General features: G+C 38.0%; 10 protein-coding genes across 10 annotated transcripts; 9 read left to right on the top strand and 1 right to left on the bottom strand.

Annotated features, from left to right (window-relative positions):
• The first annotated feature begins 2,071 nt into the window (after positions 1-2,071).
• On the top strand, positions 2,072-3,748 carry ndufa7 (NADH:ubiquinone oxidoreductase subunit A7). The gene is made up of 4 exons (XM_062424441.1): positions 2,072-2,173; positions 2,966-3,015; positions 3,272-3,409; positions 3,529-3,748. Exons 1-4 carry the CDS (start codon positions 2,123-2,125, stop codon positions 3,614-3,616), a joined length of 327 nt encoding a protein of 108 aa, XP_062280425.1. The 5' UTR covers positions 2,072-2,122; the 3' UTR covers positions 3,617-3,748.
• Positions 3,749-6,078: 2,330 nt separating this feature from the next.
• On the top strand, positions 6,079-27,105 carry LOC133984919 (very low-density lipoprotein receptor-like). Its single transcript, XM_062424432.1, has 13 exons — positions 6,079-6,145; positions 7,130-7,264; positions 10,902-11,282; positions 14,474-14,593; positions 14,958-15,083; positions 17,730-17,901; positions 21,096-21,308; positions 22,449-22,567; positions 22,943-23,082; positions 23,776-23,917; positions 24,072-24,269; positions 25,078-25,235; positions 26,486-27,105. The coding sequence occupies exons 1-13, from the start codon at positions 6,085-6,087 to the stop codon at positions 26,519-26,521; spliced, it is 2,001 nt and encodes a 666-aa protein (XP_062280416.1). The 5' UTR covers positions 6,079-6,084; the 3' UTR covers positions 26,522-27,105.
• Positions 27,106-45,995: 18,890 nt separating this feature from the next.
• Positions 45,996-47,138, top strand: LOC133985223 (N-acetyllactosaminide beta-1,3-N-acetylglucosaminyltransferase 3-like). Its single transcript, XM_062424820.1, has one exon. It carries the CDS (start codon positions 45,996-45,998, stop codon positions 47,136-47,138), a length of 1,143 nt encoding a protein of 380 aa, XP_062280804.1.
• A 6,847-nt stretch (positions 47,139-53,985) lies between these two features.
• LOC133984942 (N-acetyllactosaminide beta-1,3-N-acetylglucosaminyltransferase 3-like) lies at positions 53,986-55,305 on the top strand. The gene has a single exon (XM_062424461.1). It carries the CDS (start codon positions 54,145-54,147, stop codon positions 55,303-55,305), a length of 1,161 nt encoding a protein of 386 aa, XP_062280445.1. The 5' UTR covers positions 53,986-54,144.
• An 858-nt stretch (positions 55,306-56,163) lies between these two features.
• jak3 (Janus kinase 3 (a protein tyrosine kinase, leukocyte)) lies at positions 56,164-71,472 on the bottom strand. Its single transcript, XM_062423747.1, has 24 exons — positions 71,397-71,472; positions 68,656-68,859; positions 68,383-68,500; positions 68,157-68,274; positions 67,108-67,253; positions 66,598-66,901; positions 65,972-66,094; positions 65,704-65,861; positions 65,508-65,619; positions 64,294-64,474; positions 63,478-63,602; positions 63,095-63,226; positions 62,904-62,991; positions 62,470-62,594; positions 62,133-62,271; positions 61,758-61,909; positions 60,690-60,840; positions 60,084-60,208; positions 59,596-59,785; positions 59,000-59,121; positions 58,176-58,348; positions 57,963-58,080; positions 57,698-57,811; positions 56,164-57,415 (listed from the first exon to the last, which is right to left on the bottom strand). Exons 2-24 carry the CDS (start codon positions 68,849-68,851, stop codon positions 57,296-57,298), a joined length of 3,330 nt encoding a protein of 1,109 aa, XP_062279731.1. The 5' UTR covers positions 68,852-68,859; positions 71,397-71,472; the 3' UTR covers positions 56,164-57,295.
• A 10,768-nt stretch (positions 71,473-82,240) lies between these two features.
• Positions 82,241-95,700, top strand: slc5a5 (solute carrier family 5 member 5). The gene is made up of 15 exons (XM_062424819.1): positions 82,241-82,549; positions 83,923-83,988; positions 84,154-84,205; positions 84,535-84,602; positions 85,207-85,361; positions 85,995-86,135; positions 88,056-88,185; positions 89,022-89,110; positions 90,055-90,167; positions 90,401-90,471; positions 90,785-90,871; positions 91,817-92,019; positions 92,346-92,443; positions 92,724-92,809; positions 95,581-95,700. The coding sequence occupies exons 1-15, from the start codon at positions 82,256-82,258 to the stop codon at positions 95,698-95,700; spliced, it is 1,773 nt and encodes a 590-aa protein (XP_062280803.1). The 5' UTR covers positions 82,241-82,255.
• A 5,080-nt stretch (positions 95,701-100,780) lies between these two features.
• Positions 100,781-108,802, top strand: cluap1 (clusterin associated protein 1). The gene is made up of 13 exons (XM_062424326.1): positions 100,781-100,799; positions 101,257-101,313; positions 101,425-101,536; positions 102,923-103,007; positions 103,110-103,289; positions 103,632-103,727; positions 104,020-104,103; positions 104,201-104,334; positions 104,595-104,736; positions 106,159-106,231; positions 106,323-106,433; positions 106,942-106,991; positions 108,432-108,802. The coding sequence occupies exons 2-13, from the start codon at positions 101,292-101,294 to the stop codon at positions 108,609-108,611; spliced, it is 1,269 nt and encodes a 422-aa protein (XP_062280310.1). The 5' UTR covers positions 100,781-100,799; positions 101,257-101,291; the 3' UTR covers positions 108,612-108,802.
• A 1,672-nt stretch (positions 108,803-110,474) lies between these two features.
• Positions 110,475-113,965, top strand: ccdc124 (coiled-coil domain containing 124). The gene is made up of 5 exons (XM_062424350.1): positions 110,475-110,551; positions 111,221-111,398; positions 112,714-112,921; positions 113,035-113,140; positions 113,324-113,965. The coding sequence occupies exons 2-5, from the start codon at positions 111,240-111,242 to the stop codon at positions 113,526-113,528; spliced, it is 678 nt and encodes a 225-aa protein (XP_062280334.1). The 5' UTR covers positions 110,475-110,551; positions 111,221-111,239; the 3' UTR covers positions 113,529-113,965.
• A 3,257-nt stretch (positions 113,966-117,222) lies between these two features.
• On the top strand, positions 117,223-123,150 carry kcnn1b (potassium intermediate/small conductance calcium-activated channel, subfamily N, member 1b). Its single transcript, XM_062424069.1, has 9 exons — positions 117,223-118,347; positions 118,776-119,210; positions 119,337-119,432; positions 119,862-120,280; positions 120,481-120,628; positions 121,092-121,202; positions 121,376-121,503; positions 121,774-121,843; positions 122,764-123,150. The coding sequence occupies exons 1-9, from the start codon at positions 117,223-117,225 to the stop codon at positions 123,046-123,048; spliced, it is 2,817 nt and encodes a 938-aa protein (XP_062280053.1). The 3' UTR covers positions 123,049-123,150.
• A 2,650-nt stretch (positions 123,151-125,800) lies between these two features.
• uhrf1 (ubiquitin-like with PHD and ring finger domains 1) lies at positions 125,801-142,637 on the top strand. The gene is made up of 17 exons (XM_062424068.1): positions 125,801-125,906; positions 127,673-127,835; positions 128,243-128,509; positions 129,353-129,507; positions 130,374-130,589; positions 131,066-131,181; positions 131,415-131,601; positions 131,808-131,931; positions 132,267-132,374; positions 132,718-132,822; positions 133,112-133,218; positions 133,327-133,489; positions 134,240-134,377; positions 135,032-135,131; positions 139,315-139,463; positions 140,474-140,572; positions 140,749-142,637. Exons 2-17 carry the CDS (start codon positions 127,683-127,685, stop codon positions 140,893-140,895), a joined length of 2,334 nt encoding a protein of 777 aa, XP_062280052.1. The 5' UTR covers positions 125,801-125,906; positions 127,673-127,682; the 3' UTR covers positions 140,896-142,637.
• Positions 142,638-144,179: the final 1,542 nt, after the last annotated feature.

Here is a 144,179-nt window from a genome sequence, read left to right as displayed (position 1 = left end):
ATCCCCATATCTTTTTTTATTTTTTATTTCACTGCTTGTAGTCTTTGAAAGTTTGAATTAATTTACCAGATTTTTTGCATCTTCCTCTGAGCCTCAAAAGACGTTTTCCACATATGCAGTAATGTCCCCAGAGACCTGTGAACAGATTTTGTTGTGTAAAATCGGTTCCCCTTTAAGTCCCAAAAAAAGAAACTGAACTGAAACAGAATCCTGTTGTCGTGTCAGTGAAGAGCACCAACAAAGTGCGTCACTGAAGTTATTTTTTCAGTCTGACAGAATTGTTTACAATGAACAAACATGCTATGTACTGTACAAACATTTTATATCCTTTGGCTGTATATGATGAATGGAGCCTCTTTGATACCATGAAAGGAAACTATACTCATAGAAGTTACATATCTGTTTTTGGTTTGTTCTTTTTCAAACTGATCTTAAAAGAGTAATTTAGCACCAAGCTGGAAAGAAGGCAGTTTACAGTACTTCCATGCACTTAAGTAACAGGGTTATCGTCAGCATGATGTTGTCACCTGGATGTCTGGACCAGGTGCACACTTAATCTGGTTTGAAATGAGGATGAACGTCTGCATGACAAAGACCTTGAACATGCGGATGGTAATGCTGAAGCAAGTTAGAAAAAAATCTCCTTACTTCATTGATGTGATTCAACCTTTGTTCAATTTCAGACACATTTGAACCCTAACATATATTGTAAAAAAGGTATAAATCTCATTAATATACCTCAAATATACCAGTCTTGTTTCTAAAATATGGAAAAAGTTTTGGGAGAAATCTTTTAAACAGATTACAGACTAGCTGCATGTCAGCATCCTGCAGTGCATATATTCCTGATTTGTCTTTAACAACCTGGTTTCTTATGTGAATGTAAATCTCATCTGATTGAAAGTTAATGTCTGTTGCACCTATAGTGCAGTGATGTCACACAAGTAAGGTGAGCGCTTCTCAGCTGGTGTTAAGAAACTCTTTAGGGGCTAACTGGCAGTTGAAACTGTTGTACATGTGCACGTGTTCTCCAGTGGACTCTTCTGTTCAGTGCATGCTGCATGAGACAAGCACACATCTGTAATACTTGATTGCATGGTATACCGGCGTTGTCGCCCTGTACTGTGTTTTCTTGTGCAACAAATAAAATTTGTATTTCTCTTTGACTCATCTTGGTGTTTGAGTTTCATGTAGTTTATGATTGTTTAACAAAGCATACAGTGTTATTACACATTTCTGACATGGAAAAATTGGTTATATGCAGGTTTAAATAGTTTTGAACAAGTGTTCGATTCAGATATGCAGCCTATTTTTGCTTTCATGTAACACCAACTAAATTTGCCTTAAAAGTAAATGCCATGTCAAAATTCCTGGTGATTGATTTAGTTTTATTTACAATTTTTTTATTTTTATACAACTGTATAGCTGGTATAGTTTTTGGCATAAAGAAGGATAAAATACATCCATCTGTAATGCAGAAGATCTCCTTGTAGTACGCCAGGTGTCAGTGGGGCTAAGTATCGGTACTCAATACCTTAAAGGTATCGACCATAATAAATCAATACCAAGTAGTATCAAAACGTCTCCTGTCAAACGATGCCTGCAATCGATCCTTTTTGCACCCAGAGATGCATTTGTGTATAAATCAAATCATTTAGATGTGAAGGAGTAGTGGCATTTTATGCAATCTAATGCTTCTATTCACATGATGGGAATCGAATTAAGTACTCAATTGCTATCAGTGTCACTTTAAATTGACTTGGGTTAGTACTGGTGTCGTAATTTTTTAAACGATACCCAGCCCCGCTAGGTATCAGTGGAGAGCAGCAGTTCCTCTTCCAGCCAACCAGGTATCACTAAAGAGTTGCAGTTCTCCTAGTCCACCAGGTGTCACTAAAGAGCTGCAGTTCTCCTACTAGTCCACCAGGTGTCACTAAATGGCTGCAGTTCTCCTTCCAGTCCACCAGGTGTCGTAAAGAGCTGCTGTTCTCCTTCCATTCCACCAGGTGTCACTAAAGAGCTGCCGTTATCCTTCCAGTCCACCAGGTGTCGGTGAAGAGCTCAGAAACTCATTACATCGCATTACAGAAGAAGCTGCTCCGTGTCCTTCACAACAGCAAAAATGGCCACGGCCACTAAAATCATTCAGAGGATCCGCAATTTACTATCAGGGGTAAGAAATTACAATAAAGGGCGAATTTAAAACTGTAAAGAGCACGTACTGACTGTATTACACAAACTTGATCTGCGGGTGATGTTTCGTAATGTCTAATTTAGCTTCTTCGTCCACTTGTGCAACGACGCTGAAGATAGCTTCCAATTCGGGGTTAAAGGAAAAATAATGGACAATATAATTCATATTTAAAGGCTGGTTCGCTGTTAGACACAGTAGCGAAAAGCATTAACCCTGTTTGAACCCACTGTAAGATCTGTGAAACCTTTAATGTGCTTATGGGACTGAAAAAAATGACAATTTCACTGATATTTCTCTATACACACCACATTAGACCAGGTCCAGTTTAAAAACCACTATGGTTAGACTATATACGGAAAAAATTAGGAGTGTAAGAACAGTGGTTTTTGATCTGGATCTGGTCTAATGTGGTGTGTATGAGAAAAAATAAGTTAAATTGCCCTTTCTGTCACTCTTGTGGCTATTAGAATAAAGGTTTTATCAGTCAGTGTGTTTTGTTGAGTCTTTGGAGTCATCCTTTTTCAACTAGTCTGGATTTGTGTATAAATATAGTGGATTTTGATCTGGAGCAAGAAGCAAAACGGAGTGGAGAGTAATTTCAGCTTTTCCCTTAACCCTGATCCAAAGACAAATTCAATTTTGTACCAGTCAAATTAGTTTTTTACCATCTGACTAACATTTAGTCAGATGGTAGCATGTGAAAAGGCAAGAGGAGATGATGTTGACGACAGTGCGAGTTTTAAATTAATTTAAATGGTGTTTCTTTTTCAGCACGATCTGCAAGCCAAACTGCAGCTGCGATATGGGGAGATAGCAAAGAGGTAAGACTTGAACTCGGATTCTCCATTATACTGTGACACACTGAAGTATTCACAGTGATGGAAGAAGTGGATATACCATAATGCAAAACATCACATTGCTAAAATGATGTTTTTGACGAATGATTGCCCCACTTTGTGTGTTTCAGTAAAGAAAATGTCAGTGCACATTTATGGATAATAGCAGTCCTGGAACTGGAATAAATCAATAAAATGCCTAAGTAAAGACTGACTCTGTTTGCTTATGCTTCTTCTACAGGACACAACTTCCACCCAAACTGCCAGTAGGCCCGAGCCACAAGTACGCCAGCAACTACTACTACACCAGAGATGGACGCAGAGAGTCTGTACCCGCCACAGTCGTCATGTCTTCACAGAAGGCGCTCACTGCTGGCAGGTAAATGACTCAGTCCATGCACATAAACAATTTGATTACAGTCGGATAAAGACGTTGTTGTTATTTGTTTTACTTGTAGTGAGTCTTTCGTATCTCTTGATGTTTTTTATCTTTTCTAGCGAAGCTCAAGTCCCTGCGAAGCCTCCTGTGACCCCGGGTGCTGTGTATCAGCCTCCAGCTCTTTCCACAGACCAACCGTACCTCTGAGCTGTACGACTTAACCTTTGAGCATCAACAACCTCATTTCTTCCTTCAGAACTGCTGCAGAGGCCGAACTGCAGTGTGTGTTGGTTGTATCCTGTACAATAGAAAGTGTGAATAAAATTTGTTCCATGTTTACATTTTCTGTCCAGCTTGTTATTCTCGTCATATGATATAGACGTTTTCTGCGTCGCCTGTGTGAGTAGAGTTGACAGTGTGTTAGTGATGTACATAATGGAACAGAAAAAAAAAGTCTTAGTAAATATTTCTGCATCTGGATCCTGAAAATAAACCACAAAGACGAGACCTTCAGAGAAGCTGAAGGTCAAGGAACCAGCTTCTCCCCGAGTGTGTTCATGTGGTCTCATTTCAAATGTCAAACTAAAGTTGCTCTCAAACAGCTGGAAAAGTTAATACGGAACATGATACAAAATGATTATGATTTAATTTAATTTCCTGGTAGTTAATTATCTTTGGAAACTTCAGGGTTTCGAGTTGATGAAAATCATGTAATCCTTCTTGTAATTCAAACCTGTTGTGCTTGCTGTTGTTAAGCCTGGATCATCTCCCATCACATAGTAAAATCAATAATTACTTGACCTTTGAAAATGAAAAACACAATTTTTAAGTGTTTAGGTGTCTTGGTGTTATTGTATGCATATGCACAAATACTTGTGAAACTTGAACTTGTGAAAGGTTAAAATGCTTAGTGACAGGACACATATTTGTACATCTGAACAGTATGTTCCAGACAGAGAAACAAACAACATCTTCATGCTGAAGCATATAGCCTTGTCTGTTTGGATCTAATCATGCATACATTAGCTACAACAACTCAGCAGTTGGTGAGAAAGAGGTAAAAGGGTATTTACCCCACTCTTCACAGCTCACTCCTCTGCATCAGCTTGTATTAGTATTGTAAGTCAAGTGCAAGAGGTGAATCACCATGACAAAATATATCTTCTTGATTTGACTTATTTAGATGGCTGAAGCTTCATATTAGCTTAAATACTCTTTTAAATACATTTTTGCACAGATTTTGGCCCATATCACCTACATTGTAAGTACATTACGAATGATTATGGCAAGAGAAACATGTTTCAATGTTCATTTGAGCACTTGACTGTTGTTTTAAGACAGACTTGAAAAATTGTGAACATGTCCTTTAAGGCAGCATTTTCATATTTGAAGGTCCCGCTGATAAAGCAGGTGTGGCTCACTTGGGAACCTTTTATCTCCAGCAGAGTTTGTAAAGATTCTGTGTGTTTATTTGTTGAATAAAAATAGATGGAAAGGGCCCAATGCAGAACAAAATTAATTTAGGAGCCTGCATTAACATGAAGTTAAATAAGTGCCATAATTGTAAAATAATTGATTTCAAGTGAGAGAATCATGCCTGTTTTTAGAGACAAGTCGATATGGACGATTTCGACTATTACAGCATCAGCTTTTCATTCAAAATCTTTTAGATTTTTTAATTGAAACTTAATTTATCATAACATGTTTATTGTCACAACAGTCCAAATTTTAACCATTGTTAATTAAAATGTTGTCTTGTAACAGTAAGATAGACGGTCAAGGACAATGACAATAAAATAATGACACACGAGATAAAGGCAACTCTGTTTTTAAAATTGTCATAATAAGCGATGGTAGATTTACTTGTTTTGCTTTAAATAGATTTTTAGAGATTTCAAACTTGAAGTCATGAAAGAACAGGAAGAATAATTTCTTTGAAAAAGGACATTTGTGAATCAGAAACTTACCCATTAAAATCATTACATTAACAATAAAATACATTTTAGAATCTTTATATTCAAAAGATATCATAACATCTTTAACAGAAAGTTCAAATGATAGAAATGAACAAAAAACAGACCAAAATCAACAAAGTTGAGTGATGATTCATCTTCATAGCCATCTTCGTAGCCTACAGTTATCATCTATCAGCAAAACGTCAAAGAAAAACACCAGTCTGATTAATGTTATTCATGATTTTTAAATGTAATCGCAGCCATGTTGGATACAAATATATTATGACCTAGTTTTATTCCAAATAATATTACAAAGTATCTTTCTTCTTGGAGTGATCTTTCTTTGATTGCATAATTAATCTAGATTATTATTATTATTATTTATTTAATGTATTTATTTGTTTGTTTGATTGTTTATTTATTTGTTTATTTAGAGTCTGACCTTAAATACATGTTTTAAGTTATTAATATCTTTAGTTTGGTTTAATGCATAAAATATGTATTAGCTTTAAAAAAAAAAAAAAATAGCAGCAAGTCCTCGATATGAGACAGTTTGTTAAGAAAATTAATTTGTCTTTAGATAAACTCTACTCTCTTTTTTCTCTTATCTCTCTTTTCTCTTCCCTTTCTTTTATAACCTTTATTCTGACACGCGCGGCTCTTGCGTCATATTTGTGCGTCGCGCTGCAGCAGCAGTAGCAGCAGTGGAGGACATCGAGCATGGGACACCTGAGAGTTTTATCTATACTGATCGTCTCGATCATCTGTCATCAATTTTTAGGTGAGAGACCCGTGAATTATTCATGCAAACATGTCGGATTAATGATCTGTGTGATTTTCACTTCCTGGAAACTGAAGGAAGGACTGAAACTTTGCAGCTAGTTTGAATGACGTCTGTTTACAAACTGCACCCAACTTCATCAGATGGTTTCCTTGGTTTCTAAAAAGCTACGATATATTATGTAATGTATAGTAAATATTGCATCATTTATATTAAAGCCTGCATGGCTGTTTCACTTTCAACTCATTTCATGTCTAGACTGTAAATGTGTCAATGGAAAGCTTAAAAAGTCCCTACATAATGAGCCATGTATTTTTGGAAAGAGGTTTCTATATATGGAAAAAATAATAATTAATGAGTCCACATTAGAACATTGTGTCTGGAAGAACACAATAAAAACAAAACTGGCACAAAATGCAACCACTGTGCATGTTATTTATTAAATCACTCATTACAGTTTGACACTAAAAGGACAGAAGCAGTTTAATTTAATGGGAGTTAATTCAGTTTTTATACAGTTTTGGTGGTTTTATGGTTTAAATGTGAAATATGAGAAGGTTGCTTTGTTTATACAGTAATTCCTTTCTCAGTTTAGTCTCACCTCATAACATACTGTGTAGTTCAGAAATAAAATTATGTTCAGCAGCAAAATGCTCAGTTGTTCTTGTTTATATATATATTTGCCTTTGGTTTGATTTATTGTGAATATCGTGGTATATTTATAAAAACACAGCATATCAGTGTTTGTGAGGGTTAAAACAATAAACTTATTTCCACTGTTGTCTCTCCATATTTATTAAGATAATAACACGCCTGTCTGACATCAAGAAATATTAGACAATAGGAAATAAAAAGCTGTGAAAGTGAAAGACTCTTTCTCTGCTTGACTTATTATGCAATACTATACTATTATGATGTGTACTGATGCCTTTGACAAGTTATCTTATCGACTGACAGTAAACTTTGTGTTTGCACGTGTTTGAGGCGCTGCAGGTCACTCTCTGCCTGCCTGCCGGGAGCAGCTGGAGTTCAGGTGCAGCGATGGTTCGTGCATCCCGAGACTGAAGGTGTGTGATGGACAAACCGACTGTGAGGATGGATCAGATGAACACTACTGTGGTGAGAGTAATGTTGACGCAAAGATATCCCAAAATCACACACACACACACACACACACACACACACACACACACACACACACACACACACACACACACACACACACACACACACACACACACACTAACACACACACGGGTTGAGGTTTCACAAACTCTCACAGTGAAAACAAAGCAGAACCTTCTGTGGAGTTTAGGGAAAGAAATAATCAGATGAAGATAAGTTGAACTGAATAATTAACCGAAGGTGTTTCTGAGTAAATTTGATAATAATGATGGTAAATGTAAGACTGAAATCATCAAGATGTGACATACAGGTGAGACTGAGGCCATGTGCAATAAATAAGAAGGCTGTAAAGGTGACTATTAAGTCCTCTAACAACAAAAATATGATGCATTGCATGAATACTGGAATTTCAAGATCCTAAAATATTACTAAAATTCAAATAATTAACACAATCACGATCAGCTCATTGAATGTGGACTGTCCAGATCAAAGGTGACTCACTGGGATTTTCCCAGTTTCTGCTCAGTGGCCTCACCAACACAAATCAGCATGTCTCTATATTGTGTACTGCAGTTCACCGCTTTCCCCCACATTTGTGTTATTTAACATACAGTGTTGTGTAATAATTTCAGCTGATTATAACATATTTGTAAAGTAGAAGCAGTTCTATTTTGCCTTTGGATTTTTTCTCCTTTTAAAAGAAGAAAAAAACAGAATTATAAATTTTGCCTTAAGCTTCCTCAAAAACCTTAATTTTAAACAAATAATAAAACTTGATGTAAAAGCTTGTCTTTGATTTAACGTTCAATATTCTGGACAACCCTACTTATTTTTATACACAACTCTTTTTTTTTTTTTTTTTTGGAAATCTATACGCTACAAAGACATTTTCTACAACTGTGTGGAGAAAATGCCTCTGCGGATTTTGTCTCGTAATGCAGCTGAAGTCATTAGAGACTCTGATATTGGATTCCAGAGGGATTTGTTGAACCATAAGCTGCATAAAGTTTGCAAATTAAAACCTTGCAGGAGAAAGTTTTCTAAAAGGATTTACAGTGATTTGTATGAGTTTAACATAAATGTGATTGATGCCAGAATGTATGATGGTTGGTAGTGTTGGTTTTAAGGATGCAGGCATGAGACTTTGACCTCAAAATAGCTGGTTTGAATGCATTCCAGGAAAATGGATAAAGTGTACAGAATACACCTTCTCTACTCAGATGTGCAGGACTCAGCAGCAGCAGACTGTTTGTACACAGTTTATTGCGAAATAACTAAAGAAAGCCTTTTTAAATTTAGTACAGTGTTTCTTTTTTCATTCTGTTGCAATATCAAGTTATATTATTGAACTGATAATGATCTACTGTTGCACAACAACAGTGTATACTATTTATTTGTGTGCTGATGCCTTTGTGAAGATCATAGTGTCAAACTAGTGGATATCACAGAAAATATTAGGATTTAACATTTCACAAATATAGAATTTATTTGTGTAACCTTCCTACAAAGATTACTATTTCAAATTTTTGCATTTATTAATTGTTCCTTCTTAAGTCTACCTGGACCTTTAAACACGTATTTGGACGATTGTCCTGTCAATTCAACAATCAAATTAAGACTGCAACCAACAGTTATTGTCATTATTAATTGATCTACTGATTAGTTTCTCAATTAATTGTGTTATCTATAAAATGTCAGACCCCCTCAGTCACCTCTTCAGATGTCTCATTTTCCAACAATCCAAAACCTGGAATGTTCAGTGTTTTCTATCATATATATGACAAAGAAAAGCTTTAAATACTCACATTTGATAAACTGGAAGTTACTATTTTTTTGCATTTTTGCTTAAAAAATGACAAACGATTAGATTGTCTAAATAGTTGCTGATTAATTTTTTCTCAATCAATTAACTGCTTAATCAACTCATCAAATTCACTCTGATATAAAATAATAGTAATAGTACTTAATTTCAGTTCCTCAGTCGAGTTTCTCTGAAACCACATTAAGAGAAGCACTGAAAACAGAAATGCTTTGCTGAAATCAGACTTGTCTTTGGGTTTATTCTAAGATGAATGAAGCCCAGATATTTCTGGTATTTTTTGTGTTCTGAAAGAAATAGATTTGTCACCGGCTGTCTGAACACACTCACTTGTAGAGATCATTAGGGCCCGAGCGGCGACTGCAAGTCGCCTGGCGAAAGCCCTATTGAAATTGTAATGTCTATTATTATTATTATTATTATTATTATTATTATTATTATTATTATTATTATTCCGACATTTCGTGCCCCAATTTCGCCCCTTTCCCAAATGCGAAAATGCTTATACTTTTGCACCGACGTCCGGCCTCATCCGAAATTCGATATTTTTGGGTGGTCGCACATGGTCGACGCAGAATGGCGGAATAGCGCCCCCTACAAAGTCCAAAAATGCCCATAGGGAATTTTGCTAACTTTGTCCTATGCTCACAAAATTCGGTACACATATGTATTATACCCACATATGCAAAAAAGCCTCTTGACCTCATGACCTCAACCCAACAGGAAGTCGGCCATTTTGGTTTAGATTTTTCCCTCCTAAAATTAACTCCTCCCACAGCGTTCGCCCGATCAAGTTCAAATTAAGTACACAACATCTCCAGACCTAGCTGAGCTTAAGTTGTGCTCTGCGCATCCGTAGGTCAAAGGGCGTGTCTGCCAGGGCTCAACTAACTTTGGCGTGCTCGCCATGTACATACGAGTGGCTCTCACGCCCACATACTTCATCCAATCAGCTTCAAACTTGCTGGACATGATGATGGCTCCGCCCTGAACGTCCCGATATATTAACTTCCCACGTAACTCATAGCGCCCCCCGGTGGTAACAGGAAGTTAACTAAGATTCATTAAAATTACATACTTTGCCCCATCAACTTCATTCAGAACCAGTTGGTGAAGCTACATTATGAAGACTGTGAAGCTACGAGTAATGGCGTCCGTGTGGCGACGCGGCGACCATCAATTCCTCGCCATGAAAATACGTTTGGCTTTTTGATGGCTTTATTGAACTCGTATCATCATGAAAATTGGTACACAGGTCCAGGGTGCCGACCTCAACGTCTCCATTCGCTCATAGGCGATCTCACTCGTGTCGCCCCCTAGTGGAAACAGGAAGTGCCATATTTTACATCATCATTGTGCGATATCCACAAAACTTCACATGTGTAATCACTGTCCCACCCTGAACGCAACCGCTTGTGTTTTGTTACACTCTACTGCCCCCTGGTGGATGAACCATCAACCTCTCATAACTCCTTCATGCTTTGTCCAATTCACTCCAAACTTCACATGACTGATGAGTGGCCGCCCTGAACACACCAGACCACACCAGACCATATGTGTAACTACCTGTGACTGCCCCCTACCGGATGAACGAAACATTGCGTTTTTGGCCTCCTTCCAGGTTTTTTCTCACTTTCTGCTTCACGCCACAGCCCCGCCATGCCTCAGGCCCCGCGGTGGCATGGGTGAGCGAGGGCCCGCCATCGCCGCTTGCGGCTTTAATTCAGATTGTATTTGTTGAGAAGCTGTTAAAGACTCTAATTAATTGCTATAGATTTGATTATTGCTTATTGAAACTGTGACTCCTCGCAGGTGAGCTGTTGTGTAAGAAGGAGGAATTTTCCTGCAGCAGCAGCAGACGCTGCATACCAACACGTTTCCTTTGTAATGGCGTGGACGACTGCAGTGATAGCAGTGATGAGGCTTCCTGTCTGAACTGCACCGCTGGCTTCTTCTCCTGTGGGCCGTCTTACGCCTGCCTGCCTGGACATAAACTGTGTGACGGGCAGACGGACTGCAAGGATGGGCGGGATGAGACCAAGAATATGTGTGGTTCTGCCCGGCCACACCCGCAGACCTCCTCCGAGTGTCCGGGGTCTCAGTTTCAGTGTGGAGACGGGAAGTGCATCATCCACAGCTGGAGGTGTGACAACTCAGCAGACTGCTCTGACGGCAGCGACGAGGACAACTGTGGTGAGTGACGGACAGGGCTGTACGTCGTTGAAATTGAAATATTGAAATTGCTGACACAAAAGAAAATGTAGTCTTCATACTTTTGTGTAGTTCTGGTGTGTTTTAGAGTTGCAATCATTAGTCGATTGACAGATATGTAATCATTTTAGTCACTTTTTAAGCAAATATGCAGACTTCTGAAATATAATGATTTAAAGTTTCTAGTCAACTGAATGTCTTTGGGTTTGAGACATTTAAAGACATGCAGAGATGTAACCAATGATTTTGGGAAACTATATTAATAATAACAGGAATTTTCACAGTGTTCTGCCAAACATATTCATTAATCAAGAAAACAACCTGCAGATTAATTGTTTAAGAAAATCAGCCCTACTGTGCTTTCAGTTGGAGGAAGGCCTTTATCTGTTTCAACATAACAGTGTCTCTGTGCAAAGCAAGGCTGATAAACAAATTGTTTGCCATGTTTTGTCAGCTATAGCATCAACTGTGAGCCCAGCCTTATCACCCAGCATCGGTGTCTGACTTCAATGAAAATACTGAAACAAGCTACGACATTGTGTCGTCTGACCCTGTGTAAAAGCAAAAGTGTTTATATCTGTTCATAACAGTGACATTTGAAAGTGGGAGTGGAGCCAGGTAACCCGCACCAGGGTAGGCGCAATAATCAAGTTGGGATGCGCTTAACACTTTTTACACAAAATGTGACAGAAGTCATTGTGTGAAGAATTAAAGCACATTCAAATCAAAGTCAAAATGTTACTTTCTCACTTCCTCACTTTTCTTTGGAAACTCACAGAAATTGGTTCAGCAAAGCCTCTCCATTTCCGGTGAAATAAAGATGAGGCAGTCGAGGGTTTCAGATGCTGTTTGACCATCTGACAAGCTGACAGCTTAATGACACCTTGTTGCTCTTGTGGCTGAATAAGAACAAATCCCTGCAGCCAAAATCTTATGGGATGCCCCCAGTCCTTTGTTGCTGTTGTATCGTAATCAGCCAGCAGAAGGCGACACAGTACCGCTCTGAGAAGCGTCCTCAGGCTCCTCAACTGGTTTACGTTATTAGATAATCTACCTCTTTCTGGCCAGCAGGAAACAAAGTCAGTCATTAGGTTCTTATAGTTCAACCCTGACAGTGTAGTGAAATATCAGAGGGTAGAAGGAGGGTTGAGTTTTAAGAGTCAGGTGTTACGGCCGGTCAAGTGATAGTTCATTGAAAGCTTGCTAGACTTGTTTGATCTTGAAGATAGTTTGTTCATCAGCAGCCACATTGAGAATAGATGTGTGTACTTATAGTAACGACAGAAGCTTCCAAGTATAACATCTAACATTAATAACAGCTTACATGTTGGAATAAGTTAAAATCAGCTGAAAGAAAGTAGCTTTATTTTACAATGTATAATGTCCTTTTATAAACTGTACTCTGTACTCTGATCTCTGATATCAAAACAAAGCCCGGCAGTGTTTAAAGAGTGTTTTACTCATTATTAATTAATCAACCAAGACATGCCATCAATCAAGTTATACTTTTACTAATGGTCCAGACTGTATAAATATTTATAATTACTTTTTTATGCACACAGTATTTCATTTCTTGCCAATAAACATTTAATACTGTTTTTTTCTGTTGCAGCCAGCTTTATAGCAGAGGATATCTATAATATGACGAAGGGAGTGTATGAAAAATTAATTAAAGACTCTAAATATTGTGAAGAAATTACATACTAAAGTACATGACAGTTTCAGGAGGAATAATCTGCTGGTTAAATTAAATTCTCACGGTGGCAAGGTTTTCCTCCAAAAATCATTTAATATTCAACATATTTACTCAGGGTTTAATAATTGAGCAATGTTATTAGCATGAATATCACATGAATCAAATGCTGCAACTGTCAGTCACCCAGATCTCACGCTTATGGGAGATTTCAAACTTAACTTTCCATCAGGATTTTTTTTTTTTAAATGAGAGGAGTTACATCTCTCCAGTAGAGCCGCAGAAGGTTGAAGGACAAAGCGCTGGTCTCACACCCTCATGTTAAATTAAAGTTTTTAAGGAAGGGCAGCTGCTTCTGTCTGGATACAAACATTGTTTCACATTCAGCCAGTGTGAGTGAAAATCAGTGACATGACTTCTTTCCTTCCTGAGGTCCATTTAGTAGAACTTGTGGAGCTTTCTGTCTTATCATGTTTTGTAAAGACTTCAAAAGGACTTTTCCATATTGGTTCTTGAACTGCTCTGAAAAAAATAGGAATTTCAACATCTATATTGACAACTATCGGCCAGTAAGTGTATGTGTGCCTGTTATTAAGAAAGAGCAGAACATTTTGAACATCTCAGGAATTAAAAACCTCTTCATGAAATGATCTAAGACATAAATGGGTCAATGACGTATAAGGATTTATTTAAAAATAATAAATATGGGAATATCTATTGCAGTAATTCAAACATTAAGAAAGATTGAGTACACATAAATACATATTAAAATAGTTAATTAGGTGTTTTATGTGTTTTTCCATCTCGATGAATTAGAACTGACCTTAAAAAAGTCATGTGGTGCGACCGTGATCTATCTTAAAATAAATGAATTTAAGTGTTTCGAAACAAATTATTTGCATGTCCTTTAAGTTTTTGTAAATAATAATCTCATATTTATGTTCTATTATGTCACAGTTGCCTTCTTAAATGTATGTAAGACTTATTTTTCCTGTAAATTGCTTAAAAATGATTGAAAAAATTTAAAAATACAAGTTAAGCATACTGTATGAGTGATTAATATTAAAAGTGATATTTTACTCTGAATTTAATACAGTTATTGGTTTTATTGGTCGCACCACATGATGTTTTGTCACTTTAAATAACAGAAAAATTACTAATAACTTGTGGTTTTTGAAAAGTTAAAGTGATTTCATATAAAGGAAAGGTACTACATATATATGGTATTTTTTTAAATCAATTTAAACCTTTTTCTAACTGAAAAAAATGCAGTTAGACTGAACATGTCATAGGCACGTCATTGACCCAAATACCTTTTTACTGATATCATATTATTTCATGTTACAGTGACGTTATCTTTCATCGGTTCACCATGTCACCCGTCATGAAACAATAGACTGTATGGGAACAAAGCCAGTAAATATCAGCGTGCTTCCTTGTCTGTTACTTGTTGCTAATGGTGTCGTGTTTCCTCTTGCAGTTCAGAACGAGTGTCAGGTCGATAACGGAGGCTGTTCCCATCAGTGTAAGGACATGCACATGGGTTTCTACTGCGACTGCCCCGAGAACATGAAGCTGATCGGGGACAGTCAGTGTGAGGGTGAGCAGAGGCTTGATGGGCTGCTAAATGAGACCTGACCTGACCTGTAGCACAATAATGATCTAAATGGGGGGTTTAAAGGTTATTTTTAAAAGCTAATTCATTCAAGTTAAGTTTACACATAACTTTGTGAAACTAACGGTTGCTTGATACTACACAACAGTCCTGCCTTTAGCTCAAGGGAACAGTATTATTTGTGCTAAGGAATGCATGAATTTACGACTAAACCAATTTTTAATATTAAGTAATGGGAACTGGACTTCTTGTATAGTATTGTATAGAATAATACAGTACAGTATTGTATAGTATATTTGACATTTATTTTTACTGTGCCCCTAAATCTCCATTTCATTCTGTCGTATAGAGGTCAACACGTGCCTGGAGCATGATGTGTGCGACCAGCTGTGTGTTCACATGAACAGCAGCCTCACCTGTGACTGCCGTGAGGGTTACCAGATTACTCCAACAACCGGAGAGTGCAAGGCCAAAGGTGAGCAGGAAATGATCTGTGTATTAATCATTAATGAAAATAATCGTTAGTTGCAACCCTAATAAAGTCCTTGAGACAACACTGAATCGGTGTTCATTCACGTCATGACACGTCATCTAGTTTGAGACGTTGTGAGATGTACAGTTGAAACCAGAAGTTTACATACACTGTATAAAAAGACATATAACCTTTTTTTTCCTCACTGTCTGACTTTATATCAGACGAAACTTTTCTTGTATTAGGTCAGTTAGGATTACAAAAAATATTTATATTTGCTAAATGCCAGAATAATGAGAGGGATAATTTTTTAGACAATTTTTTATTACTTTCTTCAAAGTCAGAAGTTTACATACACTAAGATTACTATGCCTTTAAACAATTTGGGAAAACCCAGATGATGATGTGATGGGTTTGGAAGCTTCTGATAGGTTAATTGACAACATTTGAGTTAATTAGAGGCACACCTGTGGATGTATTTTAAGGCACACCTCAAACACACTGCTTCCTGTGCGTGTGACATCCTGGGGAAATCAAAAGAAATCAGCCAAGATCAGGAAGAGAATTGTGGACTTCCACAAGTATGGTTCATCCTTGGGTACAATTTCCAGATGCCTGAAGGTGCCACATTCATCTGTTCAAACAATTATACGCAAGTATAAACACCATGGGAATGTCCAGCCATCATACCACTCAGGAAGGAGACGGGTTCTGTGTCCCAGAGACGAACATGCTGCGAAATGTGCATATCAACCCCAGAACAAAAGCAAAAGACCTTGTGAAGATGATGGCTGAAGCTGGTAAGAGAGTGTCATTATCCACAGTGAAACGAGTCCTGTACCGACATGGGCTGAAAGGCCACTCAGCGAGGAAGAAGCCATTGCTCCAAAAGCGACATAAAAAAGCCAGATTACAGTTTGCAAATGCACACAGGGACAAAGACCTTAATTTTTGGAGACATGTCCTGTGGTCTGATGAAACTAAAATTGAACTGTTTGGCCATAATGACCATCGTTACATTTGGAGGAAAAAGGGGGAAACTTGCAAGCCTGAGAACACCATCCCAACTGTGAAGTACGGGGGTGGCAGCATCATGTTGTGGGGGTGTTTTGCTGCAGGAGGGACTTGTGCACTTCACAAAATAGATGGCATCATGAGGAAAGAACATAATGTGGAAATATTGAAGCAACATCTCAAGACATCAGCCAGGAAGTTAAAGCTTGGGTGCAAATGGGTCTTCCAAATGGACAATGACCCTAAGCATACCGCCAAATTAGTTACAAAGTGGGTTAAGGACAACAGAGTCAATGTTTTCGAGTAGCCTTTACAAAGCCCTGATCTCAATCCTATAGAAAATTTGTGGGCAGAGCTGAAAAGGCGTGTGCGAGCAAGGCGGCCTACAAACCTGACTCAGTTACACCAGTTCTGTCAGGAGGAATGGGCCAAAATTCCAGCAAAATATTGTGAGAAGCTTGTGGAAGGATACCCAAAATGTTTGACCCAAGTCATACAGTTTAAAGGCAATGCTACCAAATACTAATGAAATGTATGTAAACTTCTGACTTTGAAGAAAGTAATTAAAAAATGGTCTAAAAAATTATCTTTCTTATTATTCTGGCATTTAGCAAATATAAATAATTTTGGTAATCATAACTGACTAAAAACAGGAAAAGTTTTGTCTGATATAAAGTCAAACAGTGATGAAAAAAAAGGTTATGTGTCTTTTTATACAGTGTATGTAAACTTCTGGTTTCAACTGTATCTTGATCTTGTTGTGACTGGTTTCAAACATCTCTGACTTTATTTTATATTATAATAGAAGAATAAAAGGGCACCTTGATGAGGAGCTGGATGTGGAAGATGAATATGGAAGGGAAAAAAGTGACTTCTTTTATGTTTGTGAATGGAATCATTTTTGTCGTGTAGTGTGAGCAGTGCAGCAAATCTGAAACATTTAAAGCCTCCTTTAAACAAGACTAAATTACATGCTGATATCTTAACCGGCAGTCTTCATTGCATGTGCCTATGACGTCCCTCATTACACAACAGACAGAGCATACTACGCACTACTAGACTTTTCATTCGGTCATTGAGTCATTCAATGGTATACCTGTTTACACCGGACATCTGTGTGTTATCACTGGCATGTGAGAAGTTTGTTCAAGTTTGGGCACATAATACCACTGTTTGTTAAGTACACTCGGACAGTAATTGTGGTTCATATGTCTCCACCTTAACACACATTGACTCATTCATATTGCATAGGTAGTAAGGCTGTACAAACATATTAGCTAACACTGGAGAAAAAGCCACCACCATATTCTTCAGAGTCAGATTTTTATTTCTTTTATTTCTTATTGTCTGATACATTGCTGATATGATACCTGGGATTCAAACCTGAGAAATGTTGCACTCTCTTGCTGTTAACATCAAAGTTTTACTTGGAGTAAATGGGCCTTCTTTTTATATTCATGCTTATTCACTAATGACTGTTTTTACATGGACTTTCATTTGACAATTCCAAACATTTTAGCTGTTTCACTTTTAAATCAACACGCCTCATTTCTACTTGATTTTAGATAATGTCAGTTTACCCTCATTGCCGTCCTTGACATATATCTTACTTCAACTTCCTGTGTTTCTTTCCAGGGGAAGGCGCCCAGCTAGTTTTCACTACTTGTAAAGAAATACAATGGACAAGCATCACAGGCACAGAGTTTGGGCAACTGGCTCCACATTTCCCAGGACTGGGGCCCGTGGCAGTCCTGGCCTCTAACCGCACACTGTACAGGGCCCGCCAAGGACGAGGATCCATATATAGGTAACAGAGTGGAGTTGTAGACGCTGCCTCTACCACACACCAGCTGTAGGAAAATATAAAAACAAACAAGCAAGTTAGTCCAAACATCCTTTTCCTTACCCTCATCCCCTGTGGTCTCCCTGCCAGATTAGATTTAGGATCCAGGATCTTATAGGTCAGAGGTCACTTATAGGCGGGCCGCGGTCCTTATCTGGACCCAGACGCTGTCCTATCTGGGCGCAGACCTGTAACTAATGAAATATTGAGGATTGTTAAATTTTGTCTGAGCATTTCTATTTTGACGGGCTAAGCTTGTCCAGCTATTACGGTAAAAGTGGAGCGGTCCTCAGAAACTCACAAACCACTGTGCATAGCCGATCTTCTCACATGATACTAATCAGCCAATCAAATCTATGCATTCAGACATGCAAAGAGAGGTGGCACAGGTGGTCGAGTGGTTAGAGCACATGCCACGTACGCAGTGAATCCCGGCCGGCGGACCTGTACTGCATGTCACACCCCCCTCTCTCCCATTATTTCCTGTCTGTCAACTATCAAATAAAGGTGTCTGTGCCTGAAAAAAATCTTAAAAAAAAAAAAAAACATGCAGAGAGACTCGACTGTCGGTGAAAAACACACGGAGAAAAGAGTCAATATGTGTTGTTTTGTTATAAAGTTATTAGATATGAAATTAAGTTTATGGTTTAAGTTTAAGTTAAGTTTTTATTTTTCTAAAACTAAACTAACGGCTGTGGTCAGTTTGTATACATGCTAGTTAGAATATATGCAAATAGTGATCTGTTATCTAAGCAGGAAAGAAAAGCGTCAAGACATTTAAAGAAACTTCTCAAACCTAATTTCATTTCATTTCACTCATTTCTTCCTTGTTAATCTGAATGTTCAATATTTTTCAAACCCTGCAGCCACAAGATATGGCTAAACTTTTTATATCTTTGCCAATACATGGCTGCTTTTGCTCCAGTCCCCACACATGACCCTGTTGAACTCATTAGCAGGCTCATGAATGTACCTTTATTTAACCCCCATGATAAGGGAAATTAAATGTATGACAAGGTCAGTTAAGATCAAATGTTTTATTCATCCCTTTTATTGTTTACCTGCCTACACTATTAACGCAATAGCTTTCTGATAAAGTGTCAATTTCATCCTTTTATCTGTTTGGAGAGCTCCTGTGTGACAAAGAAACAGATACTTAAGGTTCTTTATTCTTTATTGTACCTTTTGTTTATAAAGCTGACTGTTAACATTTCAGATATAAGACTCTGAGAAAAGGGTGGGTGCTGGTGTTTGATTCTGATACTGTTGTTTCTGTGTGTGGCTGTGTGTACGTGAAACATACTGAAGAAGACAGCTGAAAATTTTAACCCCCCCCTGTGCCAACTCTTCTTTCTCCCCAAACCAAACAATTCATCATTTGATAGAAAAAAAGTGGTTTTACTTTAAAGCCTCTGATCCTATGCCCTCACTATATCAGATGAAAAACATGTTTGAACCTAGTTAATAGAAATAGTTTCATTAACCCAATAATGATGGGGCCATGGTGTCATTGTCAGTTTTTGGATGGACTGGGTAAAGTTTATCTTTGGATTCATATACAGCGGAGGTAATAATTATTTTATCCCCTGCCCTTACAAAGACATGAACAGTCCATAGTTTTTATGGTAGGTTTATTTTAACAGAGAGAAACAGAATATCAACAAAAAATCCAGAAAAAAAACATCATATAAAGGTTATAAATTAATTTTGTATTTGATTGAGTGAAATAAGTATTTGATCTTCAAGCAAAACGTGACTTAGTACTTGGTGGACAAACCCTTGTTGGCAAGCACAGAGGTCAGACATTTCTTGAAGTTGGTCACCAGGTTTGCACACATCTCACGAGGGATTTTGGTCCACTCCTCTTTACAGAAATCTCCAAATCCTGAAGGTTTCTAGGCTGTCGCTTGGCAGTTTCAGCTCCCTCCACAGATTTTCTATGGGATTAAGGTCTGGAGACTGGCTAGGCCACTCCAGGATCTTAATGTGCTTCTTCTTGAGCCACTCCTTTGTTGCCTTGGCCGTACGTTTTGGGTCATTGTCATGCTGGAAGACCCATCCACGACCGATCTTCAGTGTTCTAGCTGAGGCCAGGAGGTTCTCATCCAAGATTGTACAGTACATGGCCCCGTTCATCGGCCCTTCGATGCAGTGAAGTCTTCCTGTACCCTTAGCAAAGAAACAGCCCCAAAGCAGAATGTTTCCACCTCCATGTTTGACAGTGAGGATGGTGTTCTTGGGGTCATATTCAGCATTTCTCTGCCTCCAAACATGGCGAGTCGAGTTGATGCCAAAGAGCTCAATTTTGGCCTCATCTGACCACATCACATTCTCCCAAGCCTTCTCTGAATCATTCAGGTGTTCATTGGCAAACTTCAAACGGGCCTGTACATGTGCCTTCTTGAACAGGGGGACCTTGTGGGCACTGCAGGATCTCAATCCATTACGGCAAAGTGTGTTACCACTGGTTTTCTTGGTGACTGTGGTCCCAGCTCCTTTGAGATCATTAACAAGCTCCTCCCATGTAATTCTGGGCTGATCCCTCACCTTTCTCAGAATCATCCTTACCCCACGAGGTGAGATCTTTCATGGAGCTCCAGAGAGAGGGCAATTGACTGTTATCTTGTATTTCTTCCATTTTCGAATTATCACGCCAACAGTGGTCTCTTTCTCATCAAGCTTCTTGCTGATGGTCTTGGAGCCCATTCCAGCCTTGTGCAGGTCTACAATCTTGTCCCTGACGTCCTTTGACAGCTCTTTGGTCTTGTCCATGGTGGTGGAGAGGTTTGAATGGAAGAGATTGATTCTGTGACAGGTGTCTTTTATACACATAACGAGTTGAGATTAGGAGTACTTTACTAAAGAGACAGGACTAATTTGTGGGCCTCATGGGCACATAATCGGTCGGTGTGTGTCAGAATTCTTGCTGGTTGGTAAGGGATCAAATACTTATTTCACTCAATCAAATATAAATTAATTTATTTAAGGTTTTTTTCTGGATTTTTTGTTGATATTCTGTGTCTCTCTGTTAAAATAAACCTACCATTAAAAATGATGGACTGTTCATGTCTTTGTAAGGGGTAAACTTACAAAATCAGCAGGGGATCAAATAATTATTTCCCCCACTGTATGTTCCTTTAACACCTGCATATTTTTAGGATGTCCATGGATGGAAAGCAGGATGCTGAGTTGGTGCTGAAAGTTCAAGGTTCAGTGTCAGGTCTGGCTGTGGACTGGATCCACCATCTCCTCTACTGGACCAGCATGGAGGGTGGTTCTGTTAACGTCGGCCTGTTGGACGGCTCAGCACAGCGTCAGCTCTTAACAGGACTGGACAAGCCTTCTGCAGTGGCAGTGGATCCTTTACAAGGGTAGGAAGTCATAATCTTAAAATTACAGATAGTGTTTGTTTTAAAGACTTTACTCCAAGCATAGCGTCTGTCATATATACGTAAGAGGTGTTTAAACAAAATACTTTTATTGTTTATCCAAGGAGGCAGAACATAACATACGGGTGACAGGTTAAAAGACGACACCGCTACTGGTCTGAATGTTTATTAAATGTTTATTAAATAAATTAATAAAAAGTTGTTCTGAGTGATCACCTTTATTCTATGATGAAACATTTCTATTCTGATGGGAGTAGTCTCTTCCATGATGACAATGACCCCATCCACAGGGAACGAGGGGTCCCTGAATGGTTTGATGAGTGTGACAATTATGTGAATCATATGCTATGACTTTCACAGTCACCAGATCTCAACCAAACTGAACACCTATGTGAGATTTTTGACTGAGGTGTTAGACAGCACTCTCTACCACCATCATCAAAACACCAAATGAGGGAATATCTTTTGGAAGAATGATGTTCATCCCTCTAGTAGAGTTCAGAGACATTGAAGCTGTTCTGGCAGCATGTGGAGGGTACACACCTCCACCTTACTAAACACTGTCTGTTGGATTTTGCCTTTAATTTGTCACCTGTCTGTACGTTGGTAATAGGTGGCAGCTGCACAGTAAAGCTAGTATTTTCTTCCTTAAGGGATCACAATGTTGAATGCAGCTATAATTGATATTTTTTCATAATAGCAATGTATCAAATAACAATACGTAATATCAGAGGCGTCGCTTGTTGTCATGAACCTACAGATGATCTGCAGCTTTCCTCGGCTTTACAGAGCCAATACCTGCTCAGCAGCTAAAGAGACAGAGGCTGCCCCTAAATGGCCAACAAATCAGCTTGTGCAAAGGTTAAGGTTGTAAGTTTTTAAGTCACATATTCAGGAACTAAGTTTAGAGGTTTTAACTAGGGGAAAAAAGTATAGCCGCAATGTTAAGGTTGTACGTTTTTAAGTCACATATTCAGGAACTAAGTTTAGAGGTTTTAACTAGGGGGGAAAAGTATAGCCGCAATTACCTACTGTCTATTTCTTAAATCACTGAGCTTACGCTGTTCTTAAAATGAAACAAGAATCTTGAATTTCTTCAAACTCAGCTGCTTTTTGTTTCAGGCTGCTCTTCTGGGCAGAGTGTGGCAGTTCCCCAAAAATTGAGAGGGTGAGCTTGGATGGCCGGAATAGGACGGCTCTGGTTACTTCCTCAATACGTCACCCTGTCGCCCTCACACTAGGTAGGCTCTGGGATAATGCTGCAGAAAGTCTATGATCTCTGTGGAAAAGAGAGGAACAGAAACATGCAAGAAACAAGAAAAACGGCTTTAAAAACAGAATTTTTCACAAATGCATATGTCAAAACTATGTGGATTATTGAGATAAGTTTTGAAGGAAGTGATTAGAACAGTTTCTCCTTTATACAGGAACAATATGTATTTTTATGTGTTACGTTTCAGCAGAAGTTTAGGGCTGATAGCTGTCTTAAGTCGTAATTTTTTTAATATGTCTAAAGGGAAATTAATTCTGCAATTCATTGTGGCTAGTCTTCAGCCTGGCTAACGCCAGACCGCATCCAGGCTAGCTAGTCATTTGATCTTTTTCCTCTTTTCTAGATATGCCTCGTCAGCTGCTGTACTGGGTTGACCAGGGGATGAGAAGCATCTCCAGAATAAATTTAGAAGGCCGTCACCGTAAAGTAGTGGTTGAATCTAACGGTTATCTGGACCGGCCCTTCGGATTGGCTGTTTTTGAGGTAAAGCAATCACAATTCAAACTTGTTATGAAATATAGATGCCTTTTACCCAGTGCATTTTGGGATAGGTTTTAGCCACCTACAAGCTCAAAAGATAAACAAACAGTACTTACATGATCGTGTCCGTAACTTTGTAGATACAGAAATAAAAAACAGATTTTAGTTACTTAAAATTCTGTGGAAATGTAGTCATTGACGACATAATTTCACTGTTTTCCTCTGAATCCTCTGTTCATATATAGTTTTCCCTTTTCTTTTAAATTTATACATTATTTCTGTCTGTAAAGTTGTGGGCAGAGAGAGTTTTATCTTCTAACATAAAGATGGAGTTTTTGACTTATGGAGCCGGTTTTGATGACGTGTAATGCAAGTGTACCAAAAACCAGATGCCAAACAGTAATATCTCAAACAGGCAGAGCAATGATTGGAAGAAATCAGAAGTTGCAGGCTTGTCCTGCACGTCAAAATCAACGAGCGTGATAAAAAATGAAAGTGGAATTTATCTCACAGATTGATCATATCTATTAAGTAAACGGCAGGGTTTTACTTGGTCCACTGGTTTCAAACTACATCACTGGTTGGTAGTTGCTGATGGTAAAAACAAAACAAAGCAATGCACCATCAAAAGGCAGGGCCAAAGAACTGATAACAGCAGTCATTGCAGTCCTGCTAAGCCTGTCAGTTCTGCTTCAGGGATACGTATACTGGAGTGACGAAGTGACGCGCTCCATCTGTCGAGCCAGCAAGCACAACGGCATCCACCTCCAAGTACTGCAGACGAATGTCACCTCCCCGGGCAGTGTGGTTTTTGTGCATCCTGTACTGCAACCAACTGGTATGACCAATCAGATGTGATTTCTATAAAAATAAAAGGTTAAGATGCTCCTAATATACATTTTTCACATTAAAGGTGCAGTAAATAAACATTTTATGGACACCTTGCAGTCAGTGGTTCCTCTCAACTAACAGTGCATTCTGCTGGGCCGCAGGGCAAGCTGTATGCGGACATACTGGGTTGGTTTGCCAGCAAAAGTGTGTCGTCAACCTGACTTCTGAGACTCCAGGCTTCATCTGCACCCGCCTACAAACAGAAAAAAACAGATCTGTGGAAATCCCTGCCATTTCTCGAACTGTTCCTGCCTCAGGTTTAACTGATCCTGCATTTGCTGGAATTCTCTCTCTTATCAGTAAGCACCACTTTATGTCTGACATCGAAACAAATCTTCCATGTGTATTGGGATATATTACTGTAGATACAGTGGCACTGTAGAGTTTGTTTCTAACATTACTCATAATCAAACATTGATGTAATTCGTCCGTCAGATTCTCCTACATTACATTTCCCAGCTGCTTCCTGACATAAATTGGATTTAACTTTAATATGTCTCCTATTGGAATAGAGGATAAACGTGACATCACTGCACGATGATGTCGATATGGTCACTCCCTGCTGAGTCATAAACATGTAACAGTCAGCATCTGTAACTGTGGTAAAGAGCTGTTGTTCAGCTGATCCTACACACACACACACACACACAGAACTGAAGGTTTTGTAAATCAAACATGGAAAATATTTATACAAGCCTGTTCACAGACAACCAGGTAGTTTTTATGATTGAAAAATACAACCTGTCTGTCAAGTCTGTCTGTCTTCAGGCTTTATTTAGTGTCTCTGGTTTTGAGCTATATGTATATAAATATTTACCTACCTAATTTATCCTGAAAAGCATATTTGACTATCTAAAGCAGTTCTCTATAAATAAAATATGTTATTTTACTATTTTAAAGATGTGTTTTCTAAAATGTCTGACATTTGTGATTCGGACTTCCCAGTAACAGTGTTACAGCTTTAGTCATTTATAGCAGCTGCTTGTTTGTCTACTTAAATGAGGTCAGGATGAGGGGAGTATCATGCAGACAGCTGACATCAGCCCCTCCTGTCAGTTCTGCAGAAGCTCCAGAAAGTGATGAAATTCTTGCGTGTGTGTTTCCCAGTGTTCCTCAGTGTGCTGCTGGTGGGAATGACTCTGTGGTGGTGGAGAGAGGAGTTCAGGCCTTCCAGGAGTCTGACTGCGCAGAGCTTCTCCCTCAAAGAGTCCCAGGACCCGCTCATCCAGGCTGCACCCACAGCTCCAAACACATGTCTCATTAAGGCAAGAGATGTTTGTGCACACACATGCACAAATGCAAACACAGGAACCTTAATTTGACTTCAGAGAGGAGATACCATTCACTTAGTTGCACACTTTATTCACAGTATAGAATTGTTTTACTGAAGTAATGATCTGGAAAAGTAAGACAGCAAGAAAAAGTTCATTTGGTATTCTGACTGTTGTTATAAAACAGACAGAAAAATTGTGAGCCGCTCCTTGGGGATTTATTGTCATGAAAGCAATCAAATTTAGAGCTTTTGAACTCAATTTATGTTCAGCATAACATTATGTTAATTGTAGGTAATCTTCTAACAGTGGTGGTATCCCATATTAAGAAAACTAGTGCAGTCATCACAGTGTTCAATGCACTTTTTCATGGTTCTCTTTTCTCAGTAGCATGCATGCTCTGATGCATGTTGCAGATTAAAACCACATCCTTTGCACAACTTCTTTTTTTGTTCTGACCGCCGCCACCTCTCTTCCTCTGTCACAACATTGTCTGCCACTTTCTAGACCATGGTAGCTTTTAAAAATAGGAGGAGAAGAGGTGCAGCTGGTTAGAGTCGTACTGATGCATCAGCTTATGACAGATGAGTCCTTTAATGTTTATTGTAGTTATAGTTTCTTATAGACTACATTGTTATATAAAAAAAACGTGATTACTGAATTATTTTACCAGGTAAATATTAGACGATATATCATAAGCAGATGTTTTAAAGGACCAGTGCGTAGTACTTCATGGCATCTAATTGTGAGGTTGCAGATTGTAGCTAACTGATAACCCCTTCCCTTCTAAGGATGTGGTAGAATCTATGGTTGCTGTCAAAGGCCCTCTTTAGAGCCAGTGTTTGGTTTGTCCATTCTGGGCTACTGTAGGAACGTGGCGGGCAAAGTGGATGAAGGCCTCCTCCCTATGTAAACTTGAAGGGCTCATTGTAAGCTAACAAAAGCACAAACATTCTTATTTTCAGGTGACTACACAGTAATTAAAACATACTCATAAATATTACATTCCATTTCTGCCATGTCCGTTCCATTGGATGCCACTAAATTCTACACACTGCACCTTTAATTTAGAAATATAAAAATCATGCCGGACTTCAAAGTCAAATTTCAGTCGTACTCTGCTTTAATTTTTTTTTTAAAGAGCTGTGGTAGCTTTACAGGCAAACATAGCTCGACTGTCTCCCATCAGGTTAAAGGTTTGTTGTATGCAGAATGTCAACTAAGCTGTGTGTCTCTGTCTCTAGGAAACTCTTCTTAAGCTAGACTTTGACGGTGAATGAAGAAGCTGTGACATAGATGGTCAGCTGACTGTGCTTTACCCAGTGCTGTCTCAACCCCCGCTGCGACCTCACGGCTGACATGACAGCAAAACAACAAAACAAGTTCATGACCGCGTCGTGTCCCAACTGCCTCGTGTGGTTAAGGTCACTTAAAGAAAGGACTTGGATGAGGGAAAAGGCTTTCACACAGTAATTTCTACTGTTTGTTTAATTTAGAAGGATTACTTTCAGCCCAGGTGGCTCCAGGTTACTTGTGGTTGTTGATAATGATTGTTCCTGTTCACTCTGAAAAGTTGCAGCTGAACAAACATTAATCTAATTTCTTGTGCTTTGAATATCAGTACAGATACATTTTTGCCTTATTTCATTTTTCATACCCTCTTATCAAGCATTTAGTTCAACACGTTATCAGCTATGTTAGAGTTGTAGGTCTCCAAGACGAAAAAATTAGTTGATTGACAGAAAAAAATAATCAACTATTTTCATAATTTGTTATTAGTTTAAGTCAAAATGCCAAACATTTGCTGGTTGCAGCTCTTCAAATGTGAAGATTCTGCTTTTCTTTTACTTGATTTTGCACTTTTGATCAGACAAAAAAAGCAACAGGAAGACTCCTGGAAGTTGGCAGACTTTTTTCCCCTTTTTTTTTTTTTTTTTGCGATTTTAGAAACAGGTCTACATTTTTTTGAGAAAAATCTACGTTCCACTGGTACGTTCATGGCCTTCAGAATTTTAACACATTATTTGATTTATAAGCCTAAGACTGAGGTCAGTCAGAGAGATGCAATATTGCCATGGGAGTGTATTCTCCCCTTTGCTCAAGCAGCAATCTGGAGTTTAATTATCCAGTGACGGAAAAATGGAAAGTATCTGAGCTCTGAATTAAAGCCTCAAAAGCTTTATTCTGCTGAAATAAGGCACCGTTTCACATCTAAAATCAGATTTTGCCTGAAAAACTGGCAAGTTGCCTTTTTCATTCATATATGGTTTTGGGAGCTTTAATCCAAAGCTTGGACAATGTCCATTTTTTACTTCCTTGTTCCTGTTATCTTGCACACAACCTAAATGTAGAACAGACTTGCACACAACTAACTTTCTGCAATAGGTAGTGTATTATCAAAAAGCTGGCTGTGATGATTAATGCACAACTTCACAGTGTATTTTTGCTGTCAAAGAGTTAATTTGAAATGGCCTTTTAATGTTTAATTGATAGATGAAAGCAGGGGCCTTCATAGTAGACACATGATGAATTGTGGCATTATGACTTCTGATAAATCTCCTCCATCAAAGAAGGAGACGTCCTTATTGTAAACTCCAACCTGTCACTCAGTAATTTATGCAAAAATCATTTTTTATTATGTTTTTTGAGTCTCTGAAGTTGAAAGGGTTGATCTGGTGCTGCACATAGTTCATATTAGTATTAATATATTATTAATGCTGGATAATAAGTGGAGAAATAAGAGGTGTGTGTGTGTGTGTGTGTGTGTGTGTGTGTGTGTGTGTGTGTGTGTGTGTGTGTGTGTGTGTGTGTGTGTGTGTGTGTGTGTGTGTGTGTGTGTGTGTGTGTGTGTGTGTGTGTGTGTGTGTGTGTGTGTGGATGCTTTCTGGGAACTGGTGCTACAATGGGAAAAATGTGTTTTCTTTTGTTAAATGGCTCCGGCTGACTTGATTTTGCTCTTGTGCACGGAGCCTGCTTATTGTAGTAGTTACTTTTTTTGTTATTTTTGTCTCAAGGAAATGTATAAATCTGCTGTAGCATAAAGAATTAATCGGCACTGATTGAGAGATGCTTCTATAAGTGTGCTGAAACTGCTGAGTTGTGTGGTTGGTATTTATTTTAAGAAAGGGTTTTATTTATTTTCTGGCAGTTCTTGCAGCACTGTATTTGCACCATGAAAAAAACTGTTAAAGGCTGTAAATTAATCAAATAAAGTATTTTATGTTTTTTTCTTAGATATTTCTGTCCAGATTTCCTTTTTCCGTCCTCTCTTCCCTGCCTCTGAGTTGATTAAATCTCGTCACTTTATGATATCAAAGTCTGTAGTTCATTAACCACTGTGAAAACATGATACGCTGACTGTAATGTGAATGTCTGAAAGTAAACATACGTCATGAGCCTCCAGCACATGAAAACGGAGTGAGACTAGACTAGAGAACTATTCCAGTACTCTTTAATGTACAATAAATAACTTTTCACTCTCCAACTGCATAAAGTATATTATTAATCCACCTAATACTGAGTTACTGTGTCTAGTTTTAATTCTAGCCCATCTTCTGTTTTTAAAAAAAGTGACATTAACTCCTCAGTATACAGAGGAGAATATAAGCCTGCAGAAATAACACGTTAACTCAAAAATATGAAAAGGTAGCACATCTCAAATATCCTAGTCAATCATTTTCTGTCTACTCTGGTCATAGCAAATCATTAAATTACAAATGCATTTGAGTCATAAAAATACAATTGTAAAGCAAAGATAAAACAAAGATAATGCAACGACAGCATCTGGTTAGTATGAAATACAAATGTAATCAAAACAGTAAATCACCCCAAAACAAGGATTTATAAAGGAGCCCAAAACAGTAAATAAAAATCTGATCGCTGTTATTTATGCAAAGCAAGCAGAATACACTGTTCATCTGTTTCTTTATGAGGTATGAACGCCAGATAAAATTAAGACAAACAGTGCAGATGAGATTTATCGATATTTTCAGTCTTCTGATGTGGGAAAAATAAATTAATAAATCAACAGACTAAACTAGTTGACTTTCTGATTCCTTGAGAAACCTTGTCAGCATGTTCAACAAAAACTGAGACTTTAGACTCAAAGCATGGTCCTTTACTGTACTGTGAGTGTGATAAAAAAAAATAAATGTGAGACTTAGATTATGGAGTTTTACAGCATCCTTTTGTCCAACCTTTGTCTTGACTAAAAAAGTGATGCTACTGATGAAATAATTGAATGGAGGAACATCTCAGTCTTTTGCTTTGTGGAACATAAACGTCTTAAGATGTTACCAGACACCAGCACATTTGACTGCTGCCTAAAGGGGCCTCATAAGTTTTATAAAGAAGATTTATTTATCTCTCATTTGAAAATGTATTCATTAGAAGGTATTTTATGAGAAAAGTCAAAAATCTGGCTTGGGCTTTATTGGTGCTGTGACACCATTCAAGCCCATGTGTGCTCAAAATAAACCAACATCATGATTTATTTACAAAATATTTATATATATATATATATATATATATATATATATATATATATATATATATATATATATATATATATATATACACACACACACACACACTACTGGTCAAAAGTTTTAGAACACCCAAATTTTTCCAGTTTTTTTTTAATTTTTTTTTTTCAAGCTTACCATCTTGGTCTTTTTTCCTACGGTAGTTCTGGCATAGCTTGGACTTATGTTTTGGGTCATTATCTTGCTGTAGGATGAACCCCTGACCAACTACGTGCATTTTAGAGGGTACTGCATGGCGCTGCAGAATGCTGTGGTAGCCGACCCTGGATCCAGAAAAACTGCCCCAGACCATCATGCTTCCTCCTCCATGTTTGACAGTTAAAGTCACACACTGAGGAACTATCCTTTTGCCTACTCAATGGCGTGCAAAACTCCTGCGTGATGAACAGAATATTTAAAATTTTGATACATCAGTCCATAACAGCTTCTTCCAATCTTCAGTAGTCCATTGGTGGTGTTTCATGGCACAGGCAAGCCTCTTTTTCATATTCTGACGTCTTAGCAATGGCTTTCTTGCTGCAATTCGACCTGTCAAACCTGCAACTCGAAGTCTTCTCTTCGCAGTTGAAACTGAGACTTGCTTACTACGACCAAGCTGTGCTAGAAGCTGTTGTCCTGTGAGCCGCCTATCACACAAGCTGTTGACTCTCATAAACTTGTCTTTTTGACTCTGTTGTGGCTTTGGGTCTGCCAGACCTCTTCCTTTCAGAGTTTCCCCCAGTTTCTGAGGAGGAAACTGTACTCACTGACACTTTGACTTTCTTCGCAATTCCTCTGTAGGAAAGACCTACATTTTTAAGTGTTTTTGTATAATTTTCAGTTCGCAGTTCACCACTTATCTTTGTACCATTTCAAGCTATTCATCGGACTTGAACTGCTTGAATTTCAATTAAAACTGGAAAAATTGGGGTGTTGTAAAACGTTTTACTGGTAGTGTATATTGTTTTCAAATAATTAAAAACAGTAAAATATCTATTCAGTAACATGTTTAAATTATTTAAAAATGATCTTAAAGGTCTGAATTCAGATATAACCCCCTTTGTAATCAACATTTTCATAACTGTAATTGAATTACTTTTTTTTCTCAGTAACTGTAACATATTACAGTTACATTTATTTTGTAATTAAATTATGTAACGCTATTACATGTAACTAGTTACTGGTAACACTGGCCCTATTTATATCTAGATGTATTAAACAACTCAGGACATAGCACCTTTTGTATCAGGCCACCCCATTTTTAGGTGAGCAAAAGTAAAGGAACAGATAGTCATAAAGTAACTTAAAGTAAATAACAATTCATATTTGGTTGTATAATCCTTGCTTTCAATACCTTTATCAACCCTGCAGGCCGCTGACATCATCTCCCTTCAGTCTTCTCTTCAGGAGGTGAAATGCATGCTCTATTGGGTTAAGATCCAGTGATTGACTTGGTGAGTCTAAAACCTTCCACTTTTTCCCCCATGATGAAGTCCTCTGTTGTGTTGGCACTGTGGGGTCATTGTCTTACTGCATGATGAAGTTCCTCTCGATAGTTTGCATGCATTTCTCTGTAAATTGGCAGACAAAATGTTTCTGTAGACTTCTGATGTAATTCTTCTGCTACCATCATGAGTTACATCATCATTAAACATTAGTGGAAGCAGCCATTCAGGCCCAAGCCATGACACCACCTCCACCGTGCTTCACAGCTTGTATGTTTTGGATCATAAGCAGATCCTTTCTTTCTCCACACTTTGGCCTTTCCATGTTGTGGTATGGGCTGTGTATTTCTGCTCTTGGAGTCTTCGTCAAACAATGTTTCCATCATCAACTGCTGTTGTTGACCTGTTCAATGTCTGTTTGTCGTACACCAGTAGTTTCTTTTTTCTTTTTCAGGACATTCCAAATTGTTGTATTGGCTATGCCCAATGTTGGTGCAATGGATCTGATTGATTGTCCCTGTTTTCTCCCATAGACAGCTCTCTGGTTGATTTATCCTTTCTTAACAACAAATGCAGTTTTCACAGGTGAACCCCAAAGGCTAAAACCAAGACTAGACATTCAGAGCTATTTAATGTTCAAACAATCAATCTCTAAGGCAGCAGACACTTGGGCAATAAGAAACACCTGTCAGTCGCATGTTCCAATATTTTTGCTCACTTGAAAAATTAGTGGGTTCAAATAAAAGAGTTGTTTAACACATCTAGATGTAAATACCAGGAATTAAGTAATTCTGAACTCTATCTGAACAATTTATCTTTTGATCTGAAACCCAAATGTCTTCAGTGGACAATAAAAACAAATTAAATAGCCTTGTTATTCAGATTAGTTTTTGAGAGGACTGTACTTCCCTCTGTTATTGCCAGACACAATCAGCATGAAGTCAGAAGGAAAAGATTGTAACTGATTAAGCTTGTTCCTTCCTTTACAATACTTCCTTATTCATGCTCAGTAATAAAGGTGAATGTCATATTTTAAGGGAACTATTTAACCTCTGGCTAGTTCATTTGTTTGAGATACAATTTCATCAAAAGGTAAGAAGGTCAAAATAATTTCTGCAAGTGCACAACATTCATAAGAAATGGTCACAACTGTGATTTTGCTTTAGTTTTTGATGACTCGTTGCAGCTTTTTGTGACTGTTGAGAATCAAACAGCAAAGCACACAATGCAGGTGTCTATAGTTCAAAAAGTAATTTTTTTTTTGTTGTTGTTTTTTTTTTAGTCCAAAACAAAGCATAGAAAAAAGAGCACTTGTGTTTGATATTTAAAGTGAGCCCTAAAAAAGCTCAACAAAACTGAATTAAACTCAAAATACAGTAGACTGAACAGCAGAAGTTAACAGAGACCAAACTGACAGACCTAATGAGACATGAGGGGAACACACAGTGGAAAATTGCTGGTCAAACTATTTAACAAACATGAGGGGTGGACAAAACACAAAAACTAAATTAACTACAAATAAACATAATGTAGACAGTTTGCTTCTGATTCAATATGAATTAAGCAAAATATATATTAAATAACTACATAAAACAGCAAAATACACAAACCAATGGCTTACGTAAGTTTGAGTTACCATAAACTGAAAAATAATCTAATAATTTCAGAGTCATAAAAATGGCTAGGGATCAAGTAATGGGTTAAAAACTGTTTTTCTGCAGCAATGGAAATAAATTAAGCATTGAAAGTTGATGAAAACTTCTGTCCCAACTTGACGGACAACCTGGACCAAAAGGGCTACCACTTTAGAAAGCCATGCAATACCCTCTGGTGTAGTTGGTCCGGGGGTTCATACTACAGCAAGATCCAAATGATACCTCCAGGCTGTGTCAGAAGTACCATAGAAGAAAAGAACAAAAGGCTTTAAATCATAGAATGGGTAGGTCAGTCATCAAGTTGATTTGTGATGAACTGGAAAGAAGATTGATACCAAAGCAGTCTGCAAGTGCAACACGTCTGCTGCCAAAGTCTTTGGAAGAACTTACTGAACAATATTTGATTTCCATTGTAAAAATACTAAAAGTGTGTTTGGCTGTAATATTCATATTGATGTTTTAATTAGTGTATAATCACCTGAATAATAAGAATCATTCTGTTTTCATTACCTCACAATGAGCCCTTTACATAGCGAGCAGGTCCACCGAGCCTATCTTGCACAGCTATGTTTCTACAGTTGGCCAGTGGGACAACCAAACACTGGCTCTAGAGAGGAACTTACGCTTTTTTGCTACTTTCGTGACAACCATAGGTTCTCCCAAATCCTGCACGCTGGTCTTGGTCCGACTTGAACTGAACTGCCAGGGCGTCTATGTTAGCAGCAACATTTGCACTCAGTTCTTGCACTTTTTTATTTTCTATTGCACTTTATTGGTTTTATTCTGTATGGTGCCATCTATTCATTTATTTAGTATTGCAAATTCTTTAACTTTAATCGCCAATTTTCTGAACGCCTCCAGTGTAGACACACAGACGGAGCACTCACTGCTCCTGCTGCTCTGCTGACGTGCTCCTCATGCAACATTTGTTGTCTAGACAGGGGGTGAGGCAACAATAACAACAACAGTAGTTGTATTCAAACATAAATGAAGCAGGCCACTGTTTATCATGTGTGGAAAGACTTTCAATTAACACTGAACATGTGTACAAGTCATGCTCTTGTAGCACTTTTGTTTTAATGGAAAAAACAACAATCCACCCTCAGATACAATCCTGTATCTAGAATTAAATTCAATTATAATGCAAACAGTAGGGGACCACAAATCATACTGTAAACACAAAGTGTTTTCTCTGCAAGATTATTCAACAAAGAGGTTTATTCTTACCTTTAGGAAGCCCAAAAATATTTATTCAGAATATTTATTTAAATGAGTAAAGAATTATGAGTAAATGGAAAAAAAAGACAAGATCACAAAAAGCTCATTTATAAGAGGAATAACACAAATACCGCCTACTCAGCATACTAACAGGCCTCAGTTTGCCCTTTTTCTTGTCACTTCAAAATCCTTAAATCAACTTTCCCCAATCTTGTCACCCCTCCTATATTTACAACTCCTTAAGACTTAAGGCCACCAGTGAGATTAAATTGATAAAAAAAATCCTTGTGGCTTGTCTTTGATCCACTTATCTGATGAATATAACACATATTTCCAGAGCCATCTAAACAGGAAGGACTGCTGTTCACTGGAATATTAGCTTTTAAAGCACCAAACGTAACTTTCTTGATGACTCAGCAAGATATTGTGTGTCATTTTCCTGGAGTGTTTCCTGTTATGCTTTTTTCTCTGTTTCTCTCACTTCCTGCTTTGAGCCTATGGTTTGCGAAATTACCAACTACCTACTATCAACTTCCCTCAAAATGGGTGTAGAGGACAACAACACATTCCTTTTTTCTCTAGAGAAAATAGAGTGTGCGAAAGCTGAAGAGAAACCCAAACAGCAAAAAAGCATTAGCATTAGCTTTAATGTTGGGGATAACATATTTCATATTCCCACACAGTTTGCTATCAAATATCCTCTGAAACGGATAGACTCTTTGGCCCTCTGCAGGGACTGAGCTATGCTGCTCACACTGTGTGATGACTACCCTGTGCACAAAAACATTTTCTTCTTCGACCATGACCCTGTGTACTTCCACCACATTTGCCATTTCTACACAGGCAGAATGCTGTGGGCCATATAAGAAATATTCCTCATCAGCTTCGAGGAGATCACTTACTGGGGCCTGAGCCTAAAGGACACCCAGCTCTGCTGCTGGATGGTGCTCGATGAGCAGGATGAGGTGCAGGACAACCTGAAGGTGGATGTAGGCTTTGGAACATTCAAAGGCTCTCTAGCCCGTCACGAAGAATCCCCACTCTTCATTACCTGCTAAGGTTTTTACTGAACTCTTCAACCTCTTAGTGCTCATTGCAATGACTCAACACTGTGGAGGTGAGCAAATTATGAAATTATGCCTTATTTCATTCAGATCATCTATGAAATCTGTATATTAAATCTGTGTAGAAGGCACCATGTACATTGTTACACATAAATGTTACTATTTTGTAGTGTATCAGAGTTAGCTTTTAGCTCAATTTAATCTGCAGTCCCTTTGGCATGTCACAATAAAATCATGAGAGCACAATAACAAACAGTATGAAGCAAAAAACACACATGACACATAATACAAAGGTACGCAGTTAGTAGATCACACACACCCATAATGTCAATTATAAAATGAAAAAGGATATCCAAATCACAAACAGTCTCTAGCTAAAATGACACAGGACACTTGACACATAATTCCAAGTTACACACAGTTAGCACATCGCTGACTCCCACCCACAATGTCAACTTATCAAATAAGCTATGGCAGTATACCAGTAAGTGAACCTTTTTTATTACAGAAACACAAGTCAAACAAAATACATTTTAGATTTCGTAAGTAAAATATCTTACTCAGTAAAACAAACACACAGAAAAATGAAATATACATATTTTAAACAGGCTGCAACTGTTTTTCCTCTATGCTCTTTTCATCCTGACAAGAGAACAAGATAAAAGTATTTTTAAGCCTGTGTGTAGGCGGATGTCACTCTGAGTACCTTGGGAGGTCAGACGCTGACAGAACATGCTTTGTGTAAAAGCAGGACAGACCTGATCTACAGGTCATAATTTTTTTAGTTTATATCCCAAACATCAGCTGGTTGCAACTTCTCAATTGTGAGTATTTGATCGTTTTAAACTGAACGTATTTGGATTTTGGACTGTTGGTTAGACAAAACAAGACACTCAGCAACCATGAGCTTGATGGAATTATAATGGGCATTTTTCACTATTTTCTGACATTTTGTAGACAAAAATCAAGAGGATAGTAGTGCAGCCCTATTCTAAATGTAGAGTAACCCACAATCTTTCCTGCCCTTACACTCTAATGGGGAAGGAAAAGGTATTAGTGTCATGAATAGCAGAGCAGGTGGACCCAAATGCAGAGACCACAAGCTGGGGAGGAAAACAGAAGGGAAACATAGAGCAAATTCAAAACTAAAACGCAGAAAACACAATACTTTTAATACAACCCAGCATATATTAAAACATCCAAGAAAACACATGAATATAAAACCAAGTACACAAAACCATCAGCTAACCAATAATTCAAGGCAGTCCCTCCAAACAACAACCCAAATAATATAAAAAAGCAAAACCCAATTTAAAAAAAAATCAAATAAAACAAAAGACTGGATTACATAAGTATAACACAAAAAACCAAGAGAACAAAAACACAGAGTCCAATAATCATGAGTCCGTGACAATTAGATGCAAAAGTTTGCAGTGCCCCAAACCAGTTTGCCTACAGTTTGTTGGTGAATGCTGCTGATAGATAGGTGATTTGGCAAAATTTGAGAGACATTTTCTTATCAATAAGTGCAGCCTTGGTCATTGGGAAAAATGGCCTTATATTGGTTTAAAGTCATGTCTCATAACACGACGTATAGAAGGGTTCTTTAAACTAATTGAACCTTTACCTTTACTGTAGCTCATTGTTCTGATCACAATGAAAACTGTATAACAGTAAAGAGTATTATCATCAAAACTGAATAATGTGGGACTGTTTTTTCCTCTCTCTTTGGTCAACATGTCCACTGTGGGTTACAGGGATGTGGTTCCAGTTAGTATCGTGGGATGCATTTGACCCCATCTGATAAGCTAAGATAAGGTATCAGATACAGCCAAATGCATCGCCTTCCTCTTTAACAAGTTCTGACTACACCAAGCTCAAGGTGCAAGAGTACAACACTATCTCAGCCCAGCGACTCCTAATGAACAATCTTATAATGACATGAGTGTATGATGCTGTCTGTAGTTTGGCGCAAAACTCAACAGTGGTATGTAGAGAATATGTATGCACTTTTCGGGCAGTAAATAAAATCTTCAGATGTCACAAGCTTGCTATATCTGTTTAATCTGTGACTCTATTTTTGACCACTGGGCCAGCACAACAAGCTGTTAACACAAACTACACATCATACTCATTCATGGGCATGCAAGAGGACTGTAGTAGGACATGTAAATGTTTGGGTTTGTCAGAGTTTTTTCCACCAAAAACAGCTGCCTGTTTCTGGAAATGATACTGATGTGAAAATAGTAAAGTAAAACCTGGAAGGCTGAAAAATGCTATAAATACTGATATAGCTGAGGGATTAAGATGCTTTTAATCCTGATATAGCTGAGGGGAGTGCATCCAATGTATATAACATATTCACCAATTCAATTGCTTTTTTATTCCTGAAGATTATTTAAATTTAAAAACAAACACTTTAATAGGCCCCAAGATGGAGTTAGACGTTTGACATCACTGATGAAGGGAGCACAGCTCCAGAGTACACTGGACCAGGATATACCTGCACGTTTGTTCTCAGTGTTGAGGAACCTATTTGTCTGCTGTCATCGTCATAGTTGACTTTAACATCCTATAATATCCTTTTCTTTGTTGAAATATTAAACATCAACCTGACTAACTACTGATTAAACATATGATTGTGAACATTAAGTAATGATATTCCAGTTACTGATAGCAGACATGCAGCTTTTGATCTACTGTGTTTCCCCTCCTGGATTATATTACCTGAATAATCTGATATATTGTTTCTTAGAGTATTTGTGATAGCAGTGATCCAGGACATCAACTGTATATTTAAAAACCACGACTGGCTTTTGAATTTAGTGCAGCCCTGAGGGCTGTTAATCCATTTTTGGAGCTGACTCTGTGGAGCTACATAAATATGTCTGTTGACGAAAGCAGTTTTTCTTTTATCATGATAGCATAAACAATGAAAGGTTCAGGGAAAGTCTGGGGCCTATGACCATTTTCTAAGTCACACTGGTGCCATTATTGTGGTTATTCAAATTATTTAAACACAAATAATTTCATCAATCAACTAGAAATAGCCTTCAATTAAATCACTTACCTTTGTCCACCAAACGTTCCAAGATTTCTGGCAAAAACTTTTTTTTTATTAGTCAAAAAGAATTTACTGGTGACAAAACATGATCATCTGTGAAGTCCTTAAAGTGCTCATAAGAATATAAATCTGAGCATATAATGTTATACGACAATTGGGCATCTCCATCTGCTGCGGAAGTTCATGTGTTACGATCAAAGGCTCCAGGATGGCTAAGGCCTTATGGTGAGATCGTTGGTTAACTAATATCTGAAGGTTCAAGTTTCAGCTTTGTCATCACAGATGCACAATAAAATGGAGCTACATATTTTACATTTATAGATAATGCTCTAAATACAAAAGATTATAAATGTAAATGTAGAAATAATAATAGGTAGAATTTAATACAAAGAAAACAGAAAAGTGTCTTAGTTAAACATTTGGCCACCACAAGCCTCCAGAACAGCATTACACCTTAGACCCCCTTGATTCATGATTGATTTTCATTATCTCTACTCATCAGACCATTGAGTGACTCATCATAGCCTGTATGAAATGTGCATTTGTTATGTTTCTCATCTCATTTAATTCCTTCAGTTTGTAAAGGTTGAGATCATTATTTAGTGTTTGTTGAAATAGACACCTCAAAGACACAAATCAGCTGACCATCACTGCCTTGTAACACATTCAGGATATCTATTCCCATCAGTGTATTCTGGATCTGCCCCAGGGTCTGCTCCCAGTTGGATGACACTGAAACACTTCCACAGGAAGGCAACCCAACTATATCTGGTGACTCCTTTCAACTTAAAAGAGCAGTGGTTCCACTCTGAGTGTCTTTTTAGATGTCTGATCTCCTTGCTCTATCTCTACATGTACATACAGGCCCCTAGATTCTTGAACACCTTTGCTTGGTTCAGTGATTCGCTCCAAATCCACAATCAACAGTTTTCAGGCAGATGACCTTGGACATAGACTCGAAAGTTCACACTTGGCCTCCCACCATCTGAGCATGTGCTTGACCAACAAAATGAGAGCGATCATACAACGTCAAAAGCACCATTTTTGAACTACAGATAGATAGACGGACAGACAAACAGACAGGTTTTTACGATATGATACAATATACTTTATTGTCCCCTCAGGGAAATCTACCTTGGACTCAAGCTGATACATAAATAAATGACCTCCACCACAAAAAACAAAACAAAAACAACACATAGAACATCTACATATTGCACACACTACATAACTGCACACACCACACATTGCATGTACCCCCACAGAGTATATTGCACATATGACGTATTGCACAACCGACAGATTGCATATCTCCCATATTGCACATATCCCAGTGGAAAGATGAAAAGAATAAAAAGATAAAAACACCATTGCACAAACCCCCAGCCTCACTTAGCACCATTCATGAGTCGAATTGCCGTTGGCACAAATTAGTATTTGAAGCGATTAAGTTTCCAATGGGGTGCTTTATACCTTCTGCCCGAGGGAAGCAGCTCAAACTCAGCATGGAGAACGTGAGAAGAACTTGACGCATGGAGAACATTTTGTCACAGAAAAATCTGAGAAGTACTGTTAAAATCTTGCATTCAGCGGGGATGACAGTTCTGTCTGTGTTATGTTTTTGCTCTCAGGGTCCGTATGAGTTAAGCAAAGACAAGCCCTGACAAAACACACATACACAACTTTGGGCCTTCGCAGTACACACATTCACACATACACATGCACAAAGATGATTTGCCTGTAACTGGCAATAGGAAATATGACGTGAGATAGAGAGAAGGGAAGAGAGATATCACCAGAGAGAGAACAACATGATGTATTCTATTCTTGACTTGTACTGGTGTTTGGCTCAGAGAGCCCACATGCATCCTTCACACTAATTTGCATTCACACACACACACACACACACACACACACACACACACACACACACACACACACACACACACACACACACACACACACACACACACACACACACACACACACACACACAAGGAAATAATTAAACACAAGGCTAATCAGTAGACACACCTGATAAAGCTTGTGATTATTCAACTTTGACATATGCTGTTGGATATAAGTGAATTTAAACACTAGATCTAAAAAAAAAAAAAAAAAAGAGCTTTTATAAAAGAAAACTGAATTGTCCCCCATAATTACCAAATACCATGCCACTTCAGTAGAGGGTAAAGGAATGCTTAGAGGAGAATGGTACTGAGCGGGAAATGAATATGTTCAGATATTTGGGGTATTACTGATGCAAGTGCATACTTGCACACTTGTTTCAAGGTGATATCTGTCACTAGTGTATTTTTCTATGTGGGAACCAATGTTTACTGTACATGTTTGGCATTCAATATTTATGATGGATGAGTGTATATGGATGGATAACGCAGGGGGTCTGCACACACAGCTAGCACCGCCCCACATGCAGGCTGCATAATGCCGCTGTACACTGGACTTCATGTTACTCATCAGCCACAGAGGGACGAGAGGGTCAGTCTTCATAAAACAGTAAGTACATGACTCATAACTTGGACTCACTTTCCGTTTTAAAGCAACGCGAACATTTCAAAGTTGTTGTTTTTAAAAAACATTTTGTCTTTATAAGCTTGATCGAAACATCGACCATTAACACTTTTTTTGATTTTTCCTTGCACCAAGTCGGACGAACAATGCGTCCGATCTTCATAGAAAAAAATATTATTATGAGGTGTTAAAATGTTTTTCTTTACAATTAGCCTAGTTGATATCCTGATACGCGCACACACACTACGCTATGTGAGTCAAATATAAATGTAACCAGATCATTAAAATTGTGACTTCCTTGAAGCCAAATTGACTAGTCCGTGACCTGCACATAACGGCAAAATCCTGATGTTTTATGGGTGTAGAAATGACCGTATTAAAGTATTATTGTACGGTTCATAATATTTTAATCTTATGCCATGAAGCAAAGTTTAGTTTATCAAGTGAAGGTCAGTGCTGAATTTCATTTGACACTGATCAACACAATCATTGTATTTCCCATACAGGGAAATCATATTGTGTTGGTGACAGCAAATAGGATCCGAAATAAGAAAAAAGCCAGAAACAAACAATAAACCTCATGTTATACTAATCTTGACTGATGTTAATATCTCCTATAGGCTATTGTCTAAAGTATGCTAGGATGTTTTACTTAAAAAAAAAAGAAAAAAAAGAAATGTTTTTAAAGGTCCTCAGTATTTTTGCACTTGTTTGTACTGCATGCATATTCTGTGCAGCATCAAACATGGCTTTCTTGTGGTCAATTGTGTACATGGCTGAAAAGCTGTCTCTGCTTGTGTGGGCAATGCAAGAACAATAGGTCTGTGCAGTTAATAACCACACATACACAACAGGAAATGTCAGATCACACAGGAACGTATGTCTTAACATGATTTATCTCTCAGTATTTAAGACATCTAATGACAAACAATTACATTTTTTAACAGTCTATCGACTATGCTAAGATCAGAGGGAGCTCTTTGGCATAATTTAGATCTTGAGGAGATTACCAGTTTTCAATAATAAGGGCCAAACATAAAGTGGCAGTTGTGGGGGTCTGACTACACATGCTCAGATCATATACTCCATAGATAGTAATATAATGGTTTAGATTGTTTTTGTTGTAGAGCTGTATTGACAAAAATCTCCTCATTTGCAGTGCTTGGAGAAGTATTCAGATCTTTTACTTATATGTTAAATCAAACACAGGACTAAAATCTGACCATAAATCATATTTTTTTGGTTTTAAAAATTGTGTTTAGTGTCTGCTGTGACATTCTCCCCTATAATTCTCATTTTTTATTTTACTGTGAAGCCAGAGAATTATTACCTGAATTGTTGATGAGATAAGAGGAAGTAGTAAAATATTATATTTTCTGTTAATGATTTGGTAAAAGAAATTCCCCTTAACTTTAGGCACTCCCAGCATGTTAATCTGGAGGTTAAAAGGTTTCTTTCAGTCAGTTACTTACTGCTCCGTGAGTTCCATTGGAGTAACAGGGTGAGGCTAGTCTTATGTCAATTTTCCACTTTTCCACGGGAGCGTCCTTTTTTGCAAATGTTTCACAAGATAAGTATTCAGTTTATTCTAATGACGAACTGTCTGACATCACCCATGTAACATATTCCACCCATTTTGAGTAGACATTACAGCATTTATTTGTTGCCACCCTACACTGTATGCAGCATCTAAGGATTCTGCAGGCAGGTGCCAAGCCACCTCATGTCTGCCTTTGGCTTCGTCTGCTCAGTCCTCTTGGCCTCTGCTTGTTCAGAGCGGTAATGCCATGGTGTGAGTGGGCTCCAGTGAGGGTTTATGGTGCCTCATACTTTGGACTAAACCAAAAGGGTCCTGTAATTACACTTGGGCAGTTGATGCTAAAAGTCGAGTTCTTGTTCTAGTTGCAAATTTAACTGAGCTCACTCAGTACTTCAGTGGATGGGCTACACTGACAGTATCACAGCAGCTGCTTTGCTTAGAAAATCTAAACATCACAACTTTACAGAGTACTGTCTCATTATCTGAAATGGAAACTAATATCCTTCTGCTATTGTCTTGATATCATGTTATACTGCCTTATAGCTAAAAGGACATTGTAAAACATTGTGCTTTCTGCATCTTGTGTGAAAATGATCCCATCAGGTACCAACCAAAGGTGAGCTGTGGGGCTTGGTTACTGTAATTTTACTGCTCATTAGACAGAGGGATGGATGGCAGATAAGGAGTCAAGTTTCAACACTTAATTGTCAGAAAACCGAGAGAAGCTCTCCCTAGATATGGTAAAGAAATTAAAAGAAACCTTTTAGGGAATGTTAATTATTCATCAGAGGGAGGGGGTGATTGGGGTGTGACTTTGTATTTCTTCTACATCTTGATCCTTCCTGGACCTAAAAATATTTTTCCTTGAGCCTCCCTAAGTGACTGGGGGAAAATGGGGGAAACACCAAAGATAGGTAGTATTGGAGAGAAATAAAAAGCAAAGTGTGACCTTTAAAAACCATTACATTTAATAGCAAACTGTAACTCATCTGACCCCCATTCCCTCGTCAGGACAAAACATAACATAACATACAATATAGGTGTACCGTACAAGGAAAAGGAGAGATCCGGGTGCGGGGGGGGGCCCATCTAAGATTATCTCGTCCCGGGCCCAGGCAAGACTGTCAGCTGGCCTGGGTGTACGTCTTGTTTTGCAGACACACTCACTTTTCATTAAAAGTTAATCTTGAAAAATGAATGGATAATCATCACTAACCATGGTTACTCCTAGCTTGTTTATCTGTTTTTTCCCCCTCTAGCTTGTGATTGGGTCCATCCTTTTTTAGTGTGCCGGTGCACTGCTTAACACATAATGGTGAAGGCTGGGAAATTAAGGAGTGTAATCTTTCAGCCAGCAGCAGCAATCATAGCTCTATTGGTGACATGTTGCGTCACCAAGAAGATCACAGGGACAGTATGTTTAAAAACAGCTCCAAAGACTCATAACAGAAATTTTTAGTCTCTGGACAGTAGGGATGGGCATTTGAAGAAATTTCCTTGATTGATCATCGGGAAAATTAACAATCAATTATCGATTAATCATTATTTTTTATCTTAAAAACCTGTAGTCCACCAACAATCCTCTTCGACAAGACAGTTAAAGTTAAACTGTTTAGCTTAAACAAAAAAGATATGTGGCACTCATAAAAGTAGCTGAGCCAGAGGCTCCGAGGCAGACCTCTTCACATATCAATCACTACAGCGTTCTTAAACACAAATGAGCCTCTTTAAGAAACAATTCCAAAAAAAAAAGGCCAGCCTGGGAAACCTGGCCAAGGTGCAGGGCTTACAATGAACTCCGTAATTTTTTAGTTTGAAAAGGTCCCACGCCAAACTTCGCCTTGACCTCTTCATGTTTTACGTTTGATATAAATGGCAGCACGTATGTAGCTGAGCCGTTTTCTCTGTCAAATATCGCCCCCTCCCTCTTTGGTAAGATGTCTCATTGCTGCCACATAGTGAAATTCATTGCATTGCTTCAAAACTCACACTACGCAACGAAACCTCTATTTGATACCAGCGTTTGATCGATAAAAATGTCACATGATCAACAAAAAATGTGATTATTATCGATTGATCATGCCCATCCTTACTGGACAGTATTTCCACTGTGCATGTGCCTGAACGAGGTTCCATTTACAGAGCTGTGCTAGCTTGTTGTGCTCTTGAATTTGTATTGAAGCTCTTTGATACATTTGTAATGTAGTATTAAGTCAAGATGTTGAACAAGCTAGCAAAGCTCTCTGAATGTAGCCATGTTCATTCACATGCACAGTTGCATTTGCCTGTCATGGAACTACTCTCTGGAGATTGAAAACATGATCGCTGCTATTACTCTTTGGAGTTGTGAATAAACTAAGGTGCCCAAACTTTTCTGGGCCAATGAACATGTCACCCAGTGCAGCTGTGTGGCTCATTCCTCTGCAGCTAACAGAACGGCACTCCAACGGGTGGTTAAATCTGCCCAAAAGGTAACCAACAGCAGCCTCCCTTCCTTGGTGGACTTTTATGTCAGCAGGTGCAGAAGCATAGCGTTATGTATCATAAAGAACCCCACCCACCTGGCACACAAACTGTTTAACCCCCTCCCCTCAGGCAGGAGGCTGCGCAGCCTCAAAGCTAGAACAATATGGCTAAAGTGCGGCTTCTTCCCAGAGGCTGTGAGGCTTATTGAACTCAAAAGAACTTAAAAGTCTTCTGCACTTTGCACTGCTACAACTGCATGCGGCAATGTATGTACATTGGCTTTGGATACACAAACAATACTTAATTGTTGGTATCTGCACATGAGATTTGTTAACAATAACTGCAATATCCAATAAATGGTAACAGCATACAGCAGGTTTTAAGAGTTTTTTTTACAATAAAAAGAAAGAAGGGTAGGAAGAAAGGTATGGAAACTCCCAAACATTAATGGCCCAACTAGTAAGATTTGCAAGCTGACTTTAAAAGGCTACACAGTAGATAATGACACAATGAAAGATTTTGACAACTGTTTTATTTTTAGGTCATTTTATGTTCCTTAAATGTCACACACAACAAAGTGCGTATGCTGGTTTTTTCAGCTGCAATTACAGACTCATAATGTGATCAGTATAAGTACCAAGAGATTAAAGAGGAAACGTTTATAGCCCAGTGTTTTAATTTCCTTTTCAGATTTTGAACTGAGAGCTCCAAATTTAAATCTCAATCTTGCTGTCTGTGATCATGTAATTTCTTCTCAGATCAAAATGCATGTCATTAATTAAATGTATTCTACTTTAATATGTTTTAATATGTCCATCATGTAATTGAATATTAAGTATTTTAAAACATCTTTATACACGTTTGAATTGTTAATGTTAATCCAGTTATTCTCAAACTGTATTCAGTTATATGTGACCAAATAGACACAGCACAACTCCAAAACAAAAACCAACAACCCTTCAAACTGCATGGTCTTATCAAGTTCACAAGGGCCTACTGAAGCTGAAACAGTGCAGAACGTATCTGACGAATGTATATTCAATATTCACCTTTTAGCTTGGGTTTAGTCTGAGAGGCAGTGCACACTTTTACAGAGTGACTGGAATGTTTCAAGGTCTGAATGATCCTTCATCTTAACTCCTTAATTTACCATAACAATTAATGATTAGTCTTATCAGTTATTCTATGTATTACCGACATGTGTTGATAAGAAATGTGTTTTGTTTTGTCGTTGCAGAGTTTCAACAATGAGAAAAACCAGACTAAGAACATGTTTGCTAGTGGGAGGTCTTGCCCTGTTGGTCCTCCATCTCTGTAAAGATTTTATTGACCACAAAACCATCCACCTCCAAGTAGCTGTGAGAGAGGATTACAGTCAAACAAAGCTGCTACCTTCCAAAAACAACTCTTACGTATATTCCTGGCCAAGATGTCAACAAAATGTCTCCGCTGCCAGCATCTCAGGCTTCAGCTCTCTTCCTGGCAGTATAAAAGACTTCCTCTACTATCGTCACTGTCGCCATTTCCCCATGCTACTGGACATTCCTGACAAATGTGGAGGAGTTGATGGATCTGCAGAAGTCTTCCTTTTACTGGTCATTAAAAGCTCCCCTATGAACTATGACCGCAGAGAGGTGCTGCGCAAAACCTGGGCTAAAGAGAGGTTACACAATGGTGTGTGGATCAGAAGGATCTTCGTCTCAGGAACGATGGATGCAGGTTTTGAGAAGGAGAGACTGAACAAACTCCTCGAGGTGGAGCACCGCGAGTACAATGACATCCTTCAATGGAACTTCAGCGACTCATTCTACAACCTCACTTTGAAGCAGATTCTCTTCCTGGAGTGGATGGAAAGAAACTGTCCGAACGCTCGCTTTCTGCTAAATGGTGATGATGACGTCTTTGCCAACACAGACAACATGGTTGAGTATCTTCAAAGCCTGAAGGACAATAATGGACGTAAGCACCTCTTTACTGGCCATCTGATCCAGAACGTGGGCCCCATTAGATCATCAGGGAGCAAGTATTTTATCCCAGTTCAGGTGCAGGAGTCAGACTCATACCCCCCCTACTGTGGTGGTGGGGGCTTCCTCTTATCTGGCTACACAGCTTTGGTCATATACAAAATGTCTCAGTCAATTACCATTCTTCCCATTGATGACGTTTACATGGGGATGTGTCTGGCTAAAGCAGGGCTTGGTCCTGATTCCCATATGGGTGTGAAGACAGCAGGACTGCACATTCCCTCCAGCACACTAGATGGATATGACCCTTGCTTTTATAAAGAGGTTTTACTGGTACACAGATTTCTTCCTGCTCACATGTATCTTATGTGGCACAGAATACATGACCTCAGACTGAAATGTGGTAATTCCGAGAAGAAGCTTTAGTAAAACCACACTTAAACTTACAAGTGAAGACAGAGCTGTCACTTCACTTTAGGCACCTGCTCGTAGGTTTTGAGCACAGGCAGAACATTCTTCATTTTGTCATGGGATGATGTTTGAACTGTTTTCTATAGCTTTGCAGCTGCAGCTTTTCTGAAGCTTTTCATGAGGCTTCAGCAAAGTCCAACAGAATTTATTTAATCCTAATGTCATTGATGTGGGCAGGCAGTCAGCCAGACACAAACGGTGTAGGTCAGGTATGTCCAAACAATTCCACAAAGGGCCATGTGGCTGCAGGTTTTTGTTCCAACCAATCAAGAACACATGATTCGACCAATCAACTGTCTGAAGACTGAGATCAGCTGATTAAATGAATCAAGTCTGGTGTGCACCTGCTTGGTTGGAATAAAAACCTGCAGCCACGTAATAGTTTGGACACCCCTGGTGTAGATAGTGTTAAAACCTTTGACTGAGCAGCTTTTCCTGGAACAAAAGGCTTGAACTCATTGTTTTATTGACTAAAAATGGGATTGCAGAACTTGTATCGACCTGTTAGCTATATTTGAGCACTGACAAATTCTGACCATTTCTCTTGGCTCATGTGTTTAAAAAACTGAACACTTACACATCCAGTAGACATTGAGATGTTGTTAACCAATTACTTTGACTTTACTGGTTGGACTCAAACAACTCCTGAGAAAAATAAGTTTGTCCCACCAAATGCTACACTTTGCTTTAGCAGTTTGTCTCACGCTTGTTGCTATGCAAGTACCATACAACAGGTTTCTCAGAATTTGTTTGCTGAAAACTGTGGGTTACTGCTGGTAACAGCACGGGTTGATGTGAACCATGAGATCCAACCATGCAGTAAATGTTTAAGGCCATAAAACATAAAAGACAACGGCAACAACCTCACTAGGCAAAAAACTTGATAGAGTTGCTGAGATGGTTGATTATTCAGCTGTCACATTTCATTGAATACAAATATTGATCCATGGAGCTTCAAGTTACACAGTAAGTGAAGCTGAACTATCCACAAATATAAGCAACACTTAAAGGATAGGTTCACAATTTTTCAAATCTGTCTTAAAACAATAGTCATGTTCCCACATTAACATTGAAACAGGTTTTGCTTGCTGTAATCACCCCTCCTCTTCATACTGATCATTAGAAGATCCCCTCCAAATGTGCTTACAATTTAAGAAATGGGGGACAAAATCCACAGTGAACAGAGAAAAAATACCTTCTTGTGTCTCAACAGCGTTTCCCTGTTCAGCCACAGTGAAAGTATCATAACAAAAACAGGGAATTTGGCACTGAAAAGATAGCAATTTTAAAAGATAGTGACTTGATTATATTCATTTGGACAGCTGCAGCCTTATATTGTCTTCAAATACATTTTTAAACACATTTTTGTACAGAAGGAAGCCTGTGAATTTTATCCCCCGTAACTTCATGAGCATTATGAGGGGACCTCTTAATGGTCAGTATAAACAGGAAGAATGATTACAAAAAGAAAAACGTGTCGGTGTTCATTTGGTCACCTGACCATTGTTTTAGGACTTGACAAATTGTGAACCTATCCTTTAACAACATCTTATCAAGGCCTTGGTTGACAGTGAGCTAACATTTAAATAACATTATCATATTTAGTTTGAGCCCTTCAGACTCAAACTATAATGCTAATAGACATTTATACAGAAAGAAATACATATAGAAGTTGCAGATAATATACACTTTAATAATTCAAAAATCAGCAGCTGCAAGATTGCATTTTGCGGATGCACCATTTAGTGTGTCTGTAATTGACCGCTCACTAACCCCTTCTCCCAAGCAGTAAATCCAATCACCAGTCGTAGCCTGGCCACTGTAACTAAGCACTGCAGGCCTGATGAGCTTTGGATTTCTCCAATTAATGTTAAATCACTGTGCATGGGGCTGTGGTCACATTGATACCGGATATTCAGCAGAATGTAAAACAAACAATTACAATATTTGACGAACTAACTTAATAACTTCTGTTAATAATAGTTTCTGTGTTGAAGATCACAGATGTGGGTGAACTTTTCCTTTAATGGTGATTATTAGAGGGAGAATGTGTTTTGTGAAATAGATATTTATATAATTGCTGTTGGACTAATTCACAATAAATTCTACCCACTCAGTTATTTATTGCACATTGTCCCTAAAACTGTCAACTAACAAAAGTTGGTATGAAATACTTCACTCATTGTTTCATCTGACATTTTAAATTAACAATTATAATTTGCTGTATGATATGCTGTGGTATCCACAGTCACACAAAATATAATTTAAAAATAATGTCTCAGGGTTTTCAGACTTATGTAATGTGACATTCATGTAATGTTATTTAGCATTCTACTTAAAGGACCGGTGTGTAGGATTTGTTTTGCAGATTTCCACAAACTGATAACGCCTCCACTTCCAAGCGTTTAGATAGGAGAGGGAGATAGTCCTTGTCCATCCTAGTCCCCCCGTCCCTGGCTTGGACGTATTTATTAGTATTTATTAGTTTTTATTAGTTTTTCTTTTATAAAATTCATGTTTTTAACTGCAACTAATTAATTTTGTTGTTGTGTTTAATCTGTTGTGTGGTCTGTGTTGTTTTGTCTGTATTCCTGCTGCAAACTAAGTGCCCTTCTGGGACAAAGTATAAAATGAATCTGAATCTGAATCTTTATCCTACAGTGGCCACGAAACTTTCAAAAAACATGAAAGGCCTTCTCTAAAGCCAGTGTTTGGTTTGTCTGTTCCGGGCTACTCTAGAAACATGGTTTTGAAACATGGCGGGCTGCATGGAGGAGGACCTGCTCCTTATGTAGATATAAAGGGCTCATTGTAAGTTAATGAAAACATGATTTTTATTTTCAGGTGATTATACACAAATGAAAACATGCTCATGAATATTATATTAAATTTCTGCCAATGGATTCCCTTCCGACACACTGGTCCTTTAAGATGCAAGTCTGCATAATTTTACAGATTTATTTAACTTAAATAGTTTTTTCAATGGAGACGGTGTAACCTGTATATTTTTGTTTTAAAGGGGCTATATGTTTTATGTGATTTTCTGTTATTCATGCACTATAATAATGTCAGGTATGTATTTTAAACATAGTCAAAGGTCCCAAAGTTGCGATGGCACATGCTGTCCACTCACACATTTCGGATCAGATTCAGGCTTGAACTTGTACGGATGTAAATAAGAGATTTATATTTCCATTAAAGATCAAGAGAAGAATAGAAATCCTACTACTACTGTTTCTTGACATAGCCTCCTGGGAAGATGTCGGCCTTTAGATTGGCAGCTTCCAGAAGCTAACCAATCAAAACAGAGTGGACTCATCATAAGGGTGGGCTTAAAGAGGAAAATGCTCGATTTCAGAGGCTGAATTGAGCGGCTGCACAAACTGCCAGTATAAGATAAGGAGTTTTAAAAACTGTAAATAATGCAGTAATTTACCAGTAGAGCTTCAGAATATGAATATTGATCTGGAAATGTGATTAATATGTTCAGAAAGAGATTAATGTTTTTGTGCCTTACTACATCTCAATGCTTTTCGCCACTGTTAAGCTGTGTTCAGACAGAAAACTGCCCCGCATTAAAACAGTACACGGGTCTGTGGTTGTAAGGGCATGTTGTTTCAGGTACTGGTAAAACATTGAAATACGATTCAGGAAAGGAGGAGTATCTTGGAGTTGGATTAATTGCATTTAAAGACGTCAGAAGCCAAAACAATGCCAAGTGGTTTATAATATTCACAAGCAGGATCTTTTATTTTTTGTCACAATGATCGTGAGGTAAACAGGTGAATACAGCATTCATGTTTTTTTTTGTTTTTTTTAAATCTACCAGTAATGGTCACTTGTATGTATGTGGTTAGTCAATACAGGGCCTTGATGTCAAGTTGCGTTACAGTAAAAATTGAGCCCTTTTCAACTTTTGCCAGATTATCTCTGCTTCTTTCTTTTTTTTGCCAAACTATGTGCAGTGGCAACCTCGCTGTATGAATGTGATGACACAGTTCAAATTGTGAGCTGTGGTTTTTTACATACTGACGAAATGTCCAAATATATTTTATTTTCATACTACTAAGAAGATGTTTATGATTACATATTGTGTTATTTTGGGATTAAATGATTTTGAGATAAAATTGTGTACTGTAATGTATTTTTAATGCATTTAATAAAGGCAAAAAACACGTCATTTCCTTACACCTTTCTCAGAGCACACTTAATGGGAAACGTATCAAAGGTGTATTGGAAATTGTATATTTAAACACATTAATTTAGTAATGTGTTTGTAGTTTAGTAATGTCTATTTACATGTGTAGATACAGTATGTATTTACACCTATAAGCAATAACCCCATGCACAGCTGTACACATTCCAACACCAATAAGTAATTTTTTGCAAGTGAACGCAAATTAAGGACACAGGGGCCCCTTTGCCATAATAGCATGTATGAAATTCCTACTGTTTGTTTGACAGCAAAACTGTTCAATTATCAGCCAGAGAACATGAAAAGATAGTACAGACTACCCTTTGCTCTGAAAATAGAAGTCATGCCCAGTTAAAAGAAACTGTTTTTCTTTTCAGTTAAACCAAGTGTTACTTCTTCCAGACACCCTACCTCCTTGCCCCAGTTGTTTTGTAAACCCTTCAACTATGATGTTAGAGTCCAGGCCTTTATATACATGTAGCTTATTGTGTACATAGTATTTATACAGCTCAATATCACAAAACAGAAATTTGCCTTAAGGGGGCTTTACAATTTGCACAACACAAAACAGCCTTTATCCGTAGAGTCTCAAACTGGATAAACAAAATCCTCTGAAGGTGTGCTTCCATATTACATAACCTTTTTTTACCCTAATCTTTTTGTTACTTTTGAATTGCTGTCAAAATTAAAAATGTGGGTAGATGTGTACAGGCCTGAAACCATGCAGGTGAGAATGGCGCTTGATGTACGTACAAGATACGATAGGTAGGCTTGAAATAAACACCCACCAACCCCAAAATGCAGGAGAAGAATGTGGTTGGTCACAACTAGTTAGCTACTTATCATCATGGATTTTCAGGCTGTTTTCATGATTTTGGAATCTACTGCTTATTGCTTGAAAAATGAATACAGGATGACGAAATGTATCCAGAAAAGAAGCTACCATTGGATGTTTGAGGAGAATGGCAACAAAAAGAAGAACAAGGACCAATACTGTGGTTACTGTGTCATTACAATAATCATATCTTATTTGTAAAGCACAGCTGCATTTATTGTATGAAAACAGCTCTGCAAAGTGCCACTGATCCTTTGATAGATCCATTCACCTCATCCATAATCATATGACATGGTCTGACTGTGGTCTTTTTCTCTTTCCTGCAAGAAAATATGGCATATTGTCAAATCATGCTTGATTTTCATGTACCTGCTTGCAGATAACAGTACTCAACCATACACAGACTATGAAACAAATCTCTATCATAAAATCTACTGTTCATGTATTGTATGGAAGTTCCTGTGTGGTGGGCTACCATGTCACACCGCATATTGTCTGCACACTCTCTACTTTACATGCTATTACTGCTACTACTATTATACATCCAAAGCCTAGATTCCTGTATATTCAGATGACCATACAAGCACACGAATAGATGATCATAGATGGAAACTCGCCGTTTTCAATCAATCAGTCAATCAATCAATCAATCAATCAATCAATCAATCAATCAAGCTTTATTTATATAGCACTTTTCATACAGGCTAGTGTAGTTCAAAGTTAAACACACAGTTGATCACAGTTGATTGACAAGCTGATGATAAGACAGAACAAGTGACAGCATAAAAAAAGGAATAAAAACGATGAGAGAACAAAAACAAAGAACAAATTAAAAGACAAAAATTCAGACCAATGCATGCAAGAGAAAATAGGGATGATAAAAATGTTTAGAAAATGTAAATAAAATTAGTTTAAATAAATAAAATAAGTTAGAATAAGAGAAAATAAGAGAAAATGTTGAATAAAAGTTAGAGGAAAAAAATAGGTTTAAATAGATAGAAAAAAGTAAAACGAAATAATAAAGATGAAGTTTATTAAAATCTAGACGAAAACTAGTTTAAGAAGAGATTAAAAGAAAATAAACAGACGAATAAAATCAATAAGAAGATAACACTTATAGAATGATACTAATAAAATAGCGTAAAAGTAAAGTAAAAAAATCCCAAAAAATATAAAAACAAATAAAATAAAATAAAAACACTATAAACACGTATCAATCAAAAAACAGAATTGGCACAGGCGACGTCCTCCTCCTCTCCTCCTCCTCCATAGCTGGTGTGGTGTCGTCCTCTAGCTGCTGGTGGTGCAGCTGCGTCCTGGCTGCGAAGTCAGAGCATGGCCGCCTCTAAAAGCCATCGTAATCATTCAGGACGATTCAAGCGGCATATTAAAATATTATAGTTTAATATTCCGAGAATCCAGCAATTAGCGTATGATCAGAAAAGTGAAGATTAATAAATGTGTGGCCGTCCTGTTCTAACAGCGGAGCCTCCGTGTTTTTATTTTATAACCTATGTAATTATGGGTGTCTATTTTATCTCCTTATTACTAAACCCAACTGAAAAGCACAATTAGATCAGTTCTTCCACGGTAGCATAATGCAGGAGCGACTTATCTCCAGTGTTGTAGAGGTGATTGCTTGGCAGTTTTTTTTCTCGCAAATTTGTGAGTTTATTTCTCGCAAATAAACTAACACGCCCCTCCTCCTCCAGGTCAGTTTTTTTTTTTTTTTTTTTTTTTTTAAATTTATATGGCCCTTATACGCTGTCGTAAGCTTGGGTTCAGTCTGAGAGGCAGTGCACACTTTTACAGAGTGACTGGAATGCTTCAAGGTCTGAATGATCCGTCATCTTAACTCCTTAATTTACCATAACAATTAATGATTAGTTTTATCAGTTATTCTATGTATTACCGACATGTGTTGATAAGAAATGTGTTTTGTTTTGTCATTGCAGGTTTCAACAATGAGAAGAACCAGACTAAGAACGTGTTTGCTAGTGGGAGGTCTTGCCCTGTTGGTCCTCCATCTCTGTAAATATTTTATTGACCACAAAACCATCCACCTCCAAGTAGCTGTGAGAGAGGATTACAGTCAAACAAAGCTGCTACCTTCCAAAAACAACTCTTACGTATATTCCTGGCCAAGATGTCAACAAAATGTCTCCGCTGCCAGCATCTCAGGCTTCAGCTCTCTTCCTGGCAGTATAAAAGACTTCCTCTACTATCGTCACTGTCGCCATTTCCCCATGCTACTGGACATTCCTGACAAATGTGGAGGAGTTGATGGATCTGCAGAAGTCTTCCTTTTACTGGTCATTAAAAGCTCCCCTATGAACTATGACCGCAGAGAGGTGCTGCGCAAAACCTGGGCTAAAGAGAGGTTACACAATGGTGTGTGGATCAGAAGGATCTTCGTCTCAGGAACGATGGATGCAGGTTTTGAGAAGGAGAGACTGAACAAACTCCTCGAGGTGGAGCACCGCGAGTACAATGACATCCTTCAATGGAACTTCAGCGACTCATTCTACAACCTCACTTTGAAGCAGATTCTATTCCTGGAGTGGATGGAAAGAAACTGTCCGAACGCTCGCTTTCTGCTAAATGGTGATGATGACGTCTTTGCCAACACAGACAACATGGTTGAGTATCTTCAAAGCCTGAAGGACAATAATGGACGTAAGCACCTCTTTACTGGCCATCTGATCCAGAACGTGGGCCCCATTAGATCATCAGGGAGCAAGTATTTTATCCCAGTTCAGGTGCAGGAGTCAGACTCATACCCCCCCTACTGTGGTGGTGGGGGCTTCCTCTTATCTGGCTACACAGCTTTGGTCATATACAAAATGTCTCAGTCAATTACCATTCTTCCCATTGATGACGTTTACATGGGGATGTGTCTAGCTAAAGCAGTGCTTGGTCCTGATTCCCATATGGGTTTCAAGACTGCTGGACTGGAGTTTTTATTGGAGAAAATTGATCTGTATGACCCTTGCTATTACAAAGACCTTTTATTGGTACACAGATTCCTACCAGCTGAGATGTATTTTATATGGCATAAAATATTTGACCCTAATCTGAAATGTGGTATATAGGGTTTAAAGTTTACTTGACTTAATAATGATGACATGTAACTTATTTGCGTGATGGGTGTTGTCAGTTTTGCAGTGAGTTCACCCTACTCAGCTATTATGTGGCACTCACTGTCTCACAAAAATATGATTGTGCAGAAACATTGCGCAGGTCTTTTTAAGGCAATTTCACATAATGTAATGCTCTTTGCCAAAGACAATTTTTTACTAAATTTCACATCTTACTTTGTGTTGAATTACAGGGAAGGCATTGACAGTAAGTTATTAGATTGATGTTTGGTGGCTCTAAACTTAAAAACGATTTACGCAAATTCAAATGTCCCTATTTAAACAACTTACAACTTCTGAGAAAACATTTTAAAAAACAAACAACATTTTTGCTGTGATGTGTCTTACAATGAAGCTGCTGTATTGTTTCCAATCAGATTGGTCAGTATTGAATTATTGAAGCACAGGTGTGACATTTGCCTGCTGATCCCAGAAGAAGTTGCAAAAAAAAAAAAAAAAAAAAAATATATATATATATATATTTGTATATTTTTACTCCTGTTTTTGTATAATCATTTGTTATCAACATTGAAGTGATTAGTGTTTTGAATATGTTGGCATATTACTTGAATTAGAAATATTAGAAATATTGATTCTTTTGAAATCAAAATATGAGTTTTAGTATGCTGGCAAAGAGACCATGCTGCATCAATACAGATGCTAGCAATAAAATCACACTGTCTGGAGTGGATATAAATATCTATAACTAATTACTTCTCTGCATGATCAGTTTATACTTTTTATGTTATGCTGATTAACCATATAGATTTATTTCATATAGTTGTTTTTTAAATTAATTAATTTTGACCTCACTTTAAAAATCAGCTCAATAATTCAGATAATTAACACCAATATTTAAATATCGGTGGTACTGCATTGGTCAGTTCCTTCTGGATATGTCTATATTCGATCCTAATATAAGTAATAGTTGTTTAACCTTTATTGATGCCTCCCAATGAACTGTGTGGTTTAATGTTTCACCACAATGATCTGATTGCTTTTAAAATGTGTTTTTGCATGTGTTTTCAAACTACTAGCCTAAATGTGATTAACATAACACAAAGTTAACATAAAGTTATTGTTTGATCGTAAATCTTGAAATTAACTCATTTTCTATTCTTAGAACATTAGTATTGAACCTGCAAACTGTCTTCAGAAGTCTTCATAAAACATCTGCATTTTCAACAAGCTAACTGGACAAAAAGATATGACTTTATTTAAAACATGATAAAAGAAGTAAATAAACATTTTATTTGGTCACATCTCTCAAGAGATAGGAGTAATAGTTAAATATCCTTAACCTGTTGCTAAAATTGTTTTTTTTAAATTTACCATATGCAAAGTAGAAATGTTAGCTTTGAGCATTAATGCAGTTTTCCAACTCAGCATGTGTGATAAGTACCGCACCATGATCTTACACAGTAGACAGTTTTTATTGCCCCATTACTGTGAACAATACATTCTTTATTTTCATATGTGTCACACCCTTTACTGGGCTAAGTACATATTCGTACACTGTTTTCATCTGTTTTTGGTACCATTTCCTTTCCTCTCTTGTAGCCATGAAGAGCTTAAGTATAGTAGAAGTGGGAAAAGGATTTAAAGTGTTTTTCTTTCTTAAACATTTTTTTGGGGATTTTTTTTGCCTTTATTAGACAGTAGCTGGCACAGAGGCTAACAGGAAACAGGAACAGAGAGAGAGGAGAATGACCTGAAGCAAAGGGTTAGGGTTAGGGACGTTGCGCTTATGTGGCATGCACAGTTACCACTCAACCACTCCAATTAAGTGTGTTTTATCTTTTTATAGAGTAGTTTATTGTCAGTATGTGGCTTCTTAGATATGTTATCTGTACCCATATAAACTGAATATCCATTCTGATAGGGAATGAAATTGTATCTCACTGTACAGCATGAGTTCCACTGTGAGGTACTAACAGGCTCCTTGTCAGCCTTTAAGATTGTCTCTCTCGTCTAGCATGATAGTTTCAATTTGGTTTCCCAGTGTGGAGAAACATGGCCGCTCCTCAAAGTTGTACGCCCAGCACTGCTTCATCAAACTGTACACCTGGTGTCACAATGAGAAAAATATGAAGGGTTACTTTTATGGTCAAAAGCATGATAATGTTGAGATTTGTGTGGTATAGTATGACAATTGTAGTGACCAGTTGAAGAGTTGAGGGTCAAAATAAGATGTTAATAGTTTTTACATAGCTGAGAAGATTGTCAGCCGATCCGCTTCTATGATGTATTTTACACTTTGAGCCACCATTTAGAGGGGGTTTTGCCACACAAAAGACCTTTAACTTCATAAAAAGTTCAATTATTGAACAATACAGAGTGAACATACCTTGGGTGGGCAGCTTGGAGGAGAAGGCAACCTCCAGTTATTCTTTAGAATATTTGCCAGATGCACTGAAATGGTCGGACCCTGCACATTGTGTCCAATCTCCTGCATGCATAGCTAAAACAGTGAAATAAAGGAAATCAAAATGGTACTGTAGTTTGCGTAGAAGATAAAACGTTTTTTTTCATAATTCTTAGTAATTATAAAATTGGTGAAATATTAAAATATTTTCCATAAATGTACTGTGTATATAGATAAAAAACATTACTCTTTTTGGGTTGGTGTTCATGTCGCAGTAGGAGAAGAGCTCGTGAAGAACGATTGCAAAACTCCAGACATCTGATTTATGGGAGAATCTGGACTCATTTATGGACTCTGGAGCGTACCTACAAAAAATGAGCAGGACAGCCATTAGACCTAATGGTTGCATGATACGTCCCTTTTAAAGATGATTTGAAGCTTCAAACATGAAGAAGCCTACCAGAAGATTGGGCTCTCTCCAGGCTGTGTGACTCGGTAGTACTCCTTGTCAAAAGGAATAATCTTGGTGAGCCCAAAATCAGCAATTTTCACCAGTGATTCACTGGCCACAAGAATGTTTCTTGCTGCAAGGTCTCGATGCACATAGCGTAAGGTCTGTAGGTACGCCATCCCCTAGAAATGTGAAAAACAGCAAAACTGAAGAAAGTAAAATAACTATTTTCCATTAATATTTGGCTGTGGTTTGGATCCTTGATAGTATCTCAGAGATAAAAATGAAGATGAATGATCTATGGTGCCATAAGATAAGACGTTTAGGCTTATGAGCTTGCTGAACTTCTTACAAAACATTATACAACTATAAAACAAATGATTCATAGCTTTAATTATTTCAGCACTGTGATTTTGACTGTTTACTATTGGATGGTTTATAATGTTAGTAAAGCAAGAAACATGGTTCTGCAGGTTTAATCATTGTTATAATACATTTATGTTCCTATAGGATTCAATCTAAATTCCTGCTGGATTTTTTTATTTGTAAATATCACTACTTTATGTTGCTCATCAATTTAAATGTCCAAAAGTTAAAGAAAGAAATCTCTGCATATGTGAGAAGTGGCAGGAGCCTAGGAGGGAAGTGCAATCAAAAAAATGAAAACAAGTTCCCGCACACTGTCTCACTCACTGTTAAGTTTTATTAAGTTTCGGTCTATTTGACCTCTGAGAGAGTGTACGGGAGCATTTTTTCATTTTTTGAAATGTCTAAAAGTGACATCCAATGAGTAAATTACAGCACATTCAAACCTCCTATAATCTGATTCCTACCTTACAGATCTGTGAAGCAAAAAGTAGCATGCGCCTGGTGTTGATGTGTCGGTTATTCTCTAAGTAGCCAATAAGGCTGCCAAAGGGTAGGTACTCCATCACCAGACTCATACTGAGGCGACCTGTGAACAGGCAAACAGTTTTTAAAATCAATCTAAAACCAAAAAGATAAACAGTGTTAATCAGTGAATTTAAGCAGTGTACAGTTTGCAGGCTGTTTGCAGTCTTAGTGCTAAGCTACATGTTTACCACACTGATATTAAAGTGGTATTTATCAGCTCATCTAATTCTGAATGAGCACATTTATAGAAATGTTGAACTATTCCTTTAATATGGTAGGGTAATCACCAATGACATGGCCAGTTATAGAATACCAAACCTTATTCGTGGTAGTTGTAATTCATGTGCACAGGTAAGACTTATACTACTAAGATACTGTATGTATCTCAATATTTTACCATAGATACAGTAAGGTCACAAACAGATTGAAGTACAATGATCCAAACCTTGTTAGACATGACATATTTTCATGTGTTTTAGTAAAATAATTATTTTGGGACATGATACGTGATATGTTTGCAAAGTGTTCTTATTACCCATGCTGTAGCACACCCCTCTATACTTGACGATGTAATCACAGTGCAAAACACTAAGGGTGTTGACCTCCTTCTGGAAATCCTCCAGAGTTGACTGCTTGTTGGGCTGCAGTTTCTTCACAGCGACCAGCTCGCCGGTGTTATCACCCAGTGGGTCATAACGACAAAGTTCAACACTGCCAAAATTTCCCTGAAAAAATGCCCAAAAATCAAGCCTTGCCATATGATTGCAGAAAACACTGTAGAAAAAAATAAAGCCTGCATGCAAACAGACATATCTTATAACAAATCTTTATGTATCACCACTAAGCAAATGTTAATTTCTTTTCACCACAAGGATATGCGTCACAACTACATTATTGGATGTTTCAAATAGACAATAAACACTAACTTTAATTGTCTGTAATTCGTGCACATAAAACCTAATATAGTAACTTTTAAAAGTGGACTGATTGCCCAAATGTTGCTCTGCTGTACTTCAGACTTACTTTCCCCAGTGGGGAGATGTAACGCAGGTGTCTCTCCTCAAATAATGTCTGGTCATGCTGAGCGGGGTTGAGGGCTCTCCACATTGGGCTCTGTGTGACGGGCTCAGTGGCGAGTATCACATAGTCTGTTGTGAAACAAGAAATGCAATAATGACAGGTAGTTTGTTGTCTTTATCTGAATATCTTGATTTAAATATTATGAATGTGAAATGTTACATTTGTATTTCAAATTTGTGCAGATGGTGGCTTTCAGATTCAAACGAAGAGACCTGAAAGTCAGCTTTTTCAAATCCCAAACAAGTTTTATAAAATCATCTGTAGACACATTTGCAGGTTTTAAATTTACATGCTATATACTGCAGCTTTGACAAGTAGTATCTCTTGTCTCTATTTTTATATAGAACATTATATTCCAGACACTTTGACAAATGCTCCAGTATTTCATGCATATTGACACCAGCATGTTTGAACACTGCTTTTCGTTGCTCCTGCTGATTTGTATCATATTCAGGAAAGCTTTATTCCAGGCAAACTGCGATGAGGTGATCTGACCTACTGTAGCCTTGTGATTTTTATTTTTAGCTGAGTAGTAAGCCACATCATTACCTGAGGTGATCAGACTGTTGAGTTGACGGATAATACTACGACAAGAAGGTCTGAAGGATGCCTGGTAGTCCATACACTGACTGATCAAATCGGCCAGCTCTGTCCACTGGGAGGGAGGCAGCTGCTGGAAGCTTTCATAAAACCGCCGCTTCTATAGAAAAATAACATCAGTATCACACCATTAACTGTACAAGAGCTTTATTCCTCTTTAATAGAGCTTGAGTATATTTTCCTGTACCCATCTTTTTATATATTGTATGTTTTTGATCCAGTTCACAAAAACCTTTGTTTTATTTTTGGATTTTTGTGAAGACCCTTTTAGTCACTGCTCGATTTGAAAAAATGTACCACTTAGTAAAGTGAGACCATGAAGGAAGTTCACTGGAAAGACAAGGAGGCCAAACTTGACTCAAGACGGTTCAGTCTCACAGAACCCAAACACAAATAATGATCATGAGGTCAAAGATCGCACATTTACTCATAAAGTCACATATTTACAGGTTTATCAGCAGGATGTTGCACTCTAGCAGGTGACAAAGTTTCACTAGTGCATGTTCATGTAAATTTTATATTGCATTCCAAATTAGTGCAAATGAAGGTCTCATCTCTCTTTTCCTGTCAAGCATTCACAAATGTGTACTTTAAGGTGCATTTAAATGCATACAATTTTTGGGAAAGGTTTTTCTTTTCTTCTGTCACCCCAGATGTCTTAAATATGTAGGATATTTTTATTATCAGTGTGTTTTTGGCTTATTAATGTTCCAACAAAGGTCTATTTACTTGGAAGCTTAGACCAGTGGACTCCAACCCTGCATGTTTGAGGTATGCCCCACTCTAACACACCTGATTCTAATTATTAGCTTGTTATCAAGCAGCTGAAGCTTGCCAAGGGCTTGATAACAAGTCAATTATTACAATCAGGTGTGTTAGAGTGGGGAGATAGAGTGGAGGAGATACCTAAAACATGTGGGGCAGTAGGTCTCCAGGAGCAGGGTTATTGACCACTGGCTTAGACAGTACACTGGATGTTTGTGAGTGAAAAAAGAATGTGAAAAGAAGTAGGCGTACCTTGTCCAGGTCCCAACCTCGCAATGGAGCGTTCCCACTGTTGAAGATTTCCCACACAGTGGCACCAAAGCTCCACTTATCAGACTCCAGGGTCAGGTTATCTGGGGCCTCCAGCACCTCAGGGGCTACCCAGGGAATTCTGTCCAGGATAACTACAAAAGTATACACAGAAGTCCACATACATGTATTTATAATTACATAAAATGACTAAATCTCATTATATAAATGTGTAGAGGGATACTTATTTGTTCTTATTTATGTTGTAAAGTCTCATCATAAATTATACGTAATACAATAAATATTATTAACTTATTTCAGTACACTGTTCTTCTGTATGCTGGTTTCAGACATATGGTTAGAGGGAGATTTGTTTACCATCCTTGCCCAGCATTGCAACACTGATGCCAGGGTCACTCAGCTTGATGAAAGGAGGGCTGCTCTGTGATGGGTCACCTTCTCTGGCCAGAAGCAAATTTTTGGCACAGATATTTCCATGTATGATGCTCTTTTCTTCCTACAAGACAAGTTACATGTAAAGACATTTGATTAGTTATAAGACATTTAATTAATTGTACAATACTGCTGCATTGGTCAACATTGAAGCAAACAAAGTAGGGCCCATGCTTTCATACATTGTAAAGATTTGACAGTTTAATTAGGCAACATTGCTCCATATTGTGTTTCTGTTACATCAGCAGAAAGTTTATCTTACCAAAAAGTTTAGGGCAGACGCGAGCTGTTTGGCTACGTCAAGTTTCCAGCTCACTGACACAGATCTCCCTCTCTTCAAGTAAAGGTCAAGGGCCCCGTACTTCACAAACTCTTGCACCATTATGTCTGTATGGCACAGCAAGATTTGTTTCTACAGCTGTACTGTACCAAACATGAAGTCAGAAATGCTCACCCCACAGGAAAGGGACTAAGCATTTTGAAGGAACATAGCACATGAATGCAGCAGAGCCAACTTTAACCTAATACAATCTGATTTAATCTCCTCTAAGTGGCAAAACACTGCTAATATTAATTTTGTATTCATTCACAGCATATTATCCCATCTAGAAAAGCATGTAGCATATTAGCTTCATCAAGCTGGTAAGCACACAATCAAAAAAAGTGTTGTATATCTACGGTTTGGTTTGAACTTACTTTTTGCTCCATGAACACTAATACCATAAACAAGGAGGAGGTGTTTGTGTGCAATCTGACTCATTGAACTGGCAGCTTCAAAAAATGACTTAGAGAAAGAAAAGACAAGCAAACAACAGAATGTTAAAATGAACATGTTAGATCTTTGAATAATCCAAAAAATATGAATATTTTGACCTAAAGAAACGCACCTCCCAGCAGTTCTTGTGACCCACATCAAGTTCTTTCAGTAGAACTTCAGTCTTGTGTTTCTCCCCGTCATGAATGTCTGTTTTATAGCCTCTGAAAATTCGAGTGAAGGATCCCTGTCCGAGGCTTTCATCCTTACAGCAAAAATACACACAAGAATAACATTAAAAAAACTGACCACAGCGTAGTAGGAATACTAGCAGCAGTTGCAATGTTTATATTAGCTGTACAAGTAACTATAACTCTAGGATAAGAAGTAATAGTGGTAAATACATTAATTCACTGGTGGCAATAACTGTAAAAGGTAGATAAACTAATATTTATAGCTGTAACTTGAGGAAGAGTAGTTTCAGTGGTACTAGTAATATCAGGACAAACCACTCACCCATTTCAGGTCTTTGTATTTGATCATGTGGAACTGGATATGACTGAATCTGTTCCTTTCAGGTGTTGGCGACCCTTGAGCTTCTACAGAGCTGCTGTTGCGTATGATGATGAGATTTGTGAGCTCTGTAGGAATAGCAGAAAAGATGTTTATTGTTAAATCTGAACAGCTTGAAAATATGAAGGCATATACTATGTCTGTTCAAGCTAGAAATTCCGGTGTTGAATTGAAACGTGATTTCATGGTATGTGGACAGTGAGTGCATTTACATGTATCCTGCTTAGAAGTCTTTCTATATCTTAAATGCTATTTATAACAATATTCACTCCAACATGTAAATTATACATGACTTGAATTGAAAATGTACAGACTTGTAACAGTATCCTGATTTCTTTTGGAAAAACCTTGCTAGTATATACATTTTTTACATATACAGTTTTTCTCAAAACACAGATAAGGGCTTATCCAGGTTGCTATAACCAGCTATAATGTAAATGCAAAAAAACCTGAATGGATACTCAAAAAATGATGTAATATGTGCTACTAGTGTGCATGTAAACATACCATAATCTCCCTTGATATGGGTACATTTGTTTTGTGTCTCTATTTTAAAGTCACTCTGCCTGTTTAAATGGAGTACCTATGAGAATGTGCTGTTTTGAGATAATGGCTGCAAAAGAGATGCAGTAATACAAATATGGACACTACTGTATATAATACAGTATAAGATATTATCAGGCACCAATCAACAAAGATTTGCTATATGTTTAGGAGTGTATATTCACTAATATTATAGCCATGGACATGGAAACATACCTTTGGGTCGGGGTGGACAGCAACGGGCTAACTTGACAGGTACTTCAGCCAGCAGCAGCTTGTTGTGTTGATAGTAGCTGGTGAGCTCTCGCAAGCTGGAAAACGATTTCTGGACACCAGGGAGACTGTAGTGCTCATTCTTAATAATGAGACAATCTTTATAGTCAAGTCCAAGGGGGGTCTGTTGAAATATACATTTTACATTAAATGTTCACAATATTGACTCAGTTGTATCAACATTCCTGAGTAACCTTGAGATAAACGCATTCACATTCCACACAATTTTATTTGGAAAAAGTTGTACGCGCAAAACCCTAAGTGAATGACTTTTACACACATTTAAGTATCCATTTGCTACAAGCAAACTTTTTTTCCTGCACCTCAACTTGTGGGTGAGGGTTTTGTTTGTCAGGAAACAATATTTAGAAAACCCTAGTGCATCATCTGCATAAAGCTAAGCCCACAGACAGAGGTCTGTAATTTACTGACCACACTTGTGGTTGCACTTCTAACAAGAGTATCTTTAAGTGCATGCATATATATATATATATAGGGTCTTGTTCACGAGTGAGGGCAGGCGGATCGGTGCGGCGTCTGCAGTAATGCGGACTCTGCACAGATCCGTCGTGATGAAGAGGGAGCTGAGCTGAAAGGCAAAGCTCTCGATTTACCAGTCGATCTTTGTTCCTACCCTCACCTATGGTCATGAGCTTTGGGTAGTGACCGAAAGAACGAGATCGTGGGTACAAGCGGCCGAAATGAGCTTCCTCCGTAGGGTGGCTGGGCTCTCCCTTAGAGATAGGGTGAGAAGCTTGGTCGTCCAGGAGGAGCTCGGAGTAGACCTGCTGCTCCTCCGCGTTGAGAGGAGCCAGATGAGGTGGCTCGGGCATCTAGTTAGGAGGCCCCCCGAATACCTCCCTGGTGAGGTGTTCAGGGCACGTCCCACCGGTAGGAGACCCCGGGGAAGACCCAGGACACGCTGGAGAGACTATGTCTCTCGGCTGGCCTGGGAACGCTTCGGGATTCCCCGGGAAGAGCTGGACGAAGTGGCTGGGGAGAGGGAAGTCTGGATTTCCCTGCTTTTTTTTGTCATCAAGTTGATGAAGCACAACTTACTAGTTCTGCGCCGGCAGAACTAGTAAATTGCTCTTCGAAGTAAAACCTAAAACAGCCTTCTTTAATGCTTGTCATGTTGCCTCAATAGGAAGCTTTACCTGAACACAAACAGTGAGGAAGAAGTTGTCATAGTCCTTGGGACTCTGCCGGACAAGGAAGGTGCCACCTTTAAATCCCGACTTTTTCAGTTTGTTGACTGCAATCTCTGATCTGATCAAACAAGATATGAAAACAACATTTAAGACGTGTATGTAAATGCTGCTATTGGATTCAGAATTTATCAAAATGACTCACGTGATTGGGCCGTGACAGTGGTTTTTGATGCCCTCCAGAATACTTGGCGGGGCAATGTCTTGACAGAAGTAGTGACTGGAGTCTGTGGTCAGTCTGAAGTACCCATCAACAAGTGACACAAATGAAAATGCTTCTTTGAGACTCTGGAACTTGGCTTCCTGTAGTACAAATCAAGGATACATAAATATGTACAGTAAAAAATTTTCACATGATAACAGAATTGATTGACATTGATTGGAGACCACTGCATGTAAAATATGTCCTTTACCAAGCATCTGTCATCTTTGCGAGTTATTGTCACCGTCCTGCTGTCTTGAGGAACCTGCTCATGGCACCCCCTCATTATACTGATGTCAATGATTTCTTGGAAATCACAGAAGGTCTGCCATTCCTAAAAACAAATATTAATTGTCTTTATAGAGACTGATTAGTCAATAACATTTCCTAACTATGGGGCAGCTACAGAGTAACACCACTCAGGCTTATACAGTTACATTTTGCACATGGACACTGTGGAGGGCCAAAATCAAGCCATCATGAATGCAAGGCCTAAAATACATTACAAGATTAATGTATCACAACAAAAACATAGAACCAAATGATGTGATACAGTTTACATGGAAAATAAACAGAGAAAAAAAAAACACAATAAGACCTTCGCCATGAGCCAAGCTGAAACACCTCCAAGGAAAACTTATATTGAGGAAAATGGAGGAAACCTTGGGATGGCCAGTTTATAGTAGGTTTTGCCTGGATGGCTGAGAGTGCAATAGGTGCCATGGTAAAATATATAATGGACAGTAATTTCAATATAAAGAAGTCTGACCAGACAGATATTGTTGAAAAGTAAAAAGATCTAACCACTACTCAAACTTAACTTGATCTTGCTCTTACCAGTGCACCATCAGGATGACAACTTCCACTGGTTTGAATTCCAGTTTCCCCAGTGACCCGCACCAGAGTAAAAGATGACATTGAATTGGAAGAAGATGGATTCACTTGGAAGGTTTCGCATCCCATAGAAGGCTCAATGCCAGCCAGCTCGACCAGGTACTTGAGTTTCAAGCTGTACTCGTCCACCGAGCAGTTCCCATGCTTCTTTAAAAAACGCTTGAGGGTGTTTCGGATTCGATAACGATCCAGCCGGTTGCGTTTCTGGATGTCATGGCGATGTGACTTAGGAAGGCATGATTTGTAGCTGAAGAGAAAGAGTATATATAATTTGGTGTCATATTCTATTTCTGAAAGAGGAAAATGTAATTTTACAAAGTTTTTTAAACCCATAGTTTAAAAAAATGTTTTTTATGATATTGATATCATCTGTAGGAATTCAGACTCTTTCACCATCCAAATGTACTGGTTCATATAACAAACAAAAATGAAATATTATCCAAAAGTAATCACCTGACAGTCTTGCAGAGCTCTCTTACACTCTGATGGCGCTCTTTAGCCATTCTCCACAAGTCCAGCACTGCAAGGCCAAGGCACTCCTCCTGGGCACTCAAAGGTGGAGACACCCCCGCTTCACTTGCGATGAAATCACTTCGTAACTATGTGCCAAAAGATATCCGTCACTAACACAGTCTTGAATATGTGGACAATACATGCAACAGTTTCTGGCATTTTACTGTTTGACATTTACTGTTCAGTCCCCTTTGTTTTGTCTTTACACTTAAAGGGATCCTCCTTTTTGTTGTGAACCAGTTCAGTACATGTTTTGAACATTACACCAGTGTCTCAAATGTAAAGGATAGGTTCACCATTTTTTAGGTCTGTCCTAAAACAACAGTCTTCTGCCCAAATAAACATTGTCATGTTTTTCTTGCTGCCATTTGTTAATCTGTTCATACTGGCAATTAAGAGATCCTTTAATAATGCATTTCAATGTAAGTGGCGAGGGACAAAATCCACAGTCCTCCTTCTGTAAAATGTATTTGACTGTATTTAAGTTTATTTGAAGCTATTGAGAGACTTCAGCAATTCAAATTAGTCAAATCAAGTCAATAGGGTTCAAAGTTACTGTCTTTGTAGTGCCAAATTCTCTATTTTTTGTTTTTATTCTCTATTCTTCCACTAACCCAGACAGCTGAAATCTGTAGATAAAGTTTAAATACATATTTATTAAGACTGGGGAGTGTGGATTTTGTCCCCTATAACTTTCATTGAAAATTCACTTATATTGAAAAATGCATTATGACGGGATAACCTAATGACAAGTATGAACAGAAGGAACGATTAAAGCAAGTAAAACCTGTTTCATTATCAGGGGACCTGACAGTTTTTTTAACACAGACATGGAAAATTGTGAACCTATCCTTTAATGTAATAAAGCGAGTCAGAGATGTTACTTTTTCCATACTTTGCCAATATTTTTAATATTTAATATTTAAATCCAAAATTATGTATCTCACTGATTAAATAAATACCATGTTTTGAAATATTCTATAATTTACCTGAGAAAAGAGATAATCAATGACACAGTAGTCAAGCACTGGACTGATTCTGTCTCTGGTAAGACTGTAGCGGTAAGATGTCCTTGTTCCTTGTCCGAACCAGTTTTCAAAGAAAAACCTGCATACCAAAGAGGAATCTATTATTTATCATACAGAAAAAAAACTTTTGATAGTGTAATGTGGACTTGGTTCTGGAATAAAGTAGTTTCAATGATTAAATATCTACCTGACTCTGAAGTAGACTCGTAAGTTTTCTTCTGTGTTGAACATGTGTGACGGAGGATACCAAAATGAGAGATCCCCAGATGCCAAACCAAAAAGACTTTGGTACACAGGTAAGATTCCTGGATAAAGAAATCAGAAAAATCTTCATAACATAATGACCACACATGACTGCATAACTAACCCCTAAAAGAAACATGGTTCAGTTTATTTGGCTTTCAGACTTTAGTATAAGCCATGAAAAGACTTTAGTTAGACCTTGTCAGTGAGAGCTTACCACATTTTTTGGCTGCTTGGATGCAGACGTTTTCAGCAGAGACTGGGCCAGATATGTTTATCGTTGTTGCATCCTTTGTGGCAGGGAAGAAGTAGAGATGTACTTGTAAACTGTGACCAGCGCTAGAACTGGACCTCTGGCTGCCTCCCCGGTCTCTGATCATCAGAGGCACTGACTCCTCCTCACTGAGATCCATGGATACTTCTGTGGATGAAATCAACAGACTCAACAGGTGTAACAAGAAACTGCTACTGTTATTTAGAGTAGGGTGACATAAGTTAACTAGTTCGTAATGTAAGTAAATTAAAAATTAAGATAATTATGTGCAGTTTCTTAACATCCATGAACTTAAACCGCGTATTTGGCAAGTAGGGTTGTTAAAGTTGTATATAAAACTCAACTTTACAACAGGAAGTGTTAAAACTAAAATGCTGAAATAATACTGAAAAAAAGAGTGCCATAGAAATGAAACACTAGCAAACGTTTTTTCCTCTTTTGTCACTTCCATATGAAGCATTACAAAACATCCTTTTCAATAAACATGAGCATGCTTTGTGAGGATTGCAGTTCTTTACAGTTTTGTGTCATTGACACTGGAACTGGAAATTATTCTCAGCAGTTTAATCAAACCATATTTAAAAGTGATATGTATAGGATTTGAAATTGATTTTACTTCAGCAACTTCTAGTGGTAATTTGATTGTTGTAAACCTATGAAAACATGTTTAAATATGCACACATATGAAATGTAATTATTTAATTGTATTGGCTATAGCTAATGAAGAGTTTCAATCTCTAACACAGCTACTGCCTTCAAACTGAGTTATTATGTTTTTAAAAATATGGTTTGACATTTTGGGAAATATGCTTGTTCATTTTCTTGTTGAGGGTTAGATAAGAAGATTGATATCACTGTAATGTCTGTGTAAAAAACAAATTGCAGTTTTTTAAGGTAGTACGTTCTTTACTATTTCTATTTCTTGGGCGCAACTTCCTGGAGCCTTTGTTTTGCTATGAGGTTACCAGGCAACCAGCTGACACGCCACAAAGTCATTACATCTGGCACCCTCCTAAAACCACAATGTGTCGTTTATTATAGTTTGGTTTTAGTGTGCATTTAACAGGTGGCATATGCTATGTTATTAGAGAGCATTAGAGGTGCTGGCAGGTGGATTTTGTTACCTTTGGAGCTGTTTCTACCTATTTTATGAAATAACTGGCAGCTGACTAATAGCTTCGTATTTATCTAGCATCAATCTTCTCATCATACCTCTTAGCAAGAAAGCAAATAAGCCAGGGAGGGGTTGATGATACTGATACAAATGAATGTGGTTTTTGTTGTATGCCTTGGTCATAGGCAACTCGTATGTACTTGTTGAGTTAAAAGAGACATATCATGCATATTTGCAAGTCAATATTTATATTCTGGGGTTCTGCTGGAATATCTTCTCAAAATGTGAACTTCTCAAATACATGCTATACAAATTTGAGCCTGAATCCAAAATAAATATGTGAGTGAACATTGCAACCAACACATTACACATTAGCGACAACATTAGCAACAATGGCTGCAGATGAACCGTGAACAATCTGATGTCATCACAAAGAAGAAGTAGAGGTAAAATTGTAAACGAAGCATTCAGAATCACAAAAATGTTATGATACATCCCTTTTAAAGGACCAGTGTGTAGGATTTAGTGGCATCTAGCAGTGGGGTTGCAGGTTGTGACCCACCGAATACCCCTTCTCTTCAAGATGCAGGAAAGCCTACGGTGGCCACTAAACTCGAAACATAAAAGGCCCTCTCTAGACTAAGTGTGTGGTTTGTCCATTCTGGACTTCTGTAGAAACATGGCAGTGCAAAATGGTGGGATGAGGACCAGCTCCCCATGAAGATATAAAGGGGCTCATTTTAAAGTAACAAAAACACAATTATTCTTATTTTCATTTGATTTTACGCTTATTAAAAAAAAACGTATGAATATTATATTCCATTTCTGCTAATACTTCTGCCAATAGATCCCCCAAAATCTTACACACTGGTCCTTTAAAATAAAATTATTAAATTCATGTTACCCACCAACACTTTATGATTAATCTGTGAAAACCCCATTTAGATGACCAACACTTACACTGTCTCTATTATACCATATATAGTGAACCATATTAAAGTGTGGACAGCCATCTCATGTAAAGAGAACTCCCACCACGACTCTCTATGATGTCTTTAAATGTCAAATGCAGATCTGTGGGGTTTCCCGTTATATTCGACGAAACTGCTCACCATGTTCTGTTGTGGCTGAATCAAGATGACAATATGTATGATAGGTAGTAAGAATACATGATATTGTTTTATGTTTACATAATAAGTTTTCAAATAGTTTGTGTACTTGGACAACAATACAGATCTGATTACTTTTACTTGGTGAATGACTATGAACATAAACAAAATTAAAATAAGAATGATCTGTATAATCTGTAAATAAGTCTTTATGAAATAGTTGAAAACAATTTGAAAACATACAGTCTTCGTTACGGCCACCAGTAGTTGAACAGAAACTGAAACATAGTTATAAACAGAGCTAAAACACAGAGCAAGCACTTTCTCCACAATGTATTGTGGGTCTTCTTAGTATAAAATGAAACATTAACAATTCTTAACAATTAATATGTAAAAACAGCTTTATACTAGAGTTAAAAATCAATATTATGTGTTACAGAAAGCATTGTTTGTACTGTTACCTTTACATTTGCACGTCAGAAGTCCTCATGTGAATTATTTGTTCCCGTAAACCAAGACTTTCTTCTCTCTTTTCTGCGTTTACACTCTGTGTATGTTAACAGGAAGTGTTCAATAGGATTTCCTGTTTTAGACCAGCAGATGCGACACTGCAACAGTTCTTTTTCACCACCATCCCACGGACTGACTCAGTTACAAAGACATTAATGACTAGAATTTCAGTTTTACAAAATATTTGTTTTTTAGAATAAGTAGCTTATTCTGTCAGGGTAAGTATTGTGCTATACACATTCACTTGTATCATAAATACATTTATTCAATTAAGATCTCAATAACAAGCCCTAATAAACAATCAAATGGGAATGTGACATAAAAGATGCCACAGTTGTTGAAAAACTTCACTAAATTGTCTCATTCATTCCTTCACTTTGACCTCTGATCTCCAGAGGTACCAAGAGGTAGTAACTGAGAGGTACCTCAGTTAGTCCAAATCAATCTCTTGTGCAAAAGAGAATCAAAACTACCATGAAATCTACTCAGCACATTTATCTTCAGAGCATGAGCCCTTTTCATGTTGGGTTCTGTGTTTTCCTCCAGTATCACCCTCAAAATAACAAACATAAACACAGGTATTGTAAGCCATAAAGTAATTTGCTGATTGCAGTTACATTTGCACTGCACTTTCATGTAAACTTAACTTTTACTTTAATGATCCCCATGACCTTCTGTGTAACTCCACCCGTGGTAATGCCTTTTCATTTTAGCTGCATTACAAGAAAGACTCTAAAATAGCAGAATCCTCCAGTATTTTGTTTGTCTATTCAACACTTTTATACTGTTTTATTATTTAATTTTGCAGCGTATAGGGGTGGCTATAGTGGCAAATTATCTAGAGAAACAAGATCCTTCAAAGATCCCCTTCAAACATGTTTTAATATAATGTTCAAGTTCCTCATTGAAATACTATATATGAATATATAAATGTTTTTCATTTCAAAAGTTTAACTGCTGTGAACAAGGTGTCCCCTTCTCCACTGAAGAGTCCATTCTCAGTGTTTGTGCACTGGAGACTCCAGGTTTTGTTTGTTGCATACCAGACCATGAATGACTCCATACTAGTTGTGATGTCACAAATCATGTTCATAAGTACAACCCTTAAACTCAGATTTGAAGTGAGTGCAAAGAAACTTTCCCTCTTCAGCAGATGAATGTGAAAACAGCTGTCTACTCTCAAACTCTGCACATACATCATTCTTCAGAGCTCAAACGTCCAACTGACGTAAGAATAAGCAAAACACATTTTTGAGTGGAGGGGGGCTTTCAAATAACGTTTTTTATTGGTTTCTAGATGGGGAACTGGGAGAAAGCCATGTATGTCAACCCTTTGCCACAGGCAGAAGAAAGAACAAGTGAAAGTAGGAGAGGCAGAAGCTATAAGATTAACTGAATGCAGAAGAGTCACAAATAGCACAGGCAACAAGTCATAAAATAATAAATAAAATTAATCAGCTGCGTGATCTAAATTGTGATACTACAAATACATTTAGACATAAATCCATCATAAAAATCCTAAAACACTATCTCCCAAAGTTCCCGGTTGAATCATCAAGAGTCAGTACAAGTGTCAGTGATATAATGTTACATCAGTGATACGGTAGGGTTTTTTATAACGCGATCATCCCCTTAAAAAATCAGAATGTGATCATCCATGATTCACATTACATGAAAGTCTTACTCTTCTACTTCTACGCAGAAATCAACTCATCTAACATTACAGGAAAAGAGAACCAGCTGACAACTGTGGTTTCCCCGCTCAGCAGTGAGGTTCTTATCAGTTTCCTGTTATAGCTGTAAGAAAACCACCTGCTCTAAACTGCAGACATTTCAGTGGTTGGATTTTCATCTTTCTGTAACTACTAAGACTGTCTTCTGAGCCATTTTGTACTACATTTTGTTTTACTTTTTTCTTTTCTTGATTGTTGTTTGAAAATGTTCCTGTTTTTTATATTCTGAAAATGTTAAGGTAGACATTAAGTGATATTTTCAGTAAACATATTTAAGGGACTAGCTGCCCTCATTCTTTTCACTCTTCACGAGAAGTGACTGCGGTCTGTTTGGTTACAATTAATACAAAAACAGAAAAGGAGATAAATGTCTGTGTAAACTACTCAGACTTTTTTGTAGTGTAAGCTGAGCTCAGTATGATTCAGAATACCGTATATGGCTAAAAAAAAACTTCAACAGCCATAATTCATGTAGGCTATGAACATAAAAGAATGGTCAGTATTTAATATTTTATTAGGCTATAACTAATCTCAACTTGGGTTTAGTCTAATTTTCAGGACACGCAGGGCAAGATTTGGGACAACTGCTTTTAATTTGGGATTGTTCCAAAGTTTTTGGTTTCAAAGTTTCAGACCTCCCATAACTGGGTGCCATATGTATATTGGGGAGTGGAAGAGTGAAATCATCAGCGACCAGCAGCTTTTAGCAATAAAGTACATTGCCCTGTTGATATTTAGGCAGAGGACCTTCTTCCTTACATTTTTGCTCCCACCCACATCCTACTACTATTATTGGAGAGCAGGATGTTTGTCGTTCCGTCTGTCTGTCTGTCCGTTCACCTTTCGCCAACCCCCTGATGTATATGCGCAACGACGCCGTACGTAGGGGCGTGAACGACGGGAGGAGACATTTATCCACGGTCACGGACATTTTCAACATGCCTAATAAGAGCAAATCACTGTTGGAAAATATCGCGATGCCACCAAACGCCGCATGACATTAACGCAAGCTGGCGAAACTCCAGAAAAGTCAGGTAAGAAACCACAAAACACAATCCACACAGTAGCTAATGCTAATGCTAATGCTACAGCTACAGTTTGTAAGTTACTCACTCACCCATACAGCCTTCCAACCATGTAATTATCCTTCCACGACATGAATTCACGCATTATGTTCCTCTTGGTCTCAGGGTTAAAATCCGTTTTGTTCCAGAGTTAGATAATAACTCGCCTAACAAAAACTTTGGTTTATGAATGAGGGTCCGGGACTATGTTGTTACCACGATGGACGCGCTGTGGTCAAACACACACACTCACACTCACACACACACTTCTGGCGGTAGTATTTTTTTGGTAGTTGGATAATGCTGGAAGTACAATTATCTTCATTTTTTACGAGAGGCTGCATTAATGTTGGTTACCACTAAACAGCCAAGCTGCAAAGGAAACAATCACTATCTATAAAGTATATATATCAACAATCAACACATTTCCTTTACAACTGTCTATTAGATTAGGGTGGGACGTGAGGTCTCCACTGAGGTTAAGGTGAACTTTAGGTTTATAAACTTCTTCAGCAGAGAGCCAACAACACAAGTCACCATTTCTGATGGTCACAGATTAACACTGGTTAAAACAACGATATTTTTTCAGACAATACTGGCATAAAATATTACATTTTTCTGACGTAATGATTATTCACATTTTCCTCTATCATTACCCATCCTTACCAAGATCTAGAAAGTATTACTTAGATTTTAGTTTTTAACATATGACTCTTTTCATTAGCAACTAGATCATACTTCACAATGTGATTATGCATGTAAAGCCTAACCTTTTCATGCATTGTGTCCACTATATTACAATTTAGTCTGTGTGTCATAGCCTATATAAACATTTTTCAGAAATCCCATTATCAATATATATTGACTTTGTTAACCAGTGGTGTGTCATCATGCATTATCTCATTAAAAAAAACTGTCTTGACTTAGCAGTGCGCTGTGAGGACAATTGCCACAGAACGAGACAGCAGAGGTCATCGGAGCCGCCTGAGGCTACAGGTACTCATACCTTCTGATTAACCATTCATGCCTATATGCATATATTTCAATTAATGTACAAATGAACATAAACATTTTGCTGCTTCACTGTCTTACCTACCTGCTAGCATTACCATACTAATAAAATACTTACCTATCTAACTAATTCATCCCACAGCAACAACATTGTGTGGATCTAATTTCAAACAACTATCTGACTCAATTACACTCATAGATTATAATGTATTCAACTGCTTAAAAAACGCACTTTAATGTTTACTTTTCAGCTGAGCGATGTGAGAACAATCGCCAGTGAAAGAGACAAAAGAGGTCATTGGAGCCACCTCAGGTTACAAGTACTCATACTTTCTGCTTTACATACACAATCTTATTCACAAATGGCCTAACTAACCTTGGTTGTGTGGATCTCATTTCAAACTACTAACTGACTCTACTACACTCATAACTTATCATTTAGTCAACTGCATAAATGCTACATTTGAAATATTTACTTTTCAGCTGAGCGCCTGAGGACAGTCAGCAAGACTGAAGAGATCATTGGAGACACCTGCAGCTACAGGTACTCATACTTTCCAATTAACCCTTTAAGACATTTGCCTGTAACCAACATGTGGCCCCTGGTTATGTTTATCTAATTTCAGACAACATTCTGACTTTAAGGTCAACAACGAATGGCAGCTCAGCAGTGGAAAACAACAGACAAAACCAGAAAGAGGAATCAAAACTTCAGAAGAGCATGGACAGCTCCACACCAAGTCACACATGCAGTTCCATTTGATACACCTCACATGGATTAAGTCTGCATTTCCTGCACTGCTGTTATGTTCCCTTGTGAGACATAATTGCATGTATTATATAAATTCTATATAAAAATGTACATTTCTTCTGTCAACAATCCCTATACCTTTGTATGGCAAGTTCTCCTTTTGGTTTCTTTTTTTATCTTTACCTTATATGTAGTCACATAAATTTCTATCCTTCACTTTATCTCTGTGCCTCATCAGTGTGTGTGTGTGTGTGTGTGGGGGGGGGGGGGGGGGGGTTAACAACTGGACCAAGACCACTTGAAAAGGTGGGTCTGCTTCAAGGAGGATTCGGTTTGTTTATGGTCCGAAAAGCAAAGCAAACCATCCATAGGATTTTTTAAATCTTACATTTGTAATTTCACAGTTTCAACTATTAAATCTATGCAGGCTGTGAACTGTTGTGGTTTTAACAGATAAACCCTCTTTGCCCCCTTTACTCTCGTATTACATAACAGACTTGTGTATAGCCTTAGATCTCATGATGGTACTTTTGTGGGTGTTTCAAGGACCACAAAATGGAACAAAGGTAGGATTTTACAGTCAAAGTCTGGACTTTGAATTATTCTCCAGGGGTCAGACTCACAAACACAACACACTGTAACCTCTTAATCTCTTCTTTAAAAACTACAATGAGAGCAAGCCTTTCAAAGACGGTCTAAAGTTTGTTTTCTTTGATTTAATAACCCAAATAAACTAAACAGCTTACACATATATGAGCTTTGTTCCAAATCATTAATCTTCTTTTATAAGCTTGTTTGATGGATATATATTTATTTCTGTTTTAGGATTTTTCTTTATTGATGTCATGATAGTTGTGGACAATGATACAGCATATCCTATTTATTTCAGCATATTCTGTTTCTCCCTTGAATCTCTTCCTGAGCTTCTTTCTGCTTGTTGTGTAACTCCTGTCATTCCACAGATAATAAGTGGTATATTTTTCCATCTCAACCACTGCTCTTTAAGATGTAACCTCTATATATTAGGCTGGATTCATACCAATGATTTCATGTGTCCCTCATCTGGATATTATCAACACTACCGGTCAAAAGTTTTAGAACACCCCAATTTTTCCAGTTTTTTATTGCAAATCAAGCAGTTCAAGTCCAATGAATAGCTTGAAATAGTACAAAGGTAAGTGGGGAACTGCCAAAGGTTAAAAAAAGGTAAGGTTACCCAAAACTAAAAAATAATGTACATTTCAGAATTATACAAAATAGCCTTTTTCAGTGAACAAGAAATGGGTTAACAACTTAAAACTGTTCTGCAGCAATGGAGGTTGATCAAGTCTTGAAAGTTGGTGCTACCAATTCCTACAGATGTCCAAACTCTTCTAGATTACTTACAACCCCCTCTGTCTGCATAAAAGTAGTGTTGGAACACATTGTGGTACCATACCCTTGTGAGCATTATTTGAACAGTATTGTACTGCAGAAAGTAGTGTGTTGCTATAAAAATGGCAAGAAAAAGGCAATTAACAATGGAGGAGAGACAGACCATCATAACACTTAAAAATGTAGGCCTTTCATACAGATAAAATTGCAAAGAAAGTCAAGGTGTCAGTTTCCTTCACTATCAAGAAGCACTCAGAAACTGGGGGAAACTCTGACAGGAAGAGGCCTGGCAGACCCAAAGCCACAACAAAATCTGAAGACAAGTTTCTGAGAGTCAACAGCTTGCGTGATAGGCGCCGCACAGGACAACAGCTTCAAGCACAGCTTAATAGTGGCCGTAGTAAGCAAATCTCAGTTTCAACTGTGAAGAGAAGACTTCGAGTTGCAGGTTTGACAGGTCGAGTTGCAGCAAGAAAGCCATTGCTAAGACGTCAGAATAAGAAGAAAAGGCTTGCCTGGGCCATGAAACACCACCAATGGACTACTGAAGACTGGAAAAAGGTGTTATGGACTGATCAATCAATTGAAATCTTCAGTTAATCACGCAGGATTATTTTACACCGTTGAGTAGGCGAAAGGATGGTTCCTCAGTGTGTGACATCAACTGTCAAACATGGAGGAGGAAGCGTGATGGTCTGGGGCTTTTTTGCTGGATCCAGGGTCGGTGACTTGTACAGAGTGAGAGGCACCCTGAACCAAAACGGCTACCACAGCATTCTGCAGCGCCATATAGTACTCTCTGGTATACACCTAGTTGGTCAGGGATTTATCCTACAGCAAGATAATGACCCAAAACATACATCCACGCTATGCCAGAACTACCTTAGGAAAAAAGAACAAGATGGTAAGCTTGAAAACATGGAGTGGTCAGCACAGTCTCCAGACTTAAACCCCATCGAGCTGGTTTGGGATCAACTGGAAAAAAGAGTGAAAGCAAAGCAACCTACAAGTGCCACACATTTATGGAAACTTCTGCAACAGAGTTGGGAAGAACTTTCTGCAGAATATTTGATTTCCATTGTAGAAAGAATGCCACGAGTGTGTTCAGCTGTTATATCTGCCAAAGGTGGCTACTTTGATGAGTCAAAAGTTTAGAATACATTTTGGTTTATAAATTGATTCCATGATTTCTTTTTTAACCTCAATTGTTTATTTGTTCTATGCTTTAATTTCAGAGTACAATGAGACATTAAACTGCGTAATTTTCAATAAAAAACTGGAAAAATTGGGGTGTTCTAAAACTTTTGACCGGTAGTGTATATTTAGTACAATTAAACATTTATGCAGCTTGGGTAGCTGCAGAAATCTAATTACATGTTGGTTGTGTTGTGTGGAGATTGAGGGAGCATGGCAGAACCTTTATTCTGCTGCTGCAGATGGAGAAAGTTATGGGAGGAGAATAACAATGACATTGTACACTTCAAATGCAGGTAGTCACAGTATAGATGCATTATTATACATTATTACTGCTAGGCTGTTTGACTGTTGTACAAATTGTGTGCACTGAATACTGTGCAAGCTTAACAGTAGAGCTGAAACGAATATTTGATTAATGAGAAGTCAATCAGCAACAACTCTTCCCACTTCCCACTCCCTTTCGGATGTGGTTGACATTGCATTGCATCATATTTTCTGTTAGGTGTAAGCTCACTGTTTTCAGTGAGACCACTGTGCTTTCTTTTTTAATGTTTTTTCTTTCTTCACATTCGAAATAAAATAATCTAATCAAAAAAAAAAATCTGATCTAATGAGCAACAACTCTGAAAATTGATCATTTCAGTCTTATTTTAGAGAAGGAAAAAAAGGCAAAATGGCTTCACATGTTTTTTTTTGTTTCTATGATAGTAAACTGAATATCTTTTGGTTTTGGTCCATTGGTCAACAGTGGTGGAAAGTCACAACATTCACTCAAGTACTGTACTAGAGTACACATTTGAATATTTCCATTACACATACTTAACTACATATGTTATTTAACACTTCTTCCCCACTGCACTTCAGCAGGAAATGTACCTTTTACTCTGTACAGCTGTCATCATTTTAAAGATACAAATTTTACATCCAAAATATATGGATGTTTACTAGGCTGTTGTAGCTTAAACTATAATAATAATAATAATAATAATAATAATAATAATAATAATAATAATAATAATAATAATAATAATATTAATAATAATAATAATAATAATAACAATAATAATACATTGTATTTAAAGACGCATCTTTGGGCACTGGAGGACACCGTACAATAGATAAACAAACAATTTTTAAAAAGAACTATAATGTTCTTAAAATTAGCTTCAAAACCAACTACAACTTTAAAATGCAACTTGCACATTGATGCATGCACTCACGGAATATTTAAAGTAGGCTACATGTTGCTGTTAATACTCACATTGCTTTACCTAAACAGACTTAGTTACAATGCATGACTTTATTCTTGTAATAAAGTATATTGCAGTATTGCCACATTTACTGAAGTAAAGGATCAAAAAACTCAATCAAGGGTGGTCTGACAAGTCTCTGAAAGGTGTCCCTTTGGGCTCTAGGAGACTGTGATGATGATTTTTCATTATTCCGTTATATTTTATTAACATAAAAAATAAGTAATAAACTAATTGATGAAAATAATAATATGTAACATCATCAGGACTGCTTATTGTATGGGGACTCCATGAGGACTATGTTCTGGTTGTACTTAATCATTTATCACCCTTGTTTGTCACTCTTCCCCACCTCTCTTGTCTTTTTAAGCACACAAGCAAACATGGTGTATACTGGGGAGGAAAAAACATCACACTTTCTCTCTCCAGCTCGTACCTGCGCTCCTTAACATTCCTTTAAGTTACCCACTGTATAAACCTCCGACTACGCAGCTTCCCTGACCTTCTCAAACATACACACTTGAATCGCTTCTTTAGGAAGGGAGACTTTAAGGGATTTTGCAGGGCGTGCGCGCGCACTACTCGTCTTTGCACGCTCTCGCGCACAGCAGCTGCTGAGGGGTGAAGCAGGCTCTCAGGATATTCCTCCTTCACTGTGACTGGCAGCAATTGGACTGACTGGAGAACAAGTGGTGAGTTTTTACAGTTTTTATTCATCTTTCTGAACATATATGCAGTTATTATCGTAGGCACGTGGCTAAAGTCCAGAGTTTGTTAAACCACACAATAATGTTTTAACAGCCTTGCTAATTTTAGCAGTAAGATTTGCTGAAGGTCCCACTTTTTTAAGCTGGGGGTGTTGCAAAAACATGAAGAAATTACTAAAAGACAAGGAAAATTGATTTATATAGCGCATTGTGATACTCAAATAGAGTAGCCTATACAGTCAAAAGCACAAAAACAAATCATAAAAACAATAAAAGCAAACAAACAAATACATTTGATCAAAGAAATAGATCAATAAAAGCAGGCTGAAGTTTGTAATCAGTTGCACATACTGTATAAAAATGTTTTTATGGGACCACAAAATACAGACGATCATTAAATGTAATTAAAAGCAATGGCAAACAGATAGGTCTTTAGCTTGGACTCAAGTCCTAGCTCCTGTGGCAGTTTGTTTCACATTTGGGCAACACATCGGTGAAAGGCCAATTCAACATGTTTACTTTTGTCTCTGGGAGAAAAAAGGTTATTCAGAAACAGGCGACCTGAGAGGTCTGCAGGGTTCATACCGGGTCAGAAGATCTGATATGATCTGATATGTGCCTAAACCGTTCAGCGATGTATGGACAAGAAATTGTAATTTTAAAGTTGATTCTCTGAGACACTGGTACAGTAGTCAATGTAGTGATTTGACTGCTGGAGTTATATGTTGAGCTTTTCTGGTCCTTGTTATAACCTTGGCTACAGCATTTTGGATCAGCTAAAACCTGTCTGATCACTGTCTTAGACATAAATAAGAGGAACACTTGGCAGATAAGTTGCCATTCTGGTAAAGTTAGGATTGGATAAGTTTTGTTTAGGGAAACATGATGTTAGACGGGCTAACAGAAACCATTGATTGCATTGTTTTATTGGACTGTTCAGATAGTTACCTGATGTTTGTGAAATATATCAGGTTTTCTTTTTCAAAACTAACATTCAGTTCCTAATGCACACTTTAAATCAATAAACCAACCTCTAAACCAATAAATGCCTATGTGAACATTGTGAATGCATGCATTTACATAGGCGCAGTAACACACACACAAACACACACACACACACACACACACACACAGACACACACACACACACACACACACGCACACACACACACACACACACACAGACTCCACTGTCACATCAGCACAAGCAGGCTGAGCACAAATACCCACTGAAATATTTGAATATTTTTTCTTCCTGAAAACAAATAATTTAAACAATATTTGTACGAAAAAAATGTTCATAAGATTCACTATATGTATACACTATATATATACAGTATACACTATACTTATACTTAAGCTTTGCCCCTAGTATGCACACAAGCAATGGTAATAAACATGCCTGCAGACAGTTTTATGATATTCCTCTTAAAAGTCAGTGAACAAGACACTATTGTTTAGAGCTGCTGTAAACATCTTATGCATATTGATAACCTGCAGTTTTTACCCAGAATAGATAAGATAAGCCTTTGTTTTGTGTCTCTATCATTGTCATTGTGTCTTCACTAAAAGAGGCCGTCCCTCACTTTCTCAGATCCACCAAACACCTGGATCCACCAAACTACAAGGCAGACAACATCACAGTAAAATAATGGAAGAACAGTCTGACATTGAGCCATCCAGATCAGGCTTTGTCCTGGCTGACTATGCAGTCTTCGCTGTCATGCTGCTGGTCTCTATGGCCATCGGACTCTTTCAGGCCCTGAGGAAGAGGCCACAGGATGCCAGTGTCGATGACTTCTTCACTGGTGGTCGGAGTTTGCCAGCAGTGCCTGTTGGACTGTCGCTGTGTGCCAGTTTTATGTCAGCAGTCCAGGTTTTGGGTGTTCCCGCTGAGGCTTACCGCCATGGCTTTAAATTCCTCTACATGTGCCTTGGACAAAGCATCAACTCTCTGCTGACAGCTTACCTGTTTTTGCCAGTTTTCTTTCGACTTGGCATCACCAGCACCAATCAGGTTGTAATGAGTTTCCATACCCAAATACCATTATCATGAACTGAACAGAAATATAATGAAAAGCCATGTCTGCTGACCCACACAGACATGACTGCATTTCTGATCCTGACTGAAATTATTTAATTTATCCACAATTGAGAGACAATATTCCATGTAATTTTGAGTTGACAAGCTAATGGCTTTTTTATCAGAATGTTTTTGCTCCTGTCCAGAAACTCTTAGTTTTTGTTCTTGGTGATTGTGCATTTTGGACCACACTATAAAATTCATACTTCTAAGCAGGGTTATACAGAGAAAATGGTTCAAACAAACTAAAGACCCCGGATAAGGCTGGCAATTATCAATACTTTTCCTATTTTCAACACATTTTACATGCAGAGCCAAACCAACAATAAATGTATTATTATTTATTGGACAGCTATTCAATAGCTGTTTTCTTATATATGCATGGTTTTGATGGCATAGTTGCACTTCAGCCACAACAGTGGACACTAGTACAGTAGGTCATCCCATACACTACCACTTTATCTGCAGTAACATTTTTAGTTTTGAATCATTTGATCCATGTTATTATCTAAGTTATAATGTATTGTAATTGTAATTATATTGTAATTTGAAGAAATGAAGTTCAAATATTGTTTTAGGAAAAAAAAGCCTAAAGGGAAAAAATTGACTATGGTTATCATAATTCATGCATGAAAGGGGTTAAGGCAGACACTACGGTGCATACACTGGAATGTGATTCTGATTACAAAACTTCATTAGCTTGTTGTGCTACATATCACAACCTCTAGTCTTTGTAGTGAAAAACTAAAAATGGAAAATGGTGCCCTAGGTAAAAAGTCAAGAGGCCTCTGCCTTACATGGCACCACTCTTCGGGGACAGAAAAATGTGATCTCTGTTATAAGTCTTTGGAGCCGTTTAAAAAAAAACAACTAACATGTTCGTAATCTTCAGTGTGAAGGAACATGTCACCCAGTACACCAGTATGGCTCACTGACATGTCCTTAATAATTAAAACAGAATACAAACAGTGGAGGTTTACAGCACAAAGGGATACGATATATCACACTTTGGAAACAGACACAATACCTAGATCAGTTCATAATATGGCTCATAGTTTGGCTATTTGTTGATCATATGGAAAATATAGAAAATTGCCAGACATTTCCTTCAAGCATTGAAATACCAACAGGGTAGTAAGAGTTTCTAGCCGATCATAGTATAGAAACGGGGCCAAGACTTCTCTGACAAAAATATGAAATGCACCTGTGGGTCATCAAACATGGTGAATATAAGAGGTGAGGAAGGATGAGTGATGTGTGTGGAGATACTCTGCCGTGTTATAACTCCAGCCGTCTGACTGTCACAGTATCTGAAGATGAGGTTTGGCAGAGGAATGCAGCTGTTGGGGAGTGTCCAGTTTCTTGTGGCGACGGTAAAACAGACACAGATATTGTTGTTTTCTTAGAAGTCAAAGTTGTATTCACTGCTCTTGTAGACAATGTTCACCTCTCAAATTACCAGAGTGGAACTTTTTAACCTAGTCAGCGTGTTTTTATGCATGTTTGCTGATCTCCCTGGGTTCCTTTTGCTCTTTCAGCTGCTCTACACGGGGATCGTCATTTATGCACCAGCCTTGATCCTCAACCAAGGTAGGGGAGATTACTTGATGGCCCTTTGTATGTTTAAATTCATTCGATATTCACAATCATTTGGCCAATCATTTTTGTTTCTTTGATATTTGGTTAAATACTACAACCTAGCAGTCTGTGCCAATCAAAATTACCTGAGATTTGTATGTACGTTATAGCAGTTAACTAAAAAAGGGTATATGTATAGGAGTATATCTCTTATTGTCATCAACATATCACTATCTCTTGACATACACACAAAAAAATTTAAATACCACTTTTTTAAGGAACCGGACCCCTGCAAAAGTGCTGCAGTATGTGCAGGTGTTTCATGGTGTTTTTAATTTCAGCTGCTGGACTCAACATGTGGTTGTCTCTGTTGTCTACTGGGATCATCTGCACTGTGTACACAACTGTGGTAAAGACGTGTTTTTCAGTATCATGAGCACACTGAACTGGTTTCTGTCTCGACTGTCTAGATTGATCAGCCCTATTTCTTTTTTACAGTAAGATGGATATTTTCAAGTAGATACCTAGCCGATGGAAATTACATACACTGTGCATGCAGTGTATGTCAGTGTTATTGTCTCCACAACTTGAGTCTTTCTGAGAGGTTTGTTTGCCATGGTGGTTGATGTTTGATCACCTCAGCTCTACCCAGCCTTTCTTGCTTTTGAATAAATACAAATTTTAAAGAACATCATCTCAGAAACCTAAACCTACATCCATGTTTACCCAGGGTCAAAATGAAATGAAAATATACCTTATATAGGGATTGACAACATATTTCAATGGCATGTTGTCAAGAAGGCAAGTCAAATATAATATTCCAAAGCATTTTGTTTAATTACAGTAATTCAATGACATAACAAACATAACTGCAGATGTCATAGCAACCAACCTGCAATGTGTGTATCTTGGAAGAAACCTTTTATTGGTTGGTGTTCATCTCCCTGGCCAAATTCACTAAATAACCTGACTCTGTCCATCTGCCTCTCTCTTCCATCATGTGTCTGAAACAGGGTGGTATGAAAGCTGTGATCTGGACTGACGTTTTCCAGATCATTGTCATGCTGTTCGGCTTTGTGGCCATTTTCATCCAGGGCACAGTCCTGGTCGGTTGTCCCGTGCTGGTCCTGGAGATCGCCAACAATGGATCGCGCATTAATTTTGATGAGTAAAAGCTTTTTTTAAATATTTTAATAGGAACCTCTGGAGAAGCATATTTATTGTGTAAGTGCAACTGGATCACACAGTACTATCTTATCACTGTACCTACACAGAATTACCATGTACTGATGATGCTTTACCATCAGTCGAGGCATTAAGTTGTTATGATTTCAGACTACTTACAACCTGGCAAGGTTGTTTGTATTGTTCTCTATTCAGACAAAAATACTATACTGGTAGTTGAGTGTGAAAGTTAATTCTTGATTTCTGCAACAGTAATTTGACAAGAAAAAAATGTTTTTGTCACATCAAACAGTTATCTTCATTTGTGATGGGGGTAGTTTAGCTTTCATCGACTGACTTATGTACTGTATGTATATGACCTATGTATGGAACAAGATAACAGGTGATGGTAGATGGACCTTAAGTTGAATTTTTTTAGTCAAACTATCATTTAAATTTTTTGAATTATTTGCAGTAACACCATATATAATTTATGTCACATGTATATGAACCGCCATTAGCCTAACTGCTTTAATTGGTTTCCAAAGTCTATATTTGAATTCTAGTTGTCCTACCCAAAAGAGACGGCTGTAAAGACCGGAGTGTCACTAATTTGTTCAATGATGCTCTTCAATAGCTTTGACGTTGACCCGCGGAAACGCTATACCTTCTGGAGCCTGTGCGTTGGGGGTACATCGGTTTGGTTGTCCATGTATGGTGTAAACCAAGCTCAAGTCCAGCGATACATCTCTTGCCGATCAGAGAGAGCGGCTCAGTGGTGAGTAGAGACTAAGTTAGTTTTGGCATTACAATGCATTTTTCTACATTTCTAACAGGAAATTTGCATTTTGTCTTCATAATTTTTGTGATGATCTTTAGTTCATTAATTATTGCTGAGATTTTTTCAGCTTTTCTTTATCACTGCTATGGTGATTGCTATGGACACTGCTATCACTGAAACCACATATTGCATGTTGTTTGAATCGTTGTCTTTGTGTTGTGTAGATGTCTGAGCTGTTGTTATTTGCATTATTTTTTTGTAACAGAAATGATGTTTTCTTTAATAAAAAAAAATGTAGATTTTAGCACACCGCAGGGATAATTTGAATTTGAAATATAGAATTTGAAGCTTTGCGATTGGCTGAATGGAGGACCCACCTGGAAGTATTTCTCTCACTGTTACCATGTTAAGGTTTTAATTTAAGGATATACTTAGCATTTCTCTACACAAAAGCACAAAAGTGTCCTCGTCAGTAATACGATTAATAAATGTAAATTAAGGACATCGTTTTAATTATTTCTCTTGGATTCTGAGAAATAAAGTTATATCTGAAATAAATCAACATACTTTTTCTTAACATAGATCATCTAGATCCAGTGTAATTATTAGTTCGGCTGAACTAATGAAGCTATTATATTCTTTAGAACATTGCAGGTGTTCTGTTCCCACAACGTGTTTTATACAGCTAGTATGTTAACGTAGTTAAACAGACAGCCAGACTCGATTTCCACGAGCCAGGAAGCGAGCGCCTTGCTCCTTTTATTGACTTCAATCTTCAGCATGACAGGTGAAAAATTAAGAGTGAAACTGTAATAAACAGAAAAATAAAAATACATACATTTTAGCTGTTACAGCAATTTTATTGTATGAATTTAGCACAGCTGGCTAATAAGTGCTAATATCAATTTTCAACACAATGCTAGTCATACATTAACATGCAAAGTTATCATTAGCATCATCAATGTACACCAAAATTAATTCTTATTAACTTCCCTCTGCACACACAACTAATCAAACAGTACAAAAGAAGTAAATAATGATCACAATTACAGCCATTGCTTTCGAGGGTGTGAAAAGAGTTGAAGACAGAAAAACTTTCACCATGTGCTTCTCTGCTTGCTCCCAATGAAAACTGCTGAGTATGGAGCTTATTCATCCCACAATGCACTGCTTACATTTCAAAATAAAGTTTTCACATTCTTACAATGTATCAAAATAAAAGCACATCGTCGGTTTGCTACAAATTAAAGCACAAGCAATGGATACTAAACTTCTAACATGAAATTAAAGCATTAACTCAAATTGAGGGCAAAACAGCAGGTATTCATTCACACGGTCATCCACTGATCAGCATGTTGTTTGTTTTAGGTTGAAATTTAATGTTTCATATTTCCTGCGGGTGAAAAAAACAGGTTATTATCGAGCAAACTGTCTGCTTTGGATTCAGAGTAACTTCAGGAAGAGAGACGTAATTGTTTTATTCCTTGTTCCTCTTTGTAGGTGTTATACGGTATTTCAGACAAGGATTGTATTCAATAGACCTTATTCTTGCTCTGTAATGACATCAAACATTTGATGCCTTAAATTCATTTCTGCAATTTTCATCAAGATGTTCCCCAATAAGTATTTTTTTGTACTTCAGACTTCTGAGGAAGGCAAAGTTGGAGTAAATGTGAACTCCTGTTGAAGCGGAAAAGTCAGTTGTCAATCAAGCTTTTACTTAACATTTAAGGCATCTAATTCCACAAATGGGATTAAAAAGATGCATCAGTCCTTCACCAAATTGCATGAAATTGTAAATTTTACTAACACAAGTTGATGTTGAATTATTCGCATACCAGCTAACTAAATAAATACTAAAAAAGTTAATTGAAAGCAATAAACCCGGGTCATTATAATGTTTGCTTTTGATTGCAGGGCGCTGTTTGTGAACCAAGTTGGTTTGTGCCTGATTGTGACCAGTGCAGGGACTTGTGGCATCGTCATGTTTGCGTATTACATCCACTGTGATCCCCTGAAGTCTGGGAGAATTTCTGCCCCTGATGAGGTACTTGAGATTTGCATGATAATGTGTACTGGGAGTTTGAAAGCTGTTGTGTTGCGATTACTGGCATTATGTGCTGGCCCTATAGATGAGTCATATTCTTACTAAACTTCACTCTGTCTCTAAATTTTACATTTTCATGTGAAGCAAATTTAGTTTATATATCAGTCTCTACTCTATATCTCTAAAGATTCCAAGAAAAATATCCACATCTCTGATATTTATGTATTTATTTATGTTTCAAAACATGCCATCTTTCAGACTAAAGTTGAGATGAAATGAAAAAAACAACCTTTTTAACACTTTAAGATCACATCCTGCTCGTATTGTGTACCTTTTTTTTCACAGTTTTCTTTCTGTGAAACAAAATTTGACATGTGCTTATGTAGTTTTGAACCAACCAATTTCAATCAATATGACATTCAGCTATCAATCAATCTTCAGCTTTTAGCACAGAGCTAAGAATCATTTTGACACGCCCACTTTTCAACGTTTGAATCAAATTCCTCCCAACATTACATCTCTATTACTGTCTATTTCGTTTCACTCAGAAATACGTCACAATATGGAAATGAGATACCCTTGAAATGCTGTTTCATCTGGACTTTAAGTGATAATGTTTGACTTGGCCACATAATGTAGAACTTCAGAATAATGTTGACTTTATCTGTTTACCATCTTGGTGCTTTGACGTATCTGTGGTCATACTACACGGATGAGTATTTTGGAGATTGTAAACAGAATAAAAACAGTCAGCTTTTATTGGTTGCTGGCTTAAGAGAAACAATTACATTAATTTATTTTTCCAACCCTTTTCCCTCCTCTCTCATCTGATGAAGTATATGCCGTACTTCGTGTTGGACATATTCAAACATCTCCCTGGCTTTCCCGGTCTTTTCCTTGCCTGTGCATACAGCGGGACTCTCAGGTATTTGAATCTTTGTTTTCACTAAATTAGATTTCCCCAAGACATTTTCTTTGCCCATTGAAGCCACAATGGAATTTTCAAATTCAACATTTAGTGGCTCCAAATGTAATACCAAAAAAGATACTGTGACAAACAGCCATGCATGCCACTGCCCTATTGGTTCTATATTTGGTGCATGATCTTGGTAAAATATGTTTACTAAAAATAATTTTCTTTTAACTAATTCTTACGTAGTTTTAAGAATATTAAAAAATAAAAACAAAAAAAAACAAAGACACACATTTGAGCTACATATGTTCCAATACCATTTTTTTTCCTTCCTAATACCTGAACTTGCGTATTAGCTCATACCAAGTACTGACGTGATACCATTGCGTTAAAAGAGAAAAATAGCTGCATACTACTAACCCTGTATTGCTATCTTTCACGTGATGTGTCTTCAAATGCTTTATAAAATTGCCGGTATTGAAACTGTTAACTGTAAAGCATACTGTACATGTTGCCTTTTTACTGGTGGGACCTTCCAGTGTAAAATATTTCCAGATTGCTGACATTTTGCTAATGGCTACCCTTATACTATTCAGTAGAGATCAATTCTTCTTCAAAACAAAAGTTGCCAGTTACTGCACAGCATAGCTTTCTGTGTAGGTTGAGTTTTGGAGTGGCAAAGAATTTATTTCTGAGAAAACTGCCGTTTTATCCAGGTGTGAAACTAGTTTAAATTTAATTAATAAATTACATGATAGCAGATTGGTTCATAGACTCGCATACTTGCCGATACACAATCTGGTATTTTAGGCCACAAAGATATTTCTGATACTGGTATGGGTGTCAGAACAATTCCAATTTTGAGCAGTCTGCCTTTCAAAGTGGCTGTGACAGTCATATAATACATTTAAAAAATGAAAGAAAATTAATTGTGTCACCAAATGTCTCTTTCGCAGCACGGCCTCCACAAGTATCAATGCCATGGCTGCAGTAACGATGGAAGATCTGCTGCAACCTCATCTGTTGCACATGCCCCAGAAAAAGCGGATCCTCATTTCCAAAGGACTGTGTAGGTTGACGCTCACTGAAATTATACACAATTAAAAGTTTTACTCTTGTTTGTATAAAAACCCTTTTGTTTGAAAACTAATTGTCACTTTTTTCAAGGTACAAATCAATGTTTCATCATCATTTCATCACATATCACATATTGTTTTTGGATCTCAGTTAAATGCTCAAGCTAACTTTTATTGACTGCACAGTTCATCATACAGTATTTATTCTGTTTTCTTTTACTTCAAGCCTTCCTGTTTGGAGTTGGTTGTATCACTGTGGCTGCTCTCTCCTCCTTCATGGACTGGGGAGTTCTTCAGGTATAATACCTAAATATGGAGAGTAGCTTAAACAACTGTTTATCAGTGATAAATTAGGCAAGCATCATACAATCCATGTGTGAATACTATCTTTAGTGTTTTTATTTACAATTTATCTGTATAGCTCATCAAAAACTGTACTAACTGAATCATATGTTTGTCAATATAATAGCAAATGTTATCTGTGTCTTTCTTATAATGACATTTTAAAAGAGTGTAGAGGGCAAGAAATAGTCGAAGACTGAACTACTTTTATTCTGTATTAAATATGTTTGGTTGCTTTTCTTGATTCCCCCCTCTCGTCTCTCCTCAGGGGTCATTCACAGTCATGGGTGTGGTCAGCGGTCCATTACTGGGTGTCTTCATTTTGGGAATGTTTGTCCCAGCAACAAATAGGCTGGTGAGTTGCCAGATTTTTCCTGTGTTGTACATTATAAAGTTGTGTGCTGATGGTCTTGTTCAGGAGAAGAAATGTTCAAAATTGTCATACCTCAAATTCTTGGATAAAGTCAGTTGTCAAGGGAGCGTTCTGAGATTTGTAAACGTTTTTAATTTGATTGCATAAAATTAGGTGGAAAGTTTGGTTACGTTTCTCTTTATAGAAGGTTTTATATATATTATCAACTTCTCAATCAATAATGTCACTGTCACTAAAAAACAGATTAAAATCATTAACTTAATTTCTCCTTGAGACGACTTTCACTGTTCCTGTAAATGTTGAGACAATCAGCAGGAAGGTCACACTAAATACACATGACCATCATCAGGTTTCTCAGAAAATGAGTCTTTCCTCAGAAGGGTGTGTTATCAGCAGCAAATAGTGAAGACACTTTTATGACATCTTTTCATTGACATTGTCAGTGTTATGTTGGTGTATTTCCACAGTTTCCAAAGATCTTAAGTCTAAAGTTCTTGTGTATTTAACTCCTGACACATCAGTTAATGCTGACGAAGACTAACTGACATGTCACCCCTTCATGTTGTTTCACATTTGCTATTAAAAGTTGCACTGTTGTAGTCTGTGTTCAACACAGAAATACAAACTAACCGATCATTTTCTGAATTATTAGTCTTATCATACTGTACAATTTGGTAATAAAATAGTGCAACTGGCACTGTCAAATTTTGCTTTTCTTTTTTTTGCACTGGTTTTGTCAATCAGAGGTATTCTGTTTGAGGTAGAAGAATAGGAAAAGACGAAGTTGAGAAACTGCTTTAAATGAGACAACCACAGACTCACAACCACACTTTAATGGCACCTGACGGTCATTGTCGGCTCAGTGTCAGTGCCTTTACTGTAGATGTTATTTTTGCTCCATTTTTCAAATCAATTTCCGTCTTCCAGGGGGCGTACTCAGGAATATTAGCGGGCTTCTGCGTCTCTCTGTGGCTGGCTGTTGGTTCAACTGTTTACCCACCCAGCGAGAAGACCATGGGTGTCCTGCCCAGCTACACAAGCGAGTGTGAACCCAGCAACACCACCCTGAACAGCACCCTTGAACAGGAGCAACACTCCATCTCTATTCCACTTCACCCTGACAACCAAGGGTCAGTGAGCTCGCCTGTGCTGACACACAGCTGCCCTTTCTTTCTTCCAAGGTTTTATGTTGGTTTATGGAGGGAGATCAGTACCTATAATCTTGATTTGTGCTAAAATTAGTAGGAATAAAAATGGGGAAAGATTAATGAATTCCGCAGCAAATGTGATTTAGTTTGCATGGGGTTGTGCAGTAGTGTGCAGAGGAGCATGCAGTTCAGCCTAGTTTTTTGGTTTAAGAATATTACAAACTGTTACTTGACAGAGTGAATTTCATATCTCCGTGATACCCAATTGAGAAGATGTAAAAGCAATACCCAATCTTTTCCAAAACCAGGGGTCTGCTTAACTTCTACTCTGTGTCATACCTCTACTTTGGTGCCATGGCAACTAGTTCGGTCATCATAGTTGGGCTGATAGTGAGCTATGCAACAGGTAAGATAAAGAGACTTAGGACACACTTATCAGCTAACTCACAATGGCACATTGTTCAGGTCAATCACCTACATTCAATTTCCGGTTTAAATATGAGATACAATGCAATAAAATGCAGTTCTGTTCAATAAATCTTCGCTTTGTGACGCTTGTTATGCTTTGATACTGTACCACAGAGGTGTGATTCATCTCAATTTAATTTTGAAGTTAGTGGTGAGAATGAATTTCAATACATGATACTGAAAGCTGAATAAATTCCTCCATTTCTCTCTACACACAGGACCAACAAAGAGGAATCATATTAGAGAGGGTTTGTTATGGTGGGACTTGAATAAAAAGGAAGTGGAGATTCTACCAGAGCGCAGAGTAAGTAGGCTACCATATCACAAGCTTAGAAAAGTGTAAAATATGTCACCAACACATGTGATACCTGTCCCTGCTGTTGTATTTGTGATGACACAGTTACACAATGTAGAAACTTTTTAGAGGGAGTGGTGGTGGTGGTGGTGGTGGTGGTGATGCAGACACTTTATTGATTTTGACATTTCTGTCACCTCATAAAATGGGTTCAAATTTCTCTTTGCAGTGTTTGTGTTTTCCCTATGAACATTCCCCAGATTCTTCCTGGTTTTCTCTCAAGTGGACTATAGACTGGGTTTTGTCCCAAAATATACATCCATTTTACAAACTGTGCAAGAAAATGACACCTGTCTAAGACCCAAACCCATAATTCAGCTCATCTTCATTTATAGTTGGTAACAGATCATTTATGAGCAGAATTTGCCTGCATGTATAAATGTGAACGTGTTGGTTGTGTGTTTTTGTTCAAAGACTGGAACAATGTCCAGGATGTTTCCCTGCCTTCTGCACAATACATGCACAGATCAGCTGCAGCCCCATATGTGCCTGAACAGGACTAACCGGGTAAATAAATTCAATGAATGAATGATTATTACTTCCCTTGCTTAAGTAGTTACACATACTTATACATGAATGCAATTCACAATGCCAAGTGAGAGATATTGGAGCCCGCTACTTATAATCACTTCTTTGAACTTGACATGGCCATTTTATTCAGTTGGCAATTTATTTATGGTATGAATGTGGCGTAATGTATTGGGCATATGGGCTGGACTGGGACCAAAAAATGGCCCTGGCATTTTTGGCCATGGCGGCCCACAATGATTATTTATACGATATGCGGAGGCACACGACATACCAGAGGATATATGCGCACATTGTGTTGTTTCAAAAATTAAAATAAAGCGCAGTAGCCTACATGGAAGAGTTGTTAAGAGTTTAACATGTTAATAAATGTAATGTTAATGATTTATCATCCATTTAGGCAAAGCAATGTTTCACTAATATTACATGATAATGATAACTGTAAGCTGTAACACCTGCAAACTATAACTTTATGGAAAGCTAAAATAACACTGTAAGTTGGACACCGAGTCTACTCATAGCATTGTTTGAAAACAAAGGCTATAAAGGCAATTCACACACACACACACACACACACACACACACACACACACACACACACACACAAGGATGACCAACTCCAAATCAGCAAGGAGGAGGTTGTGCACAAAACTCTATAGGCTACTATTATTATGCATGTTTTAAGTCTGACTGAATAAAAATGACTCCTGTAATAATTTCCTATGTTGAGCATTTGCACGCTTTTAGCCCCAGATAATTAGATTACAATTTCCCGAGATACTATTAAGTGAAGATACACACATCTGAAAACATTTTCATTGTTAATTCCACGGGCTATCATCATTTCTGTGTCATTCCAGTGTCTTTCTGAGTGCGTGCTTGCGTGTGTAGCCTTCGTGTGTGTACCTGCCTGTATGCGCAAAGAAATTTGATAGGTTTGCTTGTTGTACTGCGTCAAGATTGACAACAATTTCGACCAATCATGACTGACTTCAGATTTCAAAAAGATGAGCGCGTTCTGAGGCCGACCACTCATTGATTTGTTGTGGACAACATATTTTAAGCTTCTTTGCTACTGATGCAGGTTGCAGAGAAACTCAAATCCATGTCAATCGAACACACTCACTCACACACACACACACACACACACACACACACACACACACACACACACACACACACACACACACACACACACACACACACACACACACACACACACACACACACACACACAACAGCCTTCCGCACTCCCTACATGAAACGTCCCTCTTCATTCTGCCAACATTTAACATTTCTGCTCACATACTTCTTACCGGGCTGACAGTAGCTATTCTGACCTCTTCCTCAATCTGTCCCTGCAGGGTAACGTCTCTCTCCTGCTCCTCCAAATTCGCCTGAATAGTTACTTTTCCTTCCTTACTACACTGTTGCACAAGGCTGTGTGCCACTCCGACAGCCTGTGCACTTTATTATTGCGTCCACCTGTAGGCTTTTCAGCCGTTTGTCTCGCAGCTTCTCTGCGCCCCCCTTGCGCTTTTGTGTTTTATTAGGCCCGCTATCCATTTCCACAGACTGACACTGACTTCTCTCTGCGGTCAGACTCAGCTCAAATGGCAAAATTTGATAACCTTGGGAGGGGAGGGCTGAGAGATTTCATTGGACAAGCCCATTGTCCGTCAAGAAAATCAACCAATGGGCCGCGTTTCGAGTCTCAAATACCGTCGCGGCTGATGATTTTTTTTTTAATTATTAAATTATGACAGCTCCGGCCCAAAAATGTTCGTCGGCCCACCGGGCATTGCCCGGTACGCCCGATGGCCTGTCCATGCTAGAATATGCCGCATATGTCTAGTAGATATGATGTTAATGCACCATTGCACGTCGGACAACATTAAAAGCCTTATTCTGCTCCAAGTGAACACTTACTTACCGTGAAGCATTGCAACCAAGTCTGTCTGTCAGCTCCCCAGTGTAAAAGCTTCAGTAGGAAAACATCCATGCAAGTATCTAGTATATCTGATAGAAGTTTTGAAGACTAATATCCAGGTTTTGAAATTAAATTCATGTTCAGCTGTGAAAAGAATGTTCAGGGAGTTTTCACCTTAGTATTTATGTTATGTTATGTGTGTATCTGGGCACTTTTTTTCGTTTCTTATTATTTTAAAACTAAAATTGTGTTTTTGTTTCAGGGTGACAAGGTGACGGATAAACCACAGCTTGTACCTTTGAGGGACCTGCACAAAGCGGATGAAAATAACAAAGAGGAACCAACAAATGTGGGGAATATTAGATCTCCTCTCAAAGTGTAGATGTTGCACAATTGAGGCGTTTTAATCCAAAAAGTAGCAGCAATCACTGATAGCATTTATAGCTCTTTTTTCCCCCTCTTCAATTCAACTCTTTATTCTTAGTTTTTGTTACTACACCTATAGCCCCACATTTAGAGTTACATGTAGTTGAAACAAGCCTGTTTACAAAACCCATGCTTTAAATATATATAAATATATAGTACTTAGAAAGATTCTTTTATCACAAAGTTCATTTGTAGCAATGCACACCAGTTCTTCAATCAGTGTTAATGGAGGCAGCTCAGGAGGAACTGAGTCTGGGCTCTTCTTTCCTTGTTTTCCCTCTGCGGACATGTCTTTCAATTGTCTTTGTTACTGAAATGAACCTAAAGCTTCCTCTTAAAGTGACAATTTAGATTTTTTGACATGAATTGGTATGAATATTTGCTGTAATTTTTCTACATTAATGCTTAAAATCTATTGGAAGATGGCTGCTTATGTCAGCTATAAGTCAATTCCTGTGATTGTGTCATGAAACTTAACTGTATGCCTCTTCAAAGACACATGGAGGGTTTGGGAAAGCAGTTTCAATGTAGACAGCTCATAACGCAAACGTTATCAATGGGGGTGATTCCAGTGCCGTGAGTTTATGGTATAGTACATTTTCTGTTTCTGAGAAAAGTTTCAGAATGCAGCTTCGAGAGTTTGATAAGATCCAAATATTTCTTTAAATATAAACTTCATTTTGCCTACATTAAGATTCTTTAAATTAACAATTTGACATACATTCAGGGTTGTTTGTGGATAAATCAAATTTCAGTGACTTTAATGTTTTGTGGGTCTGTAAATCAGGTTATAGATTTGAATTATGGAATATTTTACCAAATGGAAAAACCAAAACACAATATATACTAGGAATTGTGTTGCAACCTGCAATGAAGAGTATCTATAAGTCTTCTTATTAAATACTGTGTAAAGTTTTTTTGTGTCTTTATGTTTTATAAGTATGTTATCAATTATTGTAATTTCTGTTTCACTGAAATGTGTCTTCGATTTGATAAGTTTGGGTTTTATTTTTGGAGAAGGCATACAATTTTAGGAGAGTAGCCCTGCAGTCATTATGATAGTCATGAGAATATGCTGCAACGATTGGTCATTTAATCGATTAGTTACCAACTACTAAATTAATCTGCAACTATTTTGATAATTGATTTTTAGGTAATTTTTAAGAAGAAAATGTAAAAATTCTGATTCCAGCTTTCAAATGTGAAACTTTTCTGGTTTGTTAGTCCTCTATGAGATTAAACTGAATATCTTTTTTTAGACTGTTGGTAGCTTTCTTATAGTCTATGGTTGGTAGGGACAAAACAAGACATTTGAAAACGTCACCTTGTGCTTTGGGAAACAGTATCAACATTTTTCATTATTTTCTGACATTTTATGGACCGAACAACCAATTGATTAATTGAGAAAATAATAAATGATTTATTGATAATAAAAATAATCCTTAGTTGCAACCCTAATCTCATTTGTTTTTTGTCCCTCATCTCAAATTATGTGATAAATCATATATCTTACACCAAAAAGAGGGTCACCTTTTTGGAGAGCATCACTGACTGAGAGATTGGTTGCTGTAGGTTATACTGATCTCCATGCAGTGATGAGTCAGTCATTTGAAAGTCTTGAAGACCTTAACTTTAATGTACTTTTCCACAAAAGCAAACTTACTTCGAAACATCTAGTGTGATATTTTAGTCAAGTAATGATAAAACATGACTTAATACCACTATTTATTAACCTCTTATATCATTATATTTTATTTCAATTTCTCTTTCTATTACCTGCAACAATTAGTCGATTAGTCACCAACTATTAAATTGCAAACTGCTTTGACAATCGATACATCGTTTGGAGTCATTTTGTTAGTAAAAGAAAGTCACAAGTCTCTGATTCCAGCTTATCAAATGTGAATATGTTCTGGCTTCTTTAGTCTTCTATGATAGTAAACTGAAACTGGAGTAAACTGGAGAAGACATCTGATGATGTCACCTTGTGCTTTTGGAAATAATCAACGTTTTTCACTGTTTGACATTTAATAGGCCAAACAACTATTCAGTTAATCATAAAAATAATCAGCAGATTAATCAATAATGAACATAGTCAATAGTTGCAGACCCAATTTCTATAAAACAAATGTATGGAAAATGTTATAATTTCCCACAAAATATAGAATGTATAACACAGAAAAGCACTGAAACGAGAGCATAAAAACTGGACAGATTAGCTATTTTGCTTGAAAAAATGACTCAAACAATTAAATGATTACTAAAGTAGATTCATTTTCTGTCTAATCAATTAACTAATTGTTTCACCAGTTTCCATATCTAATACTCTAAAGGTTATGTTGGTGTATGACTATGTATAAACAGTGACACCTGCTGACTGTCACTTCATAATACAGCTGCACACACATGTTCACTACCGCATATCCACTATGGCTGCCAGACACATGCAGCCAATAAGTGCACAAGCAGTTGGTATCTTATGTTTTTTTAATTGCATGTCTTCATCTTTCACCCATTCTCACCATACAAAAGTAAGCACATCGTTTCCAGACACTCCATCTTTTAGAACAAGCTGGTAGGCCTAATTGCAAGTCTGTTTTGGACGTTGTGGGACTGTGCTTCCGTGCACATTGGTCCTGAATCCCTCCAACCACCTCCATGTTCCAGCTTTCTTCAGCCCGGTGACTCACCACTCATCTGCGGCCCTGTTTGAGTCCTCGTCTGCTACAGCACAGTCCAGGCGCTGGACACCGGGAAGCGCCAGGTCCCTTTCGTTTAGCTTCTCCAGAAACGAGGAGAGCAGTCGTTTGTTTAAATGGTCCGTCAGGGTCCTCTCCTCTTCGACGCGGTCCTTGGCGACATTTCTATCCGACTCCACTTCCTCCACCTCGGTGTCCGCGCTGAGCGGCGCAGGGGCCGGCTGGTGGTTCAAGGACAAGCCGTTCATCTGCTCGCTCTCCCCGGACTGCTGCTCCGTCCAGCTGCCGGCGTCCGCCCCGGATTCCGTCTCCATCTGTGATATTAAAGTGGTCTGCAGGGCGGCATTTTCCAGCTCTTTCAGGCGCTTACTGTGGAGGCCGCAGGCGGGAGTCTCATTTTCAGCCGGGATGTTGTTGTTATGAGGCGGCTCACCACTTTGCTCCATCATGCTCTGCGTCAGGAGTGCAGACCATAGAAATAAAATACTGCTGTGGCGCAGACCGAGAGGTGTCGCCTCCCTGTGGCTGCAGAGGATACTGCAACTGCGCCATTACACACACTGTGGATCCTTCATCATGTAGTAATTATAGGTGCTTGAGCAATTAGAGCAAATGCATCTCTACTTATCATTTAGGTGGAGCAAAGTTATGGTTTTCCTATCCCATATTTTGTCTTTTTTTAAATAAGCTAATCATAATACAGTCTCTGCAATCAAGTGATTATATTTAAGCTGTATATTTCAATGATAATTTTACTCTTTTCAGCAACTGACTAAAACAATAAATAAAAATCATACATTTTGAATGTATTTATTTATTTTAATATGAAAATAAAAACATAAATACACTAGATACCAGAAGGCTGTTTTCAGATTAATCTACTGTAAATGGAAAGTGTCTCTATGCTCATTGAAAATCTAATTTTAAAGGGTGGGCCTATGAGCACAATTTGTGACATCACAAATAGTTTGGGTCCAGTTTTGGGTCATTTCTGGTCCAATATTCAACTTACAACACAAGTGTGATGTGGAAACCTGAAGTATCTGCTCTGGTGCACACACACTGAGAATGGTAGAAGCCATCTTGTCTCCAGCACAAAATCTTTAGATTTTTACATAGAAGAAGAGTAGGTGTCAATTTAAGGATTTTAACAAGATAATTCAACTTTTTTGTGTGGGAACAAGATATCAGACACAAATTATTATTCAAATTGGTTATTTCATATACATCTTATCATTTGTCTGGAGAGGATTTTTATATGAATACCTCTTCCATCACTGTTAATCTCTTGTTATTGTCTTGTAAGGTCCTTCAAAACCACAGAAGATGAACTATACAAATTTGCACCAGTAGCCTACTCCTCATGAGGAATGAACTAAACTTTACATATGAACTTGATGGAGTGCCACTTTAAACTTCACACAACTTCCATATCTATATCAACATCTATATATATCCATATATAGATGTTCCTCCGGACATCAGGAATCTGGACTCTCTCCCTCTCTTCAAATCGAGGCTAAAAACTCTTATTTAGAACTTATTTAGAACAGCTTACCCCACTTAAATTGAACCACTACCTCAATTTACTCTGTTTGTCTGTTCTACACTGTCTTTTATCTGTTTTGTTTCTTATTGTTTTGTTTCTTATTTACTGTTTTGTTTATTAATTGTACGGTGTCCTCGAGTGCCCAGAGAGGCGCCTTTAAATAAAATGAATTATTATTATTAATTATTTATATAGGCTATGCCTTTATTCACAACAAAGATGTAGCTATAACAGTCATACAAAGGTTTGTACAAGCCAGAGGGGTAAATTCAATGTATTACCAATTTATAAAGACAATATATCTATCTATCTATCTATCTATCTATCTATCTATCTATCTATCTATCTATCTATCTATCTATCTATCTATCTATCTATCTATCTATCTTTTATTGTTGTAAATATATATGTTATAATTGCACTTTAAGGTCCTTTTTCTTAGTTTATAATTGTATTGATATACATATATATATATATGTTATAATTGCATTTTAGGGTCCTTTTATTTAGTTTTTAATGTTATTGTTGTATACATTTGTTTTTGTTTGTTTTTCTCTATATCACTATTTTTGAGCTGCTGTAGCAATGCACTTTCCCCACTGTGGGATCAATAAATCTATCTATCTATCTATCTATCTATCTATCTATCTATCTATCTATCTATCTATCTATCTATCTATCTATCTATCTATCTATCTATCGATCGATCGATCTATCTATCTATCTGCGTCGAGCTTCCGTAGAACGAGAATTGGTTTCCATAGTGACCGTCTATGCTAGGTTGCTAATGGACAGCTAGCTCGGCAGGTAAGCGCTATCACTACCCCGTAAACCCGTAATAAAGGGAAAATGCTACCTTTGTTAACCACATAGTTCAGCACGACGATCTTTTTACTGGTTGTGATGTGTTTTATGTGTAAACTATAAACCAAACGCCGCACTGAGCGTTAAGTTAGCTTATTTTTGTTTTGTTTACTAGCCTTCTAGTAATGTGCTATTTAAACTGGCCCGTCCTGTGACACGCTTGTTTATTTCTGGTCAAACATGCAATATATAGTTAAATCTACCATGTGTTGATGACATTTTTGCGATATATTAATCCCGAGATGGTGTTAAAACCCATTCGTAGCGATGGATAGATAGTGTTTGGCTACTATTTAATTTACTGTGATTTTCTTGTTCTCACTCGCAAATTATTAATGTGCAGAATCAGTTCTTCACTCGTCTGATATAATAATTTACATCCTTTACTTTTTGCTGGCAGGGGAAGAAAAAAGTGCACAGTGCTCACTAGTCACGATGTCCTTCAGAGACTTGCGAAGTAAGTGAATATCACCATTTACGCCTAATAAAACTGTCCTGCTGCTGCACTGAAGTGTGAGTTTTGTGTCTATATGGATGCTGGTTGTTGAAGTCACATGTCATTTGACAGATTTTACAGAAATGATGAGGGCATTGGGCTATGTTCGCTTGATATCCATGGAGAACTTCAGGACACCAAACTTTCCTCTGGTGGCAGAAATCCTAATATGGCTTGTAAAGAGGTATGTTGTTTTTACAAAGGCTGCAGCTACTATCCATTGTAACTATCAGTGTTGAGGAGTAACTAGTTACATGTAACGGCGTTAAGTAATTTATTTACAAAATAAATATAACTGTAAATGAAAATTTTAATGATTACAAAGAGGGTTACATTTTTGCTCAGGAGGAGGGTTTTTAACTCATTTTGTAATATTTAACATGTTACTGAATACACACGTTACTGTTTTTAATTCTTTGAAATCAATATTATTTTATATCATGTAAATAAATCATGATGTGAGCTTATTTGGAGCACACGTGGGCTTACAAGGTGTCACAGTACCAATTAAGTCCATGCCATATTTTTGACTTTTTTCATATTGCAAAATCTACATGAACTAATTAATACATTTTCAAATGAGAGATAAATATTGCGATATTATGATCTCCCTCATAAATCATGTCAGTATGTATGAAAAACACCTGAACTTAGATTTTGGTGGGCCTAATGGGTACACTTACCCTAACAGCTGAAAACATTCATTAGAAAATTAGAAAAGTAATCAAAAAGTAATCAAATGTAATACTTTACATTACTTTGATTAAGTAATTGAAATAGTTACATTACTTATTTTTAAATACAGTACCTAGTAATCTGTACCCTATTACCTTTCCCAAATAATCTTCCCAACGCTGGTCACTATAAATGTGATCAATTTTTGATTTGACTAATGGCTGAATTATGATCAGTAAAGGTGTGGTATTTTTAGATTATAACTGTCTATAACAATAAATCATTTATCAAATTAAAATCAGTAGGTTTTATTCCAGTATATTAACCAGTTAATCAACTGTCTCAGCACTAGCTTTCTCCATGTTAGTTGAAACTATCATTGAGTTATATTATAGTTACAGTAAGTTAGTTATATATAGTTATAAGTCTTAGGATCCAGCCTATTTGATTGTGAAATGTAGACTGATGTATTTCAGTGGAAAAGGGATGTTGTGGTGAGACATGGTGCAAAAAGCAACTGTTCAGAAAAGTTCAAAAGTCTAGAAATGCTTTGTGTGGCATCCCATCCCTCATGATTTCATCTGCTTCAAGTAAAAAAAAGAAAAGCTGACAACTATCCAGAAACTGTAGGTCTGATTGGTTTGATTTGTTTAAATCAGCAACTGATCCACCATGTAGTCACCACTAAAATATTTGTTGTTTTTCATAAGGCATAACATTGCGATATGTTGAATATGTTTAGTTAAGTTTGATAAATGTTTTAACCCGGTGATAAGCTCAAAGCATGTATCTTCTGCCCTTTGTTTTCTACCTGGCTCCTTTTTTCGATGGGATATTTAGACAATAGTGTGTATAACTTTTTCTCCTTGTCCCTCTCTTTCTCCATTTTTTGTAGATATGAACCTCAGATGGACATTCCCACTGATGTGGATACAGAATCAGACCGAATATTCTTCATCAAGGCCGTGGCTCAGTTCATGGTGACATATTGTTTTATGTTAATATAAAACGTATAATTTATTTTCAGCTATATGAGGCCCACTGGTCCTAAGTCGGTCTGTCATTGTCTCTCTCGGTTGCAGGCGACTAAAGCTCACATCAAGGTGAACACCAAGCGTCTCTACCAGGCTGATGGCTACGCAGTGAAAGAGATGCTAAAGATCACCTCAGTGCTGTACAACGCCATGAAGACTAAGCAGATGGCCCTGGAAGACCGAGTCGAGGAGGACAACAACAAATTCAAGTTTGACCTCGGCTCACGGGTGAGATGGAGATGCAGACAGAGAGAGGGGTGGGGCCTGCACGAAAGGTCACTAGTAAAGTCACTGTAATACATTAGGTATTTTTCACTATCAAGTTTTCAAAGCTCTTTATATTCCTTCCTTCCCTATTTCCTGTTCTCCTCATGTTTAAAAAATGTATCTTATATCAAATTGTCGGTGGAATAGGAAGCTCTATTTTTTCCTTCTGAGCCGGCATTACAACTGTGCAATCTTTGCTGCCCTTACATATAATGTATACATCTTTTATGTGGATTAAATCAAGAGCGGTGTGTGTGTGTATGTCCTCAGTTGCAAATAAGTCCCCCTCTGTCTTCACTTAAGATTTCAGATCTGAAAGTAGCTCGGCAGCTGGCATCCGAGGTCACGTCAAAAGGAGCATCTCTATATGATTTACTGGGAAAGGAGGTGGACCTAAGGGTGAGCGGAAGTGCAAACATTAACAGAGACACAGTAACAGAGACACAATCAAACCTCTTCTTTCAAGATAAATCGGGCATACAATCAATGTTGGCAGTCAAGGAACTTCTTTTAGCTTTTCTACCATAAGTGCTGGTGAAGCTGGTAGCAGAAGGTGGCTTTTTTTCTGCAGTGAACCAAAGCTGCTGCTCTTAGATGATAACAGTAACAGCTGTACAATTGTAAAGCAATCTGTTTGAGGACATCAATGATAGTGGTGCAGGAGATTACTCTGCTGTCTTGTTGTCCATAGGAAATGAGAACTGCTGCCATTGCTAGACCTCTGGAAATCAATGAGACTGAAAAGGCCCTGAGAGCTGCCATCAAGGAGGTTTTGGTATGTATTGCAATACATACTGTAAATTCACCCATGGCCCCTTTTATCCATGAAATGGCATTGACTCTGCCACCGTGCCTTTTTGTTGCTCATCAAGGAAAGTGTGGAGAAGACCAAAGACATGCTGAGTAACGTTGTTTCTGATGAGACCAGCCTTGATGCCAAAATAGAAAAGAAGAAGCAGGAACTGGAGAGGAATCGGAAAAGACTCCAGACACTGCAGAGTGTGAGGTCAGTTCACAACCTCATAGGAAGAAGCCAATGAAATGAGAAAAATTATTCCCATGTGCCTCAGCAAAAAAACAACCAAAAATCGAAGTATATTGGAAACAGGACGGCTGTACAGTTCAGTTTGAATTATTAATTATTGGCCAGCTTTAATCATTCAAGCAGAGCTATTGCTAAAATTTTAACCATTTCAAAACATTCTTTATTTGACTCACGACAAATCTTTCAGTGCACACTGTCTTGTTCTTCTTTCAATCTCTCAGGCCGGCGTTCATGGACGAATATGAGAAGATTGAGGAAGATCTGCACAAACAATATGACACCTATGTGGAGAAGTTCAAGAACCTTTGCTTCCTGGAGTCTCAGCTGGAAGAATATCATAGACTGGAGCAAGAGAGGTTTGAGGTTGGTGAATATGATATGTAACACAGGAAATCTCAGTATTTTCAAAATGACTGCATGCATATAACTAAGGGCGCACTCAAACTAGGGCCAGTTGTTCCGTACCGTGCTGAAGTATGAATGTCCCCCCTCCCCTGTCCCCCGCTGGCCTGCACTCACATTACCTCAAACCCAAGTGTACTCAAGCACGGTTGCATCCGACACATGCGTTGCGCAAAAACATATAGACAGTTTACTCTCATAAAACAAGCACAGGTGTGTTCGCATGCTGTGCGCCGGTAAAACACAACACAGCCAATCAATTAACACAACGCACTATGATTAAAAAGTGCAAGCTTGTTCTTCTGAGTCATGCCTGTGTAGTATGCAGTACTAGATACTTGTGTAAAAAAGACTAGTAAAAGCAGACGTACTGATTCAACTCTTTACTCCAGTAAAGGTAAGACTTAGTTTAATGACTTAGAAGTCGCCAAATGACTTACTTTAACGAATTTCGTTAGTTTATATAATGCAGATTTGTAAAATATTACTTTTATGAGGGTTCACAGTCACAGACAATAAACTTACCATTTCATAATTGTGGTAGCAGCCGTGCAGCAGATGTAATGAAGTCCTCGCAGCTCTCTGGATGCAAACTAATATTAAGCCTATAGCCTATTCATTATAATGTCGACATAAATTGAGTTCTTTTGTTTTAATAATGATAAAATAATGCACAAAAAATGGTCGGATTGGGAACCCATATATGCATAATGTCTCCACGTTACATTTTGTGTTGCTTGAAATGAACAGGGCTCAGTTAGTGTTGCCTTTTAAAAATCGTTGATTTCCCGGGATTCCCTGGAAAATTGGCATCTTTTCCCGGGATTTAAAATGTCTTATTTTCGGGAAAAAATATTAATCCCTAGTGCGTATGCGTGACCAAATTACCGTACTCAAGCACAGTACACTTGCACTCACACTAGCCAAATAATCCGGACTTTAGGGGGCAAACGTGCTTGGGCACGGTACGATTGCCTAGTGTGAGTGTGCCCTAATACTGTTATTTACTTTTGCTTACACTTGAAAGTAGCCAGTTTTCCTGTGAATGAAAGCATGAACTTGACTCAGTATGCCCCTAGTATCACTTGGTGGCCTAAGGAGAGAACAGTATATCCTTCTCTCGTGAAGTTAACTAAACCACAGTTACACTCCTACACTAACATATCTCTTTAAAAAGTAGAGCTGCACATGGATAAAAAAGGTGTACTCTTCACAAACATTGGCACTGCATGCTCTTGATAAAGGAGAATGGCATTATGACTTTAAGTACTTGGATTTAGCTTTCAACAGATGTGTGAAGGCACATGCAAGTGTATGCTTGTCCTCTCTGAATGGGCCTCTGCATGTTCTCTGATTGTGTTTGTCCTTTTGTTTCCTCTGCAGGAGGCTGAAAACACTTTGAGGATGATGCAGCACAAACTGAGGGAGGAGGAAAGGGATCTGATGAGGAGTTCCTGTGAGAAAACCACCAACAATGAAAGCAAAGCAATACTCACATTGAATCTTTTTTTATGGTTTAACATTTTTATCAAATATATTTTCTGCAGTGAAAGATGAAGACTCTGACATGGACGTTCCTGAGGACAAAGGTTCAGACAGCGACATGGAGGAGTGTCGGCCTTCTAAGCCACGGCCCACCCGAAATGGCGTCATGGCAGGTATGCAGACAACTGATGTGTCAAGTCCTTCATGTCACGATCAACTATTAGTTACTTGAAAAGGGGTTCAAGTCATCAGTTCACAGACAACACTGTACACTGAACTACGCTGGCCTGGCTGTGAAAATTGCCCATATTGGTTTTGACTTTAATAATTTCATTAAAGCTGACAGCCAGTGGTCAGATTGTGGGGAAATAATATTAAATGGTTATATGAAGCTCTGCGAGGCCAGTCTTTGGCATCTGTCTTTAACAAAAAAATTTAGAAGGAAATACATACAAGTCAAATCCCTGCAAATGAATATTTGAATCATGTCCAAACCAAATATAACAGACATTTAATAAGAGAAGCTATTGTGTGGAAGCACAGTTTTGCCTTCTACACAACTCCAGAGGAAGGTATTTCCCAACTGAACAAAAAAAGTGTCAGAGTAAAAAAGAATAATGAATGAAAGCAAACATACTAAATCCATAAAACAACATTATCTAACTTCTATGTCTTTTTCAGTAAGAGGAGGAAGATTCATCGGGAACATGCAGGGTGGTGACAGTGATGAGGTTAGTACTGTCATAGCAACATCAATACAAGACTCCCTCCCTCTTCTTGCTAAATGAAGCCAGATGTAGCAAGCTACCCCTGAGCGGTGCTCTCTGTGCCGTCTCTCTACAGAATGACTTTCTGCTTTTAACCCTTATTTGTAATTTTCACCCATGTGTCCTGTGAACCATCTCTGATCAGTTTCTCACCCTTTGGGGTGTTTCCAGCTTGTGCTCTCTTCTGTATCTTACTCATCTCTTATATTTGAATTTTAAAAGCCCTCCATAGCTGTTTCCAGAAGGCCAGTTCCTCATGCCAAAAAACGACGGACAGGACAGGTTTGTGCAGGACCGGGATTTACTATAGCTCACTCCTTTTCCCCCTCTGTGTGTCAAAAGGAAAATCCATCCTTACATTCTTCAACACTGTAGGGCTTGTGTACGCCTGTGTCCACCCAAGTTAAATCAAGTTCACACAGTCGTGGTTGAACAGACTTTTCTCACAAAGCTTACAGATCAGTTGCAATTGTTTTGTCATGTTCTCTATTTTCTCTGTAAGCCATGCATTTATTCTACAAAACAAATGCAAAAAATACCACTCTATAATGGCGTCATAGGATCGCAGAGGCACATAAACAGTATAAATCTAGAAGAATTAGTGAAATAGCGAACGACAGACATTTTTGCTTCTTTTGCTGGAGAACAGTCTATCTAAAGCTTATTTTCATGCAGTATTTAATGTATTCCACTGTCAGGAAGCAGCAGTAGAATTACACATGTGGTCCCAATATCTCAGTGAAACATTAATTAATTATTGAAACCATTTTTAAAACCATTTACCCTCAACATGCCTTCTCTTCTTGTCCTCCAGTTACTTATTTCACTACATTTCCCAGAATGCCTTTTTGGAATCCATATCAGGGACCGTGAACTTAATGCTTTTAGTTAAGGGTGGGCTGATGGGCCAATGAATCCCTTTTTAGAGTGTCATCATTAAGCTGATGGTTATCTGTCACAACAGCCAGGCCCCTTTTTCAAAGTGCAACTACTCTGCGCTGCATTCTGCTACTCTTCCTCTACTGTTTGAACATATTTCCTACAGTGTTGACATGTGTGGAAAGGATTTTTAGGTCTGTGGTTTAAGAGGTCCCTGTAGTCGTGTGGTTCCAGATGGACATGTTCTACTAGCTCAGGAATCCACTGTCAACTCTGGACTTGAGTCGAAGAGGGGGTTCAGTTATTGACGTTATCCCGACAAATTAGCTGATCAAGTGTTTAGCTGAAATAGAAATGTGTCTGTCCTTGTTGTAGCTTGTCACGGTGTGTTGAATTATTAGTGTGTTGAATTATTACCTAGAAAAGTACATTTTGTGTTTGATGGTTTAACTGGACTCTGAATCCAACAACAAGCTTTTTTGTAACTGTGGTTATTATGTGTCCCCTGTTTGTCTGCTGTTTCAGACGGATGACAGTGAGATTGATGTGGACGAGGACGATGAGGAAGACGAGGAAGGTGAAGAGGAGGAGGAGAGCAAGGATTTGGAGGATGACAGTCTGGAGGGTCCGGTGTCCAGGGGTTCTCGTCCCCCAAGGGGAGGCATTAGACCCCCTCTGCTGGAGGAGAGTGACAATGACTTCTGAATAAAGAAAACACACACAGTCAGTCATGTGTGCTCAAATTAGACCATCTCAATTCTTATTATTAAATACTTACAAATTATTACCATCCATGATGGAATATCATGGTGTTATTGGAGCACAGAACATCAGTATAGTCCTTTTTTTTTAATATTTATGTAAAATGTTTATCTTAATAAAATGTTAAAAATGTATCAGCTCTTCTGTGTCCTTTGACTCAAGTATGACAGCAGCATAAAATTTGACTGCAGAGTGTCAATGAGTTGAATCCACCCACATATACACTAGTATGTGTGATCCTTTTAAAGGATATAAATCATTTAAATGTACAAACATTAAGAAAAAGGAGTGTTGCACATATTTATCACATAACTAACTGTAACTGACTCAAGGATGGTTTACAAAAAATGAATTGTAGAAAGCTTAACATTTACCTTAATCATTCCTAAACATATTACATGTTCCTTAAAGTCCTTCTCCACTCAAACATGAGATTGGCCTTGACGTCAGTTGAATGAACGTGCAGAGCTTGACACTTGAAGGTTGTTTCCAAGTTAATCAGCTGAAGGGGGAAAGTTTCTCTGTGTTCTGTGATTAAAATGTGTACCCACACGCTTGATTAGTAGCTTTACAACTTGTTTAGAAGCCATCATGGTCTATGCAACTTACACAAGTGAAGCCTATGTTGCACATACACTTAGCATGGACTATTTTTAAAAAGTGAAGTTGGAGACATCTTGTGTCCAGCAGTTGAACTTCCGCAACTAAAAATACTGTCATATACATGAGATTTAATTTTGAATCTTTTAAATTGGTTAACTAATCCTTTGTTTGTTTATTTGTTGTTTGTTTGTTTGTTTGTTTAAACCTATATCAAATTAATAATCGAAGCTGAGTATTTTGTTTGTGTCTCCAAAAATGTCTAGAGGGGATCTTAAGAATAAAACTTAATTTTTTTAATTTATTTACATTGAGTCAAATATAACATTTTTACAGCGAGTATTACTTGTCTGTTGAAGCCCATTTCCACCAATGTGATGAAAAAAATCCTGTAAGTCAAAATAATGAGATACTAATAAGTCATAAGTCGTTATTTTGAGATATTAAGTAAATATTTTTTTGACAGTAAGTCAATATTTTGAGAGTTTCTCATTATTTTGAGATACTAAGTCATTATTTTAAGATAATACATCATTTTTTTGAGATACTTAATAATATTAAGTCAATATTTTTGAGATAGTTTCTCATTTTGAGATATTTTCTCATTATTTTGAGATACTAAATAAATATTTTGAGATATTTTCTCATTATTTTGAGGTAGTAAGTCATTATTTTGATATACTAGTCTTCTTTTTTTCCCATCACACTGGCGGAACTGGGCTTCCATACTAATCTAATTGCTGTAGTAGAGTTGAGGGTAAAATATTTCCTTCACATTTTAATTTTTTAATTTTTAATCTTTTTAAACATATTTTATTGATGTTTAGGAAATATTATAAAGAGACAATAGAACAATACAAACACACAGCCGTAAATATATAACAACATATCAGCCAGTGGGGGTTTCACTTAAAAAATACAAAGCAAAGTACATAACTCATGAGTTTTAGCAGCTTATTATTTGAATCATTAATAGTTTTTATATATTGTTTGGTTTCCTTTTCAAATGCAAAAAATGAAGGCTTTGTGTTACTAAATTTAGCCTTATGAATGTGGTATTTTCCTAAAATAATTAATAAATTAATAATATATAATTTTGTATGTTTTTCCTTATCATTGCTATGGATACCAAACAATACATCTTTAATATTTCCTTCACATGAGCCCTATGGGGAGCCTGCGTCATCAGAGTGCGCGTTGGTTTCAGAGAGGAGGTGTCAGATGCCTCTTCGAAACAACAAGCAACTGTCGTCTAGCTACGACCTGTTTTTCCTCTCGTACTGGTATGACATCGTGTTTATAACTTGAACACTCGTCTCTTGTAACTGTTATTCTACATTTCGGCAAAGTTATTAAAAGAGAGCACGGCCGTGTTGTTGATAAGAAGCTAGGCTTGTTTATCTGGAGCTAGCTGTAGCTAACTAACGCTAGCCACACTGACGAGCAACTGCAGTCGTGTGTAAAATTTTTGCTTAAATTATTGATCTCATCATAAAATGCGTGTTTTTGTTCACCTGTGCGTGTTTGTTAAGCCACATTTTAAAGGACGCTTAATTCAGTTACATATAAGAGTGTTTAACAAGGTTGAATTGGCTAGCGTCACTTTATTTACACATTTTAAGGCTACAAAAGTCATTATGGTCCCTAAAAATAATTAAGTCGTACAAGAGCTGTTGCCAGTTAAATGTAAACGATGCATGTTGTACAATATTCGGTTTTAATATATATGGAAAAATGTTTCATGCAAACAAGAAGAAATATAGAGTCGTCACCATTCAACCAAAAACATGTAGGGTAAGACTAATGATTGTAAGGTTTTGGCTCAGTCAAATCAAATGATATTAAAATATAGGTTCATTAGTTTGAATATCAGCCTTGACAAACCTAACCCTAACCCTTGTCAGTGTTTGTCTCTGATTGGTGTCCTGTGTGTGCTCCTCTCTCTCTTTCAGCTGAGGAGCAGCTGCTGGGATGCCAAAGAAGTTCCAGGGCGAGAACTCCAAGGCGGCCACAGCCAGAGCTCGCAAGGCCGAGGCCAAGGCAGTGGCAGATGCCCGCAAGAAGAAGGAGGAGGACGATGCTCTGTGGCAGGAAACTGACAAACATGTACTCAAAAAAGAGCAGAGAAAAGTGAGCTGTCTTCAAATTTGGAACTTTTCGTTGTGTTGCTGCACACTTAAAAGGACAAGTTCAACAGGTTTTTCTGTAATCATTCTTCCTTGTTCATACTGGCTATTAGAAGACCCCTTCGTAATGCACTTATAATGTAAGTGATGGGGGACAAAAATCCACAAGCCTCCTTCTGTGAAAAAATGTATGTAAAAGTTTATCTGGCGCTATTATGACGCATTCAAATTAACTTGATATGACTAACTCAGACTGTTAAAGCTTATCAAATAAGCTTCAGATCAATTTTAAAATGCATTTTTGGACAAAATGACTTTGAGGACGCTGTAGTTTTAATCCCCCATCACTTGCATATATAGTGCATTCAAAGGGGATCTTTTAAAGGGCAGTATGAACAGGAGTAATGATTACAGCGAGGTAAACCACTTTCACTGTTCTTATGAACACCTGACTGTTGTTTTAAGACAGACTTGGAAACAATGTAAACCTGTCCTTTAAGGTTCAAGAGTTTGCTGTTTTTGATTAGGTTTTGTCAATATGATCCTGTTTATGTCACTCCTTGGATGGGCTGTACTAAGTGATGTGTGTACAGACTGTTTACTTTTAACTTTAAATAATGAAAATATAAAAAATAATACATTCAAAATTAAATAAAACAAAAACACAAATAAGATAAAGAAGTTGGCAAAACCTGTCACACTTGAAAAGGAAGAACAACCAACATTTTTTTTGTCTCACACTTTAAAGTCTAATTGAAAGGATTAAGTGTTATTTAGCCTGAGCCAAACAGTGGGCCATTGTATTAGCGAGCAGTTACAAAACAGAACAAAAAAAAAAGAGCAAATGACCTGTGCCTTATTTAATCTGCATTTATGTAATAACAAGATCAGAATGTTTGAAGTAAACTTAAATATAAGAGTTTATATAGTGTACAAAATAGCAGCTGTGCAACACAAAGCAGATTTAGTCTTGCTTCAGCGAGAGGTAGATCTAAAATTATTTTACTGGACTTCGCTGTCAATGTCTTAAACATTCTCTGCCTGAGTTTGAGTTTGACCTAACGCCACTCCTTATCAAGCACATGCAGAAGTTTAATAACCACAGTGGACAGTCTTATCGGGATTCAACGGCTCTGTAGTATTACATTGGAGTACTTGCAGGCGTTTTGTTGACTTTCTCATCCTCAGTGATGTCAGGTGAGAGTTAGTGAAACTTCGATTTATAATAGTAAAGTGATTGCAGGTGTCATTATGCATGTAGTATTTTTGTAAGTACAAAAGATCTACAAATTTGATGGAACAATTTTCCCCCTTTGCAGGATGACAAGGAGAAGAAGAGGCTGGAACTTCTGGAGAGGAAAAAGGAAAACCAGCGACTTCTGGATGAGGAGAATGCCAGGCTAAAGGGCAGAGCCCAAAGGGAGGCTGCGGCTGCAGCGGCAGGAAAAGTGACTCGTGCCCAAATTGAGGAGACACTTCAGCAGGAGCTGGAGCAGCAGCAGCATGAGCAGCAGCTCAAGCCGAAAGGTAAAGTGTGCTAGTTAAAATGAAGATGAAGCTGTTTTATAGGTCAAACCAGTAAGCATCTTTTACCCATGACACCATTTTGGTCATTTTTGGAATTACATTTCTTCCCACAGAAAAGAGTCATCTGGATACTCCACTGGAGGAGAACGTGAACAGAATCATCCCCGAGGAAGGAACTGAAGAAGCTAGAACAATAGAAGATGCCATCGCTCTGCTCAGGTACCGACATTTTGCCATCTACATATATTTTTGCATCTCAGAATGATGTGTATCTCCACAGAAGAAAATCCTTGCCATCACTATGAAGTTGTCTTAAGGACTGTAAAAGGACTGTAAAACAGCGAAGGTGACTTGTGAATGTTGACACTTCATTACTGTGTACTCTGTCTTCCTTTCTCCCAGCACGGGACCTGAGGATCTGGATCGCCACCCAGAGCGGAGGGTGAAAGCAGCGTTTGCTGCCTATGAGGAGGTCAACATGCCTCGCCTAAAAAAGGAGAACCCTAACATGAGGTTGTCTCAGCTTAAGCAGCAGCTGAAGAAGGAGTGGATGAAGGCACCAGAAAACCCCCTGAACCAACGCTTTGCCACCTTCAATTCAAAGTGAATGCACTTTCCCCCATAACTCCATTTGAAAACTGTATACCTATGCACATTGGAGACTTATATTGGAAAATTCAATTATTTCATCTAAAACTGAGTGTTGCTGATGAAAGCTTCACCACAGCTCGCACAGAAACAATATCTTGTGCCAGAGGACTCAGCTTCATTGTTCCATTCACTAGCCAGGAGAAAATAATTTTCTGCAATCCAGGTCACAACTGATCATCATGTCTGTGCGCATGGCCTCTAATGAGACATTTCATCATCTAATAAATTTAATTACACTTTTTTTTTCTAGCACTCCTGGGAAGGTGGGAAACCAGATGTTTTGAGAGTAACTTATTAAAGTTCACCACTCGATCATCAACATCTTGTGTCCCTTTTAAATACAAGTGTTCTCAGCTGAAGTTTTGCCAACTGCTGCTGGCGTGGTTGCTTATTCACAAAAAAGTCAGAGGTTCACAATTCAGATTTTACCTAATATACAAGCAGGTAGTTGACTCTAGTTTTGTAGACCAGAAATGCTCAAAGACAAAATCTTAGTCAGTTTAAAATAGCTGTGCCTGTTAATATGTTGTGTGGGTGTTTTTGATGAGACTGAGTAACCTATTTCTTCCTCCCTTAGAAAAATTCTTGGTTGTTTGCTTAAAGGGCAAAAAACAATGGCCTTGAGCATTTAAGCCACTGTTGCCAGTGGATGAAGAGTCTTTCCCTGAAGGAACAGTGTGCTTTCTATCCTGACATCCTTACAGTGCTTCAGGCATAAGGGATATATTCTTGGGTCTGTGAGCCAGACAGCAAGGACCCATGATGCTCCCAAGTAGAGTATGTTTAATGTAGGAAATGAAAATCGATTGCAGTGTATGGCAACTCCTGCAGAAAAAAAGAATTAATTCAGCCGTGTTTACAGGCTGATGCACTAAAAAAAAAAAAACTAAAAAAAACTTGATCATGAAGCCATCGGGTTTACACAACGAACTGTAGAGTCTTTCCTATTTCAACAAAATGATCAGGATCTTTTTGTTTCTTTTGTAAAGAAAAATTGTGTATCTCCAAGTCATACACAATGGCTGAATTTCACCTCCCTTCACCCGACCGAGCAGCTTGTAGTCCACTGGCTGTAAGGTCCTCTTCACTTCACAAATATAGAGGGCTGGTGAAATGAACGTGCATGTTGACAGAGCACTTTGGGTCTTAGCCTAACACTTGTAGGCGCATGCTGCAGTGTATGAATGTTTTAGTCACTAATCTGTTTATAAGTCATTAAGTACAGAAGTGGGTCTTAGCCCTAATATTTAGAGAAATTTGGTGGTCTAACATCTCAGTTGGAAGACAACGTCAAAGACACCAATAGATAGCATCAGGTAAATCAACTTTTAGGAAAATGCTATTTTTTGTTCTTTGCATTAAAACGTTTCCAACTGTTTTTTAGTTTTTGAAAACAGCTATGGCAATAGTTGTTGCTTCTCAATGAGTTTGGTATCATTTATATGGCCAGCGACAGTTGTCCTGTGCTGCTGCTGTTCACAAAGGTTTTCTCCAGCACAGCAACATTCATATAGTGAGCTGCTGAGGCAGCAGAGCTTCAGGCTTTGTAGGCTTGCCTGATGCCAGGTGGAGAGACAGCGAGCACAGATAAAACTGGGCTAAAGCAGACTAAGTATAAATAACAGAGATAAATAAGACAAGTACAGAAGTAAAACATAGTTAACTCATCAAATGTTATTAGGCAGATAGAGTTTAACATCACAACATAGCTGGAAATTCTAGCCTAACAGAATTTTGGCTAATTATCCAGAAAATCAATTTTGTTTCTTAGTTTGTATTATTTATATGATATGTATGAAAGAAATAATTCATGTTTCATGTTTCTGTTCTTACTGCAACAAAACACTACACTGTAGAAAGTACTTGGTTGAGAAAAGATCATGACTTCCACTGACTGATTTAGAATTTGAACATCATCGATTTGTATTTGTCAAAATAACTCTTAATGCATCTGTTGCAACATTGCTCCCACGGTAACATTTGTTAGATCTTCTTGGACGTGTCTGATGAGGCCTTGTTCTCCCTGGCTTGATGCATTCAGAACTAGATTTAGAAATGGACGCCTTTGTCCAACCAGGCTCTTGTGGGGGACCAGATAAGAGACTGCAAAGGCCTTTGAACTGTGGCGCTTCAATGACAAGTTCAACTGACCTTTTATTTCCCACTTTGCATTGAAAGCGACCAGTTCCTTTTCTTTTCCTGAGCAACCAATCAGTCCACTCCCAATTTATAGGGATATCTTTGAGCATGTACGTGTGATGTTCCGCTTTTACACTCTGGTCTGATGTTACAGGGTTTTGTTTCCTAACCTGTCGCTGTACCTTCCCACTCCCCGTCCATTTGCATGGCAACCCTTTAGCAGGCCAGCTGCTGCTGCCCTTTTCTTTCTTCATGTTGAATTCTAATCATTACTTTCAAAGGAAAGGGTCTCCAAAGCTCCTTTATTAAGTGTATGCACTGGGAGGAGGCAATCCGTGTCCAGCCCCCACTCACTCTGTTCTTCTAACACTTCTCTTCTGCAAACGGGGCACACTTCCTATTAGTCACCTGCTTCTGTGCGTTTGGAGAAAAGTAACATTAGGAAGAAGAAGGTAAGGATCGCCTGTGGTAGCTGTTCAATTTGTTCATGTTTTATCTAATTATTTATTAAAGAGAATATAATAATTGAGGTGTTAAATTGGAAAAGAACGAAGAATTCCAAAATATTGTTTTTTATTAAGAAAACCCAAATAATTATTGGCACCAATGGAAGATGGTTGTTGTAAACCATATTAAGATTTTAACTATTCGATAACTAGATAACAGTTTAAGCTGCCATTAACTAATCAGTTAATAATTATGTTAGTATTTATTTATGGTTGGCTTGAAATGTATTGTATGCAACATAGTAAGCAGTATCAGTCACGTGTTATTAAGATCAGCACTTTTCCAAGACTTTTATTATTTTGTTAGTTTAAGTGGTTGTGATGATCACTGACGCAGTGTCATTAATCCTTTTTGTATCGAGATTGTGCAGTTATTAACTGCAGATATATATGATTTTGCAATATTTAATTTGATTCATTTAGTGAGTATATCAACATATTGACATACATTGTCAAATTTAAAACTATATATTTTTTTCTTTTAATGTCACCATATTTTTAAACCAGCCTTAGGTTACAGTGATTTAGATTTTTTTTTGTTAAATGGAAAGTGGTTGACAGGACAAAATCCACTTTTTAATTCTACTAGATATATTAATGTCAAACTTTAATTTTGGCTAATAAATATCCTGATTTCTTTCCACCAAAATAGCTAATCAGTGAGACAGATCTGTATAATTTTCTCAGCCTTTCTGATTTCCCTTTCGAGTAGACAAATTTGAGGGGGGGGGCACATCTGCTTTTGACATTCACAACCTGCTGAGCACACAACCTAGGATTAACAAATTGTTGCTTTTATTAAAGTAATTATTTTTTCATTGGATAAATAGTCCTTGTGTGTAGGCTCAGGACTGTGAATTAATAGTTGGCTTATGTGGACACATTATTCAACAATGACATCTTGGATCCAAATATGTTTCAGGACGTGTTATATGTCATCATCCTCTTCTTTTTCATCTTTCCGCTTGTCTGTGTGTTATGCTATTTCAGCTCTGCAGTGATGCCATGAGGTTGATTTTGGTTAAACCCACCAACGCAACGCGACGTCTTGACTCAACAGGTGAAGTCTTTCGTGATGGTGACCATGAGCATTGCACCTCAGGAGGTCCGTCACCCCCCTCAAAAAGCCCTGAGGGGATGCGTGATCGATACTCAGGGACCTCCGCGGAAGCATCGTCATCCCTACAGGAGACTAGTCTGTGCTGTGTTTCATCTGTCCCCCATGAAAGATCCAATGGAATCAGTCCTCCCAGAGTTTCAGCCAAGGTGTCGCCTCTGAAAAGTGGAGACCTGACCTTATCTCAGCTGAGTGATCAGGACTGGCTGCTGCTTTGTGGCCAGGTTAGCAGGGTAGGGGATGATTCAACCTCAGCAGAGAGACCAGGCACCAGTGTGGGACATCCAAACCACAGTGACAGATGTGGTTGTTCCTGTCCTGATGCACATTCAAAGGGTTCTAGTTTTCAACCACAGTCAAAACACAGTGCAGTCCAAGATGGCCTCTCCAGAGTTTCAAACAAGAGAGGCCTTTCATCTTCACCACACTCCAAGATTTTCTCTCAGAGCACCCACGTTTTGACCTCATGCCAGGTTTTCCCACACCAAACAAACCAACGGGATCTTTTGAAACCTGCAGCAAACCATCTACAGGATAATTTCATGCCTCACTGCAGTGACCAAGAAGGTCGAAAAGAGCAACAGCCTTGCAATCATTTTAAACTCAAAGACAGCAGTCAAACAATCTGTCCAAATCTGTTCAACATTCCTCTGAACTCCATCGAGGGTGCTAAGACAAATCAGAAACTTCCCCGACAGCCACAGCCCGCTGCCAGTGCAGACCACAACTGGGGAGAGCTTTTTGGTAAAGAGCCACTGTTGGTTCAGCAATGTCAAAAGCAAGACTCTCACTGCTCTGCAAGTGGTGACGAAACCTGGAAGTCATCTGGAGATCCCTCCATCATCCTCAAGTGCCGTCATCTCCCTTACAGCCCTCTGACGAGCACTCCACAGGTGACAAGGTCATCTACACCAGCCAGCAACAAAAGCGTCCAATCCTTCTCGACCAGTCAGTACAGTTCACTTGTCAACCAGGAGTTAGTGGAGGAGAGAGGAAGACAGCGACAAAGTCAGGTACATGTTTTTTCTTTCAAAATGCTGTAGTTTATTGATCTTCTGTTGAGCTTTCAAAAATCCATGCAGTTTACTTTTATGGTTAATTAGACACACTTTGTCTGCATTGTGGACTTTACTATCCAGAATATTCTGGTGGACATCTTACCAGTTTGTCACTGAAAGACGGCAAAAGAAACAAGAAAACCGAAGACAGACAGAATGCTTCTCCAGAAATAATTTTTGCATTGTTTTGAAGTTTTGAAAAGTATTTCCTACCAAAATCTCACATCAGAAGTTATTTTCAGCAACTAGATTAAATACAAAGCTTGAAAGTCTTGGTTGCTTTTCCATCTTACCTCATGCAAACTCATTACAAACGGATATGCTGCATATCCCACTTAAAAAAATTACATGACCTGTGCTGACTGTCTAACTTTTATTTGCAGACAAACATTCAGCACCTCAGTGGATCGAAACCCACCCTCCCTAAACATCTTTTGCCCTCCGACACCACAGAAAGTAGTGATATAGTCAATGGAGATGCTGTGCATCCGCTGACCAGCAATGACACTGTGAGATCCAGTCTTGCAGATCTTCACTCGAGCCATCAGCCCCTTCAGCTTATTCACAGTGCTATCCTCGAGGACGCCTTCTCCAAGGTCATCAGAGAAGATTCCAGCAAGGCCAACAGTGAGAACCTGACCAGGGAGGAAGGTAGTGTACCACAGAAGAAGAGCAAGGACATCAGCTATAGATTGGGTCAGCGAAGAGCTCTGTTTGGGAAGCGCAAACAGCTGAGCGACTACGCCCTGGTCTGCGGGATGTTTGGCATTATAGTCATGGTGATTGAGACAGAGCTGTCAAGGGGATTTTACAGCAAGGTAGTCCTCTTTATATTTACTTTATTCATAGTACACTTATGCCTATATATTTCTGCATATGTTTTGATGTCTTTGCAATAAGCTGCAATCACCATCACTTCATGTTTTTGTCTCCATGATTTACAGGACTCCATATATTCATATGTTCTGAAAGGCCTGATAAGCCTTTCTACTGCTATTCTTCTTGGACTCATTGTGATGTACCATGCAAGGGAAATCCAGGTATGTGGATGAATTAACAGCAATCCACAGGTTACTCTTTGTACTCTGACTGGAAAAACTTGAAAAATCAGTCATGTGGTTTGTGGTACATACTGGTTCACAAAAATTATACATTTTACACCTAGGATAGTTGTTTGATCAGTTGTTTGATCTTTTGGATGAGCTGGATAAGATTCATGAAATAAGATTAACAAACCAAATAATACTTTACATGAGAGGAAAAGCAAACATAAAATCGGAAACTTCCAAAAACAAATACATTTAACATTCACATTCTTCTCTTCTCTTCTCTTCTCTTCTCTTCTCTTCTCTTCTCTTCTCTTCTCTTCTCTTCTCTTCTCTTCTCTTCTCTTCTCTTCTCTTCTCTTCTCTTCTCTTCTCTTCTCTTCTCTTCTCTTCTCTTCTCTTCTCGTCTCTTCTCTTCCTCAGCTCTTCATGGTGGACAATGGGGCAGATGACTGGAGGATAGCTATGACCTTTGAGCGGATTCTCTTTGTTGTGTTTGAGCTCCTCGTCTGCGCCATCCATCCAATCCCAGGCCAGTATGTGTTGAGCTGGACGACTCGATTGACCTTCAGCTACACAGCATCAGTAGCGGACGCTGATGTCGATATCATCCTCTCTGTGCCGATGTTCCTGCGCCTCTACCTGATTGGCCGGGTCATGCTGCTCCACAGTAAGCTCTTCACAGACGCGTCCTCCCGCAGCATTGGGGCACTCAACAAGATCAACTTCGACACCCGCTTTGTCATGAAGACCCTGATGACCATCTGTCCCGGCACTGTCCTGCTGGTCTTCAGTGTGTCCTGTTGGATCATTGCAGCATGGACTGTGCGTGTATGTGAGAGGTATCAGAAAAAAACTTCAGAACTTAATTTTCTTCCACGCCAGTAATTGGTTTGTGTAGTTTCCACTTTATGTTGTTTTGAAATAATCAAATCAGTGGTAGTTTACTTATTAAATCTCTTCCTTGGTATAACTAAACAACACAGTCTCTCTCCAGCTTTAACATCAAATGCTCTTACAGTCAGGAATCGTGTCTCAACAGGTATCATCATGATACCCAGGAGGTGATGCCCAGCACCTTCCTTGGAGCAATGTGGCTGATCTCCATTACCTTCCTGTCAATCGGCTATGGTGACATGGTCCCTCACACCTACTGTGGAAAAGGAGTTTGCTTGTTAACTGGAATCATGGTGAGATTGGTACAGATGCAGTAGAATCAGGCATCTAGTGGAAAGTAAACCCATTAACAACTAAGTCGCCTATACCAACCAACCATCTTAATTACTAAAACCACAGTGTAGCAACATTTTCAGTGTTTAAATGTATAGTATACATTGTAATAACTTCATATTCATAAGTCTTAGTTCAATTAGTAATTTGGACAAACTAATATTAAGTGGAAAACTAATACAAACATAAAACTTCTGTCAAGCTAATGTTTATGTTGTTAGTTTCATTTATGTTCTGGATGCTGCAACATATTTTTACAGCTGCACTAACTCAGCATTCTGTTTCATTGATTATAAATTTATCTGGATTACGGTGTCACCTTATTAACAAGATTAAGCCTGCTTGAAGATTTCTGACCATATAGATGTAATGCTCTTTACCACAGTGTGCTATAGTCATGTTAATCACTACTCTTCTCCTCAGGGAGCAGGCTGCACAGCTTTAGTGGTTGCTGTTGTTGCAAGAAAGTCAGAGCTCACCAGAGCTGAGAAGCATGTCCATAATTTCATGATGGATACTCAGCTCTACAAAAAGGTCTCTTAATGCTCAAACCTTATTGTAAATATAAATTCATTGAAATATATTTAATTTTTGTCTTTTGACCATTTTGGGTCAATATGTTTTTTGTCAAGACACAAATATGACTAAAATCCTATTTGAAACTAATTATCATGTTCCTACTGATTCACATGAAATTCCACCCTCAGATAAAAAACACAGCAGCCAATGTGTTGAGGGAGACGTGGCTCATCTACAAAAACACCAAGTTGGTGAACAAGATTGATCATGCCAGAGTTCGCCACCATCAGCGTAAATTCCTGCAAGCCATCCACGAGTAGGTATAAATGCGTCACCATCAATGAGTGCAAGGTTAAGACAAACAGAAAATCACTGACCATCACAGTTTCAGTGATATATTGATACACTTTGCTGACTTTGCAGTTATTGCAGCTTCCTTCCTTTTGATAAATGTTCAGTGTTGTTATGGTGAAATATGTGATGGGTTGTTTAATTATGTACTTATGCAAGGTAACAGGATAAAGGGCAGTATGCAATTATTTGACTTGGCACGAAAGTGACCGTGTGTTCTCATTTTTAACTTTAGACTGCGAAGAGTCAAAATGGAACAAAGGAAACTAACTGACCAGGCCAACACAGTTGCTGATCTTGCAAAGGTTTGTACTTAAACAGAAACTTTTCAAGTTTTAAAAATATGTAAAGCTGCTCTACTCAATATTTAGATATAAACAGGGTCAATAACAACTACACATTGTGTTGAATCCACAAAGAATAATCACCAACCAACTCTACTAGCTTTTGAACACAGTGAAGCATATTGCAGGTAATGAGTCAGATATTTCTTGGTGTGAGTTGGTTGAGACCAAAGCTAAGCTGAAGAGAGAGTGACCCTCACATTTGTTAGGTTGGCAGAATTAAAGGTGCAGTGTGGAGTCTGCCATGTTTCTACAGTAGCCCAGAACAGACAAACCAAACATGGCTCTAGAGTTTTCCACAAGTTTCATTGCCACCGCAGGTTTTCTTACATGCTTGAAAGGGAAGGGTGAAGGGAGGAGAGCAGTATTCAGCTGGTTCTGAAACCTCACACCTAGAGGGCACTAAATCCTACATATTGATCCTTTAAGTCCCCAAATGAATTTTCAAATAGTTCTTCAATAAGGATCCATAATCAATTATTACCCCTATTGACATTAATGCAGGAAATATGTATTTCTTTTGTATTTTTAGATAAAATCACCAATTTACTTTTACTTCCTGGAAAACCATATATTTGTAATCCCATAAACAAATCAGTATCTCAGCAAACAAGCTCTGTGGGGGTCTATATAAGGTAGCTATTGGCTGAGGAGAGGACCCAGTATATGCTTCCCAAACAACATCAATTTCTTTGTTTGTTTGTTTGTTTGTTTCTTTCTTTCTCATTTCTGCCTTAAATTAATTTTGTAATCCGTATCTGAAAATATATAATAATGTAGAAAGAGAGGTTCCCCACTCTGCTCAGTGTGACGTCTGCACAAACTGACTACAGCATGGTATAAAGTCAGATGTTTGAACTGTCCTCCCTGTTGCTCTGCAGACTCAGAACATGATGTATGATCTGGTGTCGGAGCTACAACATCGAAGCGAGGAACTGGACAGGAGGATTGTGGCTCTGGAAGAGAAACTGGACTCCATCCTCCTCAGTGTGCAGTCATTGCCCGTTGTGCTTTCTCAAGCAATAACAAAGCTACAAAAAGATTTCCTGGATGACTTAGCCTGTCGTGTCCACTTCCTGTCATCCTCCCTGAGCTCTGAGTGCTGTTCAGTCCCTGCAAGGCAGATCTGTCCAGGCTCCACTACATCAGAGACACCATACAGCTGAAAGGCCTCACTCAGGGCTTCTCCTCTTCCTCTGCATCTTTCATTCATGTTGGGAAAGACTTTCTCAACATGCACTCTTTTTTCTGTATTGCTTTACTACACATTCATACAGTTACACACAATCTCCCCTGGGAGTTACAACTACAGTCTCATAATGAGCAGCGCCAGTGGAGGGGGAAGTGCCTCGATCAGGAGAGTGTAGAGGAAGGGGAGACCATTATTCCTTCATTTCCTCTGCTCAAATTTTCCCAGTTAGTGCAGGAACCAGGTTGTCACCTCTAAGTAGATATACTTATTAGTCAAGAGAGCTTCTATTCATCTTGCCCAACAAAACTCCATATGGGATAATGTTTATAAAGCTTTAGGCTCATATAGAATTTTAACTGCCGGTGGTTTAATGAATTCTTATACATTATAATCAAGTTAATCCCTGAGCTGTTCAAGAAATGATTATTCCATGTTTTTCTTGGGACATTCTGGTGCTCCCACAGTGACCATCACAGGTTTTGGCATACCAATAAATAAACATTGCAGTATTCCTTTCTGAATATCTAAAGTTGTGAGGCTTTAATGGAAGTCTCAGGTTTAGAGAGTTGGCCTGCAGGTTCAGATGCATAACTGGCTCCCAAGAGTGAATGTGAGAAATGTTAGCTAGGAAAAGCAGTAACAAAACAGCTTTAAAAGGCAACGTTATAACAGTTGTAATCCCCTTACGTTTGTGACATTGAAAATATCTGCTGTTTGTGAAGAAAGCTGATGACTTTAGTTTTTAGTATTCATCTGTTTTCACCCCCAAACATTTTTTCTTTTAAAGACAGAGATCAGTTTAAACATATTTTTTTCTGTTCAAATTCATCAGACTTTCTTTTTTCATGCTCCAATAGAATAGTAAATTACATCTGCACTAACAGCTCAGAAAAGCCTTCCAATAGAGAAAAGTGATTCAGCATAGAGAAGAGGTTTTCTTATGTTTAGGATTACTTTCAAAGCAATAATAAGCTATGAATGCTAAGACTTTAGAGCTGTTAATTGCCTGTGAGAATATAGCCTCAGATGGTACGACAAATCTGTTAATGTTGATCTAAACGCGGCTTTAGGATTGTTCCACATGGCAGATTAAAGCCCAGAGGGGGAGACACATTGCAGTCAGGGCACTTACACTTCTGAACACTTCGCCTGAAGGTATAACATTTAGTTACTGCAGCTTTTTTTCTTATTCATTTCCTTTCTTCTTTTCACTTTCCTTGACATAATCCTCATTTGTATTCTGACAGTAAGAGATATGATTTCTGTATTTCTGTTTTGTTACTTATTTTAACTTTTCCTCCACAGGCTCGTCTATAAATGTACACACACATATAATAATAATAATAATAATAATAATAATTTTATTTGTACAGCACATTTCAAGCCAGGAGCAGAGTTTACACATGTACATTTTTATAGTGTAAACCTTAAAAAATTCTTAACTTAAGTTCAATAGAAGTAAAGTTTCCTTATAATCAATCATTTATTTATAGTTCTTCTTAGACCCTCATTGTGTGTCACTGGCCTTAGCCTACACAACATTAGTATTGTAGTTGTTGTGTATGAAGAAGTTGGCTTTTAGACAGAGTGAGATGTTTGCACATGACATTGCAATATTTAAAAACTTCAGATTTTTGAGGCAGCCTCACAGTATTTTATTTTAGTCATCTTTTGATACAGATAATAGCTTATTTATTACATGACTTGTAATAAATACTTTTTTGAGAACTCAATTTCTTTGTTGTTTATCTCACTCAATGAAAAATACATTTACATCTTTGTCCAGGGTTTCATGTTTCCTTTGCCTTTCGGAGTAAAGTGACACCAGGCTCTTGGAAAATGTCATTACACAAAATAAAGGCACAGAAAGATTTTGGTTTTAGCATAATAATTTAAATGGTTTTGGGTTAAAAAAGCTGTGACCAACAAGTGGCGGACAGCTGGACTCAGTCAATCAATAGGCTACATGACTGTACATATTCATGTTTTTGTTACATAACATAAGCTATTATTGTCATTCAATTTAATAGTTATCACTACAGAATGACAGGAAACATTGGAAAACTAGACTTGAACAAGAGATGCAGCGGGCCACAAAGACACCAAAACCACAAGTAGGCTATACTGTATAGTCATTAAAAAAATGTAAGATGAGGCCTGGCAGAAGCAGGTGACAGGTGGTGTGCTGCACTGTGCATATATATTGTAGTTTTGCAAGCAGATACATCCTCTTCATTCTCAGTGCTCTATTTGGCCCTTTCTTGGCCTCATTCCCTGTCAGCTCCCGCCACATTGAAGGGGAAGTAATTACACAGTCATTAATTAAACAGCATTAGGAGTAATTCAGCGTGCTCACGCCAAAGTTGAACATATTCATATCATTATTTGAGGAAGGAAACTCGCTATGAATCGCAAATAACAAGCTTCAGTCATGAGAAATAGCAACATCCAGCCTCTCTGGGTTGTTTACCAGAACAACCATCTGTCTAGGTTAGCGGTTTAAGGGCGCCGTGTATTCTCGCGACAACTGCTCGGAAACAAGCTGCACCCACGAGAATGTCGTTTCGCGCGCTGAAGCTAAGCTCCAGTCCCATTCTAGATTGACAGCTCCGCTAGCCAATGAGCTCTAAGTGCTGAGAGGGAAGCAGCCAATAGTGACGCAGAACTTTTAGAGCAAGCGGAATATCAAAGTCTTGAAGAATAACTCATTGATCAATATCCAACAAGGCACAGAGTTGGTCGTGCAAGCCCTGTGGAGAAGTTATTGGGGGGAAAACGTGCGCGCTATTCTTTAAACGTCAATTTCTTGTTTTCACTCGGACGAATAAACAGGTAAAGCACTTTTTTCCTCAGGTTCCTGTAACTTTTAAACTTGCGCTCATTGATATTTATATCCAGTAAGCTAGCTCACTATGGGTTAGCTAACTTGACAAAGTCGTACCTCGTTTCTGAGGGGCTCATTTCACCGAGTTACCTAGCCAGCCAAATGTGAGATTCGTCAAAAATGTCAGACAGTTTTTCCTGCTGTTGTTAGGACTGACTTCTGGTTGCTAACCTTTGCCAGGTGGAGGCTCTGTAACAATGAGTTGTAACATGATTTTGATGTTAAAGTGTTGAAATGTGTGTGGGTGATGAACTTGACTTGATGCATCGAGCTGTTGTCTTCTGTTGTTTATCTGTCGTGTCGTAACACAATTTTTCCACAAACACATGGTCAAATTTAAAACCAGCTCTGCCACTTCACCGTTTCTCACGAAGGAAAAACAAATAACGCTAACATGAACAGAAAGCTTGTTTTCCTTATTTTTTTTCGTATGTGCGAGCAATAGCTGATGGTTTTGTCTACATTTCGAAAAAAATATGAATGAAGTCGATGAAATAACGCATCTCTGAAGGAAGGAAGTAGTGCATTTATAATATTATTAGTTATATTTCGTTCAATGGTTTGGTGTATTTCGATACAGCGGAGTGAGCAAGACCTGAGCTGAGAGCGCAAAAGTAAAAGCAAAGCAGCCTCGGAGGTGTCCGCTTTCTACTGCATATGAACAAAGCGCCGTCTATTAGAGACTATGGAGCGCTTTAGTGGTCAAATAATCAATTATAAATAGCTTATAAGGTAGTATTTCGGCGTGTTTTATTGTCAAGAGAGCCATGGCACATTGTTTGCTAGCGCTCCCTCGCGTCCGGATGTGCCTTGCTTTTAAAAGAACTGGGAGTGGCCTGCAGCTCAGTTTCCCGCACTGTATTTAAATCAGCTTGTTCCCTCCCTTTCTGATCCTCTGTAAAAGTGACAGCACCACAATACACTGTCCAGGAGTGACAGGCATATTTATGCTGCTGAGACCCCCCCCCTCCAATTCAGTCTATTTTAATAACGCAATTTTGCTTTTAATCGAGGGAAAATGAATCAACTGTGATTTAATTGGCAGGAACTTTTCCTTTCTCACCGTGTCCCTCCTTCAAAAGCACCAATTCAGACTGTTCAAATGTGGGATCTTTGTGGAAAATTGCAACTACCAGAGTAATCAAATGTTATATTTTGTTGCAGAACAATAAGTTAAGAAGGAATCTACACGAAAATGCTGAAATCGAAAGATGAAAACTGACAAATAAATCTTATTATGCAACACCAAATATGCCATGTTGTTTCCCAAGCCTGATGGACTGTACTTATTTTATTTATGACACAAATGTTATTTTCCCAGTGGATGCAGATGGATAAAAATGAATAGCAGGCACATCTTGTTGATACTGTAAATAAAACTGTTTTGCATCTGATTATGATTTTTAGACTATAGTCACTGCATGTTATAGAAAACACAACAGATTTACATTTTAGCTTTCTAAGTTCTTGTCAATCAGTTTTTTAAAAATACATTTTTAATAAGTTTTCTAGTAAACTAGGCTGAATCACAGTATACCTGTATATCACCGTTTGGTTTTGAGGTATTGAGTCATAATTTTTTGATATGTAGTTTTGTAGTCACAAAATGAAAATGTTTATGGCCAAATAATCAATTAAACAAGATTAGTCTCCCTTTTATTACTCATTCAGTAAATCATTTACATGATTATTGTGGTTTGGGCTGTTGACACAGGGCAGCTGCAATGTGGATTCAAGTGCGCACAATGGATGGGAAGGAAACCCACCGGGTGGATTCCCTGTCCAAACTCACCAAGGTGGATGAGCTACGTCTCAAAATTATGGAGCTCTTCAAGGTGGAGCCTGAGAGGCAGAGGCTGTTTTACCGTGGCAAGCAGGTGAGACAGCGTGACTGTTTTGTCCTGAGAGATGTCTTTCAAGCGGTTCATGGTGAAATCTTGGAGAAGTTTTCAGCCTTAAACTTTGCATTTTAGAGCAAAAGTATTTTGCGCTCTACATAGTCACTAGATGTCTTTATTTGGTGGTAAATTAAGTCTCAGGTAACATTAAATTTTCACTATGGGAAGGATATGGGTGATGGCTGTAGCTCATTCAGGATTGGTACTAAGATTTATTCATAAACAAATCATAAAATGCATTAGATACAAAACATGAATTAAATTAAAAGGGTATAATGAACAGGAATTCTGAATTTAAATTTGATTCTATATGACTGAACAGACAAAATATGACAATGCTGCTTTTCCTCTCTGTAACCTTGTCATACATGTTTTAAATTTGTCAGATGGAGGACGGACACACCATATTCGACTATAATGTGGGTCTTAACGACATAGTGCAGCTGCTTGTCAGGCAGAAGTTGCCCGTTAATGATGTTGCCAAAAGCAAGGACAAAGAAGCTGAACTCTCCGACTCTGATTCTGGCTGTGGCTCAACCCAGAGCGAGTCTGACAAGAGCTCAACTCATGGCGAGGTCGAGGGTCAGCCCGCTGGCACCTCCGCCCAAATAAACACCCAAGAGCTCATTGACCCGGGGTTTGGATTTTTTAAGGTACGTTTTACAGCTGGTAATTTGGATTTAATGATTTTATTTAGTGGTTACAGGTTGTGGGGAAGTAGTATATCAAACATTTCCGTTAGGGATGGGCTGTTGACAGCTGTGATTTATGACCTGGAGCCAGAGCACCTTCTTTACCATTCCTCATACACTCTACAAGGTTCCTCAGTGATCTGACACAATTTACTGTCAGCACCCTAAAACATTTCTTATTCCCTTGGAAATGTTTTATTTAAGGCAATTATAGGCATTGAGGCGTGATGCTCACCCAGATATATTGTATACAAGTTAAAGTGCGACTTTGGTCATGTTTAGAAAGACGTATACGGCCTGAGTCTGAGAAAGTAGCCCAACCAGAACCTGACAGGCTTTCTGTTTTTGTTTTTTTTAATTTATTTTTTTTATATAAATGTCCGAACCAACCCAAGTTTGATCCAGTTAAGCAAAAAGCACTGAATTTGTATTACTCTATAAAATTATATAAATAAGAAAATATATATATAAGAAAATTGAGGCTCGATTACTGATTTCAAGGGGAATTTGTGATTCGTTTGTCTTTATGAGGTATAGTGCTGCGGTAGAGGGTTTGTGGAATCAAAGATTTATTTTATATATATATGTGTATATATATATATATATATATATATATATATAGCCAATTTTGCATCAAGCACAACTTAAATGTTGGAACATTCAATTAATATCTATGAAATTTGGGCTGTATATATGTTGGGAAAGTTGTGGTTTCTCACATACCCTGTTTGTTTGGGCTAAAAGAAAGAACTTTTTTTTTAATGTCTGAAGACCTTTCTAATATTTTCTCTTGTGTGTATGAAGATCAATGAGTTGGTGGATGCAAGAGACTTGAACATGGGGGCGTGGTTTGAGGGCCAGATCGTGAACGTTACGAAGACGGAAAAGACTCCTAAAGAGGAGACAGCTGAGGCAGAGCCAGCAGAGGAGGAGATACTGTACCATGTGAAATATGAAGAGTAAGAAGCAATACAATTACTTCCACAAATTATATATATCATACATTGTTAGCTGAAAAAAGCCTCCAGTTATCTTCACACCCATAGCTGCTGGAGCCTCCAGCCTCTCATTTCTTTCCAGGAAGTATACTTGTGTTTTTAACATGAGGATATAATGGCCTGTCTAATGTGCTGCAGAGGTAATTTCAGTTACATTGATGACTGAACTGCAAGGGTCAAGCCCAAAGATTGTTCTTTAAGATATTAATCTTGCCATGAGAGGTCAGAAAACTGTACAATGATTCAGTTTTCTCTCGCACAAAACATTTCTGGAGAAGAGCATAGCAGATTATTAGGAACTTGTAGTCTAGACTAGTGGGAGGCCTATCACAGGTCAGCCAACATAACTCGTATGTATGTGTGCTTTCATTTTCTGCAGCATTGGAGCTGTTTTGAAGTAAGCTGTTAATCTACAACTAACACAAACCAGTCACTTCCTGCAGCAGTATCACATGAAAGCCCTGATGGAAGGATCTTATATCTAATTATAAATGTAAGAGACTTTAAATATCTTTTAGAAAGAGAAACGAGGCATTGGCTTGTTGGTAAAATTTTTACTATGGGGTGGTGAAAATTGACATTCAACTAAACTTTGCGTGGGTCTGCAGCACCTGAAGAATTTCTGTGGTATCTCTGGCAGTACCCTTGCTGGACGGCACTCTTGTGTTAGCGAGCTTGCAAGTCTGTTAGAGGAACATTAATCAGGGTGTAAAACCTGCTGCAGTTGGTCCTCACCATTCAAACATACTTATATAAACCTAGCTCCACTCTCCTGCACTATCTATAATCGTCAAGTGCATACTGAGATGTAACATTTTCTGCAACAGTTACCCAGAGAATGGAGTGATTCAGCTGCTGGTCAAGGATGTACGTCCGAGGGCCCGTACTGTGTACCAGTGGCACCAGCTGGAGCCTGGTATGGTCGTCATGGTAAACTACAACCCAGATGACCCCAAGGAGCGTGGCTATTGGTATGATGCTGAGATCCAGAGGAAAAGAGAGAGTCGCACCCAGCGTGAGATTCACGCGAAGATTATCCTCGGGTAAGACGATTGTTGCATATAAAGTTGATTATAAAATTTACCGAAGACAAATATCTGGGAAAATGTCTGAGAAATAGATAAAATGGGATCTCAAGACAGTTTGTTGGGTTTTTGGATATCACAGTGGCAGGTGAGAGAAGTTAACTTCCTGTTGTGGTAATCAAACAGATGGAAGAAAATGTTCTGTACTGGTAACATTTTAAGGCATTGGGAAATAAACCACTGTCATTTTATATGTGACTTTGGATCTCATTCATGCCTAAAGGAAAAAGGTACAACTGTCTCTTTAATGATGGGATTAAACAGCATATATATATATATATATATGTATATAGTCTTACTTTTTATATATTTCTGCGTTGTCATCTGCAGTTTTCTATTGTTCCTGCCAACTTTCAAAACTATATTGTGAATAAGACAATGTGCACTTACATTGCTACTGTGCAAGACACTTAAACAATTTCTTTTGTTTGTAGAGATGCGGGTGACTCTCTTAATGACTGCCGGATCATGTTCCTGACCGAAATCTACAAAATTGAGGAGCCCGGTTCTCTAAGTGACACACCAGCTGGAACTGAGAGTCCACTTAAAAGTACGGTTTATTAAAAAAATGTATGAAAGTTTCAAGTTTTTGTCAAGAGTTTCACACCAAATGGTGAACAATTATACAACTGTTTGCATTGCATGTATTTTGATTCTGAATCTTGTTGATTTCTATGCTTTATCTTAATTAGTAAATCTGAAGCGTGCTCCACCCAGCTGAAAAACGCTGTATAATGAAATACAATGTTTAACAGTATGTAATGAAGTATCTGTATTTTCCAGGATCAAATGGACCTGAGTGCAAGCACTGCAAGGACAATCCCAATAAAAACTGTCGCTGGTGTAACTGCAACATCTGCGGCATCAAGCAGGATCCTGATAAACAGCTGCTGTGCGACGAATGTGACATGGCCTACCATACATACTGCCTGAACCCCCCACTCACCTCCATCCCTGAGGATGAGGACTGGTCAGTAAAATCTGATGCAGAATCAAGTCATTTAACATGTTTGCGTGTCCTGAGATTTTTTTTGAATATGAAGTTACTGAATTATGAACGTTACTGTTTTTGTTTGAGAAATAAACACATAGCCACCCAGATTTAACCTTTTTGTGACATTGAGTCACATATTTAAAAGATCCTTGACCTTCACTCTGCATGTCTTGCTGCTGCAGGTATTGCCCAGGTTGCCGTAATGATGCCAGTGAGGTTGTGCTGGCTGGAGAGAAGCTGAAAGAGAGCAAGAAGAAAGCCAAGATGGCTTCTGCCAGCTCGTCCAGCCAGAGGGACTGGGGCAAGGTGAGTGCTGACAGTGCTGCTAGACAGGGATCTCATACAGGTGTGCAAAAGTATTTTGTGCATTTCAAATACCAAAAAAAAAACAAATAACAAATAAGATACTAACCAATATCATATCACAATTTTAAAGAATAATGAAAACACTAAGTATATTTTTGGTTTAATATCATTGTCATTGTTGAAATCACCAATTGAGATTTTGTGCAAGGTAATTGTACTTGGAGATTTTCACATTTGCACTGGTTACTACATCTGTGATCTGAGGACTAAAGTTTTACATTCTCATTTCTTCTGTAGATGACTAGATATTAACAATTTATGGCTCCTCTTTCCAGGGAATGGCCTGTGTTGGTCGAACCAAGCAGTGCACCATCGTCCCGTCCAACCACTATGGCCCAATACCTGGCATCCCTGTTGGCTCCATGTGGAAGTTCAGAGTACAGGTCAGTGCGTGTGACTCTTGTTTTTTTTTTTTTTTTTTTTTTTTTTTTAAATGCAGAATTTTGCAAATATTACGTCAGCAAGATTGGTTTAATTATCCAAAGTTTTTGTGTTTTCTATTGTAGTGTTCACTTGGATCTTGGTGGATTCTTGATTTTAGAATTCATTAAATCACTGACTGTGGCAAACTGTAAAACACTGACTTTGAAAAGATTGCTTTTATAGATTTCAGAGAAGTATGACTTTGCTGAATTTAATAAAATCTCAAAGTTGTTCTGTGGGTTTTATTTTCTCCAGTGTTTTGCCAGAAAATTTAAATTCTTTGTTTTTGTGTGCTGTTTTTAGGTCAGTGAGTCTGGTGTACACAGGCCACATGTAGCTGGGATTCATGGCAGGAGCAATGATGGTGCCTTCTCTCTGGTCTTGGCAGGAGGCTATGAGGATGATGTGGTATGCTTTTTTTCTTTTCTTTTTCTTTCTTAATAAATACAAAGTAGTAATTTAAAAGTTGGCGATAACTTTTAACGGGGTTAAAGTCACTACTTGATGCCTATTTTCAGGGGAATCTTACCAGAAACAATGTAAACATATTTTTTTAAGTAGGTATGTCTGAATGTAGGTGTCACATTTGTCAAAAGGTCATGTTTTGGTTTGAAACCCAATTGTTTCTGTTTGTGTAACCAAACCTTTTTAGTTTTAATGTGATACTGTATGCATGTTGATGTATTTTCCGTTGTAGGATGATGGAAATGAGTTTACTTATACCGGCTCTGGAGGGCGAGACCTGTCTGGAAATAAGAGGACTGCTGAACAATCCTGTGACCAGACACTGACCCACATGAACCGGTATGACACTCAAGGATTAAACCTAATATAACTGCTGTCAGTAAATGTGATCTCTAGTAGTTTGTTTAATTTATTTTGCATATCTTTGTTTGCTCTGGTTCCCAACAGGGCGCTGGCTCTCAACTGCAATGTCCCTGTCAATGACAAAAATGGAGCAGAGTCCAAAAACTGGAAGGAAGGCAAACCAGTTAGGGTTGTACGCAACTGTAAAGGTCGCAAGCACAGTAAATACTGCCCTGAAGAAGGAAACAGATATGATGGGATATATAAGGTAAGAGGGACATTTGGCAGGCTTCTGTGTGTTTTGAGGAAGTGTCAAACTGGCTGATAAATGTAAAAGTAATCATGAAAACTATTGAACCATTTAAACATGTGGTATGAATACTAATGTAATTGATAGACTATATAGCTCTGGTGAGGTTAATCAATTCTGATTTGCAGCCAACAACTAGCTCTAGTTTGTATAAGATGTTTTAATAATCTTGTAACTTCGAGCATAATTTTAGGGCATTTTTTTAAACCATGTGTTGTTTAGTGCGGTTGAATCCAGACTCTGGTTTATTTTCCTCCTTGGTATGATTTGATTGGGTAGATCTGAATACAGCAGTTGTACTTTGATGCAGACCAAAACAACTGAACAGTGATCCTTTCAGGTGTAGTGGTCTCAGTCTGGTAACAGATTAATTCTGGAGCAGCTGATTTATGATCTGATTCATTCTGCAAGTTTGAGTTCCGACCTGGACAAGTGCTACAAAGGATGTTGTATTTCTGAAATTTTGATAAATTGGACCTTCTTCCACTGTTTACGTTTTCACTGCTGCCTGGACACATTTGACCAATTAGAGGAGTGAGTCTCATGTGGCTTTTAGTGATGCATTCTGGTTTTCTTGAGTTTTATTTCTGTATAAAATGAAACCAAACAAAGAGGGAAAACAAATTTATAAACTCAAACTTATTCAGACCAGAGCAAACATACATAATGTTTGTAAGCTTACTTAATGTGTTCTTGACTGGCTTCCAGGTGGTGAAGTACTGGCCAGCCAAAGGTAAATCTGGCTTCTTGGTTTGGCGGTATCTGCTGAAGCGTGATGACGATGAGCCGGCACCATGGACTAGAGATGGCAAGGAGCGCATCAAGAAGCTTGGCCTCGTTATGCAGGTAGGGATGACCAATCAGACGACAAAAAAGCACATTATACCAAAAGGATTTGTCTTATTTTTTTGTTTACTAAACCGCTCAGCAAATTGGTCTGTAGGGTTGTTATGATATGATCCACTCACTATTTGATTTTCACAGTACAGGGTTCACAGTTTAACACTCAAAACACTTTTGATGTAATCTTGACTAAAAATGAGAACTCCTGCACGCTGTCACTCCTACTGCTGCTTTATTTAGTGAGTCAGACAGTGTGCGGGAGTTTTCACTTTTATTCAAGTTTTGCTTTCCTCTGACGCACATCACACTTTCAGATTTTCGAAACTTTTTATGAACACGGTTTTCATTCTGACAAAAAATACATTGAGCATGGAACTTCCCGTTTATGCCGTAGCCATGAAATGTGCAAGAACAATCAAATTTGCATTGACTGTTTCATAGTTTTTTAGATTTTGTTGTAAAATTTAAAGACTGTAAATGAACCAAAAACTATGCTGCATTATACTGAAGAATTAAAATACCTAAATAAATGATAAATAACACGAAATAAGCAAACAAAGACAACTAAATTGGTGGGATTGACAGTCTAATATGTTATCAGCATGCTTTTGTCAAAATTACACAACTTTTTTAAAATGGACTCAATCTTGTTTTTAGTATCCTGCGGGATATCAGAAAGAGAAAGAGAACAAAAATGAAGTGGAGGAGGCAGCGACACCCAACAAAGCAAAGAGGAAGAGAAAATCTCAGGGCAGCGGTAAGTTCGCTTTGTGTATGTGGGTGTTTGCTTTTGAACATTTTCCTCGTATTTTGCATGTGTTGAAAGACTGCTGCAGATGCATGCATTAGGCTTGTTGTGGGGACGGTATCACTGCTTCCATAACGAAAAGTATATGAACAGTGATAGTGATGATCATTTCAGGGGGCCGGTTGCAGGCAAATCTGCAGCAGTGGGTGTCAAGCCTCTGACGCATTATGTGTTTAAAAACAGCTAGTTGGAAACGTCTATATGGTGAACTGATCTAACATAGTTTCAGATTTTTTTTTAAATGTATATCAGGGAAAACACTTAACATAGAGGCTGATGTGCTGAACTGATTATTTCAACATCATTAGCTGCTTTCAGCTGCCCAATACAGGAAGTGCACCTCTCGCATTTGTAAGCAGGTGTAGCTTGGCTAACTGAAAGTTATATTTCGAGTAGTGTGAGCAAGCCAGACCTCAAACTGTCTTCATGCACCTGTGATAACTTGCCTTGAAAACAGAATTCATGAAAAACAGAATACAAATGTGTGCTTAGGATTCACCAAAAATGTGTCAGCTTTCTAATTGAAGGGATTATGGGTATTGATTGAGATTTTAAAAAAAAGGGTCACAGACAAGAGTGATTTCAGAAAGTCTTGCTGGGTTTGAATACTCATGGCTCACATTAGTCAAAGTCAGCTTTGTCAATTTTCTTCACATGTTAAGGCATACAAAGGAATCGAGAAGACGTTTCTCACTATCCCACGGTGGAACAGATAAAGTGCACAAGCACAACAGATACGACATATGTTTCCTAAAACTCAAGCGTTAACATTGAAGTGCACAACAGATAAGAAATGTACTAATAATAATATAAAAATAAAACATAGAATGGATAGGCAGTAAGTTAAAATTTAAGATTTTTTGAGTCTACTTTTTTATACGTAGGAAGTAGCAGCATAAGTTTCTGTATAGTTAAGTACATTAATTATAATGAATAAATGGGAGATAAGGGCCCTTCTTCCATAGATTCTTGCTGGAGGACCTGATATTTGTTGCTGTTGTGTATACGACACATCAGTGGCCTGAATGGAGATGTGTGTTGATCGTAGTGACAGACTGGCAGTTGAATAAACTTGTGTGGCTAATAAACTGTTTTTGTAGTTGGAAGAAGACAAGATAAAGTTATAAGTGGCAATATTTTCATGATTCAAAACCATTCATAACCGCGTCTTTTTCAGCTCAGCTGCCTGGTCCACCAGTGGAGACTGACCTCTGGTGGTGCCTGCTGTGCACCAAAATACATCACCTCAATACACCGTCTCAATGAGTTTAATAGTGTTGACTGTATTTTGTCTGTATTGAAAAAATCACAATACTTTGATTCTACCCAAACCTATCATAAACTTCATGATGTTGACATGAAAAAAAGAAAAAGAAGACATAATCATCAGAATTAGACCTGGGCATTAAAATGATAACAGTTTATACCGACTAAAGATACTTCACTGATAGTAATAAGAAAATTGTTCGATAGTTTCACTTAAATGCATTAATGTCAAACCGCCATGAAAGTGTATAACTACATGCAAAGTTCAGTTGCATGGACAAACCTCCATTGTGCTCCCTCCTCATCATATTAATTGATAATGGAGTGTGATACGAGTGACGTTCATACAAACAATCATTTAACAGGTGTGGTCTTCTGTTGACCATCAACAGGTGATGCAACAACAGAAACTGTGAGAAAATGAGTGCATCAATAATCAATATTGACTGAAATTATTATACATTTTATTGTGATGCATTTTTCATCTATATCACCCAGTCCTGTTTCTCCCCATTTCCATGCCTCGTACTTTAACAAACTGTGTCTGCCCTGCGACTGCGGCATGCACCGACATGCATGCGCAGCTAATTTTGCTGTTTTGGGGCGGGGGAGCGAGGGCCTGTTCATCGCTGCTTGCAGCTTTAATTTTAATTTAATTTAAAATTAAAGCCGCAAGCGGCGATGGCGGGGCTGTGGCGTGAAGCAGAAAGTGAGAAAAACCTGGAAGGAGGCCAAAAATGCAATGTTTCGTTCATCCAGTAGGGGGCAGTCACAGGTAGTTACACATATGGTCTGGTGTGTTCAGGGCGGCCACTCATCAGTCATGTGAAGTTTGGAGTGAATTGGACAAAGCATGAAGGAGTTATGAGCAGTTAATGGTTCATCCACCAGGGGGCAGTCACCAAATGTGGTGTGGTGCATTCAGGGGTGGCCCCTCATCACTCATGTGAAGTTTGGAGTGAATTGGACAAAGCATGAGGGAGTTATGAGCAGTTAATGGTTCATCCATCAGGGGGCAGTCAGCACATGTGGTGTGGTGCGTTCAGGGGCGGCCCCCCATCACTCATGTGAAGTTTGGAGTGAATCGGACAAAGCAAGAGGGAGTTATGAGCATTTGATGGTTCATCCACCAGGGGGCAGTAATGGGATGCATGCAGGTGTGTTCAGGGTCAGTCCCTCATCACACATGTGAAGTTTCTTGGAAATGGGACAAAGCATGAGGGAGTTATGAGCAGTTGATGGTTCATCCACCAGGGGGCAGTAATGATGCGTGCAGGTGTGTTCAGGGTCAGTCCCTCATCACACATGTGAAGTTTCGTGGAAATCGGACAATGTTGATGCAAAAAATGGCACTTCCTGTTTCCACTAGGGGGCGACATGAGCGACACCCCTATCAGATGGAAGAGGTCTCCACTCTGGACCTGTGTATCAATTTTCATGATGATACGTGTTCAATAAAGCCATCAAAAAGCCAAACGTATTTTCATGGCGAGGAATTGATGGTAGCCACGCCCCCACAGGGACGCCATTACTCGTAGCTTCACAGTGTTCATAATGTAGCTTCACCAACTGGTTCTGCATGTTTTAGAAGTGGAATGAAGTTGATGGGGTCAACTATGTATTTTTCATGAATTTAAGTTCACTTCCTGTTACCAACGGGGGGCGCTATGAGTTACGTGGGAAGTTAATATATCGGGATGTTCAGAGCGGAGCCATCATCATGTCCAGCAAGTTTGAAGCTGATTGGATGAAGTATGTGGGCGTGAGAGCCACTCGTATGTACTTGGCGAGCACGCCAAAGTTAGTTGAGCCCTGGCAGACACGCCCTTTGACCTACGGATGCGCAGAGCACAACTTAAGCTCAGCTAGGTCTGGAGATGTTGCGTACCTAATTTGAACTTGATCAGGCGAACGCTGTGGGAGGAGTTAATTTTAGGCGGGAAAAATCAAAACCAAAATGGCCGACTTTCTGTTGGGTTGAGGTCAAGAGGCTTTTTTGCATATGTGGGTATAATACATATGTGTACAGAATTTTGTGAGCATAGGACAAAGTTAGCAAAATTCCCTATGGGCATTTTTGGACTTTGTAGGGGGCGCTATTCCGCCATTCTGCGTCGACCATGTGCGACCACCCGAAAATATCGAATTTCAGATGAGGCCGGACGTCCGAGCAAAAGTATAAGAATTTTCGCATTTGGGAAAGGGGCGAAATTGTGGCACGAAATGTCGGAAGAATAATAATAATAATAATAATAATAATAAACATTACAATTTCAATAGGGCTTTCGCCAGGCGACTTGCAGTCGCCGCTCGGGCCCTAATAATAAACATTACAATTTCAATAGGGCTTTCGCCAGGCGACTTGCAGTCGCCGCTCGGGCCCTAATAAACATTACAATTTCAATATAGCATTTTTCCCCGGGGGTCTTCCATACCACATGATTACTTGATTACTTTGGGGTCACTTGCACGTTGGGGCATGAACGAATTTCAATAGGGCTTTCGCCAGGCGACTTGCAGTCGCCGCTCGGGCCCTAATTAAGCCTTTTTTAAATTGGATTTTCTTGATTTCTCGCTTGCACTATAAAATGTCAGAAAATTGTGAAAAATACCCATCTTAAGTGTATTCACAAGCCCAAAGTTTGTTGTCAGATAGCTGTTTTTTTTCTGACAAACACTGAGACCCCTAAAGATACTCAGCTAAGAATTTCAGATCCAGTTTATAATGTAAAATAAAGTCTCAACTCATGTTAATGTATCATATGCTTTTTTGTGCGTGTGTGTGTGTGTGTAGACATCCAAACATCATCTGTCAGCCTTGTATGACATTATTAGCACATTTTAAAACTTGTTTATTTTCTGTCAGAATCCACCAAGACCCCACCAGCCAAGACTCCCAAGAAAGTCAAAGTCGAGGTGTACAAGCTCACCCAGGAGCAGAAAGGACTCATCAGGGGTGATAAGCCAAACAAGAAGCTGTGGGACGAAGCCATGGAGTCACTGTCTCTTGGACCGGTGAGAATGATTGTTTGGAAAGTTATTAGAAGAGTTCCAATAAGCTTTGGCTCATGTTTGAGGAAAGTGTGGACATGTTTTTGTTTGTGTATATGGGTGGAAGCAATGAAGCTCGACATTTCTAAACCTGTTCAACAACATAAAAATATGATGCTTGAGGCGAGGCAATGATTTGTAAACCGACTAAATTATAAATAGATTTATATGCTGGGGCTTTTATTTGGGAATGATTAAAAGACAATATAAATCATATTGGTGTGATTTCAAGTGAAAAAGACATATGTCAAGTCCACCATACCATAGAAATGAAGAAATTTCATGTATTGTCTGAGAACAAGGATCTACTGACAAGTCTGTGGTTAGTGGACGTATGAGTTTACTACTAAGGTAATAAATATTAATGACAGGCTGTTTGGTTTGAAACAAAAACTACTGAATTGAGCTTTGTAGTTGCTGGTTGAGCTGCTATTTGAAGCCACAGTCTTAACTGGTTGTCTCCATGTGTACTTTTTGTTGTTTGCCAAGACATCATAAATCATACACTTCATGAATAACAAAGGGCTTATGTAAGTAAATGGTAAATGGACTGTACTTATATAGCGCCTTTCTAGTCTTTTCGACCACTCAAAGCGCTTTACACTACAACTCATTCACCCCATTCACACACATTCATACACTGATGGCAGGAGCTACCAGGCAGGGTACCAACCTGCACATCAGGGGAAGCTAATCATTCATACACATTCATACACCGTTGGCACAGCAACGGGAGCAATTTGGGGTTAAGTGTCTTGTGTGGACACATCGACATGTGGACTGGAGGAGCCGGGAATCGAACCGCCAATCTTCCAATTGGTGGACGACCGCTCTACCTCCTGAGCCACAGCCGCCCACAAGTGTCTGTCAGTACCAAAACAAAACCATCATGGAGAACTGCTTCAAACCTCTTGACAATCAAGTGATATAACATTGTGCTTTCCTTTTTAATGTTTTGTTTTTTGTCGCTGTAGAAATTCTTGAACAAAGTTGAAGAAGTTTTTCTCTGCATTTGCTGCCAAGAAGTGGTCTATCAGCCCATCACCACAGAGTGCCAACACAATGTCTGCAGGGTAAGAAACAATTACTCCCAATTTAGGACATTATGGAAAGTTGACTAATGATAAATTCAATGTATACACTACTGCTGTAATACACTGCACTTAAATTGATGCAATCTCAGTCTGTTAATAAATGTATATCTTGAAAATGTAGTGAACTCAAAGATGTTGTTCTTTTTTTGCTCCAGGAATGCCTTCAGCGGTCCTTCAAAGCAGAAGTCTACTCCTGCCCGGCCTGCAGATATGACCTGGGCAAAAACTACTCGATGACCATCAACAAATCCCTGCAGGACATTCTAAATCAGTTTTTCCCAGGGTACAGCAATGGGCGATGATCATTGGTTCTGCCTACTCTGGAGGAAACGCGATGTAAACTGTAAGGGGGAATTTTCAATAGAGGCAATAAAGAATCAGTTTCTCTTAATATATTTTTTATGATTATAAAACTACAATTTTTGTGAACTTCAGTGCTACCATTTTTCACTTTGGATCTGCCATGATGTGTAGTTAATGATAAATTGAAAATTCCTTCATAACTGCCTGTACCATTACTCCGTTTAATACCTTCAACCGTGATTTTACTCCCATCGTTTTGTTCCATTAACTAATGCTAATATTATCCATGACATAAAATTTGTTACCTAACTAAAATCCCTCCAGTTAAAGGCTAGCACTCCTTCACAGTTCAGTTTGTTGAGGAGGTGATCATTTTGTACAAAGCTATAATTAGCACATGGGTCTTATATGATCTACTGTTAGCTTGGATGTGGTTGATCATCATTTTGGTGCAGTTTAAAAACAAAAAAAGAAGAAATCTAATGGTGAAGTCAGGATTTTCAATAGTCAGCATTCACAGCTGAACTGGATTCTCCGTTACGCATCTCCTCTAGCTGTTACCAGTCTGTACTCCCTTTTTTTTTGTTTTTTTTGTTTACTTAAATGTCCCTCTTGATTTGTCTGTGTTAATACAACTTGATTTGCTGCTCAGAAATCAATTGACAAACTATCAAGAAAATGTGGTTCTGATGGACTAATGTGAGTTTGTCCAGGCATGATCAGATGATTGAAACTGCACCAACATGAAAAGCAAACAAAGCTTTTTATTTTATTTTTTAAGAAATGAGGCCTTTTGAATCTAAAGCTGCTCTATAAAATGTAAATGTGACCAAACATACAAACACAACCAAACCAGTTCCGTAAAGTTTTGTTTTTCTCCACTTCGGTCTGCGAGGAAGTGTCTAGTCTGAGAACAGTGTCATCAAATTTGAGGTGAATTTTCTAACGTGTATTGGTTAAGATTTTTTTTCACATAGCAATCTTATATTTGTGTATGAAGTTTCATTCAAGTTTAAAAGTTCCTATGAATTTTGTAGTCTTGAAAGCCAAACATGCCAGATTTTTAAGACCATTTTATTCTGTGGCGTAAATTTGGATTTCCCGTTTTGAAAAAGTTAACTTTGATAGTCCAAAGAGAGAAAATTGCTTAACCAAGAGTGTAATGTAGAACTCCCCTCTATCTAGCTCTTTAGAAGACGTCCCTGACACGCAAACCTATAGGAGTCTAGAAACTTATTTGTATTTTTCGCTAAAAATAAAATGTACTTCCATCTTTTTTTTTCTTTCTTTTTTTTTTTTGTTAATCTATTACGGCCATCTGGGGGGTTGTCCAGTCAGATTTGTCTCCTGTGGTCACTTGTAATACCCGACCTTCATTTTAAAACCAGCTAATGATTGCATTAATGAAGTGTTGAAATGTTTAGGAATTTTATCACACTGCTCTTGGAATTGGATATTGAATCAACTAAATTATCAGAATTAGTTCATTTTGATTTAGCTTTTAATTTCATTTTATGAAATTTTCTGTTAAATTTCAACAGCAGTGTGTGATGATGTCTTCCACATGACAGCACTTTGAGTTTGATCAAGAGACAAAGATTTGCATAGACTGGGAAATGTATATTTTCTGAAATTGTATAATTTTAGTCCGTTTTAGTTTTGATACGTAGTTTTAGAATTGCTTGCACATGTTTAGTGCAAAAATGTGTTAATACATTTTTCAGTGTTATTCAATAAAAGAGTGAAAAATGGGTTTTTGGTTTATTTTGGCAGTATTAGGTAACTGATTGCTTTGAGTTCTGCCAAGAAAAGAGTTTTAAAGGACATTTTCACCATTTTTTCAAGTCTGAAAGTAATGTTCTCATTCACTGACCAGGAAACAACATTGTGTTTGAGATAGATGTTGTGTATGCTATTCTGCAAAAATATAACTTGCATTTATGCTTTCTTTTAATTCAGATGCCTGAAACCTAGCTATGTAGTTATACACTTGTGGCATGTTTCCTGCGCTACATATTAGTCACGCTTCATGCAAATATCCTATTAGACTGCTGCCTCACTTGCCTTACCTTGAGTATAAATAAGAAACCTCAATATCCACACCTAGTTAAAAGTTGTGCATAGGAATTTGCATGCAGGACATATTTACAGATGCAGGGGAGTACTGTCTAAAATATAGATATCTAGAGTGTAGAGCTGATTTCTTTCAAAGGTAGAAAGTAAATGAGGGTTCAGAGAGAGTGGTTTAGGACTTTTAGTGTTATAAGATGTTGAGGGTTTTGGACTAACTTGAACACAAACCTGGTATATAAACACAATTTTACTCCTCACCCTTGTGGAATAACATATGTCGTGTCCAATCGAAAGTCATTGTTTTTGGGAACGTGGTTGGATAATGGAATTTGGGCTGTATCATCTAATAGATGACAATGGTAATTTTTTAAATCATGAGAACTTTTCCATTAAATATAATCTTCAATGCTCACTAAAAGAGTACAATAAAGTAATTAAAGCCATTCCAATTCCCTTTAAAGCAATAACGCAACAAATGGTGGTGCATTCAACTGTTTCGGAAATGAGATCACTGTGTAGAAGGAGTCAATTTAGGTAGTACACAATTCTCTAATATATTCATTAGAAATGTTTTAAACACACAGTACTATCCTTACCAGCTAAAAAGAAAATATGTTCTGCGTGATTACAATGATGAGGCAAGACATAAGGAAGAGATATTTACCTTATCCAATCCCTCACAAAGCTAGAGAGGTGACATTTAAAATATTAAATGATATCTATCCATCTAATCATTTCCTACATGTAAGATTTAATTTATTTATGTGGATTTTGTGAGAGTGACATTGAAACAGTAGAGCATATTTTCTTTGAATGTGATCATGTTGGGGGAATTTTGGTCTTTATTTCAAAACTGGTCGTTAACCAAACAAATAACAGTGCACCCTTTGAACTGGATGTCTATTAAAGTTGGAGTACAGTTAAAGGAGAAGAACTTGGACTTTTTGGTGAACAATCTAATCTCACTTGGGAAACATTTTATTCACAGATGTAAATACCTCAAGATGAAACCCCACATCAACAGTTGGAAGAATGAACTCAAGCTATACAAGAAATCCTTGTACTACATGACAAACAATAAGGCCCAGAGACTATTTTCTTTATTGGACTTATTTGCCCTTCTAGAATGACACCCTCACATTGTTATTTATTTTTTATTTATTTATTTTGTTTTATTGTATTGGCTTCTCTTAGTATCTTACAAGCTGAT

This window comes from Scomber scombrus, chromosome 8 (genome assembly GCF_963691925.1).
Source record: "Scomber scombrus chromosome 8, fScoSco1.1, whole genome shotgun sequence".
Classification (NCBI taxonomy): domain Eukaryota; kingdom Metazoa; phylum Chordata; class Actinopteri; order Scombriformes; family Scombridae; genus Scomber; species Scomber scombrus.
This window is presented reverse-complemented; position numbering and strand designations above follow the sequence as displayed.

Excerpts from the sequence above, each read along its gene's own strand:
- LOC133984942 (XM_062424461.1), top strand. The coding sequence starts at position 54,145 with ATGTGTTTTGTTTTGTCATTGCAGGTTTCAACAATGAGAAGAACCAGA.
- slc5a5 (XM_062424819.1), top strand. The coding sequence starts at position 82,256 with ATGCTGCTGGTCTCTATGGCCATCGGACTCTTTCAGGCCCTGAGGAAG. Across the intron at positions 84,206-84,534 it reads AGCCTTGATCCTCAACCAAG|CTGCTGGACTCAACATGTGG; the intron begins GTAGGGGAGATT and ends TTTTAATTTCAG. Across the intron at positions 90,168-90,400 it reads CCTCATTTCCAAAGGACTGT|CCTTCCTGTTTGGAGTTGGT; the intron begins GTAGGTTGACGC and ends TTTTACTTCAAG.
- ccdc124 (XM_062424350.1), top strand. The coding sequence starts at position 111,240 with ATGCCAAAGAAGTTCCAGGGCGAGAACTCCAAGGCGGCCACAGCCAGA. Across the intron at positions 111,399-112,713 it reads TCAAAAAAGAGCAGAGAAAA|GATGACAAGGAGAAGAAGAG; the intron begins GTGAGCTGTCTT and ends CCCCCTTTGCAG. Across the intron at positions 113,141-113,323 it reads GATGCCATCGCTCTGCTCAG|CACGGGACCTGAGGATCTGG; the intron begins GTACCGACATTT and ends CCTTTCTCCCAG.
- kcnn1b (XM_062424069.1), top strand. The coding sequence starts at position 117,223 with ATGAGGTTGATTTTGGTTAAACCCACCAACGCAACGCGACGTCTTGAC. Across the intron at positions 119,211-119,336 it reads CAAGGGGATTTTACAGCAAG|GACTCCATATATTCATATGT; the intron begins GTAGTCCTCTTT and ends CATGATTTACAG. Across the intron at positions 119,433-119,861 it reads ACCATGCAAGGGAAATCCAG|CTCTTCATGGTGGACAATGG; the intron begins GTATGTGGATGA and ends TCTCTTCCTCAG.
- LOC133984919 (XM_062424432.1), top strand. The coding sequence starts at position 6,085 with ATGGGACACCTGAGAGTTTTATCTATACTGATCGTCTCGATCATCTGT. Across the intron at positions 11,283-14,473 it reads CAGCGACGAGGACAACTGTG|TTCAGAACGAGTGTCAGGTC; the intron begins GTGAGTGACGGA and ends TTCCTCTTGCAG. Across the intron at positions 17,902-21,095 it reads GGACGAGGATCCATATATAG|GATGTCCATGGATGGAAAGC; the intron begins GTAACAGAGTGG and ends GCATATTTTTAG.
- jak3 (XM_062423747.1), bottom strand. The coding sequence starts at position 68,851 with ATGGATCTCAGTGAGGAGGAGTCAGTGCCTCTGATGATCAGAGACCGG. Across the intron at positions 67,254-68,156 it reads TTGATTATCTCTTTTCTCAG|TTACGAAGTGATTTCATCGC; the intron begins GTAAATTATAGA and ends TTTGGCACATAG. Across the intron at positions 63,603-64,293 it reads CTGTCCACCCCGACCCAAAG|AGCTCACAAATCTCATCATC; the intron begins GTATGTTTCCAT and ends CTATTCCTACAG.
- uhrf1 (XM_062424068.1), top strand. The coding sequence starts at position 127,683 with ATGTGGATTCAAGTGCGCACAATGGATGGGAAGGAAACCCACCGGGTG. Across the intron at positions 127,836-128,242 it reads TGTTTTACCGTGGCAAGCAG|ATGGAGGACGGACACACCAT; the intron begins GTGAGACAGCGT and ends TAAATTTGTCAG. Across the intron at positions 133,490-134,239 it reads GATATGATGGGATATATAAG|GTGGTGAAGTACTGGCCAGC; the intron begins GTAAGAGGGACA and ends ACTGGCTTCCAG.
- ndufa7 (XM_062424441.1), top strand. The coding sequence starts at position 2,123 with ATGGCCACGGCCACTAAAATCATTCAGAGGATCCGCAATTTACTATCA. Across the intron at positions 2,174-2,965 it reads TCCGCAATTTACTATCAGGG|CACGATCTGCAAGCCAAACT; the intron begins GTAAGAAATTAC and ends TTTCTTTTTCAG. Across the intron at positions 3,410-3,528 it reads AAGGCGCTCACTGCTGGCAG|CGAAGCTCAAGTCCCTGCGA; the intron begins GTAAATGACTCA and ends TATCTTTTCTAG.
- LOC133985223 (XM_062424820.1), top strand. The coding sequence starts at position 45,996 with ATGAGAAAAACCAGACTAAGAACATGTTTGCTAGTGGGAGGTCTTGCC.
- cluap1 (XM_062424326.1), top strand. The coding sequence starts at position 101,292 with ATGTCCTTCAGAGACTTGCGAA. Across the intron at positions 103,008-103,109 it reads AGGCCGTGGCTCAGTTCATG|GCGACTAAAGCTCACATCAA; the intron begins GTGACATATTGT and ends TCTCGGTTGCAG. Across the intron at positions 103,728-104,019 it reads GAAAGGAGGTGGACCTAAGG|GAAATGAGAACTGCTGCCAT; the intron begins GTGAGCGGAAGT and ends TGTTGTCCATAG.